The sequence below is a fragment of the Magallana gigas genome, chromosome 6 (assembly GCF_963853765.1).
Source record: "Magallana gigas chromosome 6, xbMagGiga1.1, whole genome shotgun sequence".
Taxonomy (NCBI): Eukaryota; Metazoa; Mollusca; class Bivalvia; order Ostreida; family Ostreidae; genus Magallana; species Magallana gigas.
In genome coordinates this window covers 23,650,961-23,791,409 of record NC_088858.1, presented here as the reverse complement: position 1 = coordinate 23,791,409, position 140,449 = coordinate 23,650,961, and the positions used below count along the sequence as shown (strand labels likewise).

At 34.1% G+C, this 140,449-nt stretch overlaps 3 protein-coding genes and 1 pseudogene across 6 annotated transcripts; 2 read left to right on the top strand and 2 right to left on the bottom strand.

Annotated features, from left to right (window-relative positions):
* Window positions 1-34,472: 34,472 nt before the first annotated feature.
* Window positions 34,473-35,525, bottom strand: LOC105342816 (uncharacterized; annotated as a pseudogene).
* Window positions 35,526-68,285: 32,760 nt separating this feature from the next.
* LOC105326453 (estrogen receptor beta) lies at window positions 68,286-114,100 on the top strand. Of its 4 annotated transcripts, none has more exons than XM_066086916.1 (11): window positions 68,286-68,504; window positions 80,565-80,605; window positions 88,342-89,322; window positions 93,272-93,498; window positions 94,228-94,338; window positions 99,292-99,405; window positions 103,427-103,551; window positions 104,140-104,320; window positions 108,198-108,339; window positions 108,811-108,941; window positions 110,686-114,100. In XM_066086916.1, the coding sequence occupies exons 3-11, from the start codon at window positions 88,397-88,399 to the stop codon at window positions 110,961-110,963; spliced, it is 2,235 nt and encodes a 744-aa protein (XP_065942988.1). In that variant the 5' UTR covers window positions 68,286-68,504; window positions 80,565-80,605; window positions 88,342-88,396; the 3' UTR covers window positions 110,964-114,100. The 4 variants fall into 4 exon arrangements, with proteins under 4 accessions (XP_065942988.1, XP_011424805.3, XP_065942989.1 ...); XM_011426503.4 differs by lacking the exon at window positions 68,286-68,504 and adding an exon at window positions 79,249-79,446 and having other exon boundaries at window positions 80,563-80,605; XM_066086917.1 differs by lacking the exons at window positions 68,286-68,504; window positions 80,565-80,605 and adding an exon at window positions 84,577-84,772.
* Window positions 114,101-119,179: 5,079 nt separating this feature from the next.
* LOC105337655 (polypeptide N-acetylgalactosaminyltransferase 2) lies at window positions 119,180-128,548 on the bottom strand. Its single transcript, XM_011442487.4, has 14 exons — window positions 128,257-128,548; window positions 126,431-126,576; window positions 126,011-126,112; window positions 125,666-125,736; window positions 125,481-125,558; window positions 124,841-124,962; window positions 124,242-124,329; window positions 123,653-123,734; window positions 123,007-123,110; window positions 122,759-122,882; window positions 122,000-122,092; window positions 121,523-121,736; window positions 119,739-119,855; window positions 119,180-119,397 (listed from the first exon to the last, which is right to left on the bottom strand). Exons 1-14 carry the CDS (start codon window positions 128,401-128,403, stop codon window positions 119,239-119,241), a joined length of 1,647 nt encoding a protein of 548 aa, XP_011440789.3. The 5' UTR covers window positions 128,404-128,548; the 3' UTR covers window positions 119,180-119,238.
* A 1,840-nt stretch (window positions 128,549-130,388) lies between these two features.
* LOC105337654 (uncharacterized) lies at window positions 130,389-132,550 on the top strand. Its single transcript, XM_011442486.4, has 4 exons — window positions 130,389-130,726; window positions 130,871-131,086; window positions 131,604-131,810; window positions 132,123-132,550. The coding sequence occupies exons 1-4, from the start codon at window positions 130,445-130,447 to the stop codon at window positions 132,309-132,311; spliced, it is 894 nt and encodes a 297-aa protein (XP_011440788.3). The 5' UTR covers window positions 130,389-130,444; the 3' UTR covers window positions 132,312-132,550.
* The last annotated feature ends 7,899 nt before the right edge of the window (window positions 132,551-140,449 follow it).

Here is a 140,449-nt window from a genome sequence, read left to right as displayed (position 1 = left end):
ATTAGAAAAAAGTTCAACAGTTGCTGCCTTGAATTTTGCAGCAAGCGTTATATATTCAATCCTCATTTCTTCAACGCGCGGCAAAGTAGTTCATGGAAATTCATGCGCATTGTATGTCTCCAAAATGCATAGTCTTGTTTTCAAAACACGTTACTAATAGGAAAACTAAAAAAAGATAGACAATTCTCTCGAAATTAAAAAAAGAAGAAGAAACAAAATGCTAATACTTTTGACAAAACAAGGCTCTTTGTGTAACTATTAGGTATAGCGGACGCTTTTACTTTGACGCTGTTTGGTTTTTTGTTTACTTTTGAAGTTTTGCTATTTATAGTAACATTGGCGATTTGCCTGCCTATAGCCAGAACTCTGCTTTTCCGGCTAAAAATTGTCTGAAGTATCTATTAAGCAAATTCGTGCGAAACTAGCGCAAATATTTGTGCAGTGTAAATTGCACATTTAAATATGTGATTAAGGTGGATGGGGCACCTCCATGTTGTGAGGTACTATTTATCGAAATAGACAAAACAAGTAAAACGCTGTCAATGTGACAGCAAACTGGGTTTTCTTTTATGTGAACTGTATCCATTATCCATGTTAACCCTGAATTGATAAACACTACCTACCGTATCCAGTGAAAAGGAGCACCCATATGCAATATTTTGCCAAAAATGACTGAGTTCAAAAGCTGGTATTTGTTTTCATAAATTATCAGAAATCAAAATCCTAGCAATATGCACACCTCTGATATATGTACAATTGATATGCAAAAACTGTAGGAGGAGTTATCCGTACAATAAGGGTACCCTTTTGGCAGCCGCCCGCCCCCATTTTCACCATTTTAATAACCGGATTTTTTCGTTGGAAAACCCGGTTAAAAATCAAGTCAAATTTTATAAATGATTTCTTTCTCAAAATTGTTACCAAACAGCGTAGCACAGTGGGTTGTAGGGTTCTCTACGAATTTGTAAGTTATGAGTTTAAATCCTTCTGGCCCGGGGATTTTAAAAGTTTTACCTTTCAAAAAAAATTTCAAAACGTATTTTTGGTTAAATATTGTAAAACTATAATTTTTTTTAAATCGGTGAAAGCATTTTAATCATAATGTACTTTAATCTGCATTAATACTGACAGGTGCCCTTTACAACCTTTGGGAACCCAACAATGTAGCTCGAAAGTTGTCCATCCGATTTTTAACAAGGTTTTCCATACTAAAAATCCGGTTATTGAAATGGCTGGGCTGGGGGCTGCCAAAAGAGGTACCATTTTGTATGGATAACTCCTCCTAAAGTTTTCATACATGCATGAAAATTTTGTTTTGCAGATCAATTGTGCGTACTTTATAATTGGAAATATTCACCACGTTTTATTTTCGCCCCTTTCGTCAGCGGGCGAATTGAAATGTCCCCAGCTAGCTCTCTTTTAACACAACTGTGTCTTGACGAATTCGAGCCGGGGCGGATTTGTTTGCAAGTGTAGTAGGGCGAAAATATATTGAGGGCCAAAATAACCCTGTATACAGTAATATATCAAAAATGTTAATATTTCTTCAGTTTAGATATTTAAAAATTAATGAAAAAAACACCAGCTATTTAACTTAAGTCATTGTTTTGCACACTTTTGCATAAAAGGTATTACTTTTGTACGGATAATCCCTTTTACAGGTTTTAAGATGGGGCAATTTCATTAGCAAATCAGTTGTACATAATAATATCAAAGATTTACATATTATAAAAAATTATATATTTGATGCTTGATAATTTATGCAAACATACCATATCTTGAACTTTTTTTCATAATATTGCACTTATAGGTTGTCCCTATTGTACGGATAATCTCTCCTCCAATTTTTAAGATGGAAGTTTTTAAGCAGATAAATTGTACATGTACGTACATGTATATGACATTAGCATATTACTTGTATTTTGACTATTTATGAAAAGGATCTACTAGCTAAAACTTAGTCAAAATATTGCATAAAGAATATCCCTCTGGATAGGTAGTGTTTATCAATTCAGGGTCTCCGAGTGGATTATGGATACTGTTCACACAAAGGAAACCCCGGTTTGCTGCCACGGATGTCCAATTTTGGCAATTGTATACTTATTTGTAGCCGATATTCTAGCATTAAAAGTAAAAAAAAAATGACCAAATTTTAGGAATAAAACCAAGTAAATATAGTTCAGAGTTTTAAATATACAACATGCAGATGATCTATAACATATATAATCCCTAAAAGAGGTCTTAAGGACTTTTAAAGAATCTAAACATGATCTAAACTGAATATTGACAAAACAGAATGTATTGTGACAGGTCGTTTAAAAAGCTGTATTAAGAATGATATTTTTAAAATAAAGATAAACACTTCATCTATTAGATGTTTAGGTACATGTATATATATATTGGACATAATAAAGATGAGTGTTATCAGAAAAAGTGGAAAGACAAATGTGAAAACACGAAAAATAAATATGAATCATGGAAAACGAGAAAACTCACAATGTTTGGTAAAACTAAAATTGTCTACACATTAGGTAAAGGTAAATTTATATACAGGGCATCAATCTTACCACTACCAAATGAAAATGTTATTAAAACACTGTATGGCCATATTTCTAACTTCATATGGAATAAAAAAAATAGAATTAACCGAAAAAAAAATTGGAAAAATAGAAGAGGGTTGGACAGGTATTGTCGATGTACTTTTAAAATTTCAAGCATTAAAAGCAGCTTGGATTCCACGATTTTTGAGAAATTAAAGTAAAAGTTGTTTGGGTAAACACCTGGGTCATCTATTAAAAAGTAACAACATAGATTTTGAATATATGTTGAAAATGAACTGTGTTAAGTTGGCGAACTTTAAAATGTTTAAAAACCTACCTTTGTTTTATATAGAAATTTTTATGTATTTACAATTCACTGTTAATGGCTTTAAACAATTGAATGAAATTGATGATGAAGTGTACAATAAGGCAAAACTACTTTGTGAATATAAGATAAGAAGTTCTGCCTTTAAGAATATTAGAAATATTGTTGACGGAGTTCAAGCAAAATTTATGAACATAAAAAACAAGAGAATCTTTTTGTTTTTTAATCGTGCAATTGTAAACAAGATATGTAATTTTTTTATGATACATTCTAATTTGGAAATTTGATCTCCAAAATAACACCGTAGTTACAAAGAAATGTACAATATATTTCCTGAAAATTGAAGATCTATATATCTTTAAAAAAAATCAAATTTGCTTTATATAAAAGTGTTGCTGAATTCAATAACAATTTTTTACATAACATGTTGTGCTGTAAAAAAAAAATCATGTTTAAGTGAAAAAAGATGGATGTAATAAGTGCACTGTGCTCTGAAATAGAAGATATTCAACATCCTGTATTCACACTGTGAGAATGTACGAAGCATTTGGAATATATTAAAAAAAATATTTTTTATCAAAGTGAAATTTCAATGGAAAGATGTTTTTTTTAATTCTATTTTGAATGTAACAAAAAGGCACGCTAATTTAACAACCTCATTTTTTGGTTGCTTTAAAGATTTAAAACTACAAGATGTTTTGCAGACTAGAAAGTCTTGATGAAACAGAATGTAGATATAAACTACTTGTATGAAATTGTATAAAATGATTGAAAAATCTTGAAATTTATCGTTTATAACTACATATCTAAACGTATTGTATTCTGAGCGATTTTTGGAATTTATTTCAACTATCAAATATTAGGTTGAAGAATAGAATGTTACCAAATCAGGCCAAACAAACATTTTAAAATCAAGTGATAATTCAGCTCGGTTTCTTAGAGAATAAATGAACTTAAACTTGATGATGGAGATGACAATGGTGTAATCCAATTTGCACCTACAAACCCATGTAATTACCGGTACAGGTACTTTCGCTTTGTCGTGACAAAGGAAAAGCATAACATCATCTTTAATGTAATCTGATTTGCATTTTAAGTATTTCAAAATAGCAGCACAGTACTGATCATCTAGATGTTGAATTCTTAACTGTCTTCTCTTAATTTATGTTGAACATTGAGGCAAGTCGTGAAGTTCATTGCAGTTTTGGTATATGGGTTTGTAGGTGCAAATTGGAGTTGCAGCAAATTTACCTCTTATCTGGTATACTGGGCTATGCCCGAACGAATATGATACGTGTGTGTGTGTGTGTGTGTGTGTGTGTGTGTGTGTGTGTGTGTGTGTGTGTGTGTGTGTGTGTGTGTGTGTGTGTGTGTGTGTGTGTATATATATATATATATATATATATATATATATATATATATATATATATTGGAGATCGATGTATAATATATTTCAACTGGCTTATTGCAAATATGATGTGAAAAATGAGATACCTTTTTTCGGTCACGTGAACATGTAAGTGGCGGTGGTTTTTGGGGCAGAGAAGTTTTCCCCTTTAAAATCCCTGGAAGATCAAAGACAGACTCTTTTGTGTGAGTACAAGTGATATTTCTTTCGGAGGACACTTTTTGAGAACAAAAATGTCGCAAAATGGACAGTTTAAGAACAATTCCAACAAACCGTTTATCCGAGGTAAGAGTAGTACATATAATACAGGTAACACAGGTAGTTCAGACACAGGTACCGTTAACTCTACGCCGGGTCTCAGTGAAGATGTGAGCAGTGCTCTACAATAATACAAAAGACCCTACAGGGCATACAGGACAGACTTAACGGTCTGGAAGGTCTGCGCCTTGAAATACAGTGACAAGGAAGCTTTGAAGGAGGATCTGTGGGGAGCGGACGGAATCGGACCCAAACTACAATATGTCGCTCAGCAAGCAGAGGGTACATCGGAGGATGTAGACTCGATCTACAGAGAAAACTAAAGTCTCCGCCGTGAGGTCGATCTCCTCAAAGCTATTGTAATCAAACTAGACAGAAAAGTGTCAAAACAAGACAGAGAATAATAGATTTAAAAAGCCGCTCAATGCGCGACGATCTGATGATTCGCAGATTCAAGGAGCTACCCAATGAAAACCTGATGGAGGATGTTTCTAATGCGATTAAGAATGAGTTCGTGCCACATGTAATCGTGGGTAAGCTGGAGAACTACCAGAAAAAGGAAGAGATCCTAAAAATACAACAGGACTTCAGACGGGCATCAAAATCAACCGATTTTTGCGTATCTGAACAGTTCCCAGCAGCAGCAGTAGTGGAGGAAATGAAGTACTTGTACGAACTCCAGCGTAAGTACACCTCACAAAATGTGGAAACCCGGGTGCAGGGAAACAAGAACAATGGAAACATATACAGGGAAAAAGTACTTGTCCCCCGAGCGGAGGACGTTCTCTTATGGAACGCCTCAACTGCCTCATGTAGGTAATCTTCATAATATGATGATACTTCAACATTACATGATGGTACTTCAACATTACATACTGATATTTCAACATTACATGATGGTACTTTAACATTACGTGCTGATACTTTAACATTACATGATGGTACTTTAACATTACATGCTGATACTTCAACATTAGGTGATGGTACTTTAACATTACGTGATGGTACTTTAACATTACGTGCTGATAGTTCAACATTACATGCTGATACTTCATTATTATTTATATTTTATATTTTTTTTAAAGAATCATTACTGGCATTTAGTGAATACATTGACTTAGGACAAAAATCATCAAATATACAACAGACCCCAGTGTGGTTTAACATCCAGATAAAAATGGATAGAAAATCAATAATTTTTGAAATACTGTATAAAAAGGGGTTTATATATGTATCTGACTTTTCCAATGAAGATGACGAGTTTATCCAGCTCGATCAATGATTTCAATGTAAATTTACCATTCACCATTATACTTGGACTTAAAAGAGTCCTTTGTTTATTTGTGAACAAAGTTAATGAATGGGATAAAATGTTGCCTATTTTGCCAAGATACATTTCTAATCTTATTAAAAGCAACAAAGATGTATATTATGTGTTTATAAGTAACTATAATACATGTACTATTGTCAAACATGAAGAAAAATGGAAAACTTTATTTAACCTAGATGACTCATTCTGTTGGAAAGCAATATATAATGCACTTTTTAAATGCACAAAAGACAGTAAGCTGCTATGGCTGGAATATAGAATACTTCACCGAATTCTAGGAACAAATATGTATTTATTCAATTGTAAACTAACTAACAACAACAAATGTAATTTATGCACAACTGAGTCAGTTGAACATTTGTTTATTTACTGTAATAAGAGTAAACAACTGTGGATGCAGTTGAAATACTTAATATCAGTCTATTTTGTCAACAAAGAAATACATATTTTACAAATCACGAAAAAGCTCAAGCCTTTATATTAGTGAACTCAAAAATTCAATATATTCATTTTATTTGATAGAGAAAAAAGTATATGCTACTCAAATGATGTTAGATAAATTCACTATAAGGAGTATGCTTGATAACTTTATTACATCACTTGAATAATGTATTGGTCTTTAATCAATTACTTTTTTTCGGGGTTTTTTTTTTGTTCAATTTTTCCCCTCATTTTATCATCTGAACACAATGGAAATATTATCAAAATGATAACTACTAGACTTTGTACATTTTGAATGTGTGTGTGAGCGAATAAGTGTGTATATGTTTGTCTTTGTCTCTTCTTGTTCTGTTCAATAATTAATAAAATGTGGGGGGGGGGGGGGGGGGGAAATGAGATACCTTAGTTCTGTTTATCAAAAACAATATGATCTTTTAGGAGATCAGTGCGAGAAAATTAACCCACATCCTAATGCTTGTTTTTAAGTTTATAATAATTAAATGTTCGTTAACATCTGTAATGCGTGTACTAGCTATTTCAGTATAGACTGCGATGCCTCATTGACATATGATTTGTTTTTATATTTTTATATATAGAGATTATATAAATATATACTAGTAAGAGCCATACTTTACTGTCATATCGATCCATTTTAAAGCTAATTGTGCATGCATGTACAGTAGGCAGGTAAGTTTATGAGTATGGAGGAATAAACAATAGGACATTTTGAACTAAATAAAAAGGAATAAAGAGAAAATAAACAGTTAAAAAATTTATGTAGATATTGCATAGTCAAACCAGTAAATTTTAAAGTGGGAAATTACACACCTACAAACAGGGACCGGCACACAAAAACTCTCTCTCTCTCTCTCTCTCTCTCTCTCTCTCTCGGGAGAGGGGTAGGGGGTTGCGCTGTATGTATCATAACCATTAAAATTAGTACCTTTGGCATACTTATTGTAGAGCAATACTCTCTCAAAATTCTTTGACGTTCGTTGATACATAAATAACACTAGGTTGACAATGATGCAAGGATTGGTAATTCTTGCTGCGCTCGCCAGAACGGTAGCACCGTAAAACATATTAGACTGTAAGTTTGATCACTAAAATTTTAATGTGTTTTAAGGAGTTTATTTAATAATAAAGATTCCCTTTTGAAATCTTTGAAAATGATTGATATTAATAAATTTAGCGTATGTTGAAGTTAACATTGAAGTCTATGGGGAAAACGCATTTTTAAAATATTTTTTTTTTATACAAGTAATTTTCTCACATTTCTCTTGGCAAGAAGTTTCAATAGCTTTCCCTCTCTTCGAATATGCTAAAATAATTCATAGTTTACATGTACCTTACATATTCTAAGAAATTAATTTTTTAATATTTTCCAAAAGGGCGGACAACTCTTTAAAATGTTTTCAGTGCAATAAGTTCATTTAATTGACTGCATACATACACCCGAGTATGGTTTCTGTCAGCCTCATGATAGCTTTAAAATATGTATTGTTAAATTCGCCATAGTTATGGATGGACTACCTTAACGGACTTTTAATATTGTACTTATTATGATATAAATATTTACTTCCGTAACGTTTTATTTCTTGTAAACTTATCTGAAACGTAAAAGAATTATATATTATTGTATGAAATATAACGTCATAAACAGTTTTCAACTTCAGTTTTGAGCATTGATGACGTAGATCTGTAAGGTTTTTGAGTCTCAGCAGAATTTGTTCAAAGACGCCTGTTATGGCCAATTCAGATAATTTTCGGAGTCAGTCTCTCTGACTCCAACACAGACTCAGACGAAGGAGAGACCGACAATGAGAGTCCATTTGATTACGACTCGGAAACTTCCGACGACGGAAATGATGAAAACGATGACATCCCACCTACCTGGAAAGCAGATTTTAGAGAAATTGACGTACCGCCATTTTTATGCACTACTAAACCCAAACATGATCTCGGGTTAGACGCAAAAGAAACAGACTTCATTAATCTTATATTCGATTCCGAATGCTTGGGGTAATTGGCGACGGAAACAAACAAATATGCCGTTGAACAGCGAATACAAAATGGTAAGAAATAAACGATTTAATTATAAGAAGATAACACCTTTCATTCATACACTCAGTTATGTATTAATTTATTTCTGTTATTAATCAAAAGCCCCCCCCCCCTCTCTCTCTCTCTCTCTCTCTCTGGAGATAACAGAGTAGCAGATATGATTGAATTAATCTATAAATTAAATTAAAACTTCAAAAACTAATAGTATTGAGACATATTGAGCAGAATATATATTTAAAACAATGGAAGGTTCATGAATTATATCGATATTACTGAAATTAAAGTCTTAAAATTATTGTAGATTCTCCTATTAGCGCTTCGCCGTGACCGTTTAATGTGTTTGCAATTTGGAAATCGATCTAGTAAAATACAGTACCCCTTTTTTCACGGTATTTTATAATCAAAATATATATTTCTCCTAATCATATTTGTTCCTATTAGTTATAATAATTACTGACTGTATTGACACAAATACGTAGTCATAATTCTAAAATTCAAAAGTTCAACAATGAAAACGATCAAAAATTTTAAAATTCTAAAAAATTCATTCTACTGGAGGGAGTGACAAGAAGCACAAAGATTATGCCCCTCCCCCGTTTCTCTCGCTGCGACTACCCCAAATTGTAAAAAAGATTTCTTTAATACCACTTAAATTAGTGTTGCTGAAATATTTCTCACATGCAACAAAAAAACCCTAAACCCTTTGAATATACAAAACCTATTTCTTTCTATCGTTTATTTAATTTCATATAATTTTGAGATATTGAGACGAGGGAGGTTAATTTACATGTACCCTTGCCCTCTTCTTCACTAATATTACACTAAGGTGGAATAACACATTATCACAAAATGGCTGACCTCTGATCAAAACGACATCTCTTTTTATTAAAATGGTTTTTTAGACAGATCCATGTGACTTACTCTATAGCTGATTAGATAAAGTGTTGGGCTTGTGATCCGTACATCTCGTGTTCGAACCCTGCAGGGTCTTTTGCTGTTACTTACTCAATTTAATTTTTTTTTTCATTTTTATCCCCAAACTGCCAAATTTTCGCTCATTTTACATATTCACAGTTTATCTATAATTATGCATTTCATTATCAAACTAGAGGTATTGTGAGCAAGCTCACAATTGATATCCCCCGTTAAGAAAAAAATCATAACTCATGTATTTTTTCTATTATAGAAAATATAAGATGAATCTATTTCACCGTCCATTTTCTATAAATAACAACTGCTTTATTTTTTTAAACTGTTAATGCTTATATGAGTACACTAATCAATTTCTATTCTTTAAATTCCATTTTATTTCAAGTTAACTGTTAATGCATAAGGACATTTGCATCCTTATGTTAACAAACATGACTCGAATCAAACGAAAATCAACATGCCAAGCAGCCATTTAATATAAACATTTTGAATTATTGGTATACTGAGCCCGATTTGTTTCCAAATTTTTTTCCACACACTTTATTTTAAAAAAAATACATTAGGGCAGGCCATTTTCAGAGAGACAGGGATGGGAATATAAAAAAAATTATGTGGCCCCAGACAGGCTTTGTGTCAAATTTTAGCTTCTAATTATTTCATTTAATACAAGACATGACACACACAATATTTAAGCATTTTTTAAACAATGACCTTGAACTTCTTCAATTTACCTTGGGTCAAGGTCATGACACACCCTCAGGTTATAAGCAATCTTTATGTGAATCAAGAACTTCCAATATTTGTCCATAAGAGAGATATGGACCGGACATGAATTTTGCACTTTTCTGTCAGTGACCTTGTCCTTGCCCAAATGACCTTTGGTCAAGGTCATGACACACCCTAAGGTCATAAGCAGACTTTGTGTGAAGTAAGAACTTCCAATGTTTCTACATAAGAAAGATACGGACCGGACAAGAATTTTGCACTTTTTTTCTAGTGACCTTGACCTTGCCCGAATGACCTCAGGTCAAGGTCTTGACACATCCTTAGGTCATAAGCAATCTTTTGTGAAGTAAGAACTTCCAATGTTTCTCCACTAAAAAAATATGGACTGGACACAAATTTTGCACAGACAGATGGACAAACGGACAAGGTGATTCCTATATAACCCCCCCCCCCCCAAACTTCGTTTGCAGGGAATATGATAATAAACTGTTAATTTAATATTGTTTTAAATAAGTAATATATTAATTCGAGTTTCAATTTCCATTTTTAATGACGTGCATAAAGAGTTTCAATAAATGTATAATTATTTTTAAATTACAGGTCATGATCCACAATGGTACTATAATACAATTGAAGAGATAAAAGCCTATATTGGACTTCTGATTTTGATGGGCATCAATAAATTGCCAGACTATAAGCTTTACTATCGTAAAAACAAGTTTATGGCAAACGCCGGTTTTCAGCATGTCATGCCAGTAAAACGCTACGAAAAACTCACACAGTATCCACACTCAGTTACTGATGACAACGACCAGTTGTGCAAGATCCGCGAATTGATGGATATGATTTCCCTGAACATAAGCAATTCCTACAGTCCCCAGCAGTTCTGAACTATTGACGAAGGAATGATTGCATACAAAGGCCCCCATACGGTCAGCTTATTTTTGAAATCAAATTAAGTCATTATTGAAAATCCTATAGGTCTATAAATGATCAATTTTTTTTTAAATGTGTTATAAAGCAAGCTATTACTTTTAAAGCATGTAAAATGACATTCTGATTAATCATTATGTGATCATTATAGGCAAAACAGTACATACCATCTAAACCGGTACGCTTGGGCTTAAAAGTATGGTTACGTTGCGACAGTGTCTCTGGTTTTGTCACCAGTTCGAAGTGTACATGGGAAGAGCACGTGGTCAGCGACAGAGCATTTCATTTGGCCAGGGCAGTAGAAAGACTGCATTTTTAGCCGAAACCATTTTAGGCTGTATCATACACATTCATTCAAAGAGCATTTATTTTGCTTTTTTATATTATAATTATTTCTTCTTGTAGTGGATAAGAATAAGATATTCTAAAATTTAAACGTTTTAAGCTCACGTGAGCTGAAAGCTAAAGTAAGCTTTCCTGATAACATTTTGTCTGTCGTCTGTCTGTCCATAAACTTTTCATATTTTCGACATCTTCTCAAGAACTACTTGGCAAATTTCAAACAAACTCGGCACAAAACACCCTTAGGCAAAGGGGATTCAAAGTTGTGAATATTAAGGACCACGCCTTTTTTCAAGGGGAGTTAATTAAGAATTGTTGAGAATTTAAGAAATTTTCAAAAATCTTCTGAAGAATCATTTGGCCAGGAACATTGAAACTTGTGTGAAAGCATCGTTAGGTAGTGTAGATTCAAAGTTGTGAAAATCATGACGCCCGGGGATTGGGTGGAGGCACAAGGGGGGCAAATCTTAACAAAGGAATATTTAAAGTATATCTTTAAAAAAATCTTCTTCTCAGAAACTAATTAGCCAGGAAAGCTAAAAATTGAAAGCTGAAACTTGTGTGAAAGCATCTTCAAGTAGTATAGATTCAAAGTTGTAAAAATCATGACCCCTGGGGGTAGGGTGGTGCTCAAGGGGGGTCGAATTTTTACATAGGTATACATGGACGAAATCTTAAAAAATCTTCTTTTCAGAAACAGATTAGCCAGGAAAGCTGAAACTTGTGTGGTTGAATTTTTACATAGGATTATATAGAGTAAACCTCTTTTTTTTTTTTTTTAAATCTTATTTTCAGAAACTTATCTTTTAAATTGTTTAGATCTAGACCTTGGCCCCTGGACGATTCTTGTGCGTCACAAGGGGTTTAGATTTAGATTTTGTAGGTTTATATCCCATATACATAAACAATTGTTTAGGATCTTTTTGAGAACTGCAATGCCCAACATGTGTTATGACTATAAAAGAAGACAATGACTAATGATAATAAGAATAAGAATATCCAAGGGGAAAATAGATTTTTTATACAGGAACTACATGTATTATACGACAATATCAAGATAGTTTGTACATTTGTATTAGGATTTCATTAAGCTGATTTTATCATACCTAGTGTTTCTCAGGTGAGCAATGTGGCCCATGGGTTTCTTGTTAATGATATAGTCATGTTGGCTCCCCCCAAGGCCCGAATCCCATCACAGGTGAGGTACCATGAATTTTACAATTTAAGCGTTTCATGAACATATTGACAATGCATTTAGTTTTTCTCGAATACATCAGGTTAATACAGAAGATGTTCTAATATTAAAAACATTTTGAACATAGGGCCACATTATCCCCATCCTTTTTTTTACCCCTCTCACAGGGGTCATGAATTTCACCAATTTGGTACAGAGCTTCATGGAAATGGTAACAATGCATTTCGTTTTTCCCCCACATCTGTAGGAGAAAAGAAGAAAATTTATTAATATTTGGTCTTTTTGCATATTTGGCCCTGCCTATTAAGCCCCAGTGGCAATGAAATCATTAATATTACAGTTTAATTTCCACTTATCCTAGAGATGCTTCAAACCAAAAATCGTAATAATTGGCTTTGTAGTTATCAAGAAGATGCAAAATTGTTAACGCACGATGGACGACCAATTGCCTCAGGTTACCTAAAAATTCACTAGAAAAAATTATGGTCAGAATTAAACTTGAACTCAGTGATTATAGATGAATTTAATGTTCCTTTAAAATCAGGTTTCTAGAAAGAATTTGGGGGAATACGTCGAGGCAAAAAACCACATAGGTTCATTAAAAAATAATATTTTATTTCTAGCAAATTTCACTTTCGTTACATTTATTAAACATATGTGATCATATACATTCAGTGCTGCCATAACCCACAAAAGTTAACTTCAAATTTACTTGGTATTAAGACAACAAAATAGTTATATGCTAATTTGGCAACAAAATGATATAGAAATCGGATGTTCAAATTATATTTTTTCATAGAGTGGGTCATCGTACCATTTTTTTTAAGAACGAATATTGTTAACACATATTAACGTCTATCTTTTTCAATTTTCCAAAAAATGGTACGGAAACCCACTCTATGGTAAAAAGTAAGTTTTCTTCTTTTAATTTTTAAGATTGGTCTTTAAATGACCAAGTCCAGTCGTTTGCGTAAAACTGGTAACAATAGAATCAGCTATATCATAGCATCTAAACAAGCGAATCGGTGGTGTAATGGTAAGCGAGGAGTTCTTTAAACAAATGTAACTGTAAAAGTTGGTGTTCAAATCGTACGCGTTATGGGTTTTTTTGTTTATATTTTTTGAAAATACTTGTTTTGAATACCTACAAAAGGAGTTAACTAAATTCTCTCTGTCTCCGAAGCGGAAAAATCGACTCCACCATACTCTTTGTCGACTCCCCAATACTCTTTGTCCACTCCCCTGCGTTAGGGGTTGTATACGATGACTGAGGTATATTAGTAAATTCAATATTGTTAGAAAGTAATCAACATTTTTGTATTTTAACTCTTTAAATGAGTATGTGATTGTCATTCTTAATTTGCCAGTTTAAAGTATATGTAAATACTACAAAATTTAAGCGCATTTACGCCTTTCAAATGTCGATTGCCCGTTTCTCGCATTTTTGGACATTTTCATTTGGACAATACTGTCCACCATTTAAATGCCAAGTTAACTCGTACGTTTATTACTTATAAGACGTTTGAGAGGGTCGTGGGCATTTGCAACGGCTTATTCCCCCAGATTCTCTGGAGCATTATCAGTATGAGAATTTAAATAAACTTGAACCTTTAACAAGAGGCCAATTGGCCTTAACGGTCACCTGAGTAGCATATATCCAATACACAAACTTGTCATGGAGTCTCATATATGCATCTAATTAATTAGGTTTCATACTGGAGTAGAAAAATTATAAATTTGTAATGACAACCACATTTAATTCAAAAAGAACTGTGAAACCTATAATTTTGGTGAAAAACTAAAAGATCTGGTCTACAAAATAATGAATTTAGTTTTCCTTTCAGGTGCGTGGGAGTAAAGAAGATAATTTTTTAACTTTATATGCATTAGCATCTATACATCCATTTTGGCCCTGCCCTAGAGTCAAAACCCATACCCCAGGGGACATGAAAATTAAAATTTCAGTAGAGGACTTCCTGGTAAACATAATTATTAGTCGTTTTTTTTTATACAGATGTGTGATAATAGAGAAGAAGATTTTTAAACATTATATGCATTAACACTTTATTGCCATATTGCCCCCCCCCCCCTCATGTCCTGAACCCCTAACCCAGGGACCATGAATTTCACAATTTAGGTAAAGGAGATTGTGGATATCATAACCATGTATTCAGTTTTTTGCCCACATGTGTGGGAGTAGAGAAGAAGATTTTTTAAGATTTAAATCATTTTTACTATATGGCCATATTGGCCCCACCCTAGAGCATGAACACCTAACAAAGGGGTCATGAATTTCACAATTTTAGTAGAGAGCCTCATGGACATCATAATCATGCATTTAGTTTTTAACAAATATATATGGGAGTAGAGAAGAAGATTTTCTAAGATTTAATACATTTTGACTATTTGGCCATATCGGCCCCACCCTAGAGCCTGAACCCCTGACCGAGGGGTCATGAATTTCACAATTAAAGTAGAGGGCTTCATGGACATCATAACCATGCATTTAGTTTTTAACAAATATATATGGGAGTAGAGAAGAAGATTTTCTAAGATTTAATACATTTTTACTATTTGGCCATATTGGCCCCACCCTAGAGCCTGAACCCCTGACCCAGGGGTCATGAATTTCACAATTAAGGTAGAGGGCTTCATGGACATCATAATCATGCATTTAGTATTTAACAAATATATATGAGAGTAGAGAAGAAGATTTTCTAAGATTTAATACATTTTTACTACATGGCCATATTGGCCCCACCCTAAAGGCTGAACCCCTGACCGAGGGGTCATGAATTTCACAATTTAGGTTGAGGGCTTCATGGACATCATTATCATGCATTTAGTTTTTACCAAATATATATGATAGTAGAGAAGAAGATTTTCTAAGATTTAATACATTTTTACTATTTGGCCATCATAACCATGTACATCATAACCATGCATTCAGTTTTTTCCTCACTTGTGTGGAAGTAGAGAAGAAGATTTTTGAAAATTTGGCTTTTTTGGCATATTTGGCCCCGCCCGTGGCACCCCAGGAGTAGTAGAGCCATATATTTCACAATTTAGATTCTTCTTACCATAGAGATGCTTCACACCAAAAATGGTAACGATTGGCCTGGTAGTTTTCAAGAAGTCAAAAATGTAAAATTGTTAACGCACGACGCACGACGACGGCCGAAGACCAATTGCAATAGGTCACCTGAGTGACTCAGGTGACCTAAAAACATTACCATGCATAAAGCATTGTCACTCTGAATGTCAGTGCTGTTTATACATGTATTTGTTCTCAGATTTCCACAAAAAAATCAAGTAAATGAAATTTATTTAATTGCATTTCTCAAAGTAATTGAGAATAATAAAATACATTTGAAAAAAATTTAACGTAATTGCAAGTAATTGAAAAAAAATTATCAATTTATTTGAAAGTATTCAATTAGTACTATAACCCTGTTATACCCATTGTTTACACACTGGAACCAGTGATAAGAGTTCACTGCTAATTTCATACTTACTGGCCATTGTGGACTTGATTTTGACATTCCTACCTTCAAATGCTCAATCTGAAAGGGGACAAAATTAGGACAAAATTCCTTTAACAACATCCTTGCAATCAAGTGTTTATCTAATGACATTCACTCATTTAATCCAGGTAAAGCTGTTGCTAACTTATTTATAACAAAGAATAGAAGACATAGAGTTAGAAAGACTGTTCCTGTATGTGTCAGTGCCAGTGTTTTGCAGTCAGACAGAGGGGGAGTAAGAGATGCTGAAGTTGATCATGAAACTGAAAGAGAGAATAGTGAGCCAGAGATAGTAGGAGAGAATAGTGTATCAGACCTGTAACATCCTCCTTTCTGAACTGTCGAGAATTTCGCAGATATTTCGATTTAAATGTAAAGAATTAGTAGTTTTGGGCCCCTAACTTTATATAAACACACAATATCTTTACAAGAATTAACTATTACACGAATCGACACAGTATAGTTCTTAGAAGTAGGAGGGGGTGGGGGGACTCTTAGAACTTAGTAGAAATTTAGAATATAAGGGGGGTGTAAAGCAACTCTTGGGAGTTGTGCTTAAGAAGAAGCAGGATACACAATAGCTATGCAAAAATATGGGAAGCGGGGAGACCCCACCCCTTGATTCGTCCATGCTATGTTTGTTGAAAGCTAGATAAACAATGAATATTAAAAATTGTGCTTTTCGTATTTTGACTATTACATGTAGTTCAATATGCAGTTTATTGTCGAAAATGGATTTTTTTTTTTAATTTGCTTTGTCTCCCTCTCCATTTTCTTTACGGATTATTGCAATAAGGTATATTGTATGCGTTATCAATATAAATGTGTAGCTGTGGTATGTCAGTAATTACTTTATTTTGTCGTCATGGAATCATTTTGTTTCCAGCGTTTATCATGCATACAATTAAATATGACAGGTGTTATTGGTATTTCCCCCATTTTTTTTTAGTTTTTTATTATTCATATATTGTATTTAATAGCATTGAATGGCATTTTCCACCTCAGTCTGGTTCATGCATTTCTTACAAACTGACATTTTATCATTTTTCAATCACTGTGTCTAGCTCAGTTTTTATTTCTTTAGTATTAAGAATTTGAAAATCAATAAACGTACAAGTATGCACGTGTTTTGAGAGCACGTGTTTTGAGCTTGCATAAGAAAAACGTGTTTACCAGCTTCTTTAGAACTGTACAAAGAATTTCGGGTTGAAAGTCAAACGAAATTTTGAAATACCAGAATTTCTTTCAGAAAAACGTTCTCGCGTTACGAAACATGTCAGTAATTAGAGCGCGTCCATGTTTACATTTTCAAGCGATTGGCGAGCGCGTCGTTCCTAAAAGTACGAAGGGAATACTCAGATTCAAACTTGTTTTCTGTTAATATTCATGCTCAAAATTATAAGAGGGCAAAACATACGTCAATAATTATGTCATTGGATCTTTTATAAACAATTTGTATGCCACCTTTGAAACAAGAGGCCCATAGAGCCACATTTCCCACCTGAGCAACAATAGCCTTAACTCTGATCAAATTAGCATTACAGTATTAAGTCAAATATCTTGACAACTAAGTACAGTACATCTTGCAAAAAAAAATTTAAATATGCCAAATTTTATCTACATATTTTACGGTAATTACCAAACCCCTTTTTTGTTGTACTTGAATGAAGATTTTATCTATTCCTATATAACACCACCCCCCCCCCCCCCCCCATTTTCTCTAGGGAATCATGGTTTGATCAAACATTAATCTGCAAAACCCGTGCTTTCACACAGACTACGCTTTTTGGACTGAAAACTGATTATTTTAAAGATTTTCGCTATATATTCCAATATAAAAATCCATTTCCCCAATTGTGGCCCGCCCTACCCTCGGGGACTATGATTTAAACAAACTTGAAACTACATTATATGAGGATGTCTCAACACAAGTTTAAGCTTTTCTGGCCTAATAGGTTATAAAAAGCAGATTTTTAAAGATTTTATTACATTCTTATGTAAAACCAATTTACCCAATTGTGGCCCCCATCCCCGGGGACCATGATTTAGATAAACTTGAATCTACATTACCTGAGGATGTTTCCACTATAATTTAAGCTTTACTGACCTAATAATTTTTAAGAAAAAGATTTTTAGAATATTTTCTCTATATATATTCTGATGTAAAAAAAAATCAACCTCCATTGTGGCCCCGCCCACCCCCAGTGAACCATGATTTGAACATATTTGAATCTTCACCGTATGAGGATGCTTCCACACTAGTTTTAGCTTTTCTGGCCTAATAGTTTTTGAGAAGAAGATTTTTAAAAGATTTTCTCTATACATTCCCATGTAAAACTTGATCCTCCACATTGTGGACCCACCCTACCCCCAGGAACCTGATTTGAACAAACTTAAATCTACACTACCTGAGGATGCCTCCACTCAAGTTTAAGCTGTTATGGATAAATAATTTTGAGAAGAAGATTTTTAATGATTCTCTCTATACATTCTTATGTAAAACTTGATCCCACACAATGGCCCCATCCTACCCCCGGGGACCATGATTTGAACAAACTTGAATCTACACTACCTGAGGATACTTTCATAAAAGTTACAGCTTTTACTGGCCTAATAGTTTTTGAGAAGATTTTTGAAAAATACGAACAAATATTCAAAAATTCCTAATTATCATCATTTATAGAGGGTGTGGCCGTGAACAAACTTGAATCCCACCAAGTGATGCTTTGTGCCAAGTTTGGTTGAAATCTGCCCCGTGGTTCTGGAGAAGAAGATGAAAATGTGAAAAGTTTACAACAACGACGATAGACAACGGACAAATTTTGATTAGAAAAGCTCACTTCAGCTTTCAGCTCAGGTGAGCTAAAAATGTGGTATTTTAATATGCAGCCGTTGGTAGTTGGTTGGAAGTTGTCTGATCTATATCTTGAAACCCCTCAGCTGGACAGACATCAGTCTTGGTAAATATGAACTTTATCAGTCGTGGTAAATTGGAACCCTAAAACGTAGATGACTGATATATTTTAATTTCAGTGGCCCTCTATAAAAATAATACAACATAAAAAGATGCAAACGTGAAATGTTGGGGAGGGAAAGGATCTTAATTGGTATATTCTGTCGATTTCAATTTTTTTAATCGAATATCAATATTTCACTACTAACTTGTACTTATATAGGCCGGGGTTAAAAATAAGAGGCCTTAACAGTTACCCGAGTACCATAGCCCAAACAAAGCCTTGTCGGAGGAGTCTCATGTGCATTTGATTATGTTTAAACTTTTTTCTGGATTAGAAAAATTATAATATGGTAATGAAGACCACCTCCCTGCCTTAAATCTTTCATAAAGGACTATGAAACTTATAATCTTAGCAAAAAACGTAAGATCATAAAAGAGTGTATGACCTGATATTGAAAAACTTTGATAGAAAATAATTTTCCCATTATTGTTACCTTCAAGATAAGTTTAATGATTATGTTTTCATAGATAAACTAAAACGAGGTAGCTAGTATACGTATTTTATTTAAAACAACATCCCATCCCCAGGGTCAGACAAAAAAACTGTCCATATGGGCATTTAAACAAAAACAGCTTTAAAATCTTTAATGAATAATTCACTTTTGTTCCAGCTTTTGAATATTCATCCTTCATTGACATTTTAACTCCATCTGGTATTTATACCAAAATCATTATACATGTACTGCTTATCAGTGAAATTGGTTAGTCAATTATTACTGCCTGTATTAAGAACAACTACTCTATACACTGTATGAGTGGTTTGGTCCCGTGCTAGATTAAATTCCCTTTAATGGGAGACATGAAATTTAAAGATTTTGATAGATGGCTTTATTTTCTTTCTTTACAATTTACAGTCAGTTTTCAGTATTAGTACAAGAAAAGAGGACGGTTTTTAAACATAAAAGCATTTACAATATATAACTATTTTGGCCCGCCCTTGAGTCAAATCCCATACTTCAGGGCTCATGAAATTTTTACAATTTAGTAGAGGACTTCCTGGTTAACATAATTAAGAAGTCAGTTTTTGTTACAGATGTGTGAGAGTAGAGAAGATTTTTAAACATTAATTTCATTAACACTATATGACCATATGCCCCCCCCCCCTCCCCCCACGGTCTGAACCCCTTGACTCAGGGCCACGAATTTCACAATTTCGGTAGATCATAACCATGCATTCATTTATTTCTCACATGTGTGGAAGTAAAGAAGAAGATTTTCTAACATTTAATACATTTTCACGATATGGCTAATACTGGCCCCGCCCTAAGGGCTAAACTCCTAACCCAGGGGTCATGACTTTCACAAATAAGGTAGTACAATTCATGAACCTCATAACAATGCATATAGCTTTTATCAAATGTATATGGGAGTAGAAATGAAGGTTTTCTAAGATTTAACACATTTTTGCTATATGGCCATATTGGCCCCACCCTAGAGCTCTAACCCCTGACCCAGGGGCCATGAATTTTACAATTTTGGTAGAGGGCTTCATGTACATCATAACCATGCATTCAGCTTTTTCCTCACACGTGTGGAATAAGAGAAGATTTTTTGAAAATCTGATCTCTTTCTGCACTTTTGGTTCCGCCCATGGCGCCCCGGGGGATGTAGAGCAATGAATTTTACAATTTAGATTTTTCTTATTATAGAGATGCTTCACGCCAAAAATGGTATCAATTGGCCTTGGAGTTTTCAAGAAGAAGTTAAAAATGTAAAATTGTTAACGCACGACGATGGACAAAGACCAATTGCAATACATGTAGGTCACCTGAGTGACTCAGGTGACTTAATATAAAGTCTACGGGAATTTTGCGTTGCAAAAAATATAGGTACCCGGATAATAACGTTGAAAAATTGTGCGAGGTATTCAGAGTGATTTCCGAATGGAGAAAAGGTGTCAACATTTCCTATCATAAATCCACAAGAAAACTGTTTTCGTTCCTGTGAATTTTTTCGAGTGAAAAATGATACTTCAATTAATATATCTTGAATATTTTCCCTTTCATCGATTTCAATTGCACTTCTTTAAAAGGTTTGTGTATTTTTTAAATTAAAAATCATTCAAATTTGCTATATAGATATCTTGGAACAGACTATAGTAAGTTGATTTTGGATAAACTAACAAAATATCCTAGCATATTTCAACAGTCCTTACAAAATATTTAATCACTTCTTTCTATATGTTTTGATTTAAAATTGCATACCAATGCTTAAAGAAACATCATCTTAAAGAAACTGGATAGGACAATACAGAAGTATGGCTCTTGATTTCACAGAAATAAGCTATCCAGTCGTATTTAGCTTTAAGATGCATTACATTTAAAAGGAACTATGTTAACATGATTGTGTACTAGGATTAGTAAAGTGCAGAAAAAGATTTGCCCCAAACATAGGAGGTAGCAATATATTTTGTCCAAGACAGGGAAAAATGCGAGTCTTTCATAGACACAGTCCCTCATACAGAATTGATGTTATACTATAAAGTCATTATCCCTTCTAATATTCTTACAAGTTATAGCTTTCCAAAAAATTGCCTGGTACACATATTTATTTAATGGAAGCATGCATTGATCGATGAGGCTATCTTTTAAGAAATGAATTTTAATTTTCGCTGCTGGTCATAAATTCATAAACGGAACGTTTAATATTTAAGAAGAAATTTCAGTTATTTTCTTCGATCTAGTGCATGTACATCACTTAAAATTAAATAAATTCATTTTATGTTAGGAATGTACATGTGTGTATCATTCAAGTAATTGCATGTAAGCTTGAAAGCGGAAGATAAAACAATCAAATTTTTAAATATTTTTTTTGTTATATTAAAAACTATTAAGGAAAAAGGAAAGAATATTCAAGCATGTATCATCTTCATTCAAAAAATCTTGACAAGCAATTAAACAAGAGGCCCATGGGCCACATCGCTCACCTGAGGACCAATAGGTATGATAAAATCAGCTTAATGGAGTCATAATACAAACTTTCTGGACAATGTACAATAATACATGTAGATCCTGTATAAATAAAATCCATTTTTCCCCTGGATATTCTTATGTTTATAATCATTAGTCCCTTTTCTAACAGGATGATTTTATAGTCATATCATATGTTGAGTATTGCAGTTCTCAAAAAGATCCTTAACAATTGTTTATATATGGGATATAAACGTATATCAAACTCTGAACCTTCTTGTGAGGCCAACGAATTGTCCTGGGGCCAAAGTCTTAACAATTATAAAGAATCATCTGGCTGATTAGTTTCTGAGAAGAATATTTTTAAAGATTTACCATATATATTCCTTTGTTAAACTTTGACCCCCATTGTGGCCCCACTCTACCCCCGGGGATCATTATTTTCACAACTTTGAATCTACACTACCTGAGGATGCTTCCACACAAGTTTCAGCTTTCCTGGCTGATTAGTTTCTGAGAAGAAGATTTTTAAAGATTTACTCTATATATTCCTATGTAAAACTTTGATCCCCCATTGTGGCCCCACCCTACCCCCGGGGATCATGATTTTCAAAACTTTGAATCTACACTACCTGAGGATGCTTTCACACAAGTTTCAGCTTTCCTGGCGGATTAGTTTCTGAGAAAAAGATTTTTAAAGATTTACTCTATATATTCCTATGTAAAACTTCGACCACCTATTGTGGCCCCACCCTACCCCCGGGGATCATGATTTTCACAACTTTGAATCTACACAACCTGAGGATGCTTCCATACAAGTTTCAGCTTTCCTGGCTGATTAGTTTTTGAGAAGAAGATTTTTAAAGATTTACTCTATATATTCCTATGTTAAACTTCGACCACCCATTTAGGCCCCACCCTACCCTCGGGGGTCATGATTTTCACAAAAATGAATCTACATTACCTGAGGATGCTTCCACACAAGTTTCAGCTTTCCTGGCGGATTAGTTTCTGAGAAAAAGATTTTTAAAGATTTACTCTATATATTCCTATGTTAAATTTCGACCCCCAATTGTGGCCCCACCCTACCCCCGAAGGCCATGATTTTCACAACTATGAATTTACACTACCTGAGGATGCTTCCACACAAGTTTCAGCTTTCCTGGTTTTATGGTTCATGAGAAAAAGATCTTTAAAGATTTACTCTATATATTCCTATGTAAAACTTCGACCACCCATTGTGGCCCCACCCTACCCCCGGGGATCATGATTTTCACAACTTTGAATCTACACTACCTGAGGATGCTTTCACGAAAGTTTCAGCTTTCCTGGCTGATTAGTTTCTGAGAAGAAGATTTTTAAAGATTTACTCTATATATTCCTATGTAAAACTTTGATCCCCCATTGTGGCCCCACCCTACCCCCGGGGATCATGATTTTCACAACTTTGAATCTACACTACCTAAGGATGCTTTCACACAAGTTTCAACTTTCCTGGCTGATTAGTTTCTGAGAAGAAGAATTTTAAAGATTTACTCTATATATTCCTATGTTAAACTTCGACCACCCATTAAGGCCCCACCCTACCCTCGGGGTCATGATTTTCACAACTATGAATCTACATTACCTGAGGATGCTTCCACACAAGTTTCAGCTTTCCTGGTCTTATGGTTCATGAGAAAAAGATTTTTAAAGATTTACTCTGTATATTCCTATGTAAAACTTCAACACTCCATTGTGGCCCCACCCTACCCCCGGGGGTCATGATTTTCACAACTTTGAATCTACATTACCTGAGAATGCTTCCACACAAGTTTCAGCTTTCCTGGTCTTATGGTTCATAAGAAGAATATTTTTAAAGATTTACTCTATATATTCCTATGTTTAATTCCGACCCCCAATTGTGGCCCCACCCTACCATCGGGGGTCATGATTTTCACAAATTAGAATCTACACTACCTGAGGATGCTTCCACACAAGTTGTAGCTTTCCTGGTCTTATGGTTCATGAGAAGAAGATTTTTAAAGATTAACTCTATATATTCCTATGTTAAATTTCGACCCCCCCATTGTGGCCCCACCCTACCACCGGGGGTCATGATTTTCACAAATTAGAATCTACACTACCTGAGGATGCTTCCACACAAGTTTCAGCTTCCCTGGTCTTATGGTTCATGAGAAGAAGATTTTTGAAAATTTCTCGAAATTTTTCATAAATTCCTAATTATCTCCCTTTGCAAAAGGGCGTGGTCCTTAATTTTCACAACTTTAATTTCCCTTAGGCTAAGGATGCTTTGTGCCAAGTTTGGTTGAGATTGGCCCAGTGGTTCTTGAGAAGATGTTGAAAATGTGAAAAGTTTACAGACAGACGGACGACAGACAAAATGTGATCAGAATAGCTCACTTGAGCTTTCAGCTCAGGTGAGCTAAAAACTGGGGGAATTCTCCAAATCATGAAGGAAAATCCTAATCAGTGGTGCTGGGGCAGGGGTTGGAGGGCGGGTAGTTTCTATTGCAACTTCAATTTAATTAAAATCCCTTATTCACCCCTGCGAATGTTATTGTCATTCAAATTTTAGACCACGTGGTTTATTTGACCCTTTCAGTTTTGCAGTAAAAATCGTGCCTCGTGTTTATAGTCTATTTTAGAGAATCTAGGTACTTGTAGTCAAATATAAATTCTAGAGGTTTATTGATTTTAAACTTTATCTTCATTAATTGGTGGATAAAATGTGTTCTAGAAATAAATGTGACAATACTAAAAATAGTTTTTTTCTGCTGTTGCGACAATTAACATGCGTAGTAGAGATCCCCCCTAAGAATTAATTTTCGATCCGCGCCTGACCTAGTAATAACATCAATAGTGAAACAGACTGTACTATTTTATGCAGAATGTTCTTTGAAAATGGCTCGATACACTAAGTTTTTATGCAAAACATTCACCCATTATTTTTTTTAAAACATGGTATTACACACCACAAGCATCGAACATGGCTATGATTTTATTAAGCAACCCAATGTTTATATTATCAACCACTCTACATGTGGTTGAACACGAACGATAACTCTGTTCTGAATATCATCGTTTAATTTGAAAAACCGCAAGACGGTGAATTAAGACATACATCTAAAAAAATGTTCATGTTTTAAAATAATTCAAAGTAGAATATGATATGAAAATCGACCAGTACTTCCGTATTTTGAGAATATTATCCGAACACTTATACTTCCGCTCGAAATTTCACAGGAACTGAACAAATCTCGATGAAGTCTCGTGAACTTTCATTCGAGCACCTCTGGATTTATTACATACTTAGCAACGATCAAGAAAACATTCCGAACACATTCGCAGGGGTGTTATTATCAGCGTCACATATTACACCCCTGCGAATGTGTTCGGAATGTTTCCTTTATCGTTGCTAAGTAAGTAATAAATCCAGAGGTGCTCGAATGAAAGTTCACGAGACTTCACCGATATTTGTTCAGTTCCTGTGAAATTTCGAGCGGAAGTATAAGTGTTCGGATAATATTCTCAAAATACGTAAGTACTGGTCGTTTTTCATATCATATCCTACTTTGATTTATGTTAAAACGGGAAAAGCTTTAAAGATGTATGTCTTATTTAACCATCTAGCAGTTATTTATATTAAACGATAATATTCAGAACAGAGTTATCGTTCGTGTTCAAACACGTGTAGAGTGGTTGAAAATATTAACATTGGGTTGCTTAATAAAATCATAGCCATGTTTGATGCTTGTGGTGTGCAATACCATGTTTTTAAAAAAATAATGGGTGTCTGTTTTGCATTAAAACTTAGTATATCGAGCCATTTTCAAGGAACATTCTGCATAAAATGGTATAGTCTGTTTCACTATTGATGTTATTACTAGGTCAGGCGCGGATCGAAAATTAATCCTCAGGAGGGATCTCTTTTAAGCATGTTAGTTCTTGCAACAGCAGACAAAAACTAATTTTTGTATAGTCACATTTATTTCTAGAACACATTTTATTCACCAATTAATGAAAATAAAGTTTAAAATCAATAAACCTCTAGATTTTATATTTGACTGTAAGAACCTAGATACTGTGAAATAGACTTTATACACGAGGTACGATTTTTACTGCGAAACTGAACGGGTCAAATAAAACCACGTGGTCTAAAATTTGAATGACAATAACATTCGCAGGGGTGTATTACATGCTCCGACAAAAGTGGAGGGTAGGAGGCACCCATGCATAACATTTCAATTTTTTCAAAAGTCAAGTTTAGAAAGCGTCTGCTGCGAAAAAAAGGGGAGATGTAGCCCACCCACCCTCGATGCTGCGTGCCTGTGATGTGTACACACTGTGAGCTCTGGAGTATTCTTATGATCCCAATTTGAACTAGTCAACTAACCGGCGAGCAAACGTTATGAATGAGACACATTATGGCGCGAACCTGCTTTACTATTCACGCAGCAGTTGAAATCTCCGATGGTTTGAATGAACTCATCCACTGGCATAGATCCATTTGGAGGGGATCAACTGATATTTTTGTTTGTTTTGTAACAACCATTTACCATACTTTGGATCGAATTAACATATATATATACTTGAGTTGTAATTGTTTAATGCACATTTAGTACGAAACTTAAGTTACACCTTATTCAAGATGAATGAACTCGCCCAATGATCGGTCACACCCCGCTTCGGCGAATTTGTTCCATCAGTAAATATTCCAGCTACATGAAAACATATTTGTTTGAATTCAAACTGATGATTCGTTGTTAGTGATGATAATCTGACATCAATTATTACTTGCATTGAACATGCACCGTAATAGGCAATCTGTAACAACTTGTTTCGTTGACACCCCTGCCTCGCACCGTTCAAATATTGCAATCTATTTTTAATACACGATTACCCAATGTACACACGTGTATGGTGAACAGCCCTTTTACTTGAAAACCCTAATGCTCTCTGTTGTCTACTGCATCATATATAACATTTTCATCAATCATAAGGCAGTCTTTAATGTAAATGTTGACACATTAAACATGCATTGGTTTTTTTTTTATGAAAAATCGTGATATTGCTTGCTACCATTGCCTTCACTATTTCAGAGAATGTAACGTCATGACGTAAGGCAATGACCTTATGCTTGAAGTTTTCCATCATCTGACAATTGTGATAATGTATCATTCTGAGAAGTCCTGCATTCCACCTGGCACACAGATGCTACATTAGACCAGTACATACACATATACCTGTTACCATGAAATATTACATTGAAGACTGAATCATTCTGTCAAAAAGGAGTGCTTTGTGAAATACAGCCCGTTATTGAGGATACATCAGTAACTGTTGTTTATGCAACCTTCATCTGTTGTTTATGCAACCTTCATCTCCAAAGTCTTAAATATTTAGTTGACTTATTTATAATTTAAAAATCGGTGTCAGAGCTAGGAACTTTTTACAAATATTTATGGGAGTAGAGAAAAAGATTTTCTAAGGTTTTATAGAATTTCACTAATATGTCCATATTGTTCCCACCCGAGGACCTGAAACCCTGACCTTAAGTCATGAATTTCACAATTGCGGTAGCGGGCTTCATATAATAATCATGCATTTATTATTTTTTTTAACAACATGAGTAGAGAAGATTTATGAACATCTGCTTATTTGGCCCGACTAATAAGACCTCGTGTAGTATGGTCATCAATTTCAACATCTTGATGTTTTTGTCATCCTAGATATGCTTCAAACTAAAATTTGTGATAGTTGGCCTTGAAGTTTTCCAGAAAAAGTTAAATATTTAAAATTGTAAACGGACGAAGCACAATGGAGGACTCTCCAAGGCAAACGAAGACCAATTGTTTAAGGTCACCTTAGTCCCTAAATCCTATGTGACTTTAAAATGTTACCGATTACTTTTAATTTCTTAAATTACCTTCAGGTCAAACATTTTGGTTTAATTTTATTTTTCTCATCAAATTTATGCTTTTACCCAAAAATAACAATTTCGTCGAGTCGGACATGCAAGGAAAATTCTTCTTTCGGGAAAGTACAGGACTCTTCAGAGAATCACCGCTCTTTGGCTTGTGCTCGGTGTGACAACAAGTGCATGTATATTCAGCGCATTTGAGGTTAAAACTGAATTAAAGAAGGTGGTACATGTACATGCAAACAAAACTGAGATGAAAAAAGTAGATTAAATAATTAAATGTTTAAAATAATCTTACTAAAAATAAAAATCTGTTCACTTATAAGCATTATAATGAGTGCAAATTATAATCAAAATAAATTCAGTTGAAATTGGACTAGAATTTTAAACCATACTATGAAAGGGAATCAATAAATCAGAGTTCTGAGGGCCTAAGAGAAAAAAATCAAGACTTTGATTTCACCACTTTGACGATTAAGCGAAGTATTATGTCACTTCTATTAGGACTTGAAACTGACAGAGAACTGTGCAAATCCTTATCCCTAGAAATACATTGTAAGGATTAAATCGCTATTTAAAAATATTGCACGAAAGAAACGTTTTGTATTTCTACTAATCCGAACAATGGAATGAGATTTGAAAAAAATATATATATAGTCAAGGATGAACTAGTGAAGAATAGATTATCGAATGTTAAAGGCTGTATGGCGCACCCGCATGGTACACAAAACAACCTTGTAGAAAAGATTCTCTTATTCCTTCATGTCAAAACTCAACAAAAGTGTGACCTCTCCTGAATGTACACAATCATGGTCACCGGAACCAGCATACTTTTCAAGATAAGTTCGTCAATTTGCAAGTTATGTTACGGCCACAAATCTGTAAACTCTCTTGCTGTGTATCATCGAGTTTTGAAACAAAAGTAATGCAGATGAGTAGGTCTATTCAAAACACTGTCAACACCGTACAGCCATATTTACAGCATCCTACGTTCCCCGGCCCGCTTGCTCAAAATAACTTCAGAATTGTGATGAGCGACATCGCATTAGGGGACGATAATCTACCCGATGTAAACATTGACGAGCTTTTTGACGACATGACGTATGAGGAATCAATAATTGTATCCACAAAAAATGCAGTAGGCCTAAATGTTGAAGTCTAGAAAAAAGAAACGCATGTTCCAATTGCCCCAGGCCCTGGACGCATTTTTCAATCTTGGAACTGTAAAGATAATTAACAAACATTTCAAATTGTTTAAAATTTTTGAATAATTTAAAATTGTTAGTTTATTACTTTAATTGACTTTGTTCTGTCAATTTTTTTGCACAGCTCATTGATCGCGTGTTTTGAGGAGAATTATAGTCAGTCCCAAGTTATTGTTTGCATCAATTTTTGATGATTTTTAATTAAAAAAAAAACACATACCTGTGAAATAATACAATTGAAATCGATAAAAGGGTATATATCCAAGATATCTTCATTGAACAATTATCATTTTTCACTCATTAAAGTTCACAGGAACGAAAACAATTTTCTTACGGAGAATTATAATGGGAAATGTTTACATCCTTTCTCCATTCGGAAGTTCTCGGGATACCTCGCGCAATTTTTTATCGTTATCATCCGGGCTTAATAATGGCTGATGCAATGCAAAATCTCCGTAGACTTTTTAGTTTTGGATGTGTATTGAAACCTGAAGCGGTAGAGGGGTGTTTCAGAATAGATAATCTGGACATATTTCATATTAGTGGATGAACGTAGTTTGAGCACAAAGGTATTTACGATTATTGAAATATCTAGGAAAAAGTGGTGGAAGCAAAAACTCGGGACAGAGTATAGAAACCGAGTACGTAAATGGTGTATCTTTAAAATGTATAATATACACTCTCGATTAAAATGGGCCATTTGGTTAACATAGGAAATAAATTCGTTATCCAGGTTTGCAAATCAAAAAATTTCAATCTATAATTTGATTGCACACGTTAGTTAACTGTATGTTTACCATTCTAAACTTTAATTAAAAATAGGGGAAAAATTGAAAAGTTTGAGCTCACATTGTGTCTAGGTCCCTTTTAATGTCATTTGTTTGTATTTAGGGGTAATGATGATTTCTTGGAACGAGGACGGCGTTGGCACGATAAATAGTCTTCACCTTCGATTATACACTGTACTGAAAGGATCGCGAGGTTGGAGGCCATAGAGTCGGATCCCTTTTGTTTTCTTCGCATATCTCACAATAGGTGCGTTCAGAGTTGTACCGTTGGTGAAATTGAGATTTACCGCTGGCAGCATTTGGTTGCCATCTGTGAACTATGGTAGCCAATGATCACCAAGTGCTGCCATTTGTAGCAATTTGTATAGGTAGTACCATGAACGATTTTTGGTCAAATTCAAACAAATGGTAGCTTTTGTTTACACTTGGTTACCAATTGTAACCATCTGAACACTTAAAACAGTTGAAAACAAAACAAAATACCTTTTCTCTGAGAAGTGTGACCGTTTCCCTTTAAAACAGCTTCATTGATTGATTTACTATGCTTAAAAAGTCATTATAATACACAACTTTGATGACAATTTTGTTAAATTCCCAATTATATCAAGAAGTCTACAAAATGACTACCAATCCATCATTAATACAAAGAAAGTAAAGATTAATTGCAAAATTGATAATAATATTTAACGCCAGCAAAAATGTATATAAATAGAATCAATTTTAACAGGAGCTTGGACTTTGGGTAGTTGTCCCAAACAGCAATGTGACATAGGCCTATCAATAATTTCTTTGTTGGCCATGGATCTTTGAAATCTATAAAGCAATTTCTACGCAATCTGTGCATATTTCACTCGATATCAAAATCCTTTTAACTTGATTTGATGCAAGAAATAGTAACGTCTTACCGAGAGTCCAAGCTCGAATATCAAAATGCCGGTTCTCTATCACATACTTTCTATAATACTAAAATCTGGGTATAGAAACGGGTTTTAGAAGCCCTCAGTTGTCTTAGATTGTCTTCAAAATATTCATTCAATAAGATATGCATATATCTTATTCTAAAGTCTTTATTTACATCAGTATCTATAGGCATCTTATATCCCGCCATGTTGAATTAGCATAATGGCGTCATCTACCTAACTTGCCCAAGCTCTACGCTGCTGGTAGATTTGGTGACCTTATTTGAAATTGAAAGTACACCAATGGTCAACATTGGTAACCAATTGCTACCACTGGGAACCATTTGTAGACATCGGAGACCGAACTTGTCGTTGGTAAAAATCTGGTGAACTCTGAACGCACCTAATGCTAACGACTATAGTTACACTAGACAGGAGTGTGTCAATATTGTACTAGATTCCATCTTGGGAAGGGAACTTTTGACAAGCCATTTACAATGAAATGGATGAGGGGATTCCTCAAAAGATGGCAAGTGTTTTAAAGTATTCAATATAATGAAGAGATCGAGTGACCTGTAGCAAATGAACTTCGTCTGTAGTGCATAGACACTTTTAAAATTACGATATACAGTCATTGGACAAAAGTTTTCGTCGGTTCGTCAAAATGGCGGCAGCGACGAATACTTTTGGCAAATGACTACGTGGCCAATTGTAACCATTTTTAGGTCCCTGAGTCACTTTGCAATTGAACTTCTTGAAAACTACAATGCTGATCGTTACCATTGTGGAAAGAAGCATCCCTAATAAAATAGGAATCTTAATTAAAATAATTGCATTATTGAGTTTTATAGGCGGGGCGAAATAAGGAGTATTTTTTTATTTTAAAAAATCTCCTCTACTCTCACACATGTAAGAAATAATAATGAATGCATGGTTATCATAAAGTCCATGAAGCCCTCTAGCAAAATGGTGAAATTCATTGCGCTTGTTTCAGGGGTTCAGACCTAGGGTTGGGGCCAAAATGGCCATACAGTTAAATTGTATATGTCTTATTTTCTACAAGCATATAGGGTATATTTAAGAAAAATTAAATGCATGGTTATGACGTCCATGAAGCCCTATACCAAAATCTTGAAATGTATGACCCCTTTGACAGGGCTTTCAGGCCCTAGGGTGGGGCCAATATGGCCATTTAGTAAAATGCATTACATTATCTACTCCTATCCATATTAAAGAGGATGCTTGTTGGCCTTAACTATACAAAACGTCTCATGTATGCATTTAATTTTCATTTTGGGGTAGAAAAATTATAATGTTGAAATGATGACCACATCCGTGCCTGAAATCTTTCAAAAAGGACTATGTAATTTTGCATATAAATAGACAAACATTTAATGTCTTGCATTAAGGCCCTGTCACACCGGGCTGCGTTCACACGGAGTTGTCACGGCGTTGTAAAATTTCTTGAATCGCCGTGTGATCGCAGGGAAATTTAGGAAAAATGTACAATTTTTCACTGGATTCGTAAAAGACGGAGATGTCACGGCGTCCTCTCGGCGACGGGGGCGTTTCTACGGAGTTCCCGCGGCGTGCATATGCGTTTCCACGGAGTTCTACTTGGCGACTGACTGCGCTCCAACGGAGTGCTCGTGGCGTGATAAGAGTTTTCACTGCGCGTTCACCGCACTTACACCGCGTGTTCAATGCGCTGACTGCGTGTTCACGGCGTTCTTACTCTTGGGTATATAAACGGAGATTCTTGAGCATCATTGATCAGTTTCTTTCCGCCATGACAAGAAAGAGGAGCTCAAAACGGACAAAACCGAGACTGACTAGTCCATCAACATTGGATAAAAATTGCTGCAATGCAACTGATCCTAATCCAACACCATCGGATATAAACCCAACACCACTGAATATAAATCCAACACCACTTGATATAAACCAAAGGCCATCACCTCGACCAGTACGCAATGACTCACCTTGTTCGATGTCCTCTCGTGAAAGTGGTCTCTCTAACCCATCTACGTCACACGTTTTTCTAACCCAGCCACAGAAGAAGGCCAAGACAACGACTGACCTGACTGTCACAAAGGAACAAGATATGGCATTATGGCTTGAGGTGAACGACCTCATCTATAACAAGAAGCTAAACGCCTACAAGGATTTCAGAAAGAAAGATGCTCTATGGGAATCCAAAGCAGCAGACATGGACAAAGATGTGGATATTCTAAAAACCTGGTACAGATCCATCCGCACACGCTTTACACGTCTTATGCATAGGAAGTCTGGGGACGGCTCTGGTGAGTTGACAGAAAGGGACCGCTGGATCCTTCAGAACTTTGCTTGGCTGAATGTTCACGTCGTCGAAGTTAAAAAGAAAACAACAGTCAGTGTAAGTACAATTAAAACGCTCGTTTTTTAAGGATGGGGCGATGACCTTTTCCCTTCAATGACGTACGTTTAATCGTGTTTAGCAGAATTTTTTAATAGCTCATGAATACTTTTTCTTTGTCTTTGCAGATGAGAGATAAGATATCTGCTGCATCATCTGTGGAGGACGTGAATGACGAGTTGGAGAAACCACCGGAAGCAGAAACTACCTCTCGTCAGCGGCTGGAGCCGCTCCCATCAGTTTCGAACAACAAGAAAGCAATTCAAGAGGAAGAACGACTACTAAGTAATATCGCAAACAGAGGTGAGCAGTCCATGGCTTTTCAGACTAAAGTCTTACGAGATGTTGGCACCACAAAAGACAACGGAGAGAACTGCCTACGCTGACTGGACAAAGGAAGTGATGGTTAACCTGCATCCGTCACTGTGGCTAAAGTTCCAAAGGGAATGTACCAACCTGTTGTATACTTACCAAGAGAAGAGTGAAGAACTCCTTCATCCTGTTGCCAGTGAACAGGTCTTCCCTGTTCCACAACTGCAATATTCAGCTCAGCAACAGCAGTGCCAAGCTTTTCCCGGGACTTCCTCTGGTACTGCATCGACAAGCGCAATGTGGCAACCTCCTCCTCAGCAGTGGCCTACAATCGTCGAACAGAATACGTCTGTGTGGGGGTCGCATAATCCTGTCTGGGTCCAGGCACAGATGACCAACCTACAGCCGACAGCAATGATGACCTGTGGACACACTCCATCCCCCTTATCGAACAGAGCCACCACAAGCACCCCAACCCAATCTGCAGAACAATCATTTAACTTGAGCAGCCTGGTCAACAGCAGTATGGAAATGTGCAATACCTCCCTTGATAGGGCTGTCGTTGATGAATGTAAGGAGCGTCAAAAGCAGTGATACTGGCACTATTTTGTTCGACACATCAAAAAACATGAACCATAACTTTGTTTAACATCCCATATTGTGTTACCATTATTCAAAAAATACACATGAAGTGTAAACTAGCTAGTTGTTTAATTTCCCAAACTGTACTACTGTACAACACACAGGGATTTTGACATTTGATTTTACATTTTGTACCGTAATGTTTTACTGGTAATTATAAATCATGAAACATTCTGTTGTTTATTATAATGTTATGAAATAAGGTTGACATAAAAACGAAATATCTTGTGAGCAAAATCAAAACAACACCTTCCAAAAAATTCATCCTAAATAGGTAAAAAAAATCAATGAAGAGCTACTTACATCAAACACAGTATATGACTGATCATATCAACTTTTAAAAACACTAAAGCAACCCTTTATAAACAATTTAAAAAAAAATGTCTATGATTATGTTCGTATTGTAGTAGAACTCAAATCATGCGATCCTGCCAAGGAACAGAACCAGCAGGGGAGTTGAAGTACAACTTCAAATACTCGCGCTGTTTCTTTGCAGCAGTACTGTCCCGATTGGGGCCCATTATATTGTCCACATCATGCATAGCTGCATTGGCGCGCCATGAACCAGGAATAATTTGGTAGTTGGCATTTTCTTCGTCCATGTCAGCGTTTTGGATTGCAGGATATCGTAAACGCATCAAATTATGAAGAATAACACATGTTTCAATGATGATGGTGATTGTGGTAGGATCGTGTTGCATTGTAGTAAGAAGGATCTGCCAGCGCTGAGCCAGGATGCCGAATGCATTCTCAACGATACGCCGACCCCTCGACAACCTGTAATTAAAGATTCTCTGGTCTTTTGTCATTTGGCGCTGTGCGTAGGGTTTCATGAGGTATGTGCGAAGTCCAAACGCATCGTCGCCTAGAATGAAGTACGGCGTTGGAATATCATCATTCGGAAGTGGGTCTGCTGCTGGAAAGGCAATGCTGTTGTCCTCAAGACACTCCTTCAGCTCGGACGCATTGAAAATTTGAGCATCGGACATGTGCCCATAGCCGCCTACATCGATCCACAGGAACTTGTAGTCAGCATCAACAAGGCCCATTAACACAAGAGAAAAAACCCTTTGTAGTTGAAATACAAACTACCGCTGTTGCGAGGACGTCTACAGGCAATATGCTTCCCATCAAGTGCACCGCACGCATGAGGCACGTTCCATCTCCCACTAAATTCTGAGGAAATAGCTCGCCATTCCTCAACAGTGGTTGGACACTGGATGCACTCGTCCTTGTACTCACTAACGATGGCCTGGCATACTTCACGAACGCAAAGAGATATTGTATTGTGAGGTACTCTGAAGTCAAACTTCATGCTTGCGTATCTGTCCCCAGTGGCTAGGTGGCGTATTGTCATGGCAAGCTTCAAACCTGGTTCGATGGCATTTCGATAATGTGTGTTTTGTTTGGTGATAAGAGGAACCAAAATGAAACCTTCTGCCGACGTCCAGCCACTGTCGTACCCATGTCCTCCTTCGCCTTGCAGCCCTCCTCTGTCTTCGTCTTCGAAGGAGATTGATTAAGTCTTCATCCTCTTGGATCTGCTCAAGATAAATTAATCCAAGGAGCAACCCCGCTTGCTGTTGTACAACAGCCATTGTCCAAATTGTGTTGTGGACTGACTGAAAACTATCTAGAAACACCCTGGAGTGCATTATAAAGTTTACACTCATTGACGCGGTAGAAACGTCACGGGAGCGCAATGATCGCAGTGACAGCTCCGTGAGGTCGTTGTGGTAACGCGGTGACATCTCCTCGGACCCCGAAAGGTCTCTGTGCAAGCGCAGTCGACTTATCACAGCATCTCTACTGCGATGCTATGCGTTGCCAGAGCGCGCCCATGGCGCTGTTGGAGACCTTACCGCGCTGTTACGGCGACCCCACTACGTTTCTACTGCGTGTTGTTCAGATCGCGATGCCACGGCGCGTACTTTGTGCATACTCAAAGTGCGCGCCGTTGCATGGCGTTCTATGCGATCGTACGGCGACCAATGGAGATGTCACTGCGTTGTTACGGCGCTGTAGGAGACTCCACTGCGCGCATCTCGGCGTTCTGCATTTTTTTTTAGAACGCAGCGGGATCGCCCCGAGGACGCAGCCCCGGTGTGACAGGGGTTTTAAAGTATAAAAAGTAGGAGTCACATCTCAAAAATTTGAGATTCGACATAAAATAAGCAAATTTTAAGTAAAAATTGGAGTTAACTTTTTCTTGAATTATATGAAATATAAGCTATAATATGCCAAAGTATATCGATATAGAAATAACAAAATATTGTTCATAAATGTTCAAAATTTCATAACATGAATATATTATTACACCAACTATTTGGAAGTTTAGTTCGTACTGAAAATTTGGAGGTTAAGGAAACAGTACTTTAAACTATTGAATTATGAAAATTGTTCATTTTCTTTTTGAAAACCTTCCGCCACAAAATATAGTCCACTTAACAATTTTATTTAATATGGTTTATTTGGCATAGTAAAATATAAATATACAAATAGAATCAATATATAATGCACATTTTTTAGATAAGAGGACATAAAATAGTTACCAAAAAAGAGAAGAGCGAACCTTTATAAAAATCATAAAGAGTGCATGACCTGATATTGAAAAGGTGGAGGACTCTGATAGAAAATAATTTAAAAAATGCAGTAAATGAAATAGTAACTGAATTGCTTCAATAAAAACCAAAACATACTTTTAAAACAGTACTTAAGCATTAAGACTATGGACTCCGTTTTTGTTTAAAAAATCATCTTCATTTGCAATTGGTGTGGATATTATTATTTGTGTTCAATCAACACAACCTAGAACTTTGGGAAATCCTATAAAAAGAAATGTCTATATTATAATGCATTTATTGTGATACATGTACACATCATGTTGGGAGTCAAGCCAAGATTTGTTTCCATTGCAGATTTAAAAGAATTTCTATATGGTGTAAGATTCTCGATAATAATTAACATCATTCCATTAAGTGAATAAGAATAGTTTATTAAAAGCCTCATTTTGCAACAAACATTTGTCTATAAAGACACTGACCCCACTCGGCCTACCACATCCCCCAAGCACACACAAAATGCTATGTCCCCAGGGACATAGATAAATATAAAATCATGGACTTGAAGAAAGGTGTTCATTCTTACATGTATATACTAATTATCAGGTATTATGGCATTTGTAATACCTGCATGAACCTACCCCCAATCACACACACAAACACACATATAAATAGACTCAAATGAATTTATTGATTTCTTTTGCAAACTCACTATAACGTTTAAAATCTAGATTATTTCAACATTTTATTTCAAACTCAATAATAGCGATAAAAGACTTTTAAGTATTTATATTGTAAAATACCTCTCGTGGACCCACCACCCATTACTCGGGTACTGCTATTTGCAGAATTCATTTGAGTAGGGAAAAAAACTCAAAAAGTCATCAGCTTTGGAGATATTTGTAAATATGACTGGTGTCTGCACAAGCTTTTTAAAACACCTTTATTACGGAATGTGAAAAATGTTGAAGTCTCAAAAGTTTTTACTATTACAATATCGGAAGCAAAATCGACAACTTCCATTTCTTAACTGTGTGCACGATGATTCCCAACAATTTGTCGAAATCCTTCCCTAACCGTACTGGCCATGTCACCTACCGGAAAATAAATCATGTGTGAGACCACTTAAATAAATGGCTCTTGCAACGGATTTGACTTCTCCTCTTGAAGAGAATTCCGGATATCCAAACTATCCCCAACAAGTCGCAAGTGTGGCCACGAATCGTAAAAAGGGGAGCACATGGATCAGCGGGGGAATTGGCCGATACATGGCAGTGTCTGACTGTAGGATGTCGCTGACTTCATCCTCGACAAACAGAATGGTATCCGGGGAAAATCTGTATCTTTCATATACTTCTTCCTCATCTAGACTTTCCAGAGTATTACTCAAGTCGCAAAATACAGGAGGTCGCCTCATTGGAATCGCATTTTGTCTTCTGCGACGCCGACCTATGAAAATGGCAGCCATTTTGTTATGCTTGAGAATATTCTTAAGTCTACTTTTTTGTAGACTCAAATGTTTGAGGATATTTTTATTTTGCTCAACTTTTTTATGGTGGCGACTGAGTCTAAGAATTGGGAAGTTGAGAATATTCTCAGACTTAAGAATCTTACTTACAATTAACACATTATATATGCAGTTTTTTTTTAATTATAAAGCAAATTATAATCACTATATAGCAGCCTCTTCTAGGTTTGTTATGCATGATATTTCTTTGCAGTTACTGATATAAGTACTGAATATGGCTTGTTTTTTGTTCAAGCAATGTTTCTGTTTCATTTACTACATTTTCTACAAAAAATTTTACTACAAAACTTCGATCAGACCACTCAATCAGCTGAAGAATGAGTGAGTCATATGGAGTTATATATAGGTAAATTAATCATAAGTATTTAAGAATAATGTTTTCTATCTACCATATATGCATTTATCATTTTGTAAATTTGCTTTCGGATTCTATATTAAATATGTTTACAAACAATAGCCTAAACATGACATCAAATGAACTAAAGGATCTGACAAATTACACGTATGCTGATAAATAGATAAAAAATGAAATAAGTGAAAAAAAATTGTCAGTTAAATAAATTAACAAAGGATCGATTAGCATTAACGATCTCCTAATTTTAGTAGCTGATAAATAGATAAAAAAATGAAATAAGTGAACAAAAATTGTCAGTTAAATAAATTAACAAAGGATCAATTAGCATTAACGATCTCCTAATTTTAGTAGCTTTTCCACAGCAGCTACTCTCCTTTCCTCAAGTTTCAGCTTCTCTCTCTCCAACTCCATGCGCTCTGTGTACACGGCTTTCAACTCCGCACGATAATCTACCATCCATGATGGTTCTTGTAGTCGTCTTTCGTGGTTGGTTCTCCAACGTGAACATAGTACGCACGTCTCATTTACTTATGAACAAACTCTGCTTTTGTTTCTCTGATGCTTGTGTGTGTGGTTTGTTTTTTTTGGGTGGATGTATGGGCATATAGAAATTGCACCTCGTGTATATTGTATGTTTTGAAAGAATGAAATGAACTAAAACATCCAACTTTTGGTCGGTTATATACCTTTCGCTTGCATTGATGACGCAAACACTATGGGGTTAACTGCATGCATCATTTATCATTTGTGAGCTTGCTCACAGTACCTTTAATTTATTAATTCCATATTTTAAAGGGGAAGGAAACTAAAAATATGTTGTACAGTAAATCAATTAATTATCATCTACTGTAATTGTAAATCGGATTTATTTCATTACAAACCCCGGACCAATGAATAAATCAAGAAAATCGAGCTGCCATTGAACTTTAATCTATGACGTCACACCATCTATTCCGGTTTGTCTTATCAACATAGCATCATGATATTCGCTCTAAATGACAAGTTCTGGAAAATTTGAAACAATATTGATTTGAGGTCGTTCTTTTACCTTTGCAAACTACAAACTAACGTCAAATGGAGCATGTTCGTTGAAATCTAAAAGCGGAGGTTAGTGTCGGAGAAATCTCCGCGTAAATGTGGAAATTGTCAACAGATGCCAAGTATCATAGAAAATGTCTGCCGTCGTTATTTCGACATGGTAATTCCGGCTTTAAAGAATGAATTTTAAACATCCCGATTACAATTGTAACATTTATTCAGTTAGCGAAGAACTTAACTTGGAATAAAAATTTAATCGAGGTCGTTTTCAACTTTGAATGATAACAGCTGTCATTTACTTATAAAAATGCATATATTTATGCATACAATGATACATGTATTTATTCTTTAGATTGACGTGTGAACTAAAACATTATCAATTTTGTTTAGTCGATTATTTGAGTAACAGAAAGGTATAAACCAGCGTTAATTATATTCAGAGCACTGTGTACATTCATTTGTATATGTAAACCAAACCGGAATAGATGGTGTGACGTCAAAATAATTAATTTTTTTGGTTTTTAATACAAAAGAGTTCTACATCATGTCTGCCTCCAGTAAATATGATTTCTCCAACTTCAAATGTTCATTAAAGCTTAATTACGTATTTTATTTTCAAAACAGCATGACCACGTGATAATTTACACCATTTTATTAAAATAAATAAATTATGTTTTTGACTTTCCTTCCCCTTTAACCATCTCTTTTCTTTAAAAATGTCATTTCAGCTGGACTTTTTCATGTAACGTTTTAACATTTTTAGAATCTAAAATAGATGCTTTTACACACACAAATTACGTAAAACCAAAAGATTCCAATTTTTACTCATAAATTAGAATAGTGAAATATTATAATGCATAGGCCTATATATATCTTTATTGTAGCGATTTAAAAAGACATGATTTTGACGCCAACGACGCCATAGTTACAAGCACCGAAAAATACATCTACTGTAGATATTGTAGACCTGTTCATTTGTAAAAGAAACATTAAATTCCGTAAATCAATGTTATAAAGACTGGAAACTCGTTTAAATAAAAAAAAATGCTTATATATAAGATAAAGTACATTATATATGATACAAAATTTATATAATAAATTATGCCAATTAAAAGACAAGACCTACTTCTCCTAATCTTTAAAGTCTGATGGAGGGGGCAGTCTCTAGTCAGGCGCTGAGTCTTTAAGCGACCCACTTCCTTTTTTTTCTTCTTCTTTGCCTTTATTAAGAGAGTGGCCCCCTATGGCATTAATACTTGATATTAATAGAAATAAATGCAAGTTAAATTTATGTGTAATAAAAATTTTACTTCAAAAATTAAGTTGTTTCAGCTATAAATATAGGTTTAATGCTGGATTTTCTCCATATCCCACGATGATTAAGAAAATGTATAATCTTTTGTTTGATCCGCCCATTGATTTCTTTGACAGCGCGGACGCTAATGAAAGCACCTGTCATGAATCATATATCCAAAACAAAGTGAAATTTCAATCAATTTTGTCACTTTTCCGTTGTCCTTCCTCCTAGGTATATTTCAGGCAATGTTACACCCAAACCCCGGACAGACACACAGACAGATGACACAACCATTGTCTTGGTACGTAGACAATTAGGACACCACAACACACATATACACCCATCTCCGAAATGGACGCAAAATGGCGGGTCTGGTGCTCCGTAGTCGTCTCCGACGTTGTTGTGGAATGGAGTACCAAACCCTGGATGTTTACATCAGAGAAAAGTTATAGAATTGTAATAAGGAATGAATGGGTAGAGTTTACGTGATTAGCTGAATTCAGGTTTGTGACAATTCTCATTTTATAGTAAAACTTATGGAAGGGGGGGGGCTATTTTAAAGAATATAGCAACACTAGGGAAAATTGTAGGGGTGGGGGTTGATTTTTTGTGCAGAGTGATATTTACTGCCGATCTCTGTAAGTTGTAAACAACTGCAAATTTGACCTATAAACGCCACGGGATTCTATATTTTTCGGTCATTTCCTGAAAGGTCTTGAATTGAAGTTTCAAATGATACCAAAAATTGGACTGTCACGATTATAGTAAAGTACTGAGAGGTCATAACGTTTGTATGGAGTTCTATGGGAAAATAATTGGTAGGCTTTTCCCTATAGTCACAATTCGGCATACAGGTTGGAGTAAACCATCATCCCCTTTAAGATACCTCACTACATCACACTTATACCTTTTAAGAAACTACGTCACAAGATGGCAATTTTAATGTTTTGTTAAACTGTTTATATCGTTCCATTTGGGTTGTATATCGTCGTTGCGCAGTGGTTAAAGCATTGGGCTTCTGAACCGCATATCATGAGTTCGAATGTGCCTGGAACTGCCAGTTCATGTCAACTGAATTAAATTTTTAAAAATGTAATTATTGTATCCAAAATTGCAAAGTTTTGAGCCTATTAGACTTAAATACTTTTTATCCATTATGATATCTATCATAATCAAGTAAAATTTTCTGCAGATTTGAGAAAATATTTCATGGTGTTTTGAGCCACCTAAACATTGAAATAAACCTGAAACAATTTATCAGAGTTTTTTTTCAGTACTAAAATGAAAATTTTCCATCCGAACACGTGCTTTCTAACATAGCAAACAAAACATTTAAACATATATAACTTAAAAAATAAAAACAAATACCTTGAAATTGGTGACAAACACACAGAAATGTACAAAGTAGGGAGAAGTTTTCCAATTTTGGAGACTGCCACGTGTCTCTAAAAGACACGTCCACATAGCTGGACTGCATGGACTGGAGTTCGTATTTAAAATTAGCAGTATACACGTCACTCCAGTGACATGTTTAGAGAGCGGGAAATTCAAACATAAATATATACAACCATATCAAATACGTAACAGCACCTATTAATTGCGTCTGGCAAACAAGCCTTAATGAATCAGCACGGCTTTCAATACCACACTTTTTCTTAGAAATTGTTATTAAAAATGTTATGCTGTACAGTATATGTGCACAAAGATCAAAATTTGATACAACTTGTTGCATACGTAGGCGCACACCATGTCTTTCTATGTTGTGAATATCAAGACCGGCTAAGCAAACTTTATCAATAGTGTTAACTGGATAAACATTGAAATAATGATCGCTTCCTAAATCATATTTCCTGTGTGTTACAATAAAGTGACAACACTATATACAAAGAACAAAGGTTTTCGAAAATAAATTATCTTTTCATTAGCATCCTAATATTTTCCTCTGGTTATTTTTTTTTTAATTATACGGTACCTGTCTGTGATATAAGACAAAGTTTTGGTCTTATTTTGTTGCCAAAAGGCACATCTTTTACTCTACTTGCTCCACAAGCAGTGCGATTTCTGCCTCGGAACATTTCGGTTTTCTAGATCCGCCATCCATTTTTACGTCTGCTACTTTCGTTTTTTCCTGCAATGCGGAGTGCGCGTGTGAAGTTTCGGTAACCAAAATGTGCACTTACGATTTTATTAGACGTACGTCAACATTTCAATCTTACGATAGCTATTTGTGAATAGCACCTTAAAAGTAAACGTAAGGTTGTCTAAAGTTAAAGGTTTAAATATTATCTTAAACGTACAATTTCAACGAATCCGCCACAGACAGCACCACCATCATCTCCTCCAGCATGGCGGTGTTGTCTCTCATCTGAAGGTATGAGCTCACTGGAGGCTCTGGGCCGTCTGCCACCCGCATCTTATGCTCCAAATACCATTTCCCATGTTTTACAAACTTAGTCCTCTGAAAAGCGGTGAATTGGCAAAGCCGACAGGAGAAAGGGTAATCCTCAAGAGATAAATGTCGTTAGTATACATGGTTGGTCACAGATAGCTTCTCTCCTCTATACCCACAGGGCTTACAGGACCACACTCTACCACGTTTCCCAGCGGAGACATTCATTATGAGATCTGTAAGTGAATCAAGTCCACAATTCAATATGAAACACAATATTGGTAAAATTCTATACATGGAATATAACAAGCCCCCCCCCCCCCCCCCTTTTTCTAACAGTGGTACTGGTTGAGACTTGTTCACAAGACAAGTGAATAGAAAATGTTTTATTAGGTAGTCTTTCATCACAACTATGTATAAACACAAAGAATACATATTTTGCATATTAAATCTTTAAGGTCGACGCTAGCTTCTTGGCCCACTTAGGGGGTTTATCGCCTCGGTATGGTAGTAGTTTATTGTGATTCACTACTTTTCGAAACCCACGGGCATCTATCTGTATTTTGAATAGTAGTTCACTGTGAACCTTAACCACCACACATGGGCCCACGTAAACAGGCTGTAATTTGGTACATTCACCAGCATATATGTTTTCATTAAATCTGTTTGACCCAAATCCCATTCGTCCTTAGAGAAAGTTTCTTGATATTGTCTTAAAATTTTTGTAAAGGTTTCCTTTTCAGTCTCGCTCAGTAACTGTGAGGAAGCCTCATAAAGCGACATCAAATGTTTTTGAACAACATCTGACCTGGAATCTCTATCACCAGGTAACTCACTGGAACACCTCCGTGTCTCCGTCAGATTGTCGACCTGCTCAACCCGACGCAACACACCTAAGAACTCATCCACAGTACCCACAACAATCTGGATGAAGTACCTTAGTCTCGTCGAATGGATTGAGGATGCGAAAGGGAACAGTCATCTTCCCTCTGACATTCAATATAGACGGTGCCATCAATAACGATGTTCTTTCCATTAAATCTTCACTAGGCTCAAACAATAGGTCGTCACATATATCCTCCTCATGTGCCCTCTGTATAAAGATAGGTATGATTACTTCCGTGTTGCCTGGTATCTCAGACCTCTCCACACACCTGAGAGTAATACCTGCTTGCATACCTCGCTGTATGCACGGAATTTCATGACCTTGAAAGCGTATCACTCCTTTATCGCCTAGGTTCTGTAAAATGTCAACACCAAGTAACGTTTTATCCTGGATGTCAGCTACTACAAATTCTTTCTCCAAAGACAAAGTACCAAGCTGTAGACCAAACATTCCTTTCCCATGGACATGAATTGAGGATCCACCAGCTCCTTGCAAACTTGACTTTCCTTTAAGTTTAGGCCTGTTAGTCTCAGCCAGGTTTTTATAAACATTATAAGACAGGATAGTGTGAGATGCACCAGTATCAGCTGTTATGTGAACATCCAGCCCATTTATTTTTCCCTCAATATATACTCCATCAGCATGTGGTAAACGATTTGAAACAAAATAAGAACATTCTTGATGATATGTTGTAAGGTCTAAACTGTTCGTCTTTCGGTCGGTTTTCTGGATAACCGGCTCTTGACCCTCAGAGACAGCTAATTCCGGTTTAAAGGCTTAGTAGTGGATTTCTGCAGCTCCTGAATCCTAAGGGGACACTCCCTTATAAAGTGGTCTCCACCTTTACAGTAGTAACAACTTCGCTGTATAGGACCATTTGATACTGTGGTTTGATTGTAGGTCACACCAGTTGAAGGAGTAGAGCTATTTATAACACTTGGCACGGCCGGCTGATTGTTATAGTCCTTGTTTTTGACTAGGGCATCTAGACATTTCTGGATCTCCCCCATTTGTCGCTGTAAGGCCTGTATAGAGTCTTTGGATCTGTGAAAGTTATCTCCCTTGTGAAGAGTGGTATTTCTAACTTTAGGCTTTGCTTTTGATTTCTGAGTTGCCTGTTGGTCATCCGAGCCTGTATCAGTATCAGCTCTAGATTATGTCTCTCTAGCACATCTCTTTGGGGATGGGTGTCGACCAGCCTCCTCATAATTTGTATTACTTGTAACACAGCTTCGTGAATGTCACGAGGATCCTTGACGTACTCCACATGAAACTGAGCATCTCTATCTGCTATTAAACCATCTAAAAATTTTCTGAGAAGATCCTCATCTCGAGTCTTGGAGTCTCTATCTGGGTGTGTCTTGTATACAGCCTTTTCAAGTCTGCAGCAAAATCCTCCACCCGCTCACCAGGCTTTTGAACTCGTTTGTTGAATTTAGCAAGGTAGGTTCGTCGTGTTTCAACAGCACGAAATCGATTGGTAAGTTCTTTGGTTAGTTTCTTGTAGCTGTTTCTTGTATCCTTGGAAAGCTGACCAAATACAAAGTCTGCTGCATCATCATGTAACCGAGGGAGCAGTTGATCGAGCTTCTCATCAGTGGACCATTTGTATCTATCTCCTACTTCTTCAAATCTGCAGAACCATACAGTCCAGTCCTCTTTTCCAGTGTAAGGGGGTATTTTAACCTGGGTGCGATTGCTAGGACGCCTCCGTAGGAGCTCAGGTTTCGACGTGTCGCTGTCGCTACTAACGTTCAGGGGTAAGGGGGCGCTGTCAGAGCTTGCTTGACTCTTTGAACTCGTGTCGTTTTCTCCCAGTCGCTCCACAGTGGTTTGTAATTGCCGTACTATATTTGTGAGTGCATCCAATGCAGTATGATATGTCACTCCAACGGATCCGGAAGTAGTTATAATCGGTACTGGTATTTGTCTCGTATAGTCCTGGCTTGCCATTACAGGTTCAGAACCTGCAAGAGGGGTTGTAGGAAAACCAACATGGTCGGGACGTTGTGCAAACTCTGTCATTGAAGCACAAGCTAAATTACCCGCATAACCTGCACATGAATTCACAGGCACTGAACCTGTAAATGAGTTATTTTGACATCTGATATGCGACCAAGTTGTTGTAACAGCACTGCTGGTAACTGTACTCAGGCGAGAAGCAGAATTATAACTTATGGGGGCGAAGCTTTGGTCAGACCACAGGGGTTGGTTTGAGGAGGCAGGCACAAAAACTGAATTCTGAGTTAGACCTGAAGTGTACGTATTGGTAGGTAACCTAAACATAGGACCAGTTGTCTGCATCACGGAAGGAAGTGCAGGTGTCATATATGGAGATGAGTTCATTGCTGGGTATGATCCAGTCTGCATGACTATCGTGTCTGTAAACACCATCTCAGGACGACCTGTACATGAACTCACTGTAAGTGGAACAGTATCTGAGCTCACATGTAAAACTGTTGTGTGATGAGCTAGTCTACGTACGCCTATGTGATCACGTTCTGACATAATTGTGCAGGCTTCGGTATCTGGCTGATTAACTGTGCTCACAGCCACTGAGACTGTACTTGAGACGGCATTTGTACATGAAATTGACCCATCGCCCGTAGTATAGGCAGATTTACTCACAAGTACATTACTTGCGTTTGAGTTATCTGGTATACACGTAGGTGCTGACTTTCTTACGTTGAATGATGCTTCCAAATTGTATCCTTGGCTCTCTTGATCGATAATTTTACATACAGTATCTATTTCTGTTGCAGAATCAACGGGTGAACGAGAAATTCGTGCCGCAGATCTGGACTCCTGTAAAGCACGTCTGTTTCGTTTCCTCTTCCGACCAGCCATACTGATGATTTTAGATTTCTTTGTTTTAACGAATTAATAAATTATTGTTTCTCAAACACCAAGACAGAGCGTTGTTATGATTTGATCACAGGACCCGTAAACTTCAAACGGATCCCGCCGTGGATGCCAAAATTGTAACGCCCGGAACGCTTGCCTTGTGTTGAGAACAAAACGATGTAAAGTTTATAAATTATTCAACCATAAATAACATGTCACAAATAACAACGCCGTTCAAAAAGAAAATCAGACAAGTCCCAACCCTTGGGACGATGGCAAAATCGGTACAATTACCGACACAAAATTATATCCTATACGTAAAATCCCCCGACCAAAATAAAACTTAAAGGCTCTCGATAAAATACGAATTAATATCTCCGCTACTAGTTATCTATAAATCGAAATAACTAGTACTGAACTAGTAAATATGAATTAAACTAGCGCTATAACTAGTAATTATAATTAATTAAACCCTATTACTATAAATGTACTTCAGTCACTTAGATACTGAAACAGTACGCACCTTATAATATGCTGCAAAAATATGTGTGTACTTTCCCGAGGAGAAAGGAGAGAGCACCCGTTTCTCAGTGTCCCCGGGTATATATAGAGTGCTAAAAGCAGACGACAAATTACAACCAATAAGATAAGTTAATCCCATCCCGTTAAAAAGATTATCCAATCACAGTGAATCCCCATCCCGTAAGAGAATCGCGGTCTCGTATCAATTAACGTGAAAATATTACAGTACAGTAAATAAGTAAAACAATTTAAAGTTAATTATTAAACACAAAAATAATAACTTACAAGTATTTTATAATCGATATAAACAAGTAAATTAAATTTATCCGCCAAGAGGTTCTTCGTTACAAAAATAGAATACGGAACTATGGGTAATTCCAAGAAAGATGACTAAGAAAAATGGCGGCAACGTAGACAACCAAGGCATGTGTGGAAAAACAAAAAACGACAGGAAGTCCACTGCCTGTCGTAACAAACAACTTAAAGCTGGAGATGACTCCCGACGGGCAAAGGTACTAATAAGAAAGATTATTTATTTATATGACAATATTTAGGCCCTAAATAACAAATGCATAATACACAGGTCAAGTGCTACGTCACACTCGTCACCGGAATCATACCGATACACAAGCAAAACACTAAGACATCGAAAGCATTCACACAGAATTAAAATAAACGGAATCAGGGCACCATAATGTTACAGTAGTTTCCATCTCTCATTGTCATGGAGGAGAACATTGTCTCTATAGCGCTTTGTGTGAAGTTGAAAAATCTTTTGATTTAGGTCCTCGTTATACATATCAGCAGTGTCAAGCTTAAAATACAGAGACATACATAATTTGTTAACGTGCATAATTGATGTATCTATATACATAATTGTTAATCATGAATTTTTAAAGTAAAATGGATGAAATGACAAGGACGATATTATTTTTTACTACGGCTCTATGCTTCATTATTTAATGCACATCTATTTCTTTGAGAAAAAAAATCTGTCAAAATGAATATAAAAATGTAACATCGTAAAACATTTCCTTGTTCAAAAGATCAATCTTGAAAAAAATTTAAAGACTATATAATACTTTCCATATAAGCAGCAGAACCCGTGAGATGAATTCATTTAGATCATGTTTCAATAAGTATGAGACTTACGCATGTTTTAGTGCATATCCATACCATTGGCAGCTACTGTAACGGTCAAGATTTACATGCAGCTACCAGTCTAGATATTTGGCTCTTGGGCAGTTCTGAAGATTTTTTTTATAAAACCATTTGACCTGATCAATCATGGAGTAATCTTGGAATTATGTTATGTAAGCTTTTCTGTGTTGGAGGCTCTCGTGATTGAGGGTTAAGCCAGTATGATAATTCAAGTGCTGGACATTCGATCAATTTGGAAGACCTCATTAAAGTCATAAACAAAATTTATTTTCTTGGTGGCTTAGGTGGTTTAGATGCTGCAGACATCGGTGGTGTGGAAGTGAAGATATTGGTTGTTTGGCGATCATACACAAAAAAATCAGTAGCCTCGATGCTATTCTGAAAACCATTGTGGCCAGGAGGAAATACTGAGGACATCGGTGGTTTGAAGGCAATATTAAATAAATAAGTGTTTTTGAAACTATACTGGAGACATCTGTGATTTGGAGGCAATACTGAAGATATCGGTGGTTTGAGGGGCAGTACTAAAGACATCGGTGGTTTTGAGACAGTACTGAAGTCATTTGTGGCTTGGAAGCAATACTGAACACATTTGTGGTTTGGGAGCAGTACTAAAGAGGTCAATACTAAGTTCATACTAAAATCTGTTGGATTTTTTCTCTCTTTTATATTACACAAAATAATTACAACATACCTCTAAAATTTTGATTAAGGGTTGATCAATGAACTGGAACCACCTTTCATTTATGCATGCACCATGCATACTCGTTCCACAATTTAGACATCCAAGTCAGTGATTAAGAAAACGATCCTGATTTATGATTCTACAACACACTTTTTAAACATTTCCTTTTGCATTCTTGCAAAATAACAATCAATTTTTCAGGTTTTCGAATTTGATGACCAAACGAACGTTTTGCACAGATGACAAGAAATTGGGTTTTTTTATCATATACCAGCTATTTACTGGTTCTGAAGAAATATCAAATTTATTGCCCATTAATCAAAAAATGAAGGTTATTTTCCTACACAAGGTGCCAATAAAAATGCATACAATGCGTTCTTTCATGATTGAAAATGGCATTACATTTGACATTTTACACAAAATTCACTTCAATAAAATTACATTTGCAAATATGTTTCCTTATACGAACCAATAGAATAGCAAAAAAATTCAATATTCTGTATGAACTTTATCATGGCGTCAAAATGAGCATAGCACGCGCTTATCTCTCGCGCTTGAACTACTGTAAACAGAAAATCTCGGTAATTTTAACAGTTCTGAACGATTTGTCTTTCTCGAACGAGTAAAAATATAAGTAACTAGATACGATCTCGTTACGAGTAACGAGGAGGTCTTCCGTTCAATTTTTCAAACGATACCATTAAAATATTAATGAAATTTCAGAATTTCCACTTACATTTCACATACAGCACATTAAAGATTTAATGTTTTAATCCCCTAAAAATTCCGTCATCAATGGGTGTGGCTATGAGTTTTACAAACTGATATTATTACGATCAACAACTTTGCTTCTATAATGCATTACAAAATCTTTATTGTTTTAAAGTTATTTGTAATAGAGTTTACGAGTGTCTTGGCCCCTTATTTAGGGGTCAGCCCCTTTTTCTTGATTTCTTTGAAAAGGTCTTAAGAATACTAACATTTATTGTTCTTACACCCATCTAAAATTGTTGATCATTTTGAGACACAAATGATTGAATATTTTAGGGGCCAGCCCTATAGATCCTTAATGGGGACAGAAATTCGTGTTTTGATAAGTGGAATCGATTTAAATCATTATTTCAAACATTTTCTCTTCTATGATGTCTAACAACATATTTCTACTTCTATAGTTATATTTCGTCAAAGTTTAAGTATTTTGGCCCCTAAAATTCCCTAATTACGTAATAAATGGGTGTGGGAATATTTTTTCTAATAGATATTGGTACGATCAACAACTTTGCTTCTATAAAGCATTACAAAATCTTTATCGTTTTTAAGTTATTTGTAATAGAGTTTAAGAGTGCCCTGGCCCCTGATTAAAGGGGCCAGCCCCTTTTTCTTGATTTCTTTGGCAAGGTCTTAAGAATACTAACAATTTTTGTTCTTACACCTATTTAAAATTGTTGATCATTTTTGAGATACAAATGTTTGAATATTTTAGGTGCCAGCCCTCTAGATCCTTAATGGGGACAGAAATTCGGGTTTTGATAAGTGGAATCGATTTAAATCAATAATTCAAACATTTTTTTCTTCTGTGATGTCTAACAAAATATTTCTACTTCTCTAGTTATATTTCATCATAGTTTAAGTATGTTGGCCCCTAAAAATCCCTAGTTACGTAATAAATGGGCGTGGTAATAATTTTTTCTAATAGATATTGGTACGATCAACAACTTTGCTTCTATAATACATTAAAAAATCTTTATCGTTTTTAAGTTATTTGTAATAGAGTTTACCAGTGTTTTGGCCCCTAATTAAAGGGGCCAGCCCCTTTTTCTTGATTTTGTTGGAAAGAACTTTTGATTCTCTACCTCTTTTGTTATATATGTCTTAACAAAATATCAACTGATAAAAAGATATAAATCAAAACGTGTGAAAATTTTGAATGAAAATTCATACCCAATTTTCGTGCCCAGGCGAGCTCCAAGAAATGGCGCAACAGGCAATAAACAACTACATGCTGCACAACTCCAAACTATCGTCTACCTATCCTGAAAATTTGATATTCATATCTCTTATGGTTTCCGAGTTTATAGCTGCACAAAATGGGTCGTCAAAAATTACAAAATGGCCGACAATTCGGTACCGGAAGTGACTACGAAAAAATGAAGAAAACTGTATGAAGTTTAGATCACGCCCAACAATCTGTGAAAAAATGGTTGAGATCGGTCGAATAGATTCCGAGAAATCGCGTGCACAAAATTTGGAAAAAAATAATAATAATAATAAATAACTAGATACGATCTCGTTACGAGTAACGAGTAAGTCTTCCTTGTGATTTCTGTTTTTAATCATATAATGAATAATCGATATAATTTTAGAATTACCCCCCCCCCCCCACACACACTTTCAGATAATGTATGCAAATCCCTAATTAGGTAATAAATGGGTGTTGCAATGAGTTTTCCAGATATATATTGCTACAATTAACAACCTTGCTTTTATAATGCATTACGAAATCTTAATCGTTTTTATGTAATTTGTAAAAGACTTTACGAGTTTCTTGCCCCCCTCCCCCCCCCCCCCCCCCCCCAATAAAAAAAGGGGCCAGTCCCTTTTTCTTGATTTCTTTGAAAAGGTCTTAAGAATACTAACAATTTTTGTTCTTACTCCCATCTAAAATTGTTGATCATTTTTGAGATACAAATGTATGAATATTTTAGGGGTCAGCCCTCTAGATCCTTAATGGAGACAGAAATTCGTGTTTTGATAAGTGGAATCGATTTAAATCATAAATTCAAACATTTTCTCTTCTATGATGTCTAACAAAATATGTCTACTTCTCTATTTATATTGCGTCAAAGTTTAAGTACTTTGGCCCCTAAAAATTCTTAATTACGTAACAAATGGGCGTGGCAATTTTTTCTAATAGATATTGGGACGATCAACAACTTTGCTTCTATAATGCATTACAAAATCTTTATCGTTTTTAAGTTATGTGTGATAGAGTTTAAGAGTGCCTTGGCCCCAAAATAAAGGGGCCAGCCCCTTTTTCTTGATTTTGTTGGAGAGAAGTATTGATTCTCTGCCACTTTTGTTATATATGTCTTAACAAAATATCAACTGATAAATCAAAACGTGTGAAAATTTTGAATGAAAATTCATACCCAATTTTCGTGCCCAGGCGAGCTCCAAGAAATGGCGCAACAGGCAATAAACAACTACATGCTGCACAACTTCAAACTATAGTCTACCTATCCTGAAAATTTCATATTCATATCTCTTATGGTTTCCGAGTTTATAGCTGCACAAAATGAGTCGTCAAAAATTACAAAATGGCCGACAATTCGGTACCGGAAGTGACTACGAAAAAATTAAGAAATATGTATGAAGTTTAGATCACGCCCAACCATCTGTGAAAAAATGGTTGAGATCGGTCGAATAGATTTCGAGAAATCTCGTGCACAAAATTTGGAAACCACTTCCTTTTCGATAATGTATACGATTGTCAATATCCTTTAAAATGCTTAACAAAGAGTTTTGCTTTTTAACATACAGCACATTAAAGATTTAAGATTATAGTCTCCTAAAATCTCTAAATACGTCATCAATGGGTTTGGAAATGAGTTTTACAAACTGATATTGCTGCGATCAACAACTTTGTTTTTATAATGCATTACAAAATCTTGATCATTTTTAACGTATGAGTAATAGAGTTTAGGAGTCTATATAGCCAGCCCCTTTTTCTTGATTTCTTTGAAAAGGTCTTAAGAATACAAACATTTTTTGTTCTTACACCCATGTAAAATTGTTGATCATTTTTGAGATACAAATGATTGAATATTTTAGGGGCCAGCCCTCTAGATCCTTAATGGGGACAGAAATTCGTGTTTTGATCAGTGGAATTAATTTAAATCATTTATTCAAACATTTTCTCTTCTATGATGTCTAACAAAATATGTATACTTCTCTAGTTATTTTTCGTCAAAGTTTAAGTACTTTGGCCCCTAAAATTCCCTAATTACGTAATAAATGGGCGTGGCAATATTTTTTTCTTATAGATATTGGTACGATCAACAACTTTGCTTCTATAATGCAATACAAAATCTTTATCGTTTTAAGTTATATGTAATAGAGTTTACGAGTGCCTTGGCCCCTATAAAAAGGGGCCAGCCCCTTTTTCTTGATTTCGTTGGAAAGAACTTATGATTATCTACCACTTTTTTTATATATATCTTAACAAAATATCAACTGATAAAAAGATACAGATCAAAACGTTTGAAATTTTTGAATGAAAATTCGTACTCAATTTTCGTGCCTAGGCGAGCTCAAAGAAATGGCGCCACTGGCGTTAAACAATACAATAGTGCACAACTTCAAACTATAGACTACCTATCCTGAAAATTTCGTATTCATATCTCTAATAGTTTCTGAGATCAGCTCTGCACAAAATAGGTCGTAAAAAAATAGAAAATCCGCCGTAACTCGGTACCGGAAGTGTCGATTTCAAAATTTCCAAAAACGTCTAGAATTATGATCTCTGGCAATCATCTGTGAAAAAATGGTCAAAATCGGCCGAATAGTTTCTGAGAAATCGCGTGCACAAAATTTGTGGAAAAAAATAATAATAAGAAACAGTACGAAAACAATAAGGTCTTCCGTTGGAAACGGAAGACCTTAATAATAATAATAAGAAACAGTACGAAAACAATAAGGTCTTCCGTTGGAAACGGAAGACCTTAATAAACAGCAATGTTAAAAGGTTTACTTGGTAGTTGGTTGGTCACGTGATCAAATCCTGTTTATTTCTTAAATTAATACAACAGTGTTGAGGGTCTAAATTATTTCATTATCATTCAAAATCTTAACTGCCTCGCGATCGTTAATGTTAATAATGTTTAAGTTAATATTACCAACGGGTTCTGGTCGATTTGTTATACATGTAAGCCTCCAGCCACCATTTTTTCTTTAGTAGCACACCTTCTGGTTACACCTTAAATTAGCCTTAGGCTGATTTAAAAATGGTCCTGACATTCGTCCCAGATGAACTTCTTTCTGAATAATACTTAGGAGTTGAGGTTTATGAGAAACTGCTGATTTTAAGTTTTTTGTAATAATGGAATCCTTACACCCGTGAAATGCAGGTAAACCCCTTTCTAAAACCCATTAAGCAAGGAGGTAGGAAAATTTTAAAAGGGATAATCCACCAGACATTTTGTAAGGTTGTGAATATTAATTGGAGAATGACCTAGGCCCCATATATCTTTGTCTAGAAAGTTGTGGTTTGAATTTAGGTCTGGCGGGACTTTTAGAGGGATTACGCTGTTGACATGAGTTGAATTGTTAAGTTCGGCCGTGTAATATTGGTCTGGGGAGGTCTTCCCTGCCTTCAATAAATACGAGGGTGAGTTTTGTGGCAGTACATGCATGAATGTTGATATAGACAAGGGTACTTTGCGCAAGAGCCCCTGAAATTATAATCGTAACATTTCAAAGTGGAAGGAGGCTGAGTGGTCACTGGTGCTTGTGATGACATTTATAATAGCCAGAGTTCAGCATCGACTGAGCCCCAGTAGTTGGACGTATTCTTGGGCATTTTCAATCTAAATTGCCTATCATACTCAATCCAATTTGAAGAAGGACTGCGATTGGCCCCCAAACGTATAATTTGCATGTACTTTAGAATGCCCTGGGCTTCATTAGGGTACTTTGCAAGATTAATACTGGCGAATATTAAGAATGCATCGGTCCATGATTGAACTGAAGTGATTATATTCTGATTTGGCTTCGGTTGTAGAACCAACTGACCTTGAACTATAGCAATTTTTTGTTAATCCCCCGAATCAATATCACATTGTACAACTTTAATCAAGTCGATCTACTGTTTTTCCCTTATTTTTTCCTTAGTTGTATGCGGAACATGAAGGCCAAGGTTATCGGATACACTTACAAGGGGAGTAGGATTACTGGTATTGAAACATAAAGGAGCCGCTGGGATGGATGTGGGAATGCCCGAAGCCAAGTGGGGATATGTAGCATGAAAATAATTTGGAAAGGTATTGGCAAGCGTTAGCTTACCTGACGTGGATGGAGATGCATTCCCGGATGGGTTAGATACAGATGACCGAGAAGCAGTACTTGATGGCATCGGAGGCAAGAACATGTGCGGATCCTGAGGCAACGCTTGAGGGCAAGGATTGCGGCATTGAAACTACATTGGCTGCGGGGTCAAAGGAGAGCGCGGATCCCAAGGCAGCTGCATGGCGAGAGCCAGACGCAACACAGTTGGGCCCTGTTTGCGTCGCTGACACTGAGCTGGCTGCGGGAACGCTGGGCATCTTTACTGTTGCATTGCTGGTAGTGATGGGAATCGGTGAGATTTTCATAATCGATTATTGGTTTCCCACAACTAACTAATTATCGATTATAATCGGAATTTTCACTATTTTTTTAGTTTAATGCCAAAGAAATGTTAATAAACAAGATACAATTAACAAATTTGTTATTTGGCCTTTTGTAATTTAATTTACTTAAGATCTCTTGCCACAAAAATTTTGTATTTAAAAATTTAAAGCTTTACATGTACTTATTTATCATTGAAATAAAAACTTAAAAATAAACTTTAGTGTTGTACTAGTTTCTTGCTTTCTTAAACACTTGTTAGTGGTTACATTGCATTTTATCATCAACAGTAATTCAGAACTATAAATTTAGTATTCTGAACTTCATTTTTTTTAGGCGTCGAGCTAATGCTCGGCAGCCTTCTAGCGATCGTCTGGATTGGCAATCGTCAAAAAATTCATGCTCTGCACCGCCTTTTAAATGCGCACAAGAAATATGTTCCTTTAACTATTAAACGTATTACACGATTTTTATTCCATTTATTCAACTACATTGTGTACAAAAAATCCAACTTTGCCTCCCTGGTTATTGACAACTCATTGCATGAGTATGAATTTGCCTAATCAAGAATGGCGGATGAATACAATAAGGTGTAAACATTCACTAAATATTGTTTTAGATTATCGCTTACATTTTAATTGGAGACCGTGCCCGATAGAAATAAAATTTTATATGTAAATTTATTTGTTATCGGGCACGGCCTCAAATATGAATGTAAGCGATAAACGTATCTAGTGATTTTGCTGCCATAAATAAACACGATGATGCAGTTGGTTTGGTCGAGCATTTTAAATAGCACGTGTTTTGGATTTGTTTGTAAACAACCATACCATAGGTAATCTTGTTTCAAACGGGAAATGAAATAAATAAAAGTATGTTTTATTATTATAATTAGGGACACACTGTAAATGTATTCAAATTATGAACCTTGAAAATTGTTCAAAGACTGTTTAAAGCAGAAAGAAAATATAATTTATTTTTGAACTTTGAAATTTCTTTGATATTTGTAACCATGATAAGTTATTGTATTATAACCGCATCACAACCTAATTTATAAGGAAATATACTGATTTTTGTTTTTAAAGCACACAAAACATAATTCATTTACTTATTTTTATTCTAATATTCATTATTTGATATACGACTATTGGTACAAAAATTCAAATTATTGATATCATTTTATAAATATATATAAAAGAAAATATCAGCTCGACGCCTTTATGGCCGTTCCGGCCTTTGATTATTAATTACATACAATAAAAAAAACTTAGCAGCTTTTAAAAGTTAATTAAACAGTCCAGAAAGTAAAGAAATTCTGAAACTGAGACACATTCAGTTATTCATATGGTGATTTGGTATCTTACTAACAACTAACAAATACATTACTGAAGTATTACTGACAGTTATACTAAGTCAGACTGCTCAGTGTTCACTATTCAAAATTGTCAGTTCACCAAAAATACTCCATGTTTTTATTCATAAAAATAATATTGTCAATGTTGGATGGGTTGAGACGAGCTCTTTTCTTGTTGACCAAGTGACTGGCTAAACTAAATATTCTCTCAGCTGGCACAGATGAAGCTGGAATAGCTAGATACTTCTTTGCGAGAACACTCAATCTAGGATAATAAATTTCATTCTTCTTCCACCACTGAAGTATGGTTAAATATGTGTCACACTGAGAAGCTCCAATGCATCTCCCTACTTCCTGTTCTATGACATCTCTCAATGCATATGGTTTAACAGATTCCCCAACACACACAATATCTTGTAGAAATTCATCACAATCACCTAGATTTAACTTTTTGGCTTCAGACGGTCCGTCCACTTTCCACATCTTCTGATTCAACTTCTGTTATCATTCTAGGTAGTTCTGGTTCGGGTAATTCAGGCTCCCTTTGCATTTCATTCAATTCGTTGTCATTGTCATCAATCCCTTTCTCCTTGTTAATCTTAATTTTTTTTGCTGCTTTTTCATCTGAATTTAAGGCAATTCTCAAAAAAAGCTGATGTGCACAAAGGCGTTCTTCTGAGGGTAAAAAGTCCAGATCTTTAGTGAATGGATTGAGCATGCATGCCATTAGTGCCAGTTCCCTGTCTTGTGTTCTGCTCTGAAGTTCTGACTTCATTTTTTCTTTAATCTTCTTGATCAAAGTTGGGTCCTCAGAATCTATTTCCACACATTTGGACAGTTTTATCAGCAGGTGTATAATTTTGTGAAGTGTAGGTGACTTGTCTCCACAAACACAGTTTGTTGCCTTCATGAAAGGTTTGAGTGCAGCAGCAAGCCTCTCTACTAAAGACAGTTCATCAAAACTTTATGCAGAGGACTTAAGTGTATTTGCTGCAGCTTTTGCACAACTGCTGTCACTTATAACCAACATGATAGCAGGAGTTTGTTCCAATAATCTCTCAAGCATACTGTATGTACTATTCCATCGTGTTGGGCAATCCATTATAAGTTTATGTCCTCTCAGATCTTCAGTTAACAGAATTTGTTGTTTGCTCATAAGTAAATCTGTGACACTTGAACTCTGATGAAAGAAGGTGACCAATTTTCTACCTATGGCAATAACTTTTCATAACTCAGGTAGGGCCAGGGCATTTTTGACAATTAAGTTGATGCTGTGACCATGGCAACCAAATCTGCACCATTCAAGTAGATCAAACGCTTTTCTTTCATTGGCAGCATTGTCTGTCACTGCAGTAGGTTCTGGCAATTTCCATATATTTTTGGTTTCGATCAGTGGGTTCTTTATGTTTTCTGCTGTGTGACTTCCAGTCACTTTTTTGGTCTCGAGTACAACACTGCGCATTTCCCAGTTTTTATTAATATAATGGCTAGTCACTGTGCAAAAACTCTCAGTGTTTATGCTAATCCATCCATCATGTGTAATGGATATATCATCCAGTTTGCTTATTTCACCTGCTAACTTTATTTTCATTTCTTCTTTCTTTTTCCCAAGTCTTGAAGTCATAGTTTTTCGGCTAGGAATTTCATATTTTGGATTCAGCAGATGAACAAAAGCTCTAAAATAATCAGCTGCATGTCTGTAGCTCCCGGTCTGAAAAAATTCGGATGGACGACCTGGGAGCTACAGTGCCTCCAATAGTAAAAATCTGCAATTTACGGCGCACAAAATAATGCACTTATGCTTCCGATGATGATTCCGGTATATGGTATAAGTAATCAGTTTATGCGTCTTATGCGTCAGCAGCAAAAGGAGGTCGAAATGCGGATTATTTGCGCATGTTCTTACCGAAATTTCCTAATATGGGCAATAGGGGTTTACACGGGATATAACATGGGCCCTTAAACAGGAATTATCTTTCCTGGACTGGCTTACTCTGTCGTCTTCATAAAGGGACTTAACGCATAGTGAGTTAAGTCTTTTACAGCTTCAAAAGGGTGTGTTATGAACAATTTGACTGTTATTTTCAATGCAACATTATCAATTTTCTCCAAAATCGTTTTGGAGCGATTCTGCAATTTTCTGCTACGTTACGGTATATGGGAGGCATTTTAACTGTGGTGAACGCCTTTTCCCAGACACAGTTACATTATTCCAACTCAGCAGAGTGTATTGAAATTAATAGCATTATTGTAGGCATGCAAATGTCAACAATATACGGTGTGTTGATGTATCTATTTCGTAAATGTCCGATATCATATGCAATGTCAACCCGTGCACGCACGGGGGTCAAAATCAAGTTTATACATATGATTATTAGGTAGGGGGTATTTTTTTTAATTATGCGAACAATATTTAGGTTACTGCTTCGCGAATATTCTTGCAAAAGTGGAATACTCTCAAAAGCGTTGTATTGTGTGTGATGTGGCTGGCTAACTATACTGATTATCATTAAAAATCATTTCATGAATTTTAGAAAGAAGTACAGCAATTTTCAATTCTACGAAAAATTAGAAACTCTTCCTGTTTTATCGTTAAGGTTTACATAATGATAGTTACTTCTTTAAAAATGATTAGTTGCAATTCTTAAAAGGCATTTGCAGCCCAGCTGATGTGATATTTATGATTTTATCTATAAAAATTTATTGCAATAAACCGCATCGAAATCGATGCAAATATAATGGAGTTACGCCGCTTTGAAGTTATCAAGGAAAAATAAAATCATGCGTTAACTTAAGTTTCATGTAAATGATTCCAAGTGCAAACTCGTCAACGTGTGCACATTTACACAGTAAATACTTGCAAAAACAAAATACATAACCACATACACAGAGCAATAGAATATCCCTTCCGCAGATTGTTACTATTAGTAAGATAATTATCATTAATTAATAGTTCGAGAAATAGATTATATTGACATTGGTTTGCAACATTTAGTACCTTATATTAGCTCATGAAAATCGGATGTAATATGCAAGACTTCCGGCTTTGACTTTTGTGAAACTATTGGCGTAACGAAGTGAAATTCCAAGTTAAAAATCGTCGGAAGGTAAAATAACATGAAAATTAGACAGATGGGAGATACTTTTATACTTTTGAATCATAGCTGTAAGTTTCTGATATGTAAAGATGCGATAGGCACTTGATACAAATAGTCAACTCTAAGCAATGAACTAACCGTGAAGGATAAATTATAAGAAAAAAATCCTTAAAAAATTCTGCACAATTTTCTCAGAAATAGACATTAGACCGTACAGGAAGTGAATCAAATGTATTCGGGCTCAATATATGAGAGCAGAGAAAATTCTAGTAACAAAGTTCGAAGACGCACACCCCCTGGCTATAATGTAAAAACTTGCAATTGGATTATCATTATAAAAACTGTTCTATGCTACCAAAACATGTGTGAGCTTTTTTTCGCGAGGGGTGTGATTTTTTATTTTATTACATTACCTTTCAGAAACGCAGACCATTTCGAATTAACGCTAGCGGATAGCATATACCTTCTTGTTTGTTAGTTTTTGTTTGTTGTTTTTTGTTCGTTTTTTTGTTTTGTTTTGAGGGTTTAATTTTCCATTTTATATTTTAAGGGGGTGAGTTTTGTTTTGTTTTGAAGGTTTTGTTTGCTGGAACTACGCATGCTTAGAACAAAGAGTAGATATTCTTTCAAATGTTCTATGAGCTGTTGTTCTCTGTCATCTTGCACTGTGCGCTTGTTTCATGATCAGCTTCAACCCAACCCCGTGCTTGTTATGAATACAGCAAAAGTTTTGTTTTTGCATTAACAAGTATGTGGCGCTGTATTGCATTAGGTGCGCCACACAATTGATGCCATGACAGTTTCTTGTACGTCTCCAGCAGAGCTCAGGTGTTTTTATTTCATTGGCAATACATATGCAGGCATGTAGCATCGTTTTTGAAAGTGGGGGGCCAGACTTATCCAAAAAATCTTGACAAGCAAAAAAAAAAAAAAAAACGAAAATAAGACTTTCCCAAAATCTTCAAAATCCTAATCCGGGGGGTGAAGGGGGGGGGGGGGGGTGGCAAAGTATATAACTTCAATTTCAATCCTAATTTCCTTATTTCCATATCATTTTTTTTACATCCTCCAAAAAAGTGGGATTGGGGCCAACTCCATGATAATTCAATTTATTATATGTAAATTTTAAAAAAATTAGTTGCTGTGAAAAAAGTAGGGGCCAGCAAAAATGCTACGTGCCTGATATGTTAATTGCAAAAAGATCCTTCAAAAGTGTAAAAATAGCACTTCAATTAGAGGTTTATAATAATCAATAGATGGTATTTTTTATTCCGAGTAAACATCATCCTTTAAAGGGGCATGGTCAAAAACTATTTCTCCGATTTTAATGTTTACAATGCTTCAGTAAGGCATTTTCAATATGCAACCAAAATGTGAGTGTTATTTGTTGAGTTATAAGCGAGTTACAGAGCTTAATATTCTTTGCTCTGTAAACAAAGCCTTTGTTTACATTTTGAATGTTGAAGTGAAAATTACAGTTTTTGACCAAAAATAATGTGTTAAACGTTAGGAACTGTTTGTTTATGCTTAAAATGAATAAGAAGATAGACAACTCAGTTTGAAAAAGATTTTTACTGGTATATTTAACGTATGTAAACAAAAACATGACACGAGCCTTGTTGACATTACAAAGAGTTGTGAGCCATGTATCTTGCTTATAACTCTACGATTGACTCTCAAAATTCTTTTGATCATTAGAAATGCATTCCTAAAGCATTGTAAATAATAAAACCAGAAAAATAAAATTTGACCAAAATCGTGACCATGCCCCTTTAAAGGGACTTAGACACGATTTGGGCTTGAAATTTTAAATTTTATTTTTCAGTTTTTAATGTTTAGATTTGTTAATATGGGTATATTCAATGCCTCCTCAGAATTTGAACGTTAAATCTTGAGTGACAAGATACAGAGTTTGAAATTCTTTGTTTTGTTAACAAATCTCAAGTATTAATTGTTATTGTTCACATGTGTTTTATTGGCTTAATTAGTTTTCAATCAAATGTTGATTTATCTGTTGATAATATTATTTATGAAATGATTGAATCAGTTTATCTTGTTTACCACGAGTCATTGTGTCAAAGAAACGGTAATTCCTTATATTTTCAGTATTTGTAAACAAATATAAGACTCGACCCCTGGTTCTCTCATATTATTTGACTTCTAACATTCGAACTTTGGTCAACTATTCAAAATGCATATGTAAGCCATATTGTACCAAAAAAAAATAAGAATTTGATATCAAGTCCCTTTAAGATACCCAATTTTTACAATTTTACCAACCCACATTATTTGAGCATAAATTGGGCAGCTATTTTTTATATTTATGTCTCATTTCTAGTTTTCTGTCATTTGGTATAGAAAGTAAGATCATTTGACCTTTAAATTGACATTAACTATAAATTTACAAAATAAAGAGCCATTCTCTGTAAGCATTTAAACACTTGTATAGAAGGTTCGGCACGCATAGTCACCGATTTTTCTCAAATTTTAATATGATGCATATTATCATATACCTTTCAAAAAAAACACTTAAAGTTGGTACCTAGGCAACTCTGTTACCATGGATACACATACGCATCATTCTTAGGACAAAATGGTCTTGATCTAGACTGAAACACACACTTTTTCTGTTTAAATATAAATCTTCATCAAAGTATCGAAGCATTACATCTTAACTATTGAATAATACATTTAGCAAATGAAAGAATTTATTTTTCTTTATTGTACCAAGGGCTTAAAAGTACTTGGTTAATGGCTTTGTAAAACACCTAGAAATGAGGCATTTTTGGTGATGCCCTATAAATTCTTGTGGACAGGTTGATGCAAACCGATACCAATCCTGAAATGACTTCTGTCATCAAAAACAATCAAAACATGATGGGGAAGTTACCTCAAAATTGTTGTTTCCATGGAAACAAAGGTGTATATTTTACAACTTTCAAAACCCTTACTATGATTTATAAATATGTGTAAATTGTGATCATTTAAGAAGAAAATAGGTGAAATTCTACATTTGCAATAATTGAGAGTGTTTGTAATACAAATTGTTTACAAATTAGTGAATCTAGGTAAGAAATATTGACAACCGTTACCATGGAAACATTAGAAATAAATGTTAATAAAACGGAATTTTTATTGCTAGGTGGACTAAAAAACACACTTACAGAAATTAATGGAATAAAAGTAGCTGATAATACTGTAAAGTGTCTTGGTATATATATAGGGCATGACAAAGAGGAATGTTACAACAAAAACTGGATGAAAATATATAATGATATGGAAAAACTGTTTGAATCATGGAAACGCAGAAAATTAACATTATTTGGAAAGTCTTGCATAATTAACACACTAGCTATATCAAAACTTATATACGTAGCGTCTATCTTATGCCTCCCAGGGAAGGAATTCTTAAAGAAAATTCAACGTCTCATATTTAATTTCGTATGGAATAAATCAGAAAGAATAAAACGCAATACTCTTATCGGCGATGTAAGAAATGGTGGTCTGGGTATCATTGATGTAGAAAGTAAACTCAAAGCTTTAAAAGCGGCCTGGTTACCAAGAATATTGAAATCAAAAGGAGTTCTGTACAATATACTGAACGGTTTTTGTAACAAATATAATATAGATGTGGTGTATGTTTTGCAATTTTCGAGTAACGTAGACAATCTAAAATTTCCACTGTTCTATAAAGAAATACTTTGTTCTCTAAATGAATGTAAAATTTCCCGATTAGATGTAATGTCAAATGTCGATATAGTACGACAGCCAATATGGAACAATTGTAATATGCGATACAAAGGAAATGTATTATTTTTTGAAAATTGGGTTAAAAGTGGCATCCTATTTGTGAAAGATATACTGGATAATAATGGAAAAATTCGAACTTTAGAAAGTTTAACCAATGTTTTGAAAGATAGATCTAATTGGTTATGTGAATATAAGACTATTATTTCTGTGTTAAAATCAGTGGTGAGAAAATATGATTTTGCAAATACAAAATTTGTGGATAAGAAAATTGGTTTAGATTTTTATTTTCAAACTGGCTATGATAACTTGTATGGAAAAAAATGTAATTTTTTTTACAAAAATTTTATAAAGAAGAAGTTTACAAAACCTTGCTACCAGACAAAACTATCGAAGGAGTTTGAAATTCACGATACTCAACAATGGGAAAAAATATATGTCTGTAAAATTTTAGAAGTTGAAGATAAACAATTACCGACTGCTTAATAATATATTGTGTAATAATGCATATTTATGTAAATGGAAGGTAGATGTGAAACCAGAGTGCAGGATGTGTAACAAGATGGAAACAAGTTATCATTTGATTTATGAATGTAAAAATGTGCTATTGATATGGAGGTTATTAAGTGAATTTCTTTCTTTTGATGTTAAATGGAAACATATTATTATAGGTTTTTACTTAGAAAACAATAGAAAAACTGCAACATTAAATTTTTTAATATCCTTAATAGCATTGAGAATATATAAGTATAAAATGTATTGTAGATTAGAAAAAATGGATGAAAACGAAGAAGGTCTTAAGACGCATATCAAATTATCTCTGTTAAATTACGCCTCTGTTTTACGTTTGAAGTACAAATCTAGAGCAAGTTATATCACTGATTTTGCTCGTATGTTGTAAAATACTACTATATGTAAACTTATGTTATATAAAATTATACATTTATAGATAAAATATCTACTGAGAGGAAACCAGTCCTCCAGTAGTGCTGTCTATAGGGTATGTGAATGAACTGTAACGAAGAAGTGGTGATCCCTATAGACAGCATATATCTACATTTACTGTTAGAATTCTTCAAATTTATTTAGTAGTACTTGGTGATAAACCCTATTATTATTTTTATTATTATTATTACCACTATTTTCTTTTTTTAAAGCAATATACATGTACCGTAAAATGTAACTTAAAAAAGAAAATGTCTATCATTTCATAAAGATGTTGCATACGACCTAATTTAGATATTTTATATTATTACCAGCACATGTTCTGTGGCTACTTTTGTCAATGCTAATACTATCATTATTATCGCATCTATTATATTTTGATTGATAAAATGTTGTTTATATGTTGTATTTAATGACAAGAAAAAATAAAATCTACAAAAAAAAAAAAAAAAAAAACTTTAGAAACAATTTCGTTCAATTCAATGTATAATAGCCAGTTTATGTCTTTGTGTTTTATTTCATTATGTAATGATTACCAAATTTTGAAAAAATAAGGAATATTTTATCACACTTATGTTTTTAGCTTACCTGAATTAAAAGCTTTTTATTCAGCGTCATACAAAGTATACATTTGTGTTTTTGTGTGCTGTATTTTCCAATCTTTTGGGGTGAGGGAGGGGTTTCTTTAATGAAATAATTTTTATATTATTCAATTTATATGTAATAGCTATGTTTTTGCCCACATTTTTCCTTGTTTACAGATTTAATTAGTTTGGGTTTCTTTGTGTGTATTGATTTTTATAGTTTGTTTTTATAGTATACAGAGATTGGAGGTCCGTCCCAAGTTATTGCCTCCATCACTTTTTGATGATTTTTAATTTTAAAAAAATACAACCCTGTGAGAGAAGTACAGTTGAAATCGATGAATCGAAAAATATCTAAGATATCTTCATTGACAAATCATAAAAGTTTACAGGAACGAAAACAAATATCTTACGGAGATTTATAATGGGAATTGTTTACATCTTTTCTCCATTCGGAAGTACCCGGGACACCTCGCGCAATTTTTCAACGCTATCCGGGCTTATTAACGGCTGATGTAACGCAAAATCCCCGTAGACTTTCTATTTTGGGATGTGTATTGAAACTTGAAGCGGTATATATAGGGGGCATTTCAAAACAGATATTCTGGACATTTTTCATATTGGTGGATGAACGTAGTTTGAGCACAAAGGTATTTATTATTATCGAAATATCAAGCGAAAAGTGGTGGAAGCAAAATCTCGGGAAAGAGTTATAAAAGGGAAACAACTCATATTTTTACAAATTTAGATTATGATTGAAAGAAACATTAATAATACATACATATAAAATAAGTTCCAGAGGAACAATGTACTTATTATAACTGGTAAATTCTTTTAATATATGAGTTAATCAGTCATTCATATGCATAACTGATATTAATTAAACTACAAACCTGAAGTAACATTGAAGATTTGTTAAGTCCAACTGCACTATAAAAACATGATAAGGCATTGGATGGAATTTCAGAAACACTAATAGTGGTCCATATTAGAGGTGTGGTGACAATATCTATGGGTCATAATGAAAATAAAGATAAAATTTTCAAGATTTTGGGGAAAAAACACTTTTTGTCGACTATGCTGTTTCAACACTTCTCTTTTTGAACTCTCATCACAAAAGATGTCTAAATTGCAAAGGGAGATAATTCATTTTCCAAAAAATGTAACCATTTTTCAACTAATTATTTCACCACAATAAAGATAGCTTCCCCATCATGTTTTTTTTTTTTTTTTTGGTTTTTTTTTTTTTTTGGATTTCTTGATAGCCGAAGATTTAATTATTTTAATTCTATGCTTGTGAAACGTTGAGCTTGCTGCATTATTTTTTTATAACTGCAGTAAAAATGGTCAATTTTGATAAAAATTGAAATTTGAATCGAGTTTCCATGGAAACTGGTCAGTATATAGATAATTTGACATGTGATTTTTAGATAGTTTAATAAGGTCTACATTTTTGAAAATTTTCGACAAAATCGGTTTCTATGCGTGCCGATAAAGTTTAAGTGCTTACAGAGAATTGCTCTTAAAATGTTACGTCAGGCAAATTAATGCGTATTTGATGTTAGTCTTACTGTTACCTAAGCAACATTCTTTATTACGATATTAAATTATTTTTCAGCCAATCAATTTTCAACAAAAAATTATAATGATGCATGTATGTGCAAATAATTCCTTAAAAGTCTACCGAAATGAAACTCGTTTTAAGTCATTTCAGCTTCCTTGTTCACTAACAAGATACATTTCAAACCATATAAAATATGTTTTGCTGTTCTAAAATTTAGGTAATGGTGATAATAGATTAATTTTATTTTTTAACAAATTTAAAGGCGAAAAACAAAATGACAATCACTCATTCACGTGTAAAATAAAATTTGGGATGTTCACAAATTTAGATGTTTTTTTTTTCTTTCAATCGTGTTATTTTTATTCATAGGTCAAAACAGATATACATTGTATAAGGAAATGCGAAAAGGTATAGAGGGTGACTCTGCCTGATACGTGGTAGCACCAGGGATGTATGAACATCCCTGGTAGGACGATCTGTCTTGTTTAGCAATCTCCTTCCTATATAGTCCTGGCGACATTACATAAAACGTTATCGATCGCGGCCTTGTGTATATAATAACGTTAGAGAGCCGGACCTAGGGTGATGTAATGACGTATTTGACTCCACCATTACCTCTTACACACAGACTCATCAGACATTTACTAACACCGGCAAATTCTTCGCGCGGAGAGGATATCATATATATCATTTTTTTTTTTTAGTTACCTCCGATTGACTCTTATTAGCTATAAACGGAATCTGACCAATGTACAAATAATGTTATTAATACTGTAAATATTAATATTGTTTGAAAAAAAATGAGGGCTTCCTTTTTTTATAGAGTCTAGAATCGGGATTTGTTGTGACTGCGTCATGAAAAAGCAGGTACTTAGGGCATGACCGCGGAATGAACCCGTAATGTAAATATCCTCTGACATACTTTTCCGGCTTTAAGTGTCTAGTCACTAAATATACCTATTATTTCAATATACAGTCAAATGTCGATAATTACAAAAAAAGAAAATGTGACAAAATGACTTTGCAGGGTATTTGTGATTTTATATGAAACGTCAGTGGCAGGTTGAAAGCGCAGGCAGCCGTCTATAATTATATATGTAAACACCCACAGTCGTTTAGCGCGTAAAGGGTCATACTGACACAACAGCTTGACCCGACGTCAACTTTTAAGTATATATCGCCCATACATCTACATGCTCGTAATCAGATCGCGCTAGCCAATTAGTTCCAGACAAGAGGGGAGTCTTTGTTTGTCGTTAAAAGATCTGTGGTCTCTGCACCACAGAAAGACGATTTTTCGTTCGGACTGTGGTCAATCGATTCGCGTGAAGAGGTTTTCTTTTCATTATTTTTTTTTTTTAATCGGAGGGAGAAAAAAGTCATTTCGGGTCAACGTTGAAGTTCGCTGTCACCTGGTATTTTCTATGAGATGAGGGACAAGCCATCTTGTTTTATACGTAAGTTTCTTAATTTGTTATTTATTTATTTATTTCTCATTGTGGTCATCATTTTTTATTTACATTGATTTTTCAAGGAACATGGCATCATACAGTTATGGGTTTTTTGGTGTTGTGTAAGGGAAATTTTATGTAAAACGAGGATCAAAGGTTCACTTGAAATTCGACATCGCTTATTTATAAAAATATATGTATATGTCTTTCGACTGTAAAGTTACAATAAACTGTTTTTAATACAATTTAAATAATCTAAATTAACTGATTTCTATTTCATGAATAAATTTAATTTTGCCAAAAAAAAATTGCTATGGGTTTAATGTATTTAGAATTTACATATATAAGACTCGTGCGAATCCAATTTTTTTTTACTTCGACTGTATCCCCATTTTATGGTCTTGAAGCACAATTGTCGCCATAACAAATCGCGCTCCAATGCACGTGTAATAGTAGATTATGTATCATGGTCATGTAACGGTTACATTGGTAGTTGGTTAGTAAGCTATGTAACGTCATGAGAGAATTGTTACATGTTTAACTCCTTCTCGTTTACAAAAACCCTATATTTATCTTTCATTTATATATTTTCATCTGAATGTATTTTTCTATTCATTTATATATCCATTGACTATAATTTTGATATTTTTCTAATCAACACATCATTCTATTTAGTTATTAGTTTACTTAATATATTTTTAGACGGTAATCTGCGAACATTTCTGATGTGGTGAATAGATGGAAATATAAACAAAGGGACAATTATAAGTTACTAGTATTATGATTTTATATCTGAAAATAAATTGAAATTTAAATTTTCTACATGCTTTGGAAAAGTCCATCAAACTAGTTTAAAATTGAAACAATCTGTTTTCTTTTTGATAATAGGCTTCTTGCATTATCTATATAAATGGTGAAAGTAAAGAGATTGTATTTTCATTTAACCGTATTTTGTATAAATGGTTGTTTGCCTAACAAAATCCGACTGTATGCTTATATATATTTATTGATATTTTTGGTGATTATTAACTCGGAATTGATCTAATTTGTTTTTATCCTATTTATTGTTTAATAGTAGCATATGTATATGTTTATCAAACTTAACGTATTTTCAACCATTGTGGTTTGTTTTCTTTTTTCTCATATGAAATAATTAAAGCCAACCATGCATTTTTGTTTTCACGCGAAATGAACAAAATTTGACATGAAGATACTTTTCATGCTCTGCGTATACAATATTTAAAAAAATCGTGTTTGAAGGCATTTGGTGTCCATGTGCGTACGTGTAATGCCGGAAATACAGTAAATTGTATTTTGGAGGAGTCCCCCTATCCAATTTTTAGGAACAGGAATATAATCACAGGTAAATTAACCTAATAAACCCGAAAATAAAAATTTCAGGTACTTCGCCTCACCAGCCCCGCACCTCCCCCCTCCTTTCCCCACGGTTTAGGATTTTTAAGGGTTACGAAAATGGTTTTTATTTTTTATTTTTTATATATTCAATTTTTTCTTTGCTTGTCAAGATTTCGGGAAAGTGTGCCCCCCCCCCCTCCCCACTTTAAAAAACAATGGTACGCGCGTTGAATTATGCTAGAATTATTTAGAGATACTTTAAAAATCAAATACAAAAGTAATAGAAAATTACATTAATTTAGTTGATATTAAGTTGGTTGTAATTTGATTTAACTTGATTCCTTCGTTTTTGTTTCATTAAAGGCAAACAGAAAAAAAAATCACCATGAAAAAAAAGATTCTATGTTAAACTTCATATTGTATTTTGACATGCCTGTATGGAATTCTTAAATGACGATTTTGACTTAAAATTTATGTTAAGATGGCTGCCACATATTAAATTTTCTAAAAAGTTCTTCTTGGGAAAAATAACAACCACCTTTGCAAGCCACATAATATGTATTATAATGATTCTTAGGTGAGAAAATGACACTGGCTGTTTTACTATTAAATATACAGTTAATACATGTACCATTTGTCCAAAATTTCGATAAGTTGGTTTTATCGATCGGAATTTCTCTACCAAGAGGCGTTTGGATTGACCTGGCGATGACATCTAGTCCACTTTTGTCTCCGTTTAAAAAAGATTTACACTTGTTTACTTAAAAAGGTTTTATCGGTCAGGTCGATAAATTAGCAACTTTTTCCGAGTGTTAAAGGGATTTTCTCTCTCTCTCTCTCTCTCTCTCTCTCTCTCTCTCTCTCTCTCTCTCTCTCGTCGAATTATAGATTGATGTCAAAGAATAGATTGATCTCGTTTATTTAAAGGATTAAAATTATTTGCAATAACCCACTGTTCAAAAGCATGATATTAAATGTTGTTGTTTTGAACTATCTTTGACATGCATCAGAGTTTGAATTTTGACAAATATGCTTTTCACAATGCAATGGCGCAATTAAGTCAGATTAGGTGTATTAATTAATGCGTATCAAATAATATTTAAGTACGGATTGACGTTGTATTTCTGCTTAATAATTAGGTTAAGACCTCTTTACGTCCGCGGTCATATACATTGTAATACATGAATATTGATTTGTGAACCCCACTTTTTAACCAATAAGTTCCATTTAATTATGACCATGCACTGCTTATTATGATAGGATGGTGGTATTACAGGTACCGACCACAAAATCTCCTGTGTACCGGCGAAAATTTCATCTGAACTGAACGGTATCATTGTTAGAAAAAAATTACATTTCTTTTGCTATTTTTTTTTATTTGAGATAACGGTCATGATTTGCCTTGCGTATGAAACATATTACGAATACATATTCATTACATTAAGAGTTCAGTACAATTTTGTTTTCATCTGAACGAATTTACTTTTCAAAGTTACGTGTTTTAAAAATAATCTAATCCTTTTGATTAATCCACTGTACCATGAAGGTAACATTCCAGACCAATGCAAAGAGTTTGCCTTAACTCATGTGTCCTTGAAAAAGAAATGACTTATTGCACTTTTACCCTATTTAATTTTAGTTTGACCCGGAAGCTCTACCCTTCAGTGTCACTTGACCGAGTGTCCGTGACGGCGTACTTTCAAACTGGTTCACGTGTCATTATATTTCTAAGATAGATATACCAGTAACAAATGAATAAAACTACCTATGTATTAACTTTTTGTAATTGATGAAATGCATGCAAGTATAGGAAATACATGTACAAGAAAATTGTTGGTGCCTGTTGCTTTGAGAGGATTTGTTTATATGGTAAATACAAAATATAAATTAATCTAACCGGATCTGTAGATGGAAAGCATCGAAATCTAAGACGTTCACGCCACAGTTTATAAATAACAGGAAGCGGTCAGCCTGATGTCGGTTACATCAGGGCGTCACGGATGTCCAAATCAGGAAACAATTCAATTCAATTTATTTTCACTCAAACCGTCAACATGACGGTACATGAGGTACACATATATATATATATAAATATTTACAAATGTATGTATAGAGTCAGAGGTACATGTACAGTACAAATTAGAGAGAAAAAAAAAAATATGAGAAAAAAGTACAAATGTTCAAGGAGGACAGACTGATTCAAAAATTTCATTTATAAATAAACAGAGTTTTTTGAGTTTTTTAAGTTTTAAAGTAGACAATAACTCACAAAATTTAAAAGTGTTTGGTCTTACACAAAATCTAGGTTCCAAGTATTTTTGCCTAATACATGAAAGAGCATTACATTCTAATATAAAGTGGATTTCATCGGCTATTTGATTTTTATTACATAATGTGCAACATCTTTCATTAAGAGGAATGCCTAACCATCTACCAGTTTCTACAGGAAGTCGGTGATTCGACGTACGGAATTTAACAAGAATTTTTCGAAGTTTTGATGGCAGAATACTCAAATATTTTTCATATCCAAAAATAAATTTGAAAGTTCTATATATATGACCTTTTGAAGAATTTGCAATATCAGCCGACCATTTCTGCACAAACTGGTCTTTAAGCCTTTGCTTGACAGCATTTGTAATCCAATTAACATTTACAGTACATTGTTCATTCCAAATGTTTGAAAAACCACACTTATTAAAAATAGAATGTATACAATCAATCCATGGGTTTTTAGAAAAGTCATTATTATATTGATTCAATAAGTATTTGTAAAGTATATGAACAATTTTATTTTCTGGCCCGGTGAACAATTTTGCCCAGTATGAAACCATTCTAGTATATATATTAACAGATAACGGAAACCTTCCGGTTTCTCCATAAACCATGTATGATGGGGTACAGCTTTTTAAATTCAGTATATGTTTCAAAAATTTCAAATGAATACGTTCTATAGTTTCTATATTTTCAAAGCCCCATACTTCACATCCGTATAATAATACCGGCATTACTACTTTATCGAAAAGGTCTAACTGACACTCGACAGGTAAATTAAATTGCCTTATTTTCCTAATGACCCCATACATAGCCTTCTGTGCCTGTTCACAGAGATGTGTTTTTGCTTTTCTGAAAGACCCTGAACGTGAAAAAACAATTCCAAGGTATTTAAACTCTTTCACATTTTCAATTATTTCATTTCTAAAGTAAAATTCCCTTTTTATCATTGGACCTTTAGAAAATACCAATATTTTTGTCTTATTTATATTAACCGTTAACTTCCATTGCTCACAGTATAAATGAAACTCGTTCAGAGCATTTTGTAAATCATCAGGCGTTTCAGCAAGAATTACAGTGTCGTCAGCATAAAAAAGAATACATAGTTTAAAATACATAAACAGTTCATCCTCTAAAGGTTTGGTAACACTCTGTAACCCAATTATATTTTTATCAATCATGAACTTTTCTAAGTCTTTAATATATAACGAAAATAAAAATGGCGACAAATTTTCACCTTGGCGTACTCCAACATTACAGCTGAAAAATTCGGAAGTAGGCCATTCATACTAATTTTTGACTTAACTTCCATGTACATGTTTTTGATATAATTAAAACATTTCCCATTTATTCCATTTTTGATTAACTTACTCCAAAGACCATTTCTCCAGACAGTGTCGAATGCCTGTTTAAAATCAACAAAAGCACAAAAAAGTTTTTTCTTCATGGACATAAGAGTATGGGATAAAAACTGTAGTGTTATTATATGGTCTAGAGTTGAATAGTTTTTTCTAAAACCTGCCTGGCTTTCGCTGATAACGTCAATCTCTGATGCATATATCTCTAATCTATTGCTTAATATACAAGTAAAAAGTTTTCCTAGGAAACCCTTTACATACCTAGTAAAAAAAAAAGGGGGGGTCAACTCAGTACTCGGGTTAAATTGAGGGCAGTTCATCTTATTAGGTAAATCCTTATTAACTTGTTATAACGGTTATTTTGCAATTTTACGATGTAATTCAGGTGTAGAAGCATGCAGATATCTACAATGTTCTTTGTACATGAATGTGCGATGTGGTTCAACTATTTGCGCATATGTCTTTAAAAAAAATTCTAAAAAAAAAAAAAAATATGATGTTATATTTTATAACTATTTAGACATTTGCATCTTGAACCGTAAAGATGTAAATCATCCAAGTACTTGTCATGGAGGTAGTCTTTACGTTTACTACGTAGAGTCTACGGGCATAGACTAGAATCAATTAAGTAATAAGGGATCATTCTTTGAGTATTATGAGGTGATAATTTCGGTCGGGGCGTGGTCAAATCCTATAAAGCCTTAATTGCTTTATGATAGATTTGACCACGCTCCGGCTGAAATTATCACCTCATGATATTCAAAGAATGATTCTCTATTACATATATTTATATTATTTCAAATCTGTACACTTTAAAACAACATTATTTTAAAACCACTATTTTTTTTATGTAGCATATGCTACTACGCGGCGCAGCCAATACTGTTTTCCCGTTACGCTTTAAGACGCGCCCATTTTGTGTCACTCATGTTTAATGAAGTTATTGGGTTTTAGGGTTTAAAATTGATTCGTAATGTTATCACAGACAAAGACAATTGAAAATGTAAATATTTTAAATATTGCATTAGGATCATTGCGTGCATGGAACTAGCGCAGCCTTTGAGTCGTTATACGGTTACTAAAAGGTTGTTGCGTTTTGGGCGAAATTGATAAAAAAGTTTGGAAATCAATCGGCAATAGTAAATTGATAAATCCAGTATCGTAGGTATACCGTAATCATCTTTTATTACTACATTTAGTAGCTGTTTGTAGTACTTTTCAGTTTAAAATACGATTTGAAAATGATTAAAAGGAGAACAGAGTTTAGAGAGTCGGGATATCATTAATAAAATCCATAGAGCTTTTCATTAGTTTGTATATTTATGTTGCACTTTTCAGTTTTGAATTAAACCTGATAATTACTTCTATAAAAAATAGAGAGGGTAAGGCTTATCAATATAAGTTTCTTAGAAAAAATATTTGATTATTCATTATCATTTTAAATTTTCTTATTTGGGAAGCTGTTTGTCGCTTTAAATTGCAACACAAAAGATTTGCCGAAAACTTCTTTTTTATTTGTCTGGAAAGGTTTACATTTTCTTCCAAGAGGCTTAACTTTTACCACAGGTACAATGTAACGGGCTACAACACTACTGGGAAACGTGGGTAAACCTACACTTAAAAGATGTGACATGCGTAAGAGTTATCCATTTCATTCGCGGGCTTTTAATTTTCGAGTTTATAAAACGAACTAGTCAGTCTGCGGAGACTACTATTTTGTCTATTTTATAAGGTCGAATTTTTTCACCTGCTTAAGAGGGCTATCTAAAAATTTTGTTGACCACTTATCCTAAAATGAAAATGTCTCCCAAAAAACATTCCACGTCGTTCTTACTTTATCTTTATCTGTATAATCAACTAACGAGTTGGTACATTATTATTTTCATTTTTTGTGTCCGTTGCTGCTTTTTCTTTCATTTTGTTGCTTAAGATCCCTTCGAGTTGTTTTTTTTTCAGCAAATTTACAAGGCCAGCCTATGACTATAAAATTAGAACTTTGGCCTTTGTTTGGCCCGTATGAACATAAAATAGTGAGACACTTCATAATGTGACACATAGCCTTGGTATTTTACGATCTCTTTCCAAGGACCGATCTCCCACTCTCACGGTGGGGTTTCGACCCTGCCTGCTTGACAACTCTGACAAGCCATAAGAAGCGGAAATAAGAACAGTATATTATTTATTTCTAAACAACTGATATACATACGGTTTCCTTTCAAAAATTCATTTCAGTTTGATTTTATTTAAAACATCTTTTATATCATGATATTGGAATCAATAATATTCAACAAAACATGGAACAAAAACTTTTGAATAATTAAGGTACCTCACTTCACCTACACTTATACTTTTTAAGACACTACGTCACAAGATGGCGATTTAAATGTTATGTTAAACTGTTTATATCGTTCATTTGGGTTGTATATCGTCGTAGCTCATTGGTTAAAATATTGGGCTTCTGAACCGCAGATCACGAGTTCGAATCCGCCTGGAGCTTTTGTTCATGATCACAGAATTAAATAATTTTAATTTTAATAATTTAATGTAATTTTTCATCTAAAATTGCACATTTTTATTTTGTCTATAAGACTTAATAACTTCTTGTCCATTATGATATTTATCATAATCAAGTAATTTTCTGCTGATTTGAGAAAATATTTCCAGGTGTAGTGAGCCACCTTAACTGGTGAACGGGTCAGAGGTAGATATATAGGGAAGAAATCGCGTCAAATTTATTTAGGCTAAAACAGACTATGTATTTTCACATCTTGATATCAAGAGATCGAAGAGTCAATCCAAGGCATGTAGACAACTCCTTGAAAGATAGATTTAGAGTAAGCATAAGTGATGTGGTTTTCTTTCTTTGCCAGACAATGTCTGACTTGTAAATCGACATGTTGGCAATACCCCCATACAACTTGGCCTGTACTTGACTGCAGTGGCTGTATATATATATATCCGTCTCCTTGCCCCGCGTGACCTGTCTCTGTCACTGACCGAAGACCTGGGGCCACGACCGACGCCTGGGCATTAAACCAGGTGTGAACAGTTGTGTTATTATATAATCGTCCCAAATGATTGCGCAATTCTATGAAGGATATAAAACTTGTAATCATAAATGAGGGTAATAAAAGCATTAATTGTTGGTGAACCCGTGAATCAAGAAATAAAAATCCAAAAAATGTTCAGTTCTTTGCATGCAGTAGTGTCACATAATTATCCATCTTATAATAAAATATGCTAAAATAATTTTGTTTTAAAAATATAAAATTACAATTTATGAAAGCTCCAAATTCAGCAAGTGACATGCATACATAGTTAGCGTAAAATATGGCAAGGGTGTTTAAAATCACACGAAAAACAGCCTGTCTATAGTGAGCATTATTTAGACCTACGGGCAAATGAATCAGCATCAAAAAAGTGGGAAGTGCATCACCTAGGGGAGGGCGGAACATGCCGTTTTAACCGAAGTTTTAGATGTTTTATAGTTTGACACCGCGGAACCAGACCTTCATATTAACGACAAGCAGCTCCGCTGATGCGGAACGAGTGTTTGCATTTAGCCGGGGTCACACGGGGTAAGTGGTAGCGACCTTAGATGACCGAGCATCGACGGGTGAAACTTGTCAACTTTGTCTACAATAGGATCGACCAATTTCCTGTGCCGTGTACTCTCTCTCTCTCTCTCTCTCTCTCTCTCTCTCTCTCTCTCTCTCTCTCTCTCTCCTTGAACAACTTTTTGAAAAGGCATCACACGAAATCAACCTTCTTTATTTTTTATAAAACTTAGTCAAAAAGGTCGTATCAACTCAATTTCTTATCAAGTTTTTGCATTTATTCTAATCAGCAAGCACATCTTTATAATCTTAACCATGAATTTATCACTTGTCCCTTTTTTAAACCCAATTTTGATAGTCATTGTTAGAGACTTTTACCTTCTATCTCTGCATGACAAATTGCTGTTAGCAAAGATATTTACAGGAAATGCGAGTCTTGCAAATGTGGCGGTTAAAGTCGAAAGTACATGTAAGGGTAAAAAAAGAAGGAGGGGGGGGGGGGGGGGGGGGTAGACGGACTCTAAATCCCAGAGGGGCCTGCGCGTTACGTGCAATTCCCATAGTTCGGTTAGTCAGCTCTAATGGCATTTTTATGTAATTGGCATGATAGGGGAAATAACTCCATTTGACCTACGCTGACCGGTCATTGTAGCTATTCTATTGATTGCCGTGAGTAGTTTCGGGCATTTGGAGGTCCCGACCCTCCATATCAAAGCGTTGAAATCGGGCAGCGAACTTCATAATTTGTATAACACCATCTATGTGTTTATACCTTGCTGTATTAACCCAAGCGCTTTGTGCCACAAGTTCAAATATCGTGACCAAAACCTCTTTCCATGTTTGAATTAATTGCTGTGGCTGCTAGCTATGTGTCCAGTGACATTATTATATTTACAAGGTTTTTAATTTTTTTTTTAAACATTGCACAGAAATTATGTCGTTTGTGAATACTTGAGTTAGTTTCCAGTTACATACATGTATTCATATATTGTGTTCGATTCTTAAATGTATATTTAAAAAGGGCAATTGAAGTTATCAATAATACTGCATGCTTTGTCGTCAACTTGCCCCAGATATGAATTTTTTGTTTGAACATTTGAGCTATATGTATGGTTTTATAATTGACAATGCCTTTAAAAACAAGTTTTAACCACTTTCCACCTTTACAAAAATGAGTTACAAGGTATAAATTAATATTTATTGCATTTGCCAATTAACTTGCTCGTTATAAAAAAAAAACCCTCATTTGTATTGAAAGGGCATAAAGGCCGCCGCCATTGAGATATGTTTAAAAGACGGGAGGCATGTACTATTGGAAAGCATACATGTATGTGACATTTAACATGGAATCGGTCATAGACTTCTTTTTTCTCAGACGCTTTCGGGGATCTTATTAGTACACATGGTTTTATTGTCTTAAACCAACGTCTCACGATAGGATATTTAAGTTGTTTGGTTTAGACATGCATGTTGCCAAAATATGCAAAAGGGTAATGTTTGCGTGTCATAGTTTTTATAATTGTAATAAAGTTAAATGGCAAAGGACAGGCAGAGATTAAGTTTTTAATTTGCTTATTTCAGTATTAACAGTGAGGGATGTACATGTATTATACTGTCTGTGAAATATTGATGATACATCGCTGTTGACCCAGACCAAGCCACCAGTCACTGACTTGCAAGTTTCACCTTGAATTTTCTTTCACTGGCCCTTTGTTGTACAGGCAGTAGTTAATATATAGATGCATGTTTCTTCACCCTTCACCTGTGACCGACATGTGCGGGGGTTTGAGCACGCGCGTGTGTATACGAGTTTAATTATCGTTTATTCATTAAACTCAGGTAAATTGATATACGATTCGCTGTCCCTTGCAAGGGTTCAATTTAGGTCAACCTGCATTAGTTTAAGGACACGAACTCTCGTCACGCCCCAACAAGCACGCACAACAGGCATCTGCACACATCTTCTCAAATTATCTACACCCCCTTTTTCTCTGCCCTTGCAAACGGTAAAGGAGGGAAGAGAAACGCCTTTATTTAACATTGTTTGATTCACAACAAAGGCTTCAAAAAGGACGTTGCAGGTCGGGATTTTTTCCCTCTGTCTTTCTCTCGCTCTAGCTCTCTATACAGCTTTCATACCTCCCTTTGCACTGTAGTGAAGAGCGGCTCACCTCAGATGAACTGTCGATGACCCGGGTTTATCGGGGCGATAGATGTGATCCGCGGAGTGGAGCAAAAAACCTCTTTACTACATGTTTGTTAGTATATACAAAACAATTGCTCGTTTCTCCCCATTGGATTCTACCATTGGACATGGCGGCATGTTTACAATAAGGCAACGTCCTCTTTGCCGATATTATAGCACCGTCTTCTATTTCTTTATTGTGTTGCATGGGAACGCGACCGGTAAGTTGATTCGTTTTTTCATCAAAAATATTGCGAGTATATATTGTTGTTTTGTTTCGATTTTTTCGTATTTTTGTATGAACAATATTTTGAATACTTTAATGGCTTTAGACCACGGAGGAGAGGGGGTGGTTGAGGAATTGGAATCTCAACCATTTTCCAACTTTAAATTTGTATATTTTTGATTAACCAAGTATTTTTGTTGACTTGATTGCTTAAGACCAATACAAGGCCACAATGTCGGTCGACATTCCACATGTTATAATTTTGCTGGATTTTAAACTTTTTTTGAATGCTGTTTTTTTTTTGTATAATATATGGTTTTAACTTCTTTTCATCCTTTTGTTTCAAAATGTTTGCTTTGCAAATTCTTTAAAAAGGGTTTTTCTTAAAGAGGACTTTATCTTGGAAAGGTTGGTAAATATGAAAATAGAAATGAACCGTATTTACACATACAGATCAATATGATTTTGTTTTTAATTTTTTCCCCTTAAAACGCCTTCTTTTTTTAATATAGATACAGTTTAACTATTGTCACTGTATGGGTTTTAATCATTAATTAAAAAGGAAATCAATATTTGTGCATCAATGTATAACAAATGTGACTATACGTAATCTTTCACATGATATTTACATATTGATAGTGAATTCCTTTTTTTCTTAAGATTATGATGCAAATGCATGCATGTAAGGATTAAAAAAAAATCATCATGCTTGATGTGACCTCGATGCAACCTTAAGCTAGCATCAGTGTAATCTAAACGCTTTAATCGTTCGATATCTCTCTCGTTCCTATACATGTGAAGGTTTGCAGAAGCGCAATGCACTCATATACTTATACATTATAGTCTATAAACAATACATGTTCTGCATTAAAAAAAACAATTTTGCACTTCTGCAACCTTATTGGTCTTTCCCTTTTTGTGTTGCCTTAGTAACCTTTCAGATTTTGAGTTTTCAAAATTACAATTAAACGGGTATGTTTCTGCGTCTGCTGTCTAGACACGCCCATTTCTTTATATGGGCAAAATAGGTCTCCTTAAGTTTGTATACATTTACATATGCATTTACATATGCATGCACGTATATAAGAAATTTTCATTTATCTGTTTTCAGACTTGTAAAGAAATGACGACTCATATTCCTGGAACATTAGGAGGTAATTATATTTTAATTATTAAAATTTTTTGCAATTACTTTGCCTGAATAAATTTATATGTAAGATTTTCAAAGCAAAAGAAAAAGAGATAGATACATGAGACATCATAATTGTTCATTGGGAAATTTTGTTAAAAGTCAGACGTCCACTCGTGAAGAAAAAAAAGTTTAGCTAATATTGTCAAGATATGCTTTCACGGCTAGAATTCAGCTTCAAACTTTAACGCAATCTAAATCTAATTGCAAAAGTAGAATGTCCTTATCAGGCAAAACATCACTTCGAGCACCAGCATTGCCCTACAAATCACGTTCCTAATTCAGAAGGTCACTGATATTTCCCATCCGACAGTCAGGTTGAAAAGGGCATCAGAGGACAGTTAAAATTGTTTATTCCCACATTTATTTCATTAATATTATTTTTTTTTGTATTGCTTTTCCTTTCCTTTTAATTATTTTTTTTTTTACAATCAACCATAATTTATAGTTGTTCTCATTGTATTTAGAAATTAGAAAGTGGTGTGATGCGGTAGGGATAGGTTTAATTTTTTTTTTTTACGATGTGCAAATGAATCATTAGAATCTGACTTTACTTATGTTATGAGCTATTTGCGTATATCAATGTAAAACTCCAGATATGTACAGGGTGTCCCAAAATAACTGATACTATTTACTCTTTGAATAACTTTTGAATAAAGTTTTTTTTACAAAAAATCAAATGCATTTTTATAAATGTACATGATGTAAATTTTTACTCAACGAATTTCACAAATATTTATAAGTTTTTGACAAATTGAGCATTGTTAATAAAAACACAACAAATTTAAAGATAGTGCTCCAAATGACGTCCTTTTTGATGAATGACAATATCATGTTGATGAGTAAAACTCCTCTCAACAGCAACTGTACGGATCCTATTTTCTCAAATCTTTTCATTATTTGAATAATATGTTGCTTGTTGGGTTGCTTTCCTCCAGAATATTCTTTCTTCATGATTCGTATAACTACATGTATATGTATAATGCAGTTTTAAAACGGAAATGCTTACTCTCTTGTCCGACTCATCTTGAATAAAATTCATTTCAGCCAAAGAAATATGACGCAATTTTCAAAGAAAAGCACGTTTTTTCCCCCAAACTTTTTGTGAGAAAAAAATGAAACGGTTCTGTATTTTATTTGAGTCACAATTTACAAGTTTTAGCCAAATATAATATTATTTTTTACAAATTTAAAATGGTATCAGATATTCTAGGACACCCTGTATTTAGTTAGCTTAAAAAATAGTCCAGATTAATTTCTGATTTTGCAAAATGAAAAGGTCTACAAGCAAAAACGTTTAATTAACTGAGAGAGAGAGAGAGAGAGAGAGAGAGAGAGAGAGAGAGAGAGAGAGAGAGAGAGAGAGAGAGAGAAAGACTAAGTACTTATATTTCATTACAAACATCTTATCTTTCTTGAACTTATAGTTTGCATACCCCCCCCCCCTTTTTATTCAACATCCAAAAGAATAACATGACGTAACATATTTAGCTGATGTCGATGCTATTCGCTTCCTCACGCGAGATCTCGAATCCGAGAGTGCAACATGAGGGTTGAACAGTGCATAACTCAGGTCGTGATCTTTTCAATAAAAACACCCCCAGAGCCTCCAACAACAAAAAAAAAATCAGAAAATGAAAATATCAAATGTTTGATATTAGCTAAAATCATGCAATATATTTAAACCGGGCTCAAAGGTTAAAAAAAATGGCTGAAGATTGTGGTCACGGAAGTGACAGAGTTGACTTTGCCGTCGTATGCATCTGTCACGTGCAAGTCCGTGAAGAAATGGTTCTTATCAGCGAACAGGATAACAATGTGTTGTCAAATTTAATCTCATGATCGTATTAAAAAGCCTTTTCATTTAGTAATCCCTATAAACTGTGTAAATAGGTGGCCAAGTTTCACCATTCTTTTGTCTTACTTATAACGCTGTCAGCAAACTCGTCAGCCAATGAGGTATACATCTACAAAAAACTCTTTTTTTTCCCTTAAAAATTAACGTTTCACATTTCATCACATTATTTTCAGAGCAAACCATTAGATGTTTCCGTTTCCGGGTATAAAGTCCTTATCGACTTGTTTTGATAAATTTTAAAACGGTGGTTAGATGTAATAAAATTTTAAATTGTACATGTATATACTGTTTTTATTCAATCTTTTTGCAAGAAGTCAAACGATATAAAAGCTAAAGTAAGAATTAACTGTCTTATGACTCGCCCTATTATATTTTGCCAAATATGATTTTTTTCTTTTCTCTATAATTGTTTCTATTTGTAAAAATATCGTTTGAATTAAAACATATATATGATGAATGTTACAATTAAACCTAAGTTGTACATAATTTTTTTTTTTCACGAACATCTTTTTAACACTCAAATTGTCCATGAAAAACTGAATATACTCTCATTTTTTTCTATGCACACCTTTATAACCCCCTGGATGATGATATGTGCAACGTGTGTTATGGGGCAGGGGGGGGGGGGCTTTTCAATTTCGGTGTGGCTCTCCACAAAAATCAAGACAGAAATATCATCCGCGCCGTTAATCTTCCTCTGACGTCGACAGTGATGAAATGCCAGCACAGTAGTCCATATGTCTGACAGTCCTTGTATAACAAGGCGGACTGGTCACTGCTCGCACCTGACCCCGCTAAGTCTTCGATGACGACTGATATTAAGAGGATTTAGTTATAGGATATATACAGCCAACCTCACGAAATATCTATACAATTATTGTTAATCGTGCCCAGTTTACGGTCGTTTATTGCACCCATGATAGTAATAAAAATGTATTATTTATAATAAAATAAACACGCATTTAACTTTTGTTTGAAAAATACTATTTAATTACATTTTATTGGTACGTATGTTTAATATTATTAGGAATTAATGAATAATTTTATTGATCCTACCACGATTATGTTCCAACTAAGATTTTTTTTAAAATTTCGATTGAAATCTAATTGTGTGTATTAATTTATACAATACAGAAAACAGACATGCATGCATTTTTTTCCCGTTAAGTCTACAAATTTTCCCCTTTGTTTCTCGGCAACTGCCTACAGGCACTGCACCATTGTAAATGTACAGTACAGTAGCTGCAGTAGCTAAGTAGCCTAATGGCGTCCTTCATAGTCATCAGATAATATGATGGATATTGACTATAAATGACGGACTTGCGAGGCTTTCGTTAAATATTGTGTTGAGCAACAGTTCGGCGTATAGATCTGACCACATATATCGATCGACGCTAGGTCAAATGAGGATAAGTTCGGGTAAGGTAAACTAGGAGTTCATAGCGCGGTCACGGAGCTATAAATACACACACATACGGCACAGTGTAAAATCTGCACCGGAGTGTGGACTTGCATGGACATTTTTGTCTATAGTTTCTAAACATCTGCGTGACAAATTTTCGACAGTGAATTAGTTAAATATCAGTTCTCATGTACTTGTTGAATATCTGGAGGAATATTAACGCTGTATCTGATCATACAGGACCCAGTATCTGGTCAAATCGACGAAGGGCGGTTAATGGATATCCACGTTTTACAACTTGCCAAGACATGCTTTCGCGTTGAGCCGAGAGCAGGGAGTCGCGACCTGCCGTTGACACAGCCAGGGCGATCACTACCAAACGTTATTCATATCAGGCCATTATTTGGCTCTTGTCAAAAGCATTTGGCTTTTGTGGTTGAAATAAAAACATTCAGAGCAAGGAGAAGGGTCCGTAATTTTGCGTAAGGTTCAATACCCTGTCTACTGGTAGAGAGAGAGAGAAAAAAAGTTAAGGTTCTATTAACGGTCAAAGTGCACTAGTCTGGCAATACGAGACTGGCCACACAAAAAATTAGGCTCAAGTGTTGGTTACACAAACACCTTTCAGTCTGCAGAACTTGGTCAGTGATTGCACACAGGTGTGGCAAAGGTAAAATTTGTGAATGCCAATGACGCAATCACAGGACACCAATCTAGTGGTCGATTTTCCCAGTTGTCTTTATCGGGTTTCTCTAGCTTTCATCCTGGTATTGCAAACTTATCATGGCGGACGTTTCATTTCCTTAATTTGCTTAATTTGGAAAACTGTGACTCATTCTGCAGGAAGACAGTTTACATATTAAGTTTTGACAGTAAGTTTCCCGAAGAAGTAATTTCTTGACGTTTTTTTTTTACTATACTTTATATTACATGTATTTAATTTCTTATTTCAGTACCTTTATTTTATTTTATTTTGTCTGAAAATGTTATGAACTCAATAACTTTGTTTTTAATGGTGGCTCAAAAATTAATGTGAATTTTTTTTGCCTAAAATCTAAATTATTTAATGAATAAATTAATTTATTACTAAAAAGGAAGCGCTTTAAGTCTAATATTTGTAAAGATTCATCAGTAATTAATCTAAGCAGATCCCTAAGTTGATAAAGTAGTACAATGTTATGAGTTAAAAATGAGTTAAACCTCTATCCCTTTCTTCTTAACATAATTTTTGGAAAATTTTAAATTAAGTAAAGCATGAAGAAGAAAAAAGCAATTTAAAATGAAAACGAATTTTAAACAAAAAAAAAAACCGAAAAAGTTTTAAAGAAATCAAATACATCAGCAAATGGAATATAAAACAGAAGTCAAACATCCTTGGTTGTTTTCCCCTATAGAATGCTATGGGGGGAAACCCCAAGGATGTTTGACTTCTTTTTTATTTTTCATTTGTTTGTTTATTTATTTAGTGTAAATTTTTATAGGACAGGAGCTCATTTTCGCTCATTCATAAAAAATAAAATTAGAATGCTTCCAAAAATATTAGAATATATTTAAACTGCATAATCATGAAGTTCAAGTTTTAAGACTTTCTTTGTGGTTAAAAGAAGTTTAATGTATAGCTGTTAAAAATGTAAAGTTGTTAGATTGGTAAAGAATTGGTTAATTTATTTATTTATTTATTTATTTATTTATTTATTTATTTATTTTTTTCATTATTTATTCGTTCATTTATCCATTAACTTATTAATTAATTGCAAAGCAGATATGTTTTAAAATGATAATAACTGAGATACGGATATATACTTTTTCCGTTATTTTATTGAAATAGAATAGCTTTTAAATCAGCAGTTGTCAAGGCGCCAATTAAGTAAATTGGAGTGAAAAGGAGTTTTTTTTGCTGATATTTTTTTTTCTTTAAAAAAAAATAATAGAAAATATCTATCGCTTGCTTGTTTTCATGGAACACGAGTGCTTCTGTATAAAACTTTCAAAAGAAAGTTGCAAATGGACGGTTTTCGCGCGCATGCTCCAACCCACCCATTAAAACAAATCACGTGACAAAACAGAATTATCACGTTAAATTTACTTCCGTCTCATAGGTTCTTGTCGTTAATTAAATATATTTTATATGATAGATTAACATTACCCCTACCTAATTATTAGATTTATTTTGACGATACGAACATATTCCGTCACGGGAAATTCTAATAATTATACAAGAAACAAGAAAATCTTCTTTTTTTCAATAATTTTAGCATTAAGTATATAATTTCACGAAAGAAAAAAAAAGTATGTTCAAGGATATGTTTAATAAAGTTTGGCATTATATTTCCATTTTTCCTTTTTCGAATCAAAGAAAAAGAAGCATAAACTTAAAACAAAGAAAATAAATTTTTGTACTACATGTAAAAACCCAATATTAAAAGAAAACTATCAGAACTTTCTCACCAAATTACCGTAAAACAACATTGACTGAGATTACTGTCAAATGTATTCAGTAGAACGCGGGGCAAACTTTGGTGGCAGTTTTATTGTGGAACACGCTAGAAGGTGTTAATGTGAGTTATTTGCCATGTGGGGTCATCCCCACCGAGATCGACACGGCCGAGGATCAGATGGTCCATAGACACCCCCAAGAGAGAGAGAGAGAGAGGGCGAGCGAGGTCTACTCCTCAATAAAACCTGTCCAGTTGTCACTGCTAACAGCGCACCACCGCATGGATCAAATCGGTTATACAACAGAAATAGAGACCTCAGGAGTCCTTTTATCTGTTAATGGTCATTGAGTAACCAGATTAAGCTTGGGAGACATCTCTCTCTCTCTCTCTCTCTCTCTCTCTCTCTCTCTCTCTCTCTCTCTCTCTCTCTCTCTCTCTCTCTCTCTCTCTCAAAATCATTACTCAGCGAAAGTTGATTTACATACCTGTAATTTGTGTACCCTAAACCCCGAAGCCAACGTGTGTTGAAAGAACTAAGCTCGTTGTTTGTAAGCCTTCATATATTTTTTCAATGTTAAATTTAATGTAACACTTGAAAATTATTTAAAATTTACATGTATAATCTCATTTTACATGTAACTGTAGACTGAGACAAACAAGCCAGCACGTGGAAATAAAATCGAAGACGGTCGCGAGAAAAATTATATTTTCGCGAAATTAAAGTTCTGCCTAAAAACCTGCGCTGCATACGTACATGTAGTATATGTAAGCAGTCTACATTAAATGTCTCCCGCGTTCTCCCACTGTATTTACAAGTACAATGAACGGTCAGTAGGGTTAACCGGTTTGTAGAGCGGGCACATATATATACAACCGGACATACCGACATTGGGTAATTAATTTGTCGCTCACTGCTCTGTTGAGGCGACTCGGTCGTGTATCGCGGTGTGACCCAAGCAAATTTCTTCTTTTTTTTTTCCTTCCGGAAACTCTAGTGTCTTATTTGACAGACGGTCTAGATTTTCGCTTTTAGATTTATTTTGTGACGTGAATGGAGTTCTGAGTGAATACGTTTTCCATTTTTTTATTTTTCAAATGATGCGAGTAAAGGATGTTTTATTCCGATATTTTCTTGGTAGGTAAATAAGTGTTTCAATTTTCGGCTTTTAATGGGGGTTTTTTGTGTCGTATTTAAGTTTAAGTTTAAAAACATTATTTTCTATCGAATGATGCGTTTATTCTGGTATTTTTCTTGAGTAAATTATCAAATGTTGCATTAGATACAGTCTGATTTTCATTGTGAGATGTATTGTATAGAGATTTTAATTAAGTATGGGTTTTATATGAAGTATATGATATTTAAAAGTACATACTATGATAAAAGAGAAATTTTAAAAAGTTCTCTGAATTTTCAGATATTGAATATTTTACATAATTTTGTAACTAAGGCTAGTTTTCATCTTCTTTTTCTTCTATGAACATTAACATCATTTCTGAGAAAAACGGATGAATTTTCTTCCATATTTTACTATAATATGGACTTTCCGTGTGATTAATTGTTTATCAAGACAATAAATTAAATTCGTGAGAAAAACATCCTCCTTTCAAATTGTAAAATATTTATTGTTCACACTGACATTCATTAATATTACTGTATGATTCATGGGTTTGTGGCAATCTAATGAACGGGCGGCTAATCCAAGCGAGGTAACTCGCGGGAAAAAAATATACGATGACCATACAATATTATGGGAACGGTAATAAGCATCGGATATCCGGTAAAATGGGATAGGTGAAGATTAGATTAAATAGTTTGAAAAATAAAAACATGTATTGGTATTTGTCTGCTATTATTTTAAACAAAATATAAATGAGCATAAGTAAAACGCCTACTAGATTTTCAGAGGATTTGATTATATAAAGTGTTCATAAGCATAGAGCACGTTATGGTTACAAATTTCGTAGCGACATTGTATATGAAATTCCTCTTTCTTTTGTTGTAGTTGAAGTTGAGCACTTTGACTTCCAATCGAAGTGTTGACTTGCCAGTTGACAAATATGCCACCACCAAAGAAGCCTAAAAGTGGACCCACATCTATCGAGCAATTCATGTCGACCGACGAAATCCGAACGTCCAGCGATGATGAGGATATGCGGGAGAGGACCGGATCCTGCTCATCGGAACTGTCCGTGATTTCCGAGAAGAATGAGAACGAGAAGGACTTCGGGGACATTAAGAGTCCGTCGGGGTTAAAACTGTTGAGGGACTTGATCACGAAGAAAGTGGAGGAAGAGCAGCGAGTGCCCGGATCATGTTCCAGTGGTAGAAGTTCATGCCAGAGTCTGTCTCTTAGCAACGAATCAGACGACCCCTCGCGTGAGGATTCCCGCGCTAGCGCGACGGCCAGCCTCACGACCGAGGAGCGCAAGAAACATCCTCCCTCCGCCTCCTCGCCGATCTCCCCGATGGCGGGAAGCGTGTTGCCTCCTTTTGGAAACAACGGGAACCCGCAGACGGCGGCGACTTCGGTGCGAGGGAGCGAGCGTTTGATTAACAGCATGGTGGCCTCTAGTTTGATGTCAGGTTTCCCTACCAGTCCCACAACGACGACCTACTCGGCGTATTTCCCTTCGTATCTGTACGGACAGTCTTTGCAAAGCTCCTACTATCTGAACAACTTTGACTCGGAGCCTCGCGATTTGTCCACCAAAATTCAGAAGGAAAATCAAAATCGTGCAGACAGACTCTTTGATCGTAGTTCCATAGACTCGCAAGTTCATCGAGACATCGAACAGAGACTTTCTGCTCACTTTGGACTCGGGTCGTACGACTCGCTGACAGATCGCAAGGATCTGGACTCGCGAAAGAACTTGGTTGGGATTCTTACAGAACCTCGATATAACCACTTACGATTCCCCCTGAGTCCTGCGGATCGAGAAACTGCATCGTTTCCGTTCTTCGTAAATGGATACGAGTCACGAAGGTATGTAAACGTTTTCATTGCGATAATCTTTAATTGAAAGATTTTCTATATAAAATTTTTGAAAGTGCCAGGAGGATCTTTAGGTTAAAGTCGGTTATATTTGAGCCTAAATTCTATATTTGAGTAAAAAACAAAGCAATGGTCACCAATGTAACACTGGTTATATGGCTGGTAAGGTAATACGCAAAATCGGCAAAAAGTGTAAATGGAGTTTATGTCATGCTTAATATAAATATATATCTGGGTTGGTAAATGTATAACGCGTTACACGTTGACATTCATTTTCCTGTACGGTAATTTTTTGCCAGTTGGAAACTTATTTTTCTTTCTGCGTTGATTTTAATAAGAAAGTCTTCAAGAGATAAACCAGTGTTTCAGCAATAATTGAACAAATGAATATCATTTTACATAATTACAATTTGAGTAGGCTTGTAGACCTGTCGGAGATTTTTTATAACAGTTGTTTCTTTACATAAACATGTGATCATGCTTTTGAAAGTCATGCATATGAGAGAGAGAGAGAGAGAGAGAGAGAGAGAGAGAGAGAGAGAGAGAGAGAGAGAGAGAGAGAGAGTTATCTCAAATGACAGGAAAGGTAACTCTAATTGAATTTGAGGTTTCTATTTTGTAAAGAAGTTATCGCTCTTTCATTACCAGATAAAGGGTTGATGGTTTTAGCGATGAAAATGCATAACTTATAAATTACGGCAACTTAATTAAATGTGAATCCAAGGATTTTAAAATTTAAAAAGATTGATATCAATACCACAGGTAGTTTTTTTTTTTGATTGTCGTATCATATTTTTTAATCCAAATGTATTTGTACATGTATACACAGCTGTATCTAATGAACCCATTTAATTAAATTAAAAAAAATCTAGTGGAATAAAAAAAATATTTACATGAAATAAGCATTTATTGATCTTAATGAAATAATTATACAATGTTCTCAAAACAAGATCGTTATAAAGTGCGTCACTGATTGGCGTGTGAAAAATATTAGCTTCCTGCTTTACAATGTATAACGTTCTTATACACGTGCAAAACCGTGTAGAGAATGACTATTCTTGTATATAACTTGTTAAAACATTCACGTGTATCTGAGTAAGACCAATAAGTCACCTATATACGCAGAATGTATGGAGAATTATCACAACAGAACAGAATGTATTGCTTGGTTTACAGCATACTAATTTTGCCTGAAAAAAATGCGCATTTTACAGGAACTGCATAAAAAAGGAGGGGTTCTCTCGTTACCATTTTGTTGCCAGACCCCCCATCCCCCACCCCCACCCCCACCCCCCAAAAAAAACATACAAACAAAAACTCTTAGATCTGGGGTCAGTCCCAATTATACATGTAATACGTGAAGCCGATATGAAATATGTTGAGTCATGATAATACTGTCTATCTCTGAAATGAAAAAAAAACACAATAATTTTATTACTGATTATCCGTTTTCATTTAATAGTTTTCATCACACTAAAAGATTAAGTAGCATGTAGTACATGTCCACCTTTGTATAGCAGACGAGATTTTTTATTTAACCTCGCAATGGCGAGACGGCCATTTAAATCCCCGGCCTTTACACGAAGGCCACTGTGTGTGGTGTTTGACCAACGGCGGTCGAAAAGTGCACATGTGCTATTGAGGTCATGCGGCCGGCTAGCCAGCGGTCAGCAAAGTGGCTGTGTATCGATTCAGCATTAGATGACCAAATGAGTGAATTATGGGCAGGGTAGGGCTCTGGGAGGAAACTACAGCTATCCCCTCTTGACCGTTGTGATCGACGTTGGAGTGACCAACAAAAAGAGACAACATTTCGTCCTTTGTTTTTAATCCATGTAATCACACCACAGCTCACCAATGTATTTTCTCAGGGATATTTTACAATTGTGTGTGCCTGTCGTCTCTCTTTGTATGGATGTGTTATGGAAGCAAAATATCACGACCAGCAGTTCGAGGATGCTCTAACCGTGATTCAGGGCTTGTCTGATCCAGGAGGCACGGTCTGTAGAATTCTGAGAGAGTCCTCGGCGGCGGCGTCGGCGACGGGGGACGAAACGGAGAGTATGTCGGGGTATGTGTCTCAGCTGTGTTAGAAGTCAGGACTAACCCGGGGTATTGGTACTTCCAGGCGCGGATCCAAAAACAATTGGATCTAAATATAAGTAGAATTTGAACACGTGGAAAAGGATGGTTAAACTTGTCATTGAAGGATTAAAATTTTATTTTAATAAAAAGTATTAATAATTCATGATGTACTTTAAATAATGAATTAGGCCATTTTTAAATGGGAAGGGGGGGGGGTGGAGGGGAGTGGTGATGACTTTCAATCTAAAATCTATTAACTATTTTGTTGGTTAATAAAAAGATAAAGATGGAAATGAGGAAAGGAAATACGATCTTTTTTATTCATTACTGTTTGTTGGACATGTTTTTCACAAGTCTAATCTATCTGCAACTAATTTAATTTTAAGTAATATTGGAGAGAAAGAGAGGGGGAAGGGGGGGGGGCAGAAAAAAGAAGATATAGAGGAATTGAACAGAGAGTTCTCAGAGACTCTTCTCTCTTTTAAATTTTGAAAATGTTCCAAGGAACATGTTTGTGTAAATTCTGAAAGATTAAATCTCAATAAATTGTAATTTTAAGTGATATTTCTTTTATGGATTTTCTTTTCTTGAGAGTTGTATCACAAATTGTGATATAATAATATATGATTATATTTAAATGAAAAAATAAAAAAAATTAGAATATCTCTCTTGAAAAGACAGAAAAAGAGCAAACCCTAACTTTGGTGGAAAGGATGGTACTATGTAAATTTCAAATCATTTTATCGAAGGAGAGTGCTGTAAAATTTAATTAATCCCCACCCCCATTTTTTTTATAAAATGAGGTCGCTTTAGTGCATGCACAATTCATTGCATTGAAGTAATGGGAACATTCAATTCCTGAAGAGAATCAATAAAATTTATTCATGTCAAAACATATTTACATAAGAGCCAGAAAATCTATTTGTGTGAAGGGTCGTTAAGTGTCACTTTGATTGGAAATCAGTGAATATTTATAACAACAGTTTATTTGAAATCACCTCAAAGGGCAAAGGAGTAGAAAAGAGAAGAAGCTGCAATATCAGGGGGATAATCTTCTTTTCATTGGCCAAAATTTTCTCACGAAAGGTCAGCTTGACCCTAGCTGTGGAGAAAAGGAATTTTACAGAATTTGCATGCTACACATGCTCTTTCCTGAAGCCACTGACTGAATGACCCCATCGCTGTAATCACCATCGCCATGGCAACACATTAAGAAATATGGCTCAAATTTTTCTATCAATTACGAACACAAAGGCCAGTTGTTGCAGGGTTGTGTTTGAAACGATTGGCTTGTCTGAAGGGTTTTGACACTGGGTTTTTTTTTATTAGTTTATGACTACCGTAATTATAAAAGAGCTAGATGTATCAAGGCTCAGGGATCTAGCTTATGAACATGTAAGCAATACAGTGGGGGAGGGGGAATTAATCTAGTTTTATTGCAAAAACAGTTTGTGCAAGGTTGTTTTAATTGGCCATTAATGTATGGACTTAGACATGTAGGTAGGGTATAACTGTGTTGCCCTAGATTTCAAGTTTTTTTTTTTACTCCTAATCTCCCTTCCCCTCACAAAAGCCAATAAATCTTGCACAATGTATCTATATTTTAATAAAGTTAAAGGACAAGAAACATGCCCTTTTGATCGAAGACACATTTTAGTTCTAAATTGACACACAAAATATGACTTTGGGTTTAATAAATAGAGGAGAGGGAGAAAGAAAGAATGAATCAGAGAGAGAGAGAAAAAGAGAGAAAGAGAGAGAGATGGTTAAAAAACCAGACTCAGTCAATCAGTTACAGGCCAGCTGCTAGACTTAAGTAATGATATTTAATTAATTTTCCTTACTTTTTTTCTAGAGAGTCTATTGAGAAACTGGTTCCCAAGGAGGAGAGCCATGGTTCCCACCACTCCCCTGGAATGGTGCCCCAGGGAAGCTTTTTATCCATGCCCTACATGATGCATAATCAGGTTCCCTCCTCCACTACCCTGGAGTTTCGGGACCATGATGGGCGGATCCTACCCCTACTCGACCCCTCCCTATCATTTGCCGATGGCAGAAAACTGAAGCATGGTGCAGTTTCAGGTACAAGCTATTCTTCTTGTTTGTGATTTTTTTTTTTAAGAAAAAAAAAGCAAAGATTTCTATCTCAAATTAAGCTGTGCATAGTTATTTGTGGGCACACTACATTGGGTATACATACTTTTACATACTTGCATTTAGTAAATCGTGACATTTTTCTGGTTTTCATTTCATGCATTCATATTTTTAGAATCCATTCTCATACTTTTAAAGCTCATTTTGATAAAAGAAACCATGTTCTTCTAGTGCAAATAACATATTATAATAACAGAAGCTGATTTATGAAGTGTGAAAACTTCAATTTACAAAAACAAGAAAGAATATCTTAGACAATCCTTTGAGAGAGATGCTTGACATCTTCTTCATAAAAAAACAAAACAATAACATGCTATCTAAGTTAAAGACTCCCAATTTATTAATTTTCCTCATCTTTCTCTCTTTATATATGTCTGCAAAACTCGGTTTTAGACCCTCGACAATTGATTCATTTTTATGTGGGCTTCAGCAGACATGATTTCTCCATGGACCATAATGTCTGACACCTTCCAATCATCATTCTTTCTACATTTGTATCGTTACACCTACCAATTACTCTATATTATCGCTAAACAACTGAATATGGGCTTACGCAGGTCTCTGATCATCGAATCTATAGCAACAAATACACGTGCTGATATAAATTGCTTGTTTCTTCATTGTACTGAATGGTATACAAATGTTTCATCTTTTCAGCTCATGGACCAAATAAACTGTGCCAGGTTTGCAGTGACAACGCATCAGGGTTTCACTATGGGGTGTGGTCATGTGAGGGGTGCAAAGCCTTCTTCAAAAGAAGCATTCAGGGTAAGACGCGGACTCATGTTACCTATTTATACCCCCGCAAACGAAGTTTAGGGGGGTATATTGGTTTCACCCTGTCCGTCTGTCTGTCTGTCTGTCTGTCCGTCTGTCCGTCTGTCTGTAGACGCAACATTGTCCCCCCTATAGAATTTTTTATTACTGCATGGAACAGTTTGAAAATTTGTACATATGTTGAACACCATCTGAAGATGTGCACCTGCAATTTTTTTTAAGATCAGACAAGATTTAATGATTTTATGACAGTTTTCATTTTCCTTATTCTATATATTGTACACAAATGTTGAAAAGTAAGGGAGGTAATCCTTACAGATTTTATTAATTAATTAATAGAAAACACTCTAAAATGTATTTATATAAATACATCCAGATGGAGTTTTTTGTCTTTATGTCTTAATTATAATAAAAAAAATTATTTTTTATAAGTATTCTATCAACTGACAATGCAAAGTTTTTGTTTGTCAATGATAAATTCTTAGGAGCTAATGAGAACATCAAAGACAAGTGTGGCTGAATTCATTTGTCCCAAGGGAGCCATTATCTGAGCCATGGTTCAGATGGAGCATGTGTTAAGGGGAAATTGATAATCTGTAAAATGGGTGATGGTTTTGGGGCTATTTTAAAACTGTTTCATGTAAACCAAAAGGTCTATCATTATAAGGAAATAAATAATATAATTATTAATAAAGAAGTTAAACTATTTTTAGAGGTTGTTTAAATTTATTTGTCAAGTAATTTGATGAAGTGACCCTATTGGGCATTAATTTAAATGAAATTCAAAATTACTGATATGATTGAAGTGTTTTGGCAATTTTAAAATTGTTTGTAATATTAAATTTTCTTTTTTACATATTTTTACATAGTATGGTAATTATGGTAATGTTTTGGGAGTTTATTAAATTTAACAAGCTCATCAAAGAAAATCATAGTCCTATGGGATCAATTTTCTGATTTGGAGTTCAATTGTGCCATAGGAGAAAGTGAGGAAAATTTGAAACAACTAATTGCATCTGTCAAGACTCTTATTAGAAAGATATTGAAAGTTTTATCAACAGAAGAGCATTGCTTGGCTACCGGTATTTCTATTCACTGCAAAGGGAGGGGTTATTGTCATTTTGTTGGTTTTTCTTTAAATCAATTAAATTAAAAAAATATATCATCAAATACATACATTTGTAAATGTATTACTGTTATAGATATGTATTTACAGTGAAATTCTGACAATTTTGATTTTAATTTTTCTTTGTTAACTATTTTTTTTTTTACATTTCTAGAATTTTTTTTTGTATGTGTTCCAAACCTTAATTATTATTCAATTCAATTATTTGTCCCATTTGAAATTAGCCTAGCGGGGGTATTAGTCCCATTAGGACAGTTCTAGTTTAATATGAATTTTATAAAATCAAAGAAAAAATTCAAAGTACCGCTTGTCACAGCAAAAATTGAGAATGAAAATAAGATTCTGCATTACGACAACAAAGGATATTGTCAACTAATAGTTATACGAAGGTGTACTCAAGGTATTTGCAAATTATTCTGTTACATAATTCAAGGCATTTTCCCACTCTCTCTCTCTCTCTCTGTTGAAGTCTTGCTGTTCCAGACAAATTGCCATGCCCTTGTCATTGGGGTGTACTTTTATGAAAAAAAAAATCTGCAATGTAAATTTGATACTTAAATAGCTTTGTCCTTCACCTTCCCTCAAAAGGCTTGGAGCAAGCCCAGGCTTTGGATGCTAATTAATACCGCACTCAAAGTATTTTCATTCCCCCCCCCCCCCCCCCCCAAAAAAAACCCCGAACAACTCCCAATTTGAAAAAAGAAGACTATTGTAAGAGTGAATATTAAGCAATATCATGAACCTCATACATCAATTAACCCCGCTTTACACATGATAATTGTTTTTGTTTCCAAAAATAATAACGCTCTGTCTAGATTGTTTGATCATTGTACAAAGCTTCTTGTGTTTTTTACTCCAATTATTCATCCTTGAATGCCTTGCGTATTACCTTGTTGTTTTGCTGTTATCAGATTTTTTTATGTCTTAAATTATTCTGACAAAATTTTCTGAACTCCTGCAGACATTCAATTATTCTGTTGTTGAGATTTAAACATTCATGCAGGCCTATCATGACCTCATTTTTTTTCTTATTGTCATTTTCTTTCAAGATGTCTGCATGTGTACATTAAGGGCAATGCCCTTTGTTTTAAATTGATTTGATTGCTTCTGTTTTCTGTTGGATGGTAATACTTTTTTTTGGGGTGGGGGGGGGGGGGGGGGGGAGGGAGGGTTATTTTTTAGGGATCCTATAACGTACCCAAAAAAGTGTGCACAGAGGATTGGTATCACCTATAGTGGTCAACTCCAACCCCCACCCCCCACCCCCAACCACCTGCCCACTCTTTCAGTATTTGATCTAGCTGTAATTGCAGAAAATGCAATCGGAAGTCCCTGGCAAAGTTGACATATATAGGCCACTAGCTATCAATAAGACAATTGTAAAAAAAAAACCATTACAATTTCAAGATGGAAATTTAATGGAACAAAGACATTTAGATATTTCTGAAATGAAGAGCATTTTTTTTTCTCTTCACGCATTTTGTTTTCTTTGATGTCAATGGAAAAAGATGGATTTCATCATCATTAAAATGTAAGCCTGTAGCAACAAGCAATTTATTTAAAAAAAAAAAAAATCCAAAAACTTTTACATACTTTATATCTGTGTTGAGTATGATGAGTCGACAATATCCTTTAGCAGACAGGTCCCATTAAGAGATAAGTAAAAAGACCATGATATATCAATGAGTGATTTTATAGATCATTCCATTTTTAGCCACAGGATTTTGATTGGGCAATATATTTATAATCTAGGTCAATTGGGACAACCGGTGATATATCTAGTTTAGCAGAAAAAAAAAGTCTTCCTTCACTATTATATTCCCCCTAAGTAATGGAATTCTAGTTGTTAGAGTGTGAGGGCTTTTATTGTAATCCAAAGGCTTTTATGATAATCTAAAAGGATATGGGCTATATCACTGCGTAAAATATATAGGGCAGTGCGTTGTGTAATTGATGTGGCATGCAGAGTGTATAATGTAAGGCACACCGGCCGGCAAAACTATAAACTCCAGCTATTGATTCCTTACAAATTGCACCGGGCCCCCTTGTGCACTGTGACATATTTCGAAGACAGGTCAAACTGGAACTCTTTCAATCAGGTTGATCTCTCTCTCCATCTCCCTATCCGATGTGTCGCGATCTCCAGCGTGAATAGCCAGAGGAAGTGAAGTTTTAAACTGTTTGTTTATATCTCTCTGCATGCATAAGGTCTGCATTTCCTGTTCGTCGTGTTGAAGAATTTATATTCACTGTTTACATTGATTCGGAGGTATATTTTCCATAGACACGTAAGTCTGTACTATGAAGAATTATTTTTAAAAATTATTTAAACAGTCAAGTTAAAAAAAAAATTAATTAGACCATTTTTATTCATATCATTGTATGGTAGGCCTGAATGGACTTTTTTGCGTTGTTTTTTTTTTTTTTTCATTTAGTGATTAAGCTGTTAAGTGTGAAGAGAAAATGACACATAATAAACAAATATATACGCCATATCAAGATATATATACATTTGTCAGGGTTTTTTTTTAATTCTTGTTCAAATTCCTGTTTTTTTCTGGGTTTTTAAAAAAAATATATTTCTTGCTATTAATATATAAGGAATGTTTGATAGTATAATGAAATTTTTTTTTTATAAAGAGAAATCTTAAAACAAGCAAAGTACACTTCTGACCTAAAAAGATAGTGTTATAAGGTCAATGACCCAGCAAAACATTTCAAGGTTTGATGTGTAGGTTTAAATTTATGTTTTGATGAATGCATTTCTGGCCTATTTCATTGGATTCCCATTTGGAATACATATATAGTTCAATTCTCAATTAAAGTAGCAATATTCCTTAAAGGAGTGGAGCATTTATAGAACCTGAAATGAAAAATTTCCTTCCACATGTTCAATTGGAATGATTATATATCCACAGGAGATATATTGATTTATGTGATAATTCCCCACTGATATATTTCTTCCTCAAATATTGATAAAATTTATGAATTATACATTTGGTGATGTAACCTGCTCATAATTGGGTAAGGAAATACTGAGACAATTTAATGGAAAGAAATTTTGCTCACTTTTTCACTGTGTATACCGCTAGTATGTACATCATGTGAGTAGACGTATATGTTAATTAGTATATACGTCCCTGATAAAATGGGAAGTGATCAGATGATGCACATGTTGAAACTAAAATGGAACTCTTCATAATATGCAATGTGAATTAAGATATATAAACTAGCTGTGCTGCATGTCATAAAGGCATTAACTCTGTGACCAGACATGCATTTTCACTCCATGAACTTGGATTGCACCAAAGATTACTGGTTCAAAAATTTTTCGACAGTTAAATGTCGACGCGAAAGGTTAAGTTACATAATCACATAAGCATTCATCTCCCACCACCTTTACTCTTTTGAACTGTGGGTGCAGTTTTTCAGTCGACTTTTACTGTATTATAAGTTACAAGGCACTCGAAAAACTTGTTTATTTTCAATACATATTTTGGTTTTTGTGTTTTAATGTGAATCAAGTTAACAGCTGTTAATTATAATTATTTCATTGGCAAAACTGCTGTCAACAATTTCATGATCAGCGGCGTGGCGCTATAATTAACTGAAGAATTTGCTAGCTGCCTTTATATTTTTTTACCTGCTTAATTTTGCTACTGCTTTGTCTGATGAAATATTCATTGTAAGATCTCGGAACTACTTGTAAACCAGACGAGAGGAGCTAGACCATGTAGTCGATCTGCTCTACATTATTAATTTACAAGTTTTTTCGGCCCTCCCAATTCATTCCTTTTTTTCCTCTTCTTCTTCATCAGGGCCTGTAGATTACGTGTGTCCGGCCACCAATACCTGCACCATTGACAAACACCGACGGAAGTCTTGTCAGGCATGCAGATTACGCAAGTGCTATGAAGTTGGAATGAACAAAGGTACCATTAATTATATGTATATTTTTTTTTGTACCGAGTTCCATGAAATTGCTCTCTATATGGAGGGTTGGATTTTCATTACCATCTTTAGGCTATGTTCCGGTAATATTGAAACCACTCCTTTGATTAAGAAGCTCTGTATGAAGACATTTATTAACTGTAACACTATTTATTTTAATCCTTGAATATTTTGATTTTTTCTTCTGATCACTAAATATTTAACTTGTGGCCTAGATTATATTAACGTATATACGGTAATTTTCGTGATGGTCTATTTTTTCGCTTTTTTTTTTGCGATCTCTTTTAAATCACAATTAATTATTGAATTCGCATGAATTATATTCTGTATCATTTTCTATAAGAAACTTTTGAAATCACAAAAAAATGACTGACGCAAATTAAAAATTCTATACATTTTTCCTATTTTTGCAATTTTGTGACGCATGAAAAAAAACGAATATACAGGAATTCAAAGTAGATCGATCTGATTGGCAATTTGTTGACCAGCCAGCCTCTATAATTAAACAGTTAATTACTTTAGACTAAGGCCACATAAAATCAATTTTTAGATTCTCATCCCCGCCCGCCCCTCTGAAATTGGCCCGCCCGGATGCATTTTATTTTATTTTGAAAAAAAAAATCAGGAAAAAAAAATCAGGCTCGGTATTCAAAAAATTCAAAAAATTTTAAAATGGCTGCCTAAACTTACCATTTGGGTGATACCAGTCATGATCGTTATTATAAGGATACAAATGTCTTCGTGCATTAACAGTTAAGTTAAAATAAAATGGAGTTAAAAGATTAAAATTGGGTTTGGTTACTCGATCATATTAGCATTAACAATTAAAAAAAAATAGAGCAGTGATTATTTCTAGAACGGTAAAAAAGGTGTTTTAAAAAAAAATAATAAATAAAATCCACCCACCCGCCCCATATTTTTTGCAATTCAGGATGAGAATCTAAATATTAATTTTATGTGGCCTAATTTAAGTATTTTTTTCTACTCTTGATGTAATTGATGGAGATCCTATTCTAATTGGAATTTTCAGCATCCAAGAAAAGTTTGTCAAAGTCTTTGATTTCTACTTCATTTAATTCATTATATTGATCTAATATCTTTTATTTATGGCTTTTTGATATTTATAGACACCTCTTTTGGTATCAATTAACATTATATGCCCATTTTATGTCATTTACATGGATTACACATATCTTTTCATTTTTATCGTTGCTTTGAGTTGTACTGGTATATCATTTCATAATTTCCAACCATAAGAGAGACAGATCGAGAGTGATTCAAAATTGTCCAGTATAAAATTTATCATCATGCAAGTTCATGAATATTACATCTCTCTAAAAGCAATAGCAAGACAGCAATAGACAGATAAAACAAATGAACACTCGGAGTAGCTGCATTAAAAAGACCAAGATTATTATATTTTGGAGAGTCTTTTTCAAAAACTTTTCCGTATTTTGATACAGAAGTCGACGTTTTATTGTTTTATTAGTTCGACGCCTCCTTAGATGGTTGTCTTGTTCTTGGGTGATATGTTTCTTTTATTGACCAAAAAAATTAAGTCGTCTGTTTATACTGCGGTCAGCCAGAATGAGAAGAACAGAAATACTCAGAAAAACATTAATTAAACGCTCTAAATCTATAAAAGCGAGTCTAGACCATCTGCCACCGATTGTCTCCGAACTTGACGTTTTACGAAATCAATGGATTTGTCTCCTCTCAAACACCAAATCAGTTTGATTAGTCTATAGAAAGTGCATTGCGTAGTAGAGATTTAGACTTGACGTTTTCCATTACCCTCTTATTTATCAAGGGCTAATACTGATATATCTTTCCTTTATTGTTCTACATTTTTTAAACACAGCTAGGCTCTATATTGTGTTCTCTGCTTAAAGTAGTACAATTTTAGCTGCAGGTCAGTAAATAAATTTTAATTTCTATGTTGTACGAAATCATTCAAAATAAAAATTATAACCAATTACTGATTGATGTATGTGGTTTAGGCTACTTAAATTGATCAATATTTATTTCTCACAATACAGGTAGAAGGAACAAGTTTTACAATATTTAAACAGACATACATAAAACTTCATAAGATCATTGATTTTCAGTGATATGTCAAGGTCACAAAACCAAGCCTTTTTTATCGATTTAAGTTCTCTTTAAAAGGGAAATTTTTTATTTTAGATACATTCAATGTTCGATCGATTGCACATAATGGCTGTCTAATGACCTTTTCAATTATTGTCTGTGAGAGGCATCAGCAAAAATTGGATATGTTATAGGAATGAAGTGGGCGGTGAATGCGTCTCATAGTGTCTAGCAATTAGGTCAATGTCAAGGTCACAGGATACTCGGGAGATTCAGGTTCATTTTGTTAGTTAGGTCGATCCTTTTACATTGCGCATCTCAAAAATCTTGAACTGGTAGTTATCGTTATAATGTCAACTAAAATTTCTTAAAAATTATCTGACATGCATGATTATATGGTAAGGATATATTTTTTCACTGTAATACTAGAATATTAATTGCTAAATGTTCCTGCTACAGAATTGTTTATATTTATATATATATATTATTGCCATTTTGGGGGTTTTTTTTGTTTTCTCTTTTACGTAAAAAATCCTGATCATAATCAGAATATCTCCTATAATCTCATAATGATAAATCTGTATATATTGATTAATGTGTAAATTCTGATATCAGCCATAGTGTTGATAAATTCTACTTGTTGCATCAATATGCAGATACTTGATGGCTCAGATATCAAACATGCTGAAGATAGCTTTGACAATATTAAACTTCTTTGTCATGAGCTTCTTCAGAGAAAGCTAGAACTTATAAATGATAATAATCACGCAAGGACAAACTTTTGTAAATAGATCTCTATTTAAGAGTCATCCTCATTATATATCAGAAAAATGCAGATTTTGTACTTCATATGCTGCAAATTCTAAAGATATTTTAAAGCATTTTGAACTTTTTTATTCACACTCTGATAAGTTTATACTTGTAATATAAGAGAGACCTACTTCAATTTGTACTTTTCATCTTCAAAGTACCGAAAGTGCAAACATAATATTTTTTGGAGTGTATTCAGTCAAAGGAAAATGATGGTAGAAAATTGTCATTCTGTAGGAAGTACCCATTCTGCTCCTTCTCTGCATCCTTGATAGGGATTTTTATAGTTACAGCAATGTGGTTAAGTTAAATTTATAAGCAGAGCTGATACGTTATACTTTGAGTAACACTTCCCTCAGTACGAAGTAGTGAGCACACAGCTGTGAGAATTTTGTTAACCAGGAAAATAAAAAAAGTGAGTCAAGAGGAGGGGTTTACAAGGTACGGAATAATTAAGGATTCACGGAGCATATAATTTAGTCGCAGGGTGATGAATGTCATCAGACGTTTTTTGGGTGCACAGCTAGTCTGCATATTTTTTTTTGCCTCGGTTCTGCTCCCCGCAGTGATTGTTATAATTCAGCAGAGCAACTGTGTCAGAGTTACTATACAGTTTCAAAGAGAGAGATATATACGTAAGACTCAGAGAGCTCCAACAAAACAACTAAGGCTTTGTATTTTTTAAAAGTTTTGATGTTTCTTCCCTAATTATAATTGCCTGTTAGTAATATACAGCAATGTCTTATTGATAATGACCTCTTAAGTTTTATTGTTTGTTTTGGTTTCCGGTCGTCTTCTAAGAATAAATAAATAATATACTCTGTTTCGGCCATGCACGTTTACATACTGTTACCTGGGAAGGCAGTACTTCCTTTATTTTTCATTTTTTTTTGCTAGTTTTTTCGAATAGATAATTTACGACTTTTATTTTTATCCTTTGCAGATAATATTGAAAGAATTTCTAATCATCTTTTAAAGGAAAAAAAACAACTCACTGTGTTGCATAATTATAGAAGCGTTTATTGTTCTATCGATTTGCACTCTTAGTAATGTTTGCCGGAAGCAGTTTATCAGAAGTTAGCGTAGATGTTGTTTTGTTTACAGGGAGCCAGAGGAAGGAAAGGAAAGGTAGCATTTCTATGTCCAAGCCAGCGGCCACCAAACGGAGTCGTGCTGACTCCTCGGACAACACCGTTAATTCCACGAGTGGCAGCCCCAACCCAGCAAAGGTAGGCCTCTCTGTCTTTGATATTTTTTGTATATGAAACTTCCTAGCTATCATTCATATTTGTTTGAGAATGTAAGTGCCTAGCCTATATTACTAAAATTATATACACATGCATGCAGGTATCGTCTTAAAAAAAATTAGCTTCTTTACAGATCGATCGTTCTTGTAAATTTCTGTCATACAAGAATTAATGATTAAAGAGTTATAAATATGAAACTTAAAGATTCTCACTGATTTGATTTTTTTCCAAAGACAAAATAAAGTAAAGATTTTTTTATATTTAAAGAGCATTGTAGAGAAAATTAGCATTGCAGAATAGTAGTTTTAAAGTTGCTGTTGTACATTGCATGTGTATAAAATTTCACACGGTTTGAAACTGCAAGTGTCATTTAGTCAAGTGAAATGTGACTGAAATGGTAATTAACTGAAAGGCAGATTATCTGTCAATTGTTCACCTCTTATTGACCTTGCAGTCAACATTTTAACCAGTTGACTTTATGGCACAGTTTCATCTTAAATTGTGTCTTCTTTTTTTTTGGAGCCTGTGGGTTTTTTTTTTAACCTTTTTGACCTTTGCCTCTATTTGAAGTCGGCCAGGAAGTCTCAGACAGTTACTATCCTCCAGGCCCTAAACAAGGCGGCGCTGCCCGTGCTGGAGAGCCACCACAACCATGGGCAGCCACCCACAAAGGTCCACCTCCTGAACTCTCTGGTCAAACTGGCCGAGAGGGAGCTAGTCCACCTCATCAACTGGGCCAAAAATGTCCCAGGTGAGCCAAACGTTCTTTAGGCAACAAAAGCCGATTAAGAACCATGCATGACATTGTTTTGTCCTTTTATGCAAGAAACCTAATAATTCATCATCAATAGTATTTGAAGTTCTTTGATGGACTGAGGGTTAAGAAAGTGAATTTCATCAGCTGGATCAAAAAATGCATTTTCAATGCTGACCAAGGCTACACATTGATGTTTTTATATCCCTATTTTGGGGAGAGACCATGTGCATTATTGAAAATGTTTGAACTTCTTTGATGAATTCTTACAGGGTAAAAAAAATTGAAAGTCTACGTATGCAGCACATAGCTGTTCTAAAACTTTTTATAGTTTTATAATTGAAATACAGGTCAGAAACATCAAAGTTTTGTACCGTAATTATGAACAGATTCACTAATTAACAAGTTCTAGGAAGTTATTCACTTATGATGCAATATCGGGTCACAATATAATATGCTTTTAATGACATTTACATCCACAAATTCTGAACAGGATATCCCACAGCAATAAAAAAACAACCTGTCCAAAATATACTTAAATATGGGTTATATGCCCTAAATTCTTACATGTATGAAACTGGATCCTTTGGTCATTAAAAGATTTATTTTTGTTCAGTAGAAATTCCTAATGTTCACTCTGGGCTTTATTAATTTATTTTAATTTGTGTCAGTATTAATAGAAACATATTATTGTCAATGACAAGTATAATTTTGAAAATGCAATTCATATTGTCCTTCAATCCTGAATTAAAGTATGATCTTGGGTATAGGGAATAGCTATTTAAATGCCCCACTTACCATTAATGCTGCCTATATAGGTAAATGGGACATTTTGGGGGGGGGGGGGGATGAGTCATGTTGCTTATGATATATTGAAGAATATATATGTACAGTATGCTGTAATTTTTAATATGTCATAGGTTTTAGTATATTTGCACTAGGGTATTGTGTAGAAAAGTAATGAATTTGTTTCTGAATTTGTTGCCTTAGATGAAGAAAAATATGAAAAGGCATATATTATTGCAAAATTGTAGGTCAATTATTACTTAATTATTAGTAATTTTTTTTAAAAATGGGGGGTTTTGATATATTGTAGGTATTAAATGTGTATATTTGTGTATATTTGAATAACGAACTGCAGTTCTAAACATTAACATTAACATACGCTCAGTGTGATTTTATATTTGTTTTCCAATTACACAGGTGAAAATATCCTTCAAGTAAATAGGTTAAACCTCAGTTTTAGGTCCAATAAAATTTTCAAGAAGATAAATGTTTGTGTGTAAAAGCATGATGAAACATGGTGATTTTATGATCTTTTATCTCAAAACTTCAAATGTGATTGCATGCATTCATGTAAATTTTATAAGTGAAGTCATTATTCTATGGGAACAGATTTTAAGAACACAAAAAAGAAAAATAAGAAAACCATCGGCTTCATACATTTATTTTTTTTTTTTAGCCTAAGGGTTAAATAAGGAAATTGTCATGATTGAAAGCTGATAATGCTAAGTAACAGAATTTTGTTATGAATGATTCATGACCCTTTAAAAGGGGTGGAGGTACTTACATGCAATTATATAGACACATTGACTGTGTGTTGCATTGTGAGAGAAGTTGAAGAATGATTTAGGAAAATGACTTTTTGAAAAAATTATTGTCAATAATAATGTTGGGTATACTTGAAACTCAGTCAAACTCATGCAAACTTGTTTTTCCTGAATGAAAGAGGGCTAGATGAGTTACAAGTAACTCTATTATATCATATTCTTCTACTGTAATGATAGTGTACATGAATGTGAGCAATTAATATTAAATTTTATTAATTCTAATATTTTTATGAATAATGCACATATATGCATTGGGGGGGGGGGGGGGGGGGGGGATATTCATGATAGTAAAATACTAGTTAGGTTATGATAATTGCACTTATTAAGTTTTATTTTGAAATTCATTTGAAATCTGCGAAGATGGTAACAATTTCACGTTGAAGGCTAAATGTATCCCTATTATTTAGCTATAGCTGCTATCTAGCTCTTTCATCAAATTTAAAGCCACAAAAGGAATGCCTAACTGAACTTGAAAATTGACAATTTGATGGAAAATTCATTTGTTACAGGTTTAGAAGGTGGGTTAGGACCCCAAGCTTTTATGTATCCATCAGTCGTTGAAATGCGGTCAAAATATGCATTTAGAACACGAGGTGTCTGGTTTTGTGAAAAGAAATCTCTGTAAAGGGTAATTGCATCAAGAGCCGTGTGCCTGTCTTAGTGTTGTTCGAAGAAGACTGCTGTGTCTCACTGCTGATCGACATTGTGATATGCCAGATATCACCAGATATCACCAAAACATCACTTCAAAAAAGGGGAGGGTCAGGGCATGTTACATAACTTCTTAAAACGGGGAAAGTAAGCATGAGAAGTGTGTCCAATTGGGCATTACTCTAGCATTTAAAAAAAAAAAAAAAAATTCTTTTTCTTTGTTAAAAAAAAAGAAGGTTCTCCTGCCCAGTCTGATAGATGATATCTTCTACGTGATCATGATGCCGTGAAAGGAATCATAAAATGTTAAAAGCGTAATTGAGATTTGTGGAGAAGAAAATTAAATAAGATACTGTTGCGTAACAAGTACAAATTATTGGGGTCAAATTGACACAGTTTCCATTGATTATATCTCCTCAGTTATCAAAACACCAAGGAAATTCAAACCATTCCGATTGTAGTCCATTTAGCACAGGACTATATAGGGTACGTTTGGGAATATCTAATTTGTGAGTTAATTGCATAAGATGGCGCAGCATGTGCAGTTATTGGTGTTGTGCAAGCAGGCCCATGATGCAGTGAAAATACCTCAATCGACAAAACCTTGCACAGTTAAAATGCTAGTTATGTCACTATTTCCTTTCTACATTTTATCTCTCTCCGACATGATTTGGTATTTTGAATGAAGGTTAGATTTTGATCTGAAAACATGGAAAAGGACTCCAGATGATATTGTTTAAGTCAGTATGAAAGAGTAAAAGATTCTAATCTACAAAGGTGAATAAAAGGGATAGTGGAGAGGAAATTTGAATTTAAAAAGGTTTTCAAGGTTTAGCCTTTTCTCTATTACCTGTTCTCTTTGGTACATTAAGCTTTGATTGACATTAGGTATAATCTTACTAGTTAAATAAATGTATGTATTGCAGCATTTGCTGCAACTTTATATAGGTAATTAATATATGCCTATTAATAATTGTCCTTTTGCTAAAATGAATTTTAAACTAGCTGGTATACAAGTTTATAAAATAATGTATAAACTTAGTTGGTACGTTACATGACCAAATTTTGTGTTCAAGCCCAATGGGCTAATATTAGAAGATTTACCAACAAACTTAAATACCAGCAGACTTTGACAAATTTTTCTTATGCATTTCATTTTTAACCACACACACACACTCAGATATATATAACACCTAAGTAACCCATTATACCGTGTTTATAGGTATAGCAGTACATATTACAGATGAACTTCGATATCTCGAACACTGATATCTTGAATACAATGGGTAATATGTCCAAGTGATTTGTTAGTCCCAACTACTTATTTTTTAAAAGTTTTTTTATACTCTCGATATCTAGAATACTTGGATATCTCTTTTTAAACAGTCCCATCTAGTTCGAGATAACAAAGTTTGACTGTATATTGATAAATCATCAGCAAACAGTATGCTCTTCAGATGGTCGTTTTGACCTCATCAGTATGACCTATTCACCTTTAGAAAGATATGAGCTTGATGCAATGTTTTTTCTCTTAATTGATCAGCAGCTTTATGATTAATTCAAAGAATAAATATTTACTGATGTAAACATTATATATAACTATATCTTTGCAGGTTACACAGATCTCTCTCTTAGTGATCAAGTCCACTTGATCGAGTGTTGCTGGATGGAGCTCCTACTTTTAAACTGCGCATTCAGGTCTATTGAACATGGAGGCAAAAGCCTAGCATTCGCCCCTGACCTTGTTTTAGACAGGTAATCAATCAATCTCTCTCTCTCTCTCTCTCTCTCACAAAGTGTCAGAGTTTGAGATTATATTACCGGTGATTTAAAAACAAATGTATAGACTGTGAATAGCTGTATATTTTCTGGAGAAAGTACAATGCTAGTTATATAAATTTATATAGTAACGTACCTGACAACCTTAAATGATATTTTCATCTTCATGCACCTGACTTACCTGTTGTCAACAGCTTTTGTGGGGGTTTTTTCCACCTAATTGAATACCTGAACACTTGTTTTACTTAACTCTATTCAAATCAATATAATGATCGACATAATTTTGCCCTTTTTTTTTTTCAAAAATGAGTTTTTTAAAAAGTCAATTTAAACAAAAAAAATGAAAAGATGAAATTTTCTTCAAGATTCCTCTGAAAATATCCTTTTGAAATGATTGAAAAAAAAAAAAAATACAGATCAATAAATTTTTATGATTGTGTTGAACAGGTCCTCCTGGAGTACTGTAGAAATGACCGAGATCTTTGAACAAGTGGCAGCGGTTTCTGAACAGATGATGCAAAACCATCTCCACAAAGATGAGCTTCTTCTACTACAAGCCATGGTGCTCGTTAACGCAGGTAATTAACGACATATAGTCCTCTCAGTGTGTACCCATGACAAGACAAAGCTGTAGGAAGCGGCATTTAATGACCGTCCAATCACATTAGAGAATAATGAATGAAGGGCAATGTACTTTTAGCACTCTGTGACACATGTTCTGATTGGGTATCGAATGATCTTAGTACAAGGGCATCTCCTGGTAGTTGCCGAAAAACATCTCGCCTTACTTCACGATTGATTTGGGTAGTGCAAAGAGATTTGATGGAAGAATTTAAAAGAAAAAATAGCTATAGACATTAATATATTCAAACACAATACCCCTAGCAGGTCTCTTTTTCCAAGAAAATTCCCTGTATACACCTATTTATAATTAATAGAATAATTACGGTACCGAAAATTCGACGTAATCTGAAAATCAATTCTGTGTGAATGTTTTTTACTCCTACGCATTTCAATATGTTGCCATGGCTGATTTCTAGTTTGTAATATTAGATAAACACATGTAAATAGAAATATGCTTTTAAAATTATTACCATGTAATGCTAGAGGAGAAAAAACTAATATTGCTAATAAACAGATAAAAGAAATTTGATTTTTTTTTTTTATTCAAATCCCGCTATATCCAGAATTTCAGACTATAATTGTAGATTTTTTTTTGTTACATTATGTAACATAAAAATAAGTCACAGCAGTTGTTTACTGTGTTACAATTGAATCATCAGGCTCATTTTAAACAGTGTCCTTGAAAATGATTAGTCAACCCTGATGTTGATTTCTTTTAACTCGATCGACTGCATGCTCAGAGGTTTTGTTTGTCATGCAGAAAATCAACACATGAACATTCTGTTACACTTTGCTTAATGGGGCAAGCTTAAAAATTAAATAAATAGAGGGTATACATGTACCATGCAGTTACGTATTTCCTTTTAACTAAAAAAAATTTTTTTTCGTGGAAATATTTGTAATTTTCCTTGAAAAAATCACTACATCTGAGAGTGCCTCTTAAGTTATTGTTTATAGAAGCATTAAATTGTCATAAGCTCCTAGCCTGAATGTTCAATTACATTATGTAACAGTCCACTCCATCCAGATGTACCATTTGATGTATCTACCAGTAACTTTTAAAAAATACTTTCCCAGAAAAAACATTTTTTAAATCAAATTTATAGAAGTAGTCAAGATTTAGTGAATGATTCCAGAGTGTCTTTTTGATGGTGAACAATTAAATTATGACGTCATAATTGATTTTATTTATTCTATTCTCATACTTTATGGCTTTAAAGAAATTGTTACGTAGAAAATGAAACAATTTCTTGGGATTTTAAATTAAATCATGGGAAAAGTAATCCCGATACCTACATGTACCAGTATATTCAATTTGTCAATTCAAAACGTGATTTTTCATTTCAATGTGTTTAGCAAACATATAAGCCCCAGTACACCTTATCAAACAGAGCTATATATTGTTTTGAAGGATCATTGAAAAAAATTTATATCTTAAATTTCAAAAACTTGTAGGCAACTTTTATTTACTAAATGTAGATCATGACCTTAAACTACAGTTTCTGGGTCTAAACAAGTAGTTTTTTACATATGAATATTTCATATGATATTTTTACAGTTTCAATCGGTAATTTTCTTTTTATAAAAATATTCAAGTTTGACAACTGTAATTCCCAATTACATCAACCTAAGCTGATATTTATGATGAATGATATATGATGTTTATGTTATAACATTTCTATAATATGAATTTTTCAGAGGTGCGACGTCTCGCAAGCTATAATCAGATCTTTAATATGCAACAGTCTCTTCTGGATGCCATTGTGGACACTGCGCAAAAATACCACCCGGACAATGTCCGGCATGTACCGGCAGTTCTTCTGTTACTGACCCATATACGACAGGCCGGCGAACGGGGGATCGCGTTCTTTCAGAGACTCAAGTCCGAGGGCGTTGTGACTTTTTGTGATTTACTGAAGGAAATGCTAGATGCACAAGACTTTTTAGAGAAGAAATCTTCAAATGAGGGAGATTGAAAATTTCAACAAAAAAGTGTATGTGTATTGTCTCAATCACCATGGTGATCCTAGTGTAACTAAAATGACCTACGTGATATCGTGATATCCTGACTCCTTTTGGCTGCAGATGCGTGCAATGATATTTCTGATGTACACATAGAGGATGAGAAATTTAAGAAGAAGAAGAAGAAAATAAAAAAGAATAATTATGCATTTAACGTTGAAAATGTATATGTATAATGTGTTTGTAATTTAAATTCAACAATTTAAAAAATACTACAAACATTTAAATGAATTTTAATACCTGCATGTGGTATAATGTCCTGAATTTCTATTGTTACAATGTATTGTATATATATCCGATTCTACTGAACTTTTTTTTCTGTTATTTTTAACTAAAAATGTTAAGGGTGTTTGGTAAGGGAAATTGATTCATGACAAAACATTTTCAGGATGTGCATTGCAAAATTTTAAGAGCATCTTTTTTACAGCCAGTGTCTATATACATATATACTGCATTTTTAGATTCCAGGTGCACTATGAACAAAAAGCAATGCAAGCAGTATTTGGAGTGCAAGAGTTTTATTTTATTTCTAAATTGAAGTAAATAGAAAATAGATTTTTGCTTTTATCTTGTCATATATCTTCATCTTCACGAAATTCATTCATCAAACTTTAAAAATCCCCAGCGAGTTGGATTTTTTTTCAATTGTATGTTTATTGTCCTCTTGATTAAAAAAAAAGAAGAAAAAAAAAAGCTGGAACAGAAACATTCAGCTCTAAACATTTTTTTTTCAATGTACATGGCACTATATGTATCAATTAGGCGAACAAATTGTTATTTATATTATTAGAATGTTTTTTCCTTGTGGTAGCTTAAAGCTACAGATAAGAGAACTTCACCATGTCAATTGGGGGCATTTTAATAGAAAGATATTGTATGGGTGTATAAATTTTTTTTTTTTTTAAATGTTACTATGTGAAATGTGAGCATAGTTGTCTTTTCTTGTTGAGCTAAATTCTTTTGTCTGCTTTAAGGTGTGGTACAGGTGTTTTGTATTCCCTTAACAATGTACATAAATGCACTTGTTTGTGTTAAATTCACATACATGTAGTAGTGTTAAATGGAAAACTGGCTATGAATAAATACTTTTTTTTTCTAAGCATGCACCAAATGTAAATATTTCTGTTTTAAAAAAATATATGAAACTTCAATTTCTTTTTGTAAATGCATTGAAAAATCATTTGTTTTTTTTAAACAACAGTTTATGGTGTTTTTTTTTTTTATCAAAATTAGGAGTTTTATTATAGATAATTGAAATTTTTGTCTGGGATATTAAAAGTATGTATACCCATAGATCATGAAAATTCTCAATTTCTTTCTAAAATTATATCTGGAAAACAGCGCAAATTAACTCCTGGAAAATTATTGGCCGAGAAGGACAAATATTGTTTTCTCTTCAAAATAACAAGTTTTATGTATTTTTTTCTTGTTATGAATCATGTTTGTTGTTATATAAAAGTGCTATTTGAGTTTCAGTTACTTTTGATTTTTATATATGTGTAGGCCTATGTATTATATAAATTGATACTTTGTCAGACATGCACTGTGGAAAAAAATGTTGAAAATGTTTCGATGTGGGATTATAAACTAATTAATTCATATCTTTTAAAATGTTTCAATGATATTCATTCTAAAAGTCATATGATCTTTAAAATTTTATTTATCAGGGTTTTAATTAATCTTTTTATATGTATTTATTGTATTAAAAGTGACCATTTTAGAAATCTTGGAAGAATTTTTAAGCTGCACGCTCTAGCCTAAACAAATTTTAGTGAAGTATTTTCAGTTGTTGCTTGATTGTTGCAAACAGAATTACAGTGTTATATTTTTTCAGTATTTTTACCATAATGTCTATACATATACTGATTCCTTGAAAATTTGCTGATAAAGTTAAGACATACATTAACCAGTCTATTACAAATTCAAGCTACAGTAAAAAAAATCTCATATGAACAGAGCAGTTGGATTCATTTTAAACCCAATTAGCTTTATATCCCTCAATTTGATGGTTTTAATACTAGAGAAAAAGGATTTAGTGACTCACTGATAGTGTAATATTTGCTAGCATAACACTGTTTTACTGTAGCTGACAAAATTAACTTTTTGCTTTTATGATATGATGAGAGGCACACTTGTAGAATTTTTAATTCTCTGCAAGATGACGCTGCAAATATTTTTCAAGCTCCTTAATTTTTCTTTGTCAACTTCACTGGTACAAATTGTAAGTCCTCTCTTAGTCGGTTGCTTTGTTTTGAATTAAATTTGTTATTATGCATTTAGATAGGGCAAAGTAGAATTGGGGTCACTGTGCTTTGAAGGAGCATGTTTGGAATTGGCCTGCATGACAAATTCTTTAAAAAATGGGGGATGGGGTGGGTGGGGGTACAGTACATTTACTTAGTACATTGTTTTGTTGGATTAAATAAGGGGTCTGATAACGTTTTTTTTAAGAGTTTGTCTTGAATAAAAGCACAAAAATAAAATGAAAAAATTAGGTTAATGGGTTTTTTTTCCATGGGTCTATAATGCAGTGCAAGTCTTAGATGTAAATTGTCTGAAAAAATGAACAAACAAGAAAATAGGGGGGTTTATTTGGTTGACAAAACAGAAAAAAGGCCTGCATTTCTGGTAGATAATTGTTTTCCTGTTTTTTGATCAAGCATTACATAATATGTTGAAAGGGGGAGTCTGTTTTTAAGAGTACATATCCACTTGCGACCCTGAATAAGTGCAACAGACTTTTCATTATTGGCTCTAGCTATGCTCTTGATGTCCTCTTGATTAGCATTTTTGTCGTGGGGGCCATTTCCATGCAGGCGCAGTTTTAGCAAAGGTTTCTTGGTGCAGTCATAGCCCCGCCCCCTTTCTTGACATTGGTGCAGATTATATATATATATAATTATAAATATATATATATACATATATATATATACTATGTTGTTGTTATGAAGGTTGTTCAGAACCTTAACCATGTACTGTTATCTAGATAAAGGGACATTGGATCTGGCTATGTGTCATTCATCCATTACCCCTCAATTTATATTGTAGTTTAATATGTATTTTAATAAAAAAAAAAATTCAACTTTTTCAATCTAATGTTATCTTTTAAAACAATGGTGTGTACAACCAGGCATGAATTCGGGTTAATATACATGTATAACAAGTTTATATGGGTAAATCGGTTTCAGATTAAATTCTGCATTCTTTTTTTTTTGGGGGGGGGGGAGGGGGGCAGAGAGCAATAATAATATTCTAATCAAATTATGTGATTCAAAGCTATGACTTATTACATGCAATTTTTGTTTCTGTATATTAATTTTTATAGAAAACTGAAATGAATAAATACACAAAGTCAGAGTAAAACGTAAGCGCTTTCGTTTTCATCTTCAGATGTTTTACTTATATATACATGTATAGTCTTTCCATCTGGCCTTGACTGGAGAGAGATTTTCCATCATGCAGTTACATGTAAATGTAACACACACACACACACACACACACACACACGTGGAGAAGAGGTACAGGTTTTGGGATCAAACAAAGCTCAACTAAGACAAAAAAATGACTATATAAGCTATGTAAATGTTTTTACCAAAAAAATATCATTGCTTTTTTTTCCTACTTTATCATCACTTATCCTAAACCACGTAAATAAATCTCAACACTAGCTGTCAGAAATAATCAAGAAACTATAATCCAACAGTGGTGATTTAAGAAATGATTATTGTGAAATAAGTTTTAAAAAACTACTTTTAAAATAATGTGTTTAAAAATTACCAACTAAAGACACTGAAATATTTACTGCCAGTAATTACTCCTGTCACATACCGAGTAATTATTATTTTTTTCAGTGACCGACAGTCTTTCATCATAGTTTACTTACTGTAACAGATGAATGATGTAAAACAGCTTGGCTATATTTTTTCACAACGCATTGACCATGCTTTGTAATGGATGCATGATTAGATTTGTATTTACTAAAATTCTCTCTCTCTCTCTCTCTCTCTCTCTCTCTCTCTCTCTCTCTCTCTCTCTCTCTCTCTCTCTCTCTCTGTGCAAAATAGTATATATTTTCTGCATATAAAATATATTTTTTTACTGCATGACGCAATTCGAGGCTCTCTCATGTTTGCCGATATCAAATGCAACGATGTCGTTATTTTAAATCATCCAACTTGATCTTCTTACGCCCACAATGTGTCAGTGTGCTTAAAACTCCATTTATCCTGCACTTCCAATAAGGTGACAAATTTATAAACCTAATTAGGCAGCAGTTTGTAGAAATTGATTAAAACAACCACGCAAAATATGTCGTTACATTTAAAAAAAAATAAAGGTGGAAGGAAGGGGGGGGGGGGGGGTCTGACAAGATTTTGTTAAGGACATTGGCTCACTCATTAATATATTTGCATGAGCTTGACGTCATGCGATAATCTCTGCTTTTCCTTTATTTGACTAAGAATCCATACCGCGTGTTCTGCAAGCATTTATCAATCAATATTGACCCACTTTTCTACTCTTTTCAAATAACTCAGGGTCGTTTTTGTTTAAACTTTTTTCCCCCTCAAATTTCAGTAACAATAAATTAAATTAAACAGTGATGCGCTTATCATATTCCGCAAATAATAAACTTGGTTCAATATTAAAATACATATATATATGTATTTATAAACAATGGCTAAAAGCTTTGCCATCAATGAATACAATTTTTTCGAGCACAGAAATCATATATATATATATATATATATATATATATATATATATATATATATATATATATATATATATATATATATATATATATATATCTCATAAAGGATAAATAATTAAAAACAATTGGGAATTTCATAGGTTACACATACATGTACATGTAATAAGTAGTGCATAACGGCGGTATTCACAAAACACTTATTTTTCTTGCTACGTTAACATGCATCAAATGCTCTCCATAATTTCATGGACATGTCATAAAATACACGGATCTGTATTCCGGAAAAAAAAAAATTGTTCGACAGTCGATAAAACATACAATTAATTATACATCAGTATATTCGGTGCAAACCAACAACGCGAATTTAATTATTTATAACGAATTTATCAATTTCCTCGTTTTGTAACTTGAACATAAATCGATCAACACAAAATTGGTGGCCATTAAATTCTAATTTTCTACTTTGTGGTGCATAAATTAAGGCATGCCGTGCCCTGATAAATGCTGTGAAGTTGTACATTGTAAAAACTTAATTGGTAGCGTTACGGACCATTTTAGCCGCACCCTATAGCTGCATTAAGATCCCTACCCTATACATTATATGAGTGTTTTGGTCCCGTCCTAGATTCAAATCCCTACATTGGGAGACATGAAATTAAAAATTTTGATGGATGGCTTTATTTTTTTCATTTTATATATGCAGTCAGTTTTATCGAAGACGATTTTTTAAAACATTAAATGCATTAACACTATATGGCTATTTTGGCCCTGCCCTAGAGTCAGAACCCCTACCTTTGGGGACATTAAATGTATAATTTTGGTAGAGGGCTTCCTGGTCTATAGAATTATGAATTCAGTTTTCCTTAGAGGTGGGTGGATAATTTTTAAACATTGTATGCATTAACACCATACATCCATTTTGGCCCCACATAAAGGCAAAACCCATACTTTAGCTGGGGACATGAAATTTACAATTTTAGTATAGGACTACCTAAGGTTAACATCATTATGACGTCTGTTTTTCTTAAAGATGTGTGAAAGTTAACACTGTAAGCCCATATTGCCCCCCCCCCCCCTCCTACGGCATGAATCCGACCCAGGGGCCATGAATTTCACAATTAAGGTAGAGGAGTTCGTGGATATCATAACCATGCATTCAGTTTATTTCCCACATGTGTGGGAGTAAAGAAGGAGATTTTCTAAGATTTAATACATTTTCACTATATGACTATAACGGCCCTGCCCTAAGGTCTTAACCCCTCTCACGGAGGTAATGAATTTCACAATTTAAGTAGAGGACTTCATGGACATCATAACCATGCATTTGGTTTTTAACAAATATATATATATTGGAGTAGAGAAAAAGATTTCATAATTAATGTATTTATACTATATGGCCATATTGGCCCCACCCTAGATCCCGAACCCCTGACCCAGGGGCCACGAATTTCTCAATTTTGGTCGAGGGCTTCATGGACATGATAACCATGCATTCAGTCCTTTCCTCACATATGTGAAGATGAGTTTTGAAAAATTGGCTTCTTTTTTTTTTTGCATATTAGGGATGGTAGAGCCATGATTGCAAAATTTAGATTGCTCTTACCATAGAGATGATTCACACCAAATATGGTAACAATAGGCTTTGTAGTTTTCAAGAAGAATTAAAATTGTTAATGCATGACGCACGACGACGGACGAAGACCAATTGCAATAGGTCACCCGAGTGACTCAGGTGACCTAAACACCTTATTCATTCAATAAAATTGCATTATACAATTATTTATATTTTAACCAACGGACTATTTACACTCTCAGCACAATAAAACTAACCAGTGTATATGCTTAAAAAATCTAAAACAAAAACCAAATCATCGAACAATGCAAATAACAGACGATTTTTAATTATAAAAAAAAATTATTAATTTATTTCTGGGTATCAGTTTATAGATTTTCTTCTTTTCAGAGACCCATTTCTGGTATGTACCGCAACAAAACCGTGAAGAAACAATATCAACATTATTTCATTAAATATATTCATGTATTAATAGTCAAACCAAATTCTTTATTTTTTTTTATAGCAATATTCATCTCAGTCTATTTATATTATGCAATTTTCCAAAATCATATATTGATCGAAGTCATGCACCTCAGCATATCTTTACATCAGGAATTTTCAAATTTACACGTACAGAAAATTATACTCCTTTTAAGGAGTATTTCCTCCCATTCTAATTTAGGAATTTCCTCCCATTTTTAATTGAGGAATTACGCATTCTGAAGATGGATTTGTTGATATTCAAAAAAATATATAAATTCACTTTTCAATAAAATGTACTTGTTTCATTACAAAAACATATTTACTTCCTTTGATCCAGCTTCTCTCTTTCTCCCACGTGTTACCATGGCAACATTCCCGCCTAAAGTTTCATTTGTCACGGCCGACCCGTCGAAGTTTCAACGTTGATCAATATGAAATTTCAGTTACAGCGACTGAACGTAAAGAGAATTTATCACATAAGAAATTATAACACAGTGTCACATTAAACATGCACGTCACTTTATAAATATATTCCTTCATAATTAAAATGTCAGAATTGATTTTTAAAATTGATTTCTTGTGTAGATTTACATGATACTGACAAACGTAACTGATCCCCTCGCCAGCTTTTTTTATGAATGTTGATCAAAGAAAGATAACTCTAAAAGCATAAATACTGTTGTTCATGTCTTTATTATCTGGATTTCTCCGTACTTAATCAAAACATACATTAAAAAGGAACCCCTTTCAATTCATCATCTTGTATTGTATGTACAGTAATCAAAATTTGTTAAAGAAAAAAGCTTTAAAGACAACGAAAAATAACAAAACAAATAAGGATAATAATTTTCTCTATTGAAAGTTTTAAAAAAATTTGTTATTTAAGATTATTGTATTTAATTCTGAATGAAATATCAAATTATATCTTAAGCATAACAGATGAAGCAGGTTATATGCTGAATTACTATTTTTCAACGTATTTGATTTTTATTTAACAAAAGATTTGGAATTTTGAAATCTTTTTCAATGATTGGTGAGGTGGAAAGAGTTACAAAAATTCCTGATCTCATAAAAATTATTGCACAGGCAGATGAGTATCTTTTACAAAACTAAAGAAGAAAGACCAATTTGAAAAAAAAATATTCTTTGAAAATTTAGAATCTATTTTTTCACATAAATAAGTCACACAACATCCATACACAAATTGTCTTATCCATACAGAACCACCCCACTCTATCAAATTCCATCCCCCAATCCCCCATCCTCCTGACACCCATGCATGCACACACACACACCCAAGCATCACAATATGCAGTAAAAATGCTCTGCATCAAATGACACCCCCCCCCCCCCCCCCCCGACTCCCACTTTTGACAGGTCATCTTTTGCAGCTTGCAACCTGCAACCCCCCCCCCCCCCCCACCAACTGTATTGACTGATCATATTTTTAACACATTATCAGCCCCCTCCTCTCCTTCCACTATTGACTGGTCACGTCGTCCACCTTTGGCAAGGTCCACCTCTGAGACTGGATGAAATCCTCACACTCCGACAACACCAGACCCATCTCTGCCTTGTGACTGTCAATACACTGCTTGGTCACCTCATGAACAATCAAATCATTCTGTCTGAACCACAGCTAAAACATGGGGAAATGAAAAATTAAAGAAAGATGGAAATGGATACAAATGATTCTTGTGATTGTATAAAGCCTCATTAGAATTTTACAATTTTTTCATTAACATTTAATTTCTAACAGTTGAAATTTGTTTTTTTCTCTGCCATTAAAAAATGCTACATGTAGTTAGTTATGCTAGCTCCACAAAATAATAAGACAGCCTTAAAATATTTTCAAGAAGAAAAATGTACTTATGCTTGATATTGCATCTTTTTTACTATTCATCTTTTATACACATGTACTATCCAGTTCTATAAGTTATTAAGTTAACACAAAAGGTAAGGTATAATGTTAGATTTTACCTGTGAAGTAGCCCCGTTACAATACTGCATTAGGACATAACCATGGGTCTCCTTTAGGTCAGCTGTCAGACACATTCCATGGTTCTTGATCATCCCCTTCTTCTTCCAAGTCCACTCCTACAAATCAGATATTATAAACCTTTCACCATTACAATCATGTACTACCTAGGAACTAGCTGCTCTTTTGCAGGGCATACAGTTAGCCAAGGTTTTAGATGATAGTATATAAATAGTGCCTGTTTGGGAGGGTAACAGTTGAAATTGACACCACAAGAAAACCATTGTCAACAACGCGAAGCGGAGGTTGACAATGGTTTTCGAGGGGTGTCAATTTCAACTGTTATCCTCCCAAACAGGCACTATTTATTTTGTTATACTGAATGTCTTAATTTTTAAGAAAATTTTACTGCTTTTATATAGGAATAACGTGAATTCTACAGCGAACCGTACGCGCTTAATTTTCGCGCATGTAACATTTTTTAATGTTACCCGTTGCTAAGTGCGTTGCTAATGCTGAGGGTAATAGAAAATATTATTAACTGCGTCTTAACCAATCAGATTTCAGTATTTAACATGAAAGTATAACAAATAATTAAATGACATATGTATATGAAACAATTGCTGATATGTAATATTTTCCCAGTTTATTTTACAATATGATTAGTATTATATACTGCAAAAGAGTAGAACCTTAGGAATCGTGATACATTCCTATGTTGTTAGACATTCAAGAGTTATCTCCCATCAGAAAACATTTCACTTGCACATATATATATATAGTAATACAAGTATTTTGTTGAAATACCTGATAAATATATTTTCATAAAAAGCATTATACATGTACATTTTTATTTACATTGCCAACAAAAGTTCATCTTTAACATGAAGATCTTCATGAACATGTAAATCAAGTCTTGTTTGCTTTTAATTTTTAATCACTTGCAGAAGAGTAAAATCTTAAAAATACTTGTATTGTGTCATAATAAGTACACCAGTACAGCAATAAAATTTAATTCCCTAGATCTCAGGCCGCCCCCATCTGATTTAACATTGCGCATTGCATATTTTTATCTGTAAATGAAATTTCTCAAGTGGGCTTGCGATTTCCAGGAAAGATATCCAGAATCAGGACTGCACTTTTACTCAAGTCTGTAAAATGCTTGATGTAAAAAAAGAACATAATTGCAAACATTGCAATGGCCTCTGAATCTAATTACGACATGCTGTGTTCAAGTTACGATTGTGACAGCAATGATTTCAGTTTAGATACGAACAGGAGCATTGCTCAATTTCAGTTGCATATAGAAGGGGAGTTTGTGCAGCTTGTACTACACTTAATGTTTTATTGTGCTTTAACACAGGGCTCTGTCAAACCTCGTAGCTTTGAGGTTTCCTGAAGATGATTTCTTTTACTTATTTAGTTTGAGCTCATAAATCTAAGACCGTCACATTCAATGTAAGGTAACTATCTATGTGCATTAAAACATTGCTTTTTCTGTATTATGATAAGAATTCCGACATGTAAAAATGAAGGAATAAATCCTGCATCCTTTTTTTAAATGAAATAATAGAAAAAATAAAACACCACCTTGCCATCTCTGTTTTTTAAAATAATGGCTTGAAAACCAAGAAATTAATTTTTTATGGCCTAAGAAATGGTAAATTAATGCTATGGCTTATAGTCTTTACCTACAATATCAGCAATGTAATGGTTAATTTTTAGAAAAAATTCCTATCACTGTCAACAACACTCAACAGACAAACAGACAGTGGCCACTTTATACCTGAGAGTTTTTCTCCTCGGAACATTGGCTTAGACTGGCCAGCACAGGAACATGTCCCAGAGCAATGTCCATACACATGTCTGTCCCTTGTCTAATCCGCCCGTAAATAAAGTCATCATCAGACAGAGGCTTTAACTGCGGGAGGACGTTATCAAGGTACCATTTAAACGACTGGCATTTCATCTGACCCCGCATCTTCCTCCTCTCAGCCATACTAAAGATCAACACCAAAGTTTTTTTCAGTTTCACCAAAAATCATTGGCCAATTACACCCTCTAATATGAAATGTTCCATGACAAGGCTGCATCTATTCATAATTTCAGAGGAAGAAAAAACATTGTTGCAAGAGACATAGATGGAAAATAGTTGCTGTATTGACTGAAAATGTATTATTTTCAAAATTTTAGAACTGTCCTTTTTTAATAGATAGTTAAACAATTGGGAGCATGTGTGTCCGACACAAACACCGCCATATACCTGCCATGGGAAGTCATCCGCGCTGCAGGACGGTTGGCATAAAAAAATCGTTTATATCCATCCAGCCATACCTCTGCTATTCTTCGTAAATCTCTGAAAAATAAAAAAAAGAATCCTCGCTCTATTACTGTAAACTTAAGATCCAACGACAAATAGTTTAAAAACATCCATGACTTCTAATCATTTAAATGAAAAAGAGGTTATACTCTTAAAATATTTTTCTATAATACTTCAATACCACTGCAAAAAAGTTCTGTGAATACAATCCTGAGCGACACACAAACAGAACATCAACATGTTCAAAACCATCCCTCTTAAGTTTGCAAATGTCACCATGTCATGTTTGATATATAAATAGCAACTGCAGTTCACAACCCAAGCTCGACATATACTAACTACTTTCAGTTACCTGTAAATCTAATATCGCTAAACATGATTGTGCGGACAACCTTACAGGTACATACAGTAAAACACGGTTATAGCGAACACGCTTATAATGAATTGACGCTTACAGCGAAGTGAATTTCATTCCCCAAGACTCTATTTCATGTTGTAAAGTTGACGGATATAACGAATTACGCTTATAACGAAGTTTAATTGCCCGTCCCTGGGACTTCGTTATAAGCGTGTTTTACTGTATACATATATGGGGGCACCTTTTATACAGCTCAACTTTTTCTCTTCTCTTGTTCCTCCTAATTGAATTTTAAATTATTTTAATTGGTATGGAATATTTTTTCTGTTACATTGATATTCTACCTTATAACAGAGATAGAGTTGCTCTTCTTTGTTGCAGATCTCTTGTTTTTCTTTATGATGCCCACATGACTGCATGAAAGGATTTCAACCGTACCTCCACACATCCAGGATTTCAAAGACAGCTCTGGAATGTTTATCATAGAGATGAAAACTTGTGGTGTTTAAAATACAATTTGAATTATTACAAGTCACCAGTTACTCTGTAGTGTACTTTCAGCAAGAGTTTTACAAACACAGCACCTGATTACCTAGACTTGCTGCACCCCAGTTTTCCAGACCAGGATCAAACTTGCCAAGCCTCTCAAAGTGCTTTCTGTCAACAGCCATGACACTTCCTTCAAAGACTGGTGTTCTTAAAAAATAAAACAAAATTCAATCAATTTTTTCAGATTTTTTTTTAAGAAAAGAGTCAAAACTCTTCATTCAATCAATTTTTCAGAATGTTTTTTTAAGAAAAGAGTCAAAACTCTTCATTTAATCAATTTTTCAGAATGTTTTTTTTAAGAAAAGAGAAAAAACTTTTTCCAACTTTAAATTAAAATTAGTCAATACTGATATATTATTATTCCTATCCTATTCAAATTTCTTTTCTTAGTTTCCTGATTTGCTACTGAAATGTGAATGTTTTTTTACCTTTAACAGTACTTTCAGTACTTTGATTGTACCTTTATTAATTTTGAAAATAAATTCCCTTTCAATTCATAAAAGTTTGGCTTAATATATTCTTTTAAATTCATTTTTTTTTCATCGATCCTTTATTTTATGTTAACTAGTACACAGAATGTTAAAGATGGATTCTGAGGCATAAATAAATTTTGGTGTTGAAAATCTTTCATTTTTGAATCTGTAATAAATGCAAAAGTATAAATGATATACCGGTATTACTCAACTCACACAATAGGTTCAGTTTTCTTGAAGATCATATCTGTTTCAGTTGTCAGCTGTTGCCATTTTACAGATAAACCCCAGTCAAAAACTGATAATAGATGAATAAAAATCAATTTTAAGACTCGATCAATTTCAATACCTGGAATATTCAATGGCTTTTGATGAAGATATATATTTGAAAGGACTGGGATCTAAATCATTTTACAAGTACTGTTTATTGTGTATACTCTCCTCTCTATCTTCCTCCTCTCCCTCTCTCTTTACTTTACAACGAGTAATGATCAACTAAGAAAATATTAGACAATAATTGTCTCAACCAAGCAATACAGTCATGTACTTGTTGACATTCCAACTATATTTTTACCAAATGAGTAATGTGACAATAAGAGAGAGAGAGAGAGCGAGCGAGCGAGAGAGAGAGAAGGGGGAAGGGAGAGAGAGTATACACTGATCTGTATTTATATCAAACTTTAAACAAAAAGGAGGTTGTCATGGCTGTCTATGTAAAACATTTAAGGTTGTTCTCTGCTTGTAAGAAAAGGCCCGAGAAGTTATGCTGAATAAATGATGTAAACTAATACTCTGACTGACTTACCTGCCCTTTGGTTGGTGCTGGTGAACTCATACTTAAATGTCTCCGAGTTAATGTAATCTATGACAGGTCCCACAACAACATTTTTCCTCTGAAGGAAAAGCAAGCTGTAAACTAAAGCCTCAGAAATTCCATTCTCACTAGCCACAGGTTAGTGAGGAGTGGCACGGAACAGAAACCCTTGACTAGTGAAGATGCAGAATTTCAAATCATGACAAAATTAGAAACTGCATTAAATTCTCAACTCTTCAGTTATTTTTAAAGCATAAATATTCCAGGGGAATTCATTTCTATTTTCTAAAAAGTTTGCTTTTGGGTTTTATATGTCATATAAACTTTGAAAAGCTCATCATATAGTGTATCAATTAAAGATACTACAATGTACAACTGTTCCAGCAAATGTACTTAAAATGCAGGGATTTGTAATAAGATAAAAATGAAATTTTTTGAAATTGACCATGTATTCAGTAATTTGCTAAAATCAGAAAATTAATCTCTCAAGGAAATTATTTATTTTACAGTAATCAGATTTATAACTCAATTAAATGTGTAATTAATTGATTGATTGATTGATTGATTACAGAACATGACAAATAGTTTACCACTTGGATTCTCTCCAGTAAAGGCTCCAGCCAGCCATTGTTTACCTCCCCTGCTCCATTCATGAGAACTAACACCTCCCCTGTAGCTTTTTCTGCTCCGATTAAAAAGGAGGCAACTGGACCTATTACCAAAACAAAGTCCATAAAGCAACCAGATTCCTGATCTTCTTGGTTTTATGGGGGGTTTTTTTTGGCATCATTGGTCTAGAGCAATATTTTAATAAGATAAAACAAATTTTTAAGTTGATAAACCACAATTACTCTCCTTATCAAGACTTGATCAAATCATATTCTAATATGATGACTTTCACCGTGGTTCAGCAAAATACATGTATGCATCTGCATGTACCGTAGATTCCTATAAAATTTTTGTGAGGAATATAGGGTTCCGCAAAAAATTGCTAGAATTCTTCCTGGATATAAAAATCATGCTCTTTTTTTTTTAAATTAAATAATATAACGAAAGTTCATAGCCTGGAATTTTATGTTCTATCGATTTGATACAAAACTGCAGAGTAGCAGAAATAAGTATTCGCATATAAAAGAATTCACAATTTTGCAGAAAAGAAATACAAATGTACTGGTATACATCTGCATGTATTGTAGAAAAGAAACAGAAATTTCATAAACAAAGATTTACCATTTCCTTCAGGAATGGTTTTATGGCCTGCGTAAACAGACACTTTAGGAATTGTGGAGAGAGATCTGTGATAAAAATCTGTAAGAAATCAAGCAAGATCATTGTTACCATGGTTACACTCAAACACAGTTTACATTTCAAATGGAAATTTAGCTTGAAGGTCTTTTAAGGTTCTGTAAACATACCAGTGTCTCTTCCACCATCATCAATGATAAGAATTTCCTTCACAAGATTTGGTGACGATTGCCTCAGGATGCTACAAAAGGATTGAAAGAATCTGTCTCAATACATTCAGCAATAAGCTAAACAGTACACATAGCTAGATGATTTTTATCACAACACACACACATTATAACCAACACATGACAAAAAATTTTTTTTGTTATGCCTATTTCCAATTTTCAATTTTTGATTGCTTTTTATTTCCATAAGTCACATTGGACCACTGTTATATACAAGTTATGTAACTCTGCAAAGAGAATATCATTTTTAGTTATAAACGCTGTACCCTGAAGATACCCAGCACACACCTCATCACCATCCTGAGTACAACAGACGGAGCCTCATTCTGGAGAACAATGATAATGGAGGCAGTGGGCAGAGCCTTAGTAGGTCTTAGTGCGTATTTGCAACTGAAAAAGGCAGCAATGCATGAATATCATCTGTGGAACTTAAAAAAAATCAAACAACTTATATTTTATATGTTTGTCCTGTACAGACCAACTCAAAAAAAAGTACCTGACTCCAGAAATTTTAGTTTTCAGTCTGATTACACCATAAATTTTGCAGATCTATTTCACAATTTTTCATTTTGGTGTTAATGTTTAAAAAAAAAAGAAAAGAAGGTACTACTACCAACATTGGATAAAATCAAATACCCTCACAAATTATGGTAGATCCTACATTAATTATAAATTAATTATGAACTGAGATTTCTCTATAAACTAGACCTTTGTGGTCTTTGATCGGCGACTGTTCTGTTCCAAGGTATGTTAAAACTCTTGTTGACATTATAGCCATAGTCCTTGTTTCTTTCCTCTCTGTAATTTTTAAGAAAATTGTCCGGGTTGAAATTCCTTAAGGGAATAGAGTGAACCTGAAAAACAAATTGCTCATTTGTTTAATATAAAGGAATCATGTGTATGTGTCCAGAATATGTCCTGTACACAACTAACAGACCCAACCTAACAGAAAGTAGACCCCTACTAAACCTTGGCTTTACTTTTGGGTCAGCTCAGGGACTATTCGGGTTGCTAGAGCAGACCCAGGGTTAACCCAGAGTAAACCCAACTAAACAAAGAGTAGATCCAGAGTGGACACAGAGAGTAAACCCTGATTAGAAGTAGACCCCTGAAAGCAAACCCTACATGTGTATTTAATTGGAATATACAAGAGGTGGGGCTTACAGGCGGTAACATAGTAAGATAAAAAACTGGTCTGCTTCACACTTCAGTGCTTTTAGTGGACCCAAAAGTAAACCCCGAGTAAAAACCAAAGTAAACCCCAAATGGACCTAAAGTAAACCCCGAGTGAATACAAATTTTTAAAAGGCAGCTAGACCCCACCAAGTAAGCCCTGAAAGTAAACCTGGGGCTTACTCGGGGTCTACTCTGGTGTAAGGTTGGGTCTGGTTAGTACTGTATCAACATATCATCTGATCTGAAAAAGTCAACATATCTATTTTAAAAAATAGAAGAAGATGAAGGTTGAATCATCTGAAGAGAGATTTTCCAGGTTTAATTACTGATACATGCAGCTGCTTACCTAGCGAAAATGATTTTGAACCATAAGTGTTTTTTTAGTGCAATACGCCTTGGACAATTGTTGTTGAGCATTTGAAAATAAATTTGGAAAGGCAATCTAACGTAGGAATATTTTACAAGCAATCGTACTGATCAGATAACTGTCATCCAAAATGGTTGTGTGATGCATAACATTACCAACACATCTTAACAAAAGGCCCTGGGGCCACATTGCTCACCTGAGCAATAGCTTTAGACTATCTAATTTAGAGTTTAAAATACAAAATATTTCGACAGTTTAGTAGAGTATAATTTGATTTTCAAAGATTTTCAAATATTTCTCCAAATTATTCTTAAGTTAAACATTGCACGCAATGTTTTGAGCTCATATGAGCTCCATTACTTCTTTCAGTTCTTGGGAATTAGTCATAAAGCATTTCTTATTCTTTTTCTGGCCATATGATTTTAGTGAATTAAGACTTTTGAAGATGTTTTCTATATATTCCTACATAAAAAATGTGTAGCCCTAGGGATCATGATTTGAGCAAACACAAACTTACACAATACCCGAGGATGCTTCTATCTACACAAAAGACAGCTTTTCTGGCCATATGGTTTTTGAGAGGAAGATTTTTTTAATTATACCAACTTTTCAGTAATAAAAAATTATCTCCTTTTAAGAGGGTGTGGAACTTTATTTGAAGAAACTTGAATCCCCATCACCCCGTCAGTAATACTTTGTGCCAAGTTTAGTTGAACTGTTGAAATTAGTCCAACTGTTTTAGAGAAGAAGATCTAATGTTAAAAGTTTAGAATGAAGACAACGAGAATAAGTCTACAAAAGCCAATGGACAAAATTTAATCAGACAAGTTTACTTCCGTCTTCGGCTCAGGTGAGCTATTAAAAAAAGGAAGTTGAACGATATCTAACATAAAAGCATGAAATGCCAGGGACGTTACACTATACGTCCGTGGATAAGCTTGATTAACACAATCATGCCAATGTCAGAAAATTAAAACCACGAGTACAATACCTCTCCAAAGCGATCGATTTCAGTGATGATGTGTACGCCATTTCGTGCATCAAAAATACTCTGCAAAACGCCATTAAAAATGTAAAATCCACTTATAATTAAGAATGCAATGCAAACAAAGAACAAAAGTCGGCGAACTTTTCGCATTATTTTCCTATTGTCATCATGCTCTGTGGGGCGTCACTCGATTTTTCTGATAAATATGATAACAAGGTTTCCAATTTCACTGTTCGCGGCATTGCGACTTCGCAACGTGTAGATGTTGTCAACATCACACGATTAAACTGGTTCTTATACTTACATTAAAGACTCCAAAGGATATTTCGAAAAATAACGCGGGGGACTAGACAACACGGTAGCAGATTGTTTCGCTACCGTACTGTATAATTTCACTTCGTGTTTTCACATCTCTACGCTTACAGTGGATTTAGACTTAAACAATGATATGTAACATTATCTATATTTTACCCTAAACGAATGTTTTTCAAAATAGGTTGATTCCACGTTCATTATTCTGTAACAAATCACGTTTGTCCAAAAATAACGTCACTGATTTTTTTTTACTTCATTTCATTTTTAACCAGTAACAAGACTCTGTTTTAGTGACTAAGGTAACAAATAAAATGACATAAACGTTTGTTTTCACAACCCAGTTATATATAGTTTTATTTCATCCAGTTACGAAATGGTTACAGCTGTTTTCTCTTAGCTGCTTAGTGACAGAGCGTATTACAGTTGACAGACCTTTTCCTTTTTGGCAGGAGGTCTTATTACAATGGTTATGTACAGATATGTTTTGTTGGGGATATATGGTAACAGTGATGACATTGTCATTTTTTGGATTTAAAGGGGTCTTATTTTATTTGGTTACATATACCTTGGTTATATGACAATGGTTACCATAACCCTTTACCTTGACTACAGTTACTTGTTACATGTAACCCATAGTGTAATAATTATAACGTACATGTTAGTATTATGCTAACTAGTATGCTACATGTATAAGGTGAACTTTTTTTAACAGAAACAATCGCATGTGTCCGAAGCCAAATTCCTACTTATACTTAAACAAATTATATGCATGTACCCTTACCCTAGCTAACCACAACCCTAACCCACAGGTGCTTGTGGACAGGACCGTGCACCCCCCCCCCTTTCCCTTATCCAATTTTTTCCTTTATTTTTTCAAAAATTTATTATCGTTATTAACCCTTCATATATGTCTCAAGTCGAAAAATAACAGAAATATTACGACTCGGTAGCATTTTATATTCACACTCGTTTCGTCTCTTTATAAATATGAAACGAGTGTAAATTCATATACTAGTAATACTGAGTCGTGATATTTCTGTTATTTTTCGACTTGAGATATATATGATGCATCCCTCTTTCAAATAATAAGATCTTATAAATAATAAATAAATAAACAAAAAACTATTATTCATAAAAATAGTGCTTTAAATATATTTTTTTATTAATTTCAAAATGTAAAAATAAATGTGTAACAACCAAAAATGATTATTAATAACTTTTTTCAAATTCTTGGCAATGTCACGATATTTTTGATAGCTAATTAATATAATATCCTCACTTCAGAATTTTTGAGTTTGTGCCGGGTGATTGGATCCGGTTTTAATGACCCGGTTTTTCTTAAAACCTATTATTAATCGCAGAATGATTACTTTCCGTTAATTTATAACTAGTATTTCACGTGTTTTAACGGAATTAAATATGAATTATTAAGTCAAGTTTCTTCTTAGATAAGCCCACAAATCCGTAAAATGTCGACCCGGGTTTGCCTACCCATTTTACCAACTTGGAAATCAAAAATCGTCAATAAATTTCTAAATACGCATTGTTGTGCAACAGGGACGTATTACAGAGAATAAAAATATACCGGTCCGTAACATATCCTGAAAATATCAATGTGATTGGTTAATTATTAACGAATACAATTAAAAATTATCGATCTGCCCCGGCTTTTATTTTGCCCTGGCCCGGGTTTGCCTACCCATTTTACCAAGACTCCTCTTTAGAACTCTACAACTTGTAGTTATCGATTGCGTCATCGGAGTGAATCACCCGAGTACCAAAAGTAGTAGGTACCGAAATATTTTTGGAACACCTCGGCTATTTACATTAACTTTACGTTAGGATTGTTTTAGTGAAAAAGAACGACTCAGCAACCATGCCGTATGTAATGGGAATTGACCACAAATACATCGTGATGGGCTCGCTTGTCTGCACGACAGGAGTTGCCATTTTTTCAACGTATAAATGGTTGCGCGAGAGAAGGAGGCGCAACAAAAGTTCTGTGTACGAGTCGCAAAAACTTCTGAACGAGTACCTGGTTTTCCACTATGGGGCCAAAGAAGAAGTTCTGAAATATGACTTTGGGCCCAAGGACTCCCTTGATTTTCCTAAACGATGTGCAGATATGTGTTTGAAACACACTAAAGGATTCGGAAAGGTTGCGATTCCTATTTACTTCTGATAAATGCAGTTAAAATAATAGTCCTAAGACAAACCTTATGTATCTAAATGCCATGCATATGAAATTAATAATGATGTTTTTTTTCAAGTTTAATGAATGTTTTGCTTGTACATGTTATAGACGAAAACTTTGAATAGAGCACTGGACATAGGGTGTGCAGTTGGAAGGTCTTCGTTTGAGCTGGCTCGTGAATTCCAGGAAGTAATCGGCATTGATTACAGCCAGTCATTTGTGGATGCATGCGAACACATGAGGGACCTTGGAGAGAAAGTCTACTTTATACAAGAGGAAGGGGACCTTGTCACTCCTCTTATTGCCAAAGTGTCAGACGGAATTGTAAGAATTTAGAGCCAGTGTGCTCATAGTAGATTAAGTGAGAGAGATCACAGGCATTTGTTTCTGATGTAACAATTGTTTTCCTCCACATAATATTGCTAAAAACAAAACAAGTTAAACATCTGTGTCTAACTCAAAATTGCATAGAAAATATAGACCTCCAAAATATCACATTACTTTTTACATTCAAAGGAAATGCAGCGGAGAAGAGTTTGTTAAAATTCGCTTGTCTAAACCTTCATTTATTGAAGTATATACATGAAGCATGACTGCTTTTTTTTTTGTCTCGAATCTGCATCAACATTATTTTCTTTTCCATTGTCACTTTGGCTTTCAACTAGAATGTTTAATACATGTCCTAGTCAATTGAGAATTTACACAATTACTGAAACATTTACATGTAACCTTGTGGAAAATGCTTTTTTAAAATTGTGTGTTTAACTCATTTTGAGATTTGTTTGGTTTTCTTTAATGGTGGTGTTGATTAAAAAGTTATGAACTGTTATTTTGCTAATAGGAGAGAGGTAGATGTACTTTTGAGCAAGGAGATGCCTGCGACCTTCGTCATGACCTTGGGTCATTTGGATGTGTTCTGGCCGCCAATTTGATCTGTCGTCTACATGCGCCATACAACTTCCTGCGGCGTTTGTCTGATTTAGTGGCACCAGGAGGAATCCTGATTATTACGTCGCCATATACATGGCTAGAGGAGTTCACAGATAAAGTAAGAGTTGTGTACCATGCTGCAGTTTATGTATTGGTCTGACTGTCTCTATTAAGAAAATAAGGTAGATTCTAAAATATCATTGTTTTTCTGTGAAATTTAAACTTACTATACAGTAAATTCATGCTGCCAACATTCAAACAAACCATCATTTTATGTTTCTGACAAAAAACTGTAAATTTCTGATGATGTATGAGTAAACCAAGTTACCATAAATGAAACCTAACAGTTATTAGACTATTTTTGAAATTGAGCCATAGATTTAAAGTATCTTGAAAAGTTTCCTGCTGAATAATATATTGTTGTTTACAGGAAACTTGGCTCGGAGGATATAAAAAAGATGGCCAGACGGTGACCGGATTCGCCACTCTGAAGAAAGAGCTGGGGCCGAGCTTTTCATTACTGGAGTCCTGCGACATGCCCTTCTTCATCCGGGAAACTGCTCGAAAAAATCAGTGGACCGTGGCTCACTGCACTGTGTGGTCAAGGAAAATGAACTGAGCAGAAATGTTGGATTGATTTTTTTCTAGAGTGCTTGTATGTATGTGATAACATGGGAAAGGGTGGGAAGAAATTTGCTCCAGAATTTACATGTACATGTTATTTGGTGTGTTACCGGTAGTATGTTTAAGAAAATCATTAGTTTTGGAAAACGTTAGCATATTGCATGAAATCTTACATTCCATGTTACACTGAAATTCTTTGTGATGATGTAAGGGAATAAACTATCTAAATACGAATTATCTAAATGCAATACACATTTGATATAGATTTACTAAAAGCATGTGTAAAATATGTGACTGGTGGAGCGCATGTATCTCATTCATTATAGACTGCAAGATTGATAATGCATGTACACAGTATACAAGGCAGATCATTACAAACATAAACTTGCACAGTACAATATCAAAATACATCATTAAATCCAATAACAGGAATATTTTATATGATAATGATAAAAAAACGTTGGCAGATGAGATACATCATAACACACATGATAGTTAATCTAAGCAAAAAGTTGATATGCATAGTAGAGCTAAAGTCTTTATGAGACACATGATAACATCAGGATTTATTTACCCCCACCCCATCCCCAAAGAAAATCATCGTAGTGTTGTTAAAGTTGATGTAGAGTAACAGTTAACAGAGATCATGTTTTAGACATGAAGAGAATGATGAATAATGGGTCAATATAGTAAGAGTACATGTATTTATTTACCTATTCAGCTTCTTTAAGCAACAATTTTATTCTTTCATTTTTTGTATTACATTTAAGACCATATATAATAATTTTTTTAGTGTGGTATTCCTTTTACACTATTCTTCATGTTTTGTGCAATTTCTGTCTCATTAATTTTTTGTTGTTTTTTTTTTTCAAGCTCCTTGAATTAGTGTCTTCTTTTTTTATTACTGGAGAGCAAAGTTTAAGGCTTAAAAAATCCATTTACTTCTATTATATAGCCTTGTATTCATAAGTGATTATATCACAATGTATGATGGTATTGCTTATATGTTTGCATGTGTATATACTCAAGTTATTCTTTACATTTCTTATTGACATGTAGCAGTGTAAACAATCAAAAATTTGAAGCATTGTTAGTATCCTTTTACCCAGTTTATTTTATAAATCGGTTTATTATGTCTTGTTAGAAAAACAAAAAAATTAAAGTATGTGTTATTAAAAAAAAAAGACTGGGGTTTATTTTCTTTATAAAAGTTAGATTTGAGCAAAATTAGTACACATTTTTTGCTCAGGGATATATACTGCATCATCCAAAGAAATTGATAGCTGGTTGATCCGTGTGTGTGTGTTTGTGTTTGTGTGTGTGTTCATTATAGATCTCTCTGTTTATAAGAGCAAGCTGACAATGAAAAACCTTGAGCTCCGTAATACCCCAGCCCAAACTTATTTCTTTCAAATTTTGAGTAAAAGAATAGCCCACCCAAGATCTTATTTTATGCACCGCTTTCACAAAATATGATTTCTACTGTCGAATGGCAAAAGTATGATCTGAAAAATTGAATTGATAAGCAGCGCTGAAATTAAAAAAAAGTTCACTATTGGAAAACACAGTAATTGAAAAGGTGTTATGTGACAAGATGAATTTATTTCATTCATTCGAAATCTACATGAAAGATACGTTGGAAGCGCGTGTCTTTCAGAGACAACCACAGCCTCGATTTGGCCACACCTGACTCAAAGCTGCAGCTGGAATGAAATGTAATATTGCTATTGATCCAGTAAGGTGGCGCTGCCAGGCCTCTGTGATGTCCGGTGCCCGGTCATACATGTATTGACAATGATCGTAGGGTGTCTGTTGTTTTCAACATTTGGTTTTAAAAAATCCCCCATTTATCAAGAAAAATATCATTAGTGTATCATTGCATCAGAAATTCCTTTTCTTACTGACCGTCCTAAAGTCATTTCTATTTTTCTTCAGACGCAGGGCTCCTTGTCCCAACTAATGATCCATTAACATAAATATTTTTTAGTTGTCACATTTTCACTTGATATTATTCCTTTATCTTATTTCTAATGTTATAATGATAATTCCTTGCGTGGATTCAAATTTTTTGAATTAATACAAATAATAGAAAATTAGTGAAAATATGCCTCGCCTCCTCTTCCCCCGGAAAATATAAATATACCTCCCCCCCCCTCCTTTCTGGAGAAAAAGTGATGGATCCGCTCATGAATCTTATCTAATTCCCGTCAACAGAATATGCTAATTAAATAAATGACTCATAGGTTTGGAAAATCATTATCCAGATATTGAAATGACCACCCACTCGATGCAACCTACTCGTAGAATTCCCAATGATTTTGAACAACAGGATGTAATTTTAAATTAGAGCTAAAGGTCTTATCAAGTCATTGACACCGCTATAAAAATTCACATGACGACCTAAATGTATTTAAATATATATTGTTTTCCGAACTAGTCTATATAAACTAAGTTCCCTCACACTAAGAAGAACTACATGCATCTAGTCGTATGTACTAAATGCTAACGTAAATTAATTTTAAAAAAATCATAATTATAATAACAGAAAGTTTGGAATTTTATGTGTATCACCTTCAAGATGAAATTGTTTGAAGTAAAAACAAGTGTACATGTATAAATATAAAAAATCAAATAAGATTACCATTTTGATGCTGTAATCAGACTCCAAATCTTTCATTACAAAAATTATTAGAATCAAGATGCCTATGCACAAAGCAAAGGGTTAACTACTTAGTAATTAGATTTTAACTCTCAGTCTATAAAAATGAGTTGTTGTAAAAACAACATATATTATTTCATTACAAAACAAACTTTAAAATTAAAGTTGCTGAAATGACGTCTTTTTAAAGGTTATATCTCAAAAACAGAGAACATTATTCGGTATCAAGCATGCAGCTAGTGTAAAAAAAAAATTAATCTAAGCAGTAGACTATAATACTTTAAAATAACTATAATAATAATAACTATTAATAACTATCTACTAATAATAAATAAAATAAAACACAAAATTTGTTAGTTAATTTCATGCAAATATTGCCATGATAAAAAAATAGATCGTTTTTTATCATCTTTCATTTTTTCTTATATTAATCCACTTGTTGAAGTAGAATTTTAAGTTAGAACTTAAGATAGCATTAAGAAAAAATAAAACACAGAAAGCTTATATATGAAGGAAAAGAAAAGGAGAAAAATGTACCTATATGCGCTCGTGTATTTAAATGGCTTTCAAATGTGGGGCGGAGCTAAATGAATGTAAACAGTGTAGCCCTACCATAAATAATAATTTATATCTCCCATGTTATTGTTTTTTCTTGACGAGAACGGGATTCTAATTAAAGAGCACGTGTAGGAAGATTAAGTACGTGCAAAATAAAGAGAAATTCTGAAATTTATCATTATTTTTTGGCCGTTTTATGGGGGCCGTATTTCACACCTACTCCGTATATGTAAATATATTGCGTCGTGCCCAGATTTAATTACATCCTGTTCCACAAAATAAATTTAAGGTTTTTCATCGTCAATTCTTTAAATTGTAAAACAACCATCACACAGGAGCCAAAGAGAAAACAAACATGCTTATTGAAACCATTTCTCGTCATTTAAAATTGTACGAACTTTTGCATCTATTTTGATTTTCTACCGTATTTTACACCATTTGTACAACAATTTCATTTTTATAAAACTTCTTTGTTATTATGCTTAGCTCTTTAAAGTGTGCATTGGGTGAATAGGAGTGTACTAACTTACAATGACCTTTAATGTTTCTATTGTTTGGTGCTATTTTCATATATGCCCAGGACGAGTAATATAATTAATATAATTTCCTAAATAAAATAACAGAAAGTTGGGAATTGTATATCTATCACCTTCATAATGAAATTATTTGAAGTAAAAATAAGTGTATAAATATAAAAAAAAAAAAATCATATAAAATTTGATTTGGTGATTACATCATTTTGATGCTATATTCAGACTCTAAATCTTTCATTACAAAAATAATTAAAATCAAGTTGCATATGCACATAGATTATGATTCTTAGTCTATATAAATGAGTTTTGTTGAAGTAAAAACAACATATGTTATTCTTTAAAAATTACAGTTGCTGGATTGACGTCTTTTTAAAAGTATACGTTAAAGTACATATATAAATAAACCCACACATTTGTTTAAAAACACATTGTGTGTAAATCGTATACATGTAAGCCATATTTGTATTCAATGAAATTTACCTCGAACATCATCCCATCTTGGGGAAAATCCTTTGGAAAATTTCTTGACTCACGGCTTCGTAAAATTTTTTATGTTGCATGTATTCTGATATCGACTTGTCAATATTTTATGGAGCCATTTAAACTCAAAGTCAATGATGATTTTAAAATTTCTCAAGACATTATTGATTTGCAAGGCTTTTTATACATCAAACGCAGGTCATACCAAGGGTATTTTATGAAGAAAATAAAGTCGACAATTATAAATTGATTGACAATTTTACATTTAGGACTCAATATAAATTTTGTTTATTATTCTAAATTTGTAATTCAGTTTTACATTAATAAAGAATAATAACAATGATTAATCATCGTCTCATTTGTTACATCCTGTTTCTCATTCACGTAGGAAAGAGAGAGAGAGAGAGAGAGAGAGAGAGAGAGAGAGAGAGAGAGAGAGCCATGTTTAATCATCAATCTATTTTAATACACACATTAGAATTATTTATTTATTTTTTTGTTGAAGGTGAATCGACAAAAACTTGGAACTTTAATTAGTTTATGTTATATCTCAAATTTAAAAGCAGAGAACAATAGTCAGTATCAAGCATGCAGCAAGTGGGTTTTTTCCCTAACTAGTCGACTATAATACTTTAAAAAAAACTTTATAATAGAACACAAAATTTATTTAATGTAAGTTGATTCCATGCAAACATTGCCATAATAAAAAAAGGGATCGTTTAATATCATTTTTTTTTTTAAATTTTTTTTATATCAATCCCTTGTTGTAGTAGAATCTTAAGTTAGAATTTGATATAGCGTTAAGAAAAATAAACACAGAAAGCTTATATATGAAGGAAAAGAAAAAGAGAAAAATGTACCTAAATGCGCTCGTGTATTTGAATGGCTTTCAAATGTGGGGCGGAGCTAAATGAATGTAAACAGTGTAGCCCTACCATGAATAATGACCAATTTGTATATCCCCCGTGATTGGTTTTTTCTTGACGAGAACGGGATTCTAATTAAAGAGTACATATAGGAGGATTAAGGACGTGCAAAATAAAAGGGGAAATTCTGATTTTTTTTTTATTTTTTGGCCGTTTTATGGGGGCTATATTTCACACCTACTCCGTATATGTAAATATTTTGCGTCGTGGCCAGAGTTAATTATATCCTGTTCCACATAACAAATTTATGGTTTTTCATCGTTTATTTTTTAAAATTGGAAAGCAACCATTACACAGGAGCTTAAAAGAAAACAAACATGCTTATTGAAACCATTTCTCGTCAGTTAACATTGTACGAACTTTTGCATCTATTTTGATTTTCTAGCGTATCTTTACACCATTTGTATTACAACTTCATTGTTATTATATTTATGTTTAGCTATTTAATGTGCGCATAGGGTGAATAGAAATGTACTACAGCTAACGTACAATAAACTTCAATGTTTCTATAGTTTGGGGTTAAATTTCATATGTGCCAAGAACAAGTTTACCCTTCATGACACAGAAAAAAAATGATAGTCATTAAATATTCCTTTAATTTTATTTGACGATTACATTTCTTCGAAAATCGCCAATTCTTTCATTTAAGAATTTACCGACGCTAATGTGTGGCCAAAATATCTCTGAAACTTTGAACTAAAAACTTGTCAATGTATTTGAGTATATATTGTTTTCCGAACTAGTCTATATAAACTTACCTCTCTCATACTAAGAAGAACTACATGCTTATTTCTAGTTGTATTAACTAAATGCTAACGTAAATTGATATAATTTCATAATTATAATAACAGAAAGTTTGGAATTTTATATGCCTAACCTTCATCATGAAATTATTTGAAGTAGAAATAAAAAGGTACATGTATAAATAGGAAAAATTAAATAAGATTACCATTTTGATGCTGTAATCAGACTCCAAATCTTTCATTACAAAAATTATAAAATTAATTTAAGATTATGCAATAGAAACTAGTAAGATTATAGTTCTCAGTCTATGAAAATGAGTTTTGTTTACGTCTTTTTTAACGTGTACTTAAAAGTACACGTATATAAAAAAAAACACATTTGTTTAAAAACTCATTGTGTGTAAACCTTGTAGTACATGTAAGCCATATTTGTATTCAGTGAAATTTTCCTCGAACAACATCCTATCTTGGAGAAAATCCTTGGGAAAATTTCCTGACTCGCGGCTTTGTACGAACTTTTTATGTTGCATGTATTGTGATATCGACTTGTAAATATTTCGTGGAGCCATCCAAACTAAAAAATCAATGATGATTCAGAATTTCTCAAGACATTATCGAATTGCAATGCTTGTTTTACATCAAACGCAGGTCATACCTAGTATATCTTATGAGGAAAACAAAGTCGACAGTTATGAATTGATTGACAATTTTACATTTAGAACTCAAAATTAATTCTGTTTAATATTCTAAATTTGTAATTCAGTTAAATATTTATTAAGAATTATAACAATGAGAGCCATGTTTAATGAACAATCTTTTATTAGTTTGTGTTACATCAAAAGCAGAGAACAATAGTCAGAATCAAGCAAGCAGCTAGTGTAATTTTTTTTTAAAGAAAACATTCGACTTTATTTTTAAAACAACTATAAATTAAAACATAAAATATGTCAAATGTACATGTAAGTTGATTCAATGCAAACATTGCCATTGCCATAATAAAAAAAATAGATCGTTAATTATCATTTTAATGCATGTATTTTCTTGTATTAATCCATTTGTTGTGGTAGAATATTGTTGCACACCTGTGAATTCATCTAGACCCTTTTGGGTCTTCTTCACATACCCCCCCCCCCCCCCAATCCCATACATACATGTACAGAAGGTTGCGTTTGAAAAAAAAAATATCTTAAAAGTGCTTCAATATCAGTTTTATGATTAGGTAACTAGAGACTGGGTAATATCAAGAAAAATTTACCAGAGGTCTTATTTTTAATGTTTTGTTACCCAATAAAATATTCTCAGGGTATTTTTGTTTGTTTGTTTACAGAATGAGGTGGGTAGAAATGTCCGTAAAAGGCAACTACAGCTTTGATTCAGAAACACTTCATCTCAGAATTTCAGGCTGGTGGAATGGAGTATGCATGTATACTCAGGACAAATTTTTATACAACGACCCTTGTTACAATATATAACATTTCAATTGAACTATGGAAGCCGTTACTTAATCATGAAATGCCTCAACATATGAATTTATTAACATCCCGTAAGTCGAGACAAACACATATCATATCTAATATTTAATTAAAACAACCGTCGTTTAGAAGTTTTTTTTTCCATCGACTGTGAATATTACCTCCATCCTCTAAAGAATTCTTAATTAAAAGTAAAATTACATGTAGTTAAATTCCTTCCTATGTCAGGTAATTTCCTATGTATATTGCATTAGGATTAATCAAAAAACCAGTAATGAAAATCTGCCTAAATTAAGAAAAATATGGGAGATGCAAATTACATTAAGGAAAAAAACAGAAATCTTATGTATAGAGGAAAAAATGTACCTATATGCGCTCGTGTATTTTAATAGCTTTTAAATGTGGGGCGGACCTAAATGAATGTAAACAGTGTAGCCCTACCATAAATAATGACCAATTTGTATATCCCATGTAACTGGTTTTTTCTTGGCAAGAAAGGAATTTTAATTAAAGAGTACTTATAGGAAGATTAAGTACATACAAAATAAAAAGAGAAATTCTGAAATTTATCATTATTATTTTTTGGCCGTTTTATGTAACTGTATATGTTAATGTATTGCGTCATGTCCAGGGTTAATTACATCCTGTTCCAGAAAACAAATTTATGGTTTTTCATTGTTAATTTTTCAAATTGTCAAAACAACAGTCACATCGGAGCCTTAAAGAAAAAAAAACATGCTTATGTAAACCATTTCTCGTCAG

Coding starts and splice junctions, on each gene's coding strand:
- LOC105337654 (XM_011442486.4), top strand. CDS start 130,445: ATGCCGTATGTAATGGGAATTGACCACAAATACATCGTGATGGGCTCG. Junction 130,727..130,870: donor ACACTAAAGGATTCGGAAAG/GTTGCGATTCCT, acceptor TACATGTTATAG/ACGAAAACTTTGAATAGAGC. Junction 131,087..131,603: donor CCAAAGTGTCAGACGGAATT/GTAAGAATTTAG, acceptor TTTTGCTAATAG/GAGAGAGGTAGATGTACTTT.
- LOC105337655 (XM_011442487.4), bottom strand. CDS start 128,403: ATGCGAAAAGTTCGCCGACTTTTGTTCTTTGTTTGCATTGCATTCTTA. Junction 122,093..122,758: donor AACTCTATCTCTGTTATAAG/GTAGAATATCAA, acceptor TTTATTTTTCAG/AGATTTACGAAGAATAGCAG. Junction 119,398..119,738: donor GTAACGGGGCTACTTCACAG/GTAAAATCTAAC, acceptor CCCATGTTTTAG/CTGTGGTTCAGACAGAATGA.
- LOC105326453 (XM_066086916.1), top strand. CDS start 88,397: ATGCCACCACCAAAGAAGCCTAAAAGTGGACCCACATCTATCGAGCAA. Junction 99,406..103,426: donor TGAAGTTGGAATGAACAAAG/GTACCATTAATT, acceptor TTTTGTTTACAG/GGAGCCAGAGGAAGGAAAGG. Junction 104,321..108,197: donor CTGGGCCAAAAATGTCCCAG/GTGAGCCAAACG, acceptor ATATCTTTGCAG/GTTACACAGATCTCTCTCTT.